The 142260-nt window shown below is 47.2% G+C and overlaps 4 protein-coding genes across 7 annotated transcripts in view; 3 read left to right on the top strand and 1 right to left on the bottom strand.

Moving 5' to 3' along the window:
- DENND1C (DENN domain containing 1C) overlaps positions 1 to 13882 on the top strand; it is a 51571-nt gene extending 37689 nt beyond the window's left edge. The window contains exons 19-23 of one of the 3 annotated variants that reach the window (XM_081175860.1): positions 1220 to 1276; positions 5068 to 5205; positions 8651 to 8706; positions 12282 to 12504; positions 12601 to 13882. In XM_081175860.1, coding sequence (XP_081031986.1) covers positions 1220 to 1276; positions 5068 to 5205; positions 8651 to 8706; positions 12282 to 12504; positions 12601 to 13203 — 1077 coding nt within the window. In that variant the 3' untranslated portion in view covers positions 13204 to 13882. Of the gene's footprint in view, positions 1 to 1219; positions 1277 to 5067; positions 5206 to 8650; positions 8707 to 12281; positions 12505 to 12597 lie in introns of all 3 variants that reach the window. The other 2 variants (XM_081175859.1, XM_081175861.1) reach the window with 2 other exon arrangements.
- Positions 13883 to 16595: 2713 nt separating this feature from the next.
- On the bottom strand, positions 16596 to 44795 carry CRB3 (crumbs cell polarity complex component 3). Of its 2 annotated transcripts, none has more exons than XM_081175887.1 (5): positions 44648 to 44795; positions 30532 to 30780; positions 24035 to 24096; positions 22298 to 22438; positions 16596 to 16950 (listed from the first exon to the last, which is right to left on the bottom strand). In XM_081175887.1, the coding sequence occupies exons 2-5, from the start codon at positions 30605 to 30607 to the stop codon at positions 16867 to 16869; spliced, it is 363 nt and encodes a 120-aa protein (XP_081032013.1). In that variant the 5' UTR covers positions 30608 to 30780; positions 44648 to 44795; the 3' UTR covers positions 16596 to 16866. The 2 variants fall into 2 exon arrangements, with proteins under 2 accessions (XP_081032013.1, XP_081032012.1); XM_081175886.1 differs by having other exon boundaries at positions 44639 to 44776.
- A 16245-nt stretch (positions 44796 to 61040) lies between these two features.
- Positions 61041 to 111893, top strand: LOC308576488 (mitochondrial adenyl nucleotide antiporter SLC25A23-like). Its single transcript, XM_081175875.1, has 10 exons — positions 61041 to 61459; positions 80424 to 80550; positions 90575 to 90662; positions 90793 to 90904; positions 99258 to 99416; positions 101564 to 101716; positions 102018 to 102125; positions 103074 to 103241; positions 103660 to 103810; positions 106221 to 111893. The coding sequence occupies exons 1-10, from the start codon at positions 61265 to 61267 to the stop codon at positions 106403 to 106405; spliced, it is 1446 nt and encodes a 481-aa protein (XP_081032001.1). The 5' UTR covers positions 61041 to 61264; the 3' UTR covers positions 106406 to 111893.
- Positions 111894 to 117339: 5446 nt separating this feature from the next.
- On the top strand, positions 117340 to 141413 carry KHSRP (KH-type splicing regulatory protein). Its single transcript, XM_081175862.1, has 20 exons — positions 117340 to 117616; positions 127399 to 127495; positions 127832 to 127870; positions 128153 to 128198; positions 128769 to 128818; positions 129890 to 129961; positions 130494 to 130551; positions 131686 to 131857; positions 132108 to 132206; positions 132912 to 133010; positions 133202 to 133304; positions 133866 to 133966; positions 134566 to 134707; positions 135060 to 135220; positions 135340 to 135455; positions 136572 to 136660; positions 137032 to 137229; positions 138152 to 138229; positions 138416 to 138573; positions 140675 to 141413. The coding sequence occupies exons 1-20, from the start codon at positions 117431 to 117433 to the stop codon at positions 140681 to 140683; spliced, it is 2073 nt and encodes a 690-aa protein (XP_081031988.1). The 5' UTR covers positions 117340 to 117430; the 3' UTR covers positions 140684 to 141413.
- Positions 141414 to 142260: the final 847 nt, after the last annotated feature.

Here is a 142260-nt window from a genome sequence, read left to right as displayed (position 1 = left end):
GCTAGACTTCTGTTGATGCAGCCTAGAACAGCATGAGCTTTCTTTTGCTACTGCATCACACTGTTGACTCATGTTAAAGCTTGTGGTCCACTAAGACCCCAAATTTCTCACATGCACTGCTAATAATCCAGGTTCCCTATCTTATATTTGTGCATCTGGTTCTTCCTCAGTGTAGAACCTTATGAAACCTATTGAATTTCATTCTGTTTGTTTGGTCCAAGTTCTGCAGTCTGTTAAGGTTATTTTAATCCTGATTGTGTCTTCTGCAGCATTAGCTACCCGATTTGGTGTCATCTGCAAATTTGATGAGCATCCCCTCAGTTCCCAGCAATCCTTAACAAACTACGTTGCCCAGAATTCTTTCAGGGGGGAAATGTGCTTTGAATGTGCTTTTAAGTACAGCCGTACCTTGGAAGTTGAACAGAATCCATTCTGGAACTCCTTTCAACTTCCAAAATGTTCGGAAACCAATGTGCGGCTTCTGATTGGCTGCAGGAAGCTCCTGCAGCCAATCGGAAGCCCCCGTCGGATATTTGGCTTCCAAAAATAGTTCGCATACTGGAACAGTCACTTCTGGGTTTGCGGCGTTTGGGAGCCAAAACGTTCGAGAACTAAGCTGTTCAAAAACCAAGGTACGACTGTAGTTGCAATGAGGGCTTTGCAAATTCCAACTACTTGGGTGCAGTGCTGAAGACTGCACAAAATGGCTAAGTTTATGCTCTCTTTTTTTACACCCTAGACCTCATGCTCACCCCTTGTGTGTGCAGCCTTGAGAAGCTACACATTTCAATCGACTGATCTATTTTTTCTTTGTCCTTGAAATTCTGGGAAGTATTGAACTAAGTTCTACTCAGAGTAGAACCTTGCGTTAGTTGTGTAGTATATTATTGTCAATGGGCAGGGACAGTAGGCGAAACAGGAAGGTGCAGCCACCCCCTAACGCTGCCCCTGTGCTGGAGTCCTGATTTTCAGGGTCATCCGAATCTCACTGGAATCAGCTGCCATCATTTCTCCTCACTTCTGCAGCGGCAGGGGTAGGCAGGGGGCCTATGGGGGCCCTGCCCCATGGGATTCTGGCACAAGATGGTGGCTGCCTCAGCCCTTCTCGTGGTCAGGCCAGCCCTGTCAGTGGGTCTCCTCTGAGTAAAACTAGCTTTGGCCCAAACCCTCTGTTTGGAGTGCTGTATATCTCTTCACATCCCCTCCGTGTTCTGTCTAGGCCAAAGGCCATGCCAAAATGCGGCTGAAGAATATGCGAAGCCGTCTGATGGAAAAGGTAAGCCACCCCAGACTTCTTCCTTAAAATGATTAAAGGTGATGTACTGCTGGATGAGTGTTCAGTGGCTCTTGTTTTTGCATTTGTTTAAATCCCAATTGAAAATTGCTTTTAGAGTTTAATTTTTTTTCTTAAATTTCTGTTTCACATGTTAGAATATTCACTTAAAAAACCTTAAAATATCAATAATAATAATATTATAATAATTTTTTAAAAAAATATTTATACCCCACCCTTCCTGGTTTAAAAACCAGGCTCAGGGCGGCTAACAGCAAATTTAAAACACTGATTAAAATGCAACTTGAAAACAGCATAAAACAGCATAGAATACAACATAAAATGCAGCATCAATATCAATAAAATTCAAAAATTCAGGGTCATTGACTTCCCTTCCTCTCTTTCCATGGTTCATTTTGCACAACATAAATCCCTTCGTATTTTATATAAACTGAACCATTCAGTATTCCATTATTACATCCATCAAAACTTATTTACACTGTGGAATTTATCTTAATGCTGCCCATGTTTTCAAATAAACACAGTTCCCCCCCCCCCCATATATACAATAAACATTTTCAAATCTTCTTTAAACCTATGTTCTTCTTGTTCTCTTGTTCTAGATGTTAGGTCCGCAAGCTGTGCATATTCCATCAATTTAAGTTGCCAGTCTTATTTAGTTGGGACTTCTCTTGTTTTCCATTTTTGGGCTAACGAAACACGAGCCGCAGTAGTGGCATACATAAATAACCTTTTCCAACACCTGGGTGAAAATTGTTTTTAAATATGATTGAATGTTTTACGAACAGAAGAAGAGCCTATTGGATCAGGCCGATGCTCTACCTAGTCTAGCATCGTGTTTTCACCTTGGCCAGCCAGGTGTTTCTTGGAAACCCGCAAGCGCAACAAGAGCAACACTCTCCCTTCTTGTGGTTTCCAGCAACTGATGTTCAGCAGCATTAATGCCTCCAACTGTAGAGGCATAACATACGGTAGTCATCATAGCTGGTAGCCATCCATAGTCCTCACCTCCAGGAATTTGTCCAATCCTCTTTTAAAGCCATTGGGGTGGATGACCATCACTTACTCCTGTGGGAGGGAGTTCCATAGATTAACTAAGCACAGTGGCGGAGGAACCCTCTCCAGCACCCAGGATGGGATGCCAAGGGGCAGGGCGAACTGCCCAATGGTGCACATGCAGCAGTCCATACAGTCGCCGTGTGAGAGGACGCCCGTACGGACGGTGTGCAAGAGAGGCAGCCATACTAACTGCGTGCGCACACTCAGCCACTCTACAGCTGGGGGGCATTGGGTCATCTTGTCACACACACCCCAAGTGATACCCAGGGCGGCCTGCCCCGCCTTTGTACACCCTTGACTATGCGCTGCATGAATAAGTACTAAACGGCGTCTCCACCCCCTCCCTTTTCCTAAAATAAACTGATTTTTTATATTGTTGCTGGTTTCTGTTGATGCTTTGAGAAGGCAAGACGTACTGGGAAGCCAGTGGTGTTACCTTGTGCTCTGCGAACATAGGCACTGCCCTGTCCATAAGTATTCCCCTACTCCTGCAAGTTCTTATGTACAGATGACTTTATTTCCCTAATGCCTTGTGCCAGCAACAGGTACTCTAATGCATGGATGGGGAATCAGCAGCCCCAAACAGCCACCATGGATAAATGCGGATGATGGAGGTTGCAGTTCAGTAAGATCGGGGGTGGGGGATAGGGTCCCTATTCCCTTTGTAAGTCATCTCAGAAAATTCAAAGCTTACCCTCATCTGCAAAGTCTAACGTCCTCTGCTTTCATGTACATCGGCTGGGCACTGTGAAGTTAAAGTCCCCCCCAAAAAACAAAAACTGCTGGCCCATCATTCTGCCTGGACACTGAGGTCCAGCGCCGAGGGCCTTCTGGAGTTCCTTCACTGCAAGAAGTGAGGTTACAGGGAACCAGGCAGAGGGCCTGCTCAGAGCACCTGCTCTGTGGAACGCCCGCCCATCAGATGTCAAGGCAATAACCAACTATCTTACTTTTAAAAGACATCTGAAGGCAGCCCTGTTTAAGGAGGTTTTTAATGTTTAATGCTGTATTGTGCTTTTAATTTTTGGTTGGGAGCTGCCCAGAGTGGCAGGGAAAACCCAGCCAGATGGGTGGGGTATAAATTATCATCATCATCATCATCATCATCATTTTCTTTTATGTGTCCTGAATCTTCCAACACTGTGTTGCCATGGGCAGGGGAGATACTTTTCTCTATCCGCTTTCTCTATGCCATGCATAATTTTATAATTCCTTTCCAATTCTGTGCTGCTAGTAGACATGCTGCTACTCAAAGAAAAGTAACCAAGATCCAATTGCCCTTCTTTAAAAACAGTTAACTATCTTAAACTCAGGGTACATTCCACATATTGACCTGCAATATACAGTGGTGCCCCGCAAGACGAATGCCTCGCAAGACGGAAAACTCGCTAGACGAAAGAGTTTTCCGTTTTGGAGGTGCTTCGCAAAATGAATTTCCTATGGGCTTGCTTCGCAAGACGACAATGTCTTGCGAGTTCCTGCGGGTTTTTTCCCTCCCCCCCTTTTTCTAAGCCGCTAAGCCGCTTATCAGCTGATCTGATAAGCTGATAAGCCTCTAAAAGCCGCTAATAGCGCTAATAGCGCTAATCCTCTAATCCGTCAATGGGCTTGCTTTGCAAGACGAAAAAACCTCTAGACGAAGAGAATCACGGAACGGTTTCTTTTCGTCTTGCAAGGCACCACTGTAGCTTATTTCTGTAAATACCCCCTGCCAGAAGGGGAGCCAGTGTGGTGTAGTGGTTAAGAGTGGTAGACTTGTATTCTGATGAACCAGGTTCGCGTCTCCGCTCCTCCACATGCAGCTGCTGGGTGACCTTGGGCCAGTCACACTTCTCTGAAGTCTCTCAGCCCCACTCACCTCACAGAGTGTTTGTTGTGGGGGAGGAAGGGAAAGGAGAATGTTAGCCACTTTGAGACTCCTTCGGGTAGTGATAAAGCGGGATATCAAATCCAAACTCTTCTTTATACACAAGGCTGTTCAAATGAAGTTTTTGAGCTATTTTTAAGGGAAATTGCCCAAAATGACACTGCCGACATGGGTTGCCATACATCCGGATTTTCCTGCACATTTTTAGCAATTTCTGCCGGACGCTGCTTCTGACTGCAGTATTCCAGATACATCCAGGAAATTCCAGACATGTGGCAACCCTAACTATTGCAGCCTCCCCAGTTAGCTTCTTCTTTGACAAGCTAGCTGGTGTGGGGTCTGGATCAGGGCTGGATTTAGGTTGGATGAAGCCATAAGCTACTGAAGGTAATGGGGCCCTTTATATGTCCAGATGTCCTTTGTCAACAACAAATTGTCGCTGTTTTTTGCGTTGAATATATGCTATATGGTAATTTATGTACCTAATAGCCATTTGCACATAACAAAATATGTATTTTATCAAAGTAATTATTACAACCAGTCCATGCAGAATGTAGGCACCCTATATATAGAAATGAGCAAACCAGTGATATTTTAGGGAACAGGCTAACAGGTGGGGCCCATGACTTACATCATAGGAGCCTACACAACACAAAACACTGTTGCTGTACGTAGGTTTTATTTTATTTGTTTATTATCTTATATTTTGGAAATGTACATCCAGTTTCTTTTTCCTTTAAATTTTTTGGGGGGGCCTAAGCCATAGCTTGTTTAGCTTATACGTAAATCCGGCACTGATCAGGATGGGAAGCAAAGCTTATGCTCAGAATAATCTTGTCCTCTCTAGGATTCCAGTACAGGCCCTCATCGACAGCGAGGGCATTCCTCAAACTGTGACCTTATCTCCGACCCCATCATGCCCACCAGGAATAGGCAGTCTGAAAGCTTGCAAAGCCGGTTGCCCATCACCCAGCACTTTGGGAAGGTAAGGGGGGAACTGAGTAATTGAAAATGGGTGGGGAGCCTGCACTGCCGCCACCACACTGAGATAGTGTTGGACTGTAGCTTCCATCATCCCTGGCATTTGACTGGAGCTGATGGGAACTGGGAATCTTGAAAGGTCATAGTTTCCCTATCCCTCACCTAAAACAACATGCGAGGAAAAGAAGAGGAACCGGGTCAGGGGGCAGCCGGAAGAGGATTCCCCCAAGAGTGTACAATGGTATCTTGGGTTACAGATGCTTCAGGTTACAGACGCTTCAGGTTACAGACACCGCTAACCCAGAAATAGTACTTCAGGTTAAGAACTTTGCTTCAGCATGAACAGAAATTGTGTGGCGGCAGTGGGAGGCCCCATTAGCTAAAGTGGTGCCTCAGGTTAAGAACAGTTTCAGGTTAAGAACGGACCTCCGGAATGAATTAAGTTCTTAACCCGAGGTACCACTGTATCTGCACTGGTGCAAATGGGCAGCCTTAACACTTGCTGCATGCACTCTGTGCAAATGTGGAGTCACAGATGTTCCTCTGCAGGAGATCAGTGCAAGAACTTGTCTGATAGTCGCAAGCCAGTTGCATCAACAACACAACAGGCAGACTCTGTGACCCGCAGAGGTTGTTGAATTCCAACTCCCACCAGCCCCAGTCACAATGGCCCAACAGTCGAGCAATATCTGGCGGGCCCAGGTTGCTTACCTCTAACACAGGTGTAATAAATCAAAATCTGCCCTTATTCCCTTATGGGGGACACAAGAGCCCTTATAGAGTCCTTTGTAGGTTCTTCATCGGTCGGAGACAAGAACAGAGGCCAACCAGAGAATATTGAGAAGCAAAGCAGCTTGTAAACCTGATCTTTATTGAACTGTTGCAACAGGGTGCTCCCAGACATACCTGTCAGGGAACTGCCATCTGAGCCAGAGGGAGAGGAAGGAGTCCAGAGGGATTCCGGAGAGTGTCCCGGGAGGGAGAGAAGCAGCCCATCTTATGGGGAAGGAAATCAGCGTAGCACCAGTGGAGAAGGGGGGCAGATGGGGGAATCGGTGAGGTGGCTCCAAGACTCTTCGCCGGAGACCAGCGGGGAGAGCACTGGCCCTCCGCTGCCCACACCCTCCTTGCGCAGGCGGCTTCCGCGCAGGGAGAGTAGGCAGCGACTAGGCGTCAAAGAACTTTTATGCTAGAAGAAGTTGAAGAAACGCCCACTGACGGATTTTGCCAGCGATTGAGACAGCCACGGGTGAACGGCTGTCCGGACAGTGAGAGTTCACCCAGGTAACCCAGCCAGTGGTGGTGCCGATTTATGCACGAGCAACCCCTAGAACCATTACAATACCCTTGTATTGGGATTTGTTAATGAAAAGAAAATGGGGAATCTTTTCCATTTTTCTTTGACTTTGCAGAGAAAACATTTGGCGAGTTATATATATAAGACCTTAATTTTTTATTTCACAGGGGTCAGCAAACTTTTTCAGCAGGGGGCCGGTCCACTGTCCCTCAGACCTTGTGGGGGGCCAGACTATATTTGAAAAAACAAAATGATGCAAAAGCACCACGAGCCCGGTGGCTGCCTACCTGTGTCTTGCCAGCGTCAGGGGCTGGCAACCGTGGCACAATGAGCGGTGCACGAAAGGGCTCTGGAGAAGGTCTGCTTTAAATGGCGGCCGCTCAAGCGCTGCTGCTGCTGGCACCAACAAAGCCCATCCCCCTCCCTCCTCTAGGCAGGGCGAGGAGAAGCCAGGAGGAGGGAGGGAGGAGGCACCGCCGCTGCCGCCGCCGTGTGGGGGAGAGGGAAAGAACGTACACACTGGCGATCCACGTGGCGATTCCTGGACCGTCTGCAGGCCGGATCCAGAAGGCAATTGGGCCTGATCTGGTCCACGGGCCTTAGTTTGCCGATCCATGCTCTAACATAAGGAAATGAGCAGATTAGTGCAGCTCCCATTGTTTATAGAAATGTTCTGCAAGTTTTGCCTCTGTCTGGATTGTATGTGAATGTGTTGGTTGGTTGGTTGCTTGCTTGCATGCATTTATATGCAAAAGGCATCTGTATGCAAAAGTTAAGGAATAAATAAATTGAGAGTAAATAAGTAAAGAAACAGGGGCAGAGGATTTTTTAAAAATGCTACCTTAAGGCTCCCTTGTACGGCTAGCCCCTAAATAAGTTATTCAGAAGGAAGCCCTTATAGGTTCAGTGGGTCTTACCGCCTAATATCCCCTTGCATTCAAAAGTCTACTTGTGGCTGTGCTTCTTTGTGTCAAATGTAGAGAGCAGCACTGTAATCATGAGAGTTGAGTTCACATTTGTAGCGAAAAATATGTTACAATATGCAAAGCAGAAAGACGGGACAGAAAATTTGGCTGAATTAATTGCACAACACATATGGGCATTGTGTACTATTTAATTGCCATGTCTTCTGCTAAAGAATACTGGAAACTGTAGTTTGTTGTCAGATATTCTCTGTTGGAGATCCTTAGCTCTCCTTGCAGATCAACAATTCCCTGGTGAGAGGGAATGACTGAAAGTGGGCTTGTTGGCAGTAAAGACACGTCCAGTGTTAAGGATTGCCAGGGATGATGCCTAATGTTTAGGGAAGTTTTTAATGTTTGATGTTTTATCACTTTTTATTATTATTAATATTCTGTTGGGAGCCACCCAGATGGGTGGGGTATAAATAACCAATTATTATTATTATTATTATTAGTAGTAGTAGTAGTAGTAGTAGTAGTATTAGTATTAGTATTAGTATTAGTATTAGTATTAGTATTAGTATTAGTATTAGTATTACTAATGGAGAAAGCAGCCTGGCTGTCCTGAGAGTCTCCAGCTGAATCCATGCCCCACCTTACACTAGAGTGGGGAATATGTAGTTTTGAATCATGGAGAAAGGGCCACTAATCATTAGGACATTTTGTTCTGGACAAGGGGATCAGAACCCTTACAGGTGTGTGTCCAGTGCCGGATTTAAGTGCTTTCAAACTGCTAGGTTGGCAGGAGCTGGGACCGAGCAACGGGAGCTCACCCCGTCGCGGGGATTCGAACCGCTGACCTTCTGATTGGCAAGTCCTAGGCTCTGTGGTTTAACCCACAGCGCCACCCGCATCCCTCAGGATAAGCTTAGGAGCCCCCTAAAAAATTAAAGGAAAAAAAATCTGGGTGTACATTCCCAAAATATAAGATAAAAAACAAATACCAGTAAAATAAAACCTACATACAGCAACAGTGTTTTGTGTTGTAAAGGCTCCTATGATGTAAGTAATGGGCCCCCAATCATTTTAATTTAGAGCTTAATAATTATTTCACTTCTTCTTAATTGTATTTCAGTTCAACAATTACTTTGATAAAATACATATTTTGTTATGTGCAAATGGCTTTTGATACCTATTAGGTCCATAAATTACCATATAGCATAAATGTTGTGCTCTCTTTCTCTTCACAGTCTCGCCCCAGGCGACCACATAGACAGAGCAGCAGTACAGAATTGGAATCACAAAGGTAAGGCCTGCTTACCGCCGAACTCTCTTTGCTGTTCTCAGCTCTGCTTGCCATATCCTGTGAGTGTTTCAGGGCTGGCCCAGCAGGTGGATCAGAATCTGCTGGAAAATAATCCTACACGAGCCGCTGCAATGAATTAGGTTCTGTGACTGGGGGGAAACCATGCTCAGTTAAACCTCGTGGGCTACAGTGCTGTGCACACTTAAATCTGAGAATAAGTCTCACTGAGCTCAGAGGAAGTTTCCTAGTTCTGAGTAAACCCATAGGGATGGGAAGATTACCGTATTTTTCGCTCTATTAGATGCACCAGACCACAAGACGCACCTAGTTTTTGGAGGAGGAAAACAAGAAAAAAAATATTCTGAATCTCAGAAGCCAGAACAGCAAGAGGGATTGCTGCACAGTGAAAGCAGCAATCCCTCTTGCTGTTCTGGCTTCTGGGATAGCTGCGCAGCCTGCATTCGCTCCATAAGACGCACACACATTTCCCCTTACTTTTTAGGAGGGAAAAAGTGAGTCTTATAAAGCAAAAAATACGGTATATCTATGGGAAACCATCACTGCTCTTGGGGGTGTCATTGTACTCCAGAGTTCCACAGATGTTTAAACAAATAATTTCCCAAATGATTAAAAAACAAACAGACCAGTGGCTTTACTCATCTGCTCTTCCAAAAACACTCAGGGATGAGGGATTTCTTGTGTCTTGTTAAATGATTTAAAAATAATCACAATCCAGAAACAGCTGCCATCATCTTTTTGTGGTAAAAGCAAAGAGTCTGCTGGCACCTTGAGGAAAAACTGTTTACTGTGTAGTTAATTTGTCTTCTAGGTTTATTATTTTCAAATCTGAAATAATAATTTAGACAGCCAAACAGCTGTCTCATCCCCTCTGAATCACGCTTCTGTGGAGGAATTTATGTATTTATTTATAAACCTTGCTTTTTTTAAAAAAAGAAGTAAACTGTGGCATAAGCTTTTATGGTCCAGAGCTCACTGCTGTTGCTCTTTTGCCAGTAGGATTAAATCACATACTAGTAGATTCAAGTTGTGCAGTTAAAGTAGATTTGAAACCCACTCCGCTGTGCCAAATTGAATTTTATGCTGGAAGGAAAGTGATGGGGAAATGCGCAGGTAAAATGAGGGGTGACAATTGCTTGGCATGTTGTCATAACACACAATGAACAGTTCAGAATGAATGCTCAATAGACAAGTTGCCTGGAACCTTTGCTAGATACATTAAATTATCTCCTATGCCTGGAAAGTGGAAGAAGGAAAAGCAACAACCCTGGAATGCTTCCAGGTGTTTGCTTTGGAATAACCACACTTTTCCCGCTGACTTTTTACAGGGCATCAGATGCCATTAGCCAGTCATAGTTCTATTGTGCTTTCCATGAGTAATGGAATGGGTAATATTCCAGCAAAATATTAAAATACAACAATTCATCAAATATTAGAACCTTCCCTAATCAGGGCTGCCTTCAGATGTCTTCTAAAAATCAGACAGTTGTTTATTTCTTTGACATCTGGTGGGAGGGCATTCCACAGGGCGGGCGCCACCACCAAGAAGGCCCTTTGCCTGGTTCCCTGTAACTTTGCTTCTCACAGTGAGGGAACCACCAGAAGGCCCTCGGCGCTGGCCCCCAGTGTCTGGGCTGAACGATGGGGGGGGTGGAAACGCTCTTTTAGGTATACTGGGCCGAGGCCGTTTAGGGCTTTAAAGGTCAGCACCAACACTTTGAATTGTGCCCGGAAATGTACTGGGAGCCAATGTAAGTCTTTCAGGACCGGTGTTATGTGGTCTCGGCGGCCACTCCCAGTCACCAGTCTAGCTGCCGCATTCTGGATTAGTTGCAGTTTCTGGGTCACCTTCAAAGGTAGCCCCACGTAGAGAAGTAGTCCAGGGGTCAGCAACCTTTTTCAGCCATGGGCCGGTCCACCATCGATCAGACCGGTGGGCTGGACTATATTTTGGAAAAAAATAATGAACAAATTCCTATGCCCCACAAATAACCCAGAGATGCATTTTAAATAAAAGCACACATTCTACTCATGTCAAAACACACCGATTCCCAGACTGTCCAAGGGCCGGATTGAGAAGGCGATTGGGCCGCATCCGGCCCCCGGGCCTTAGGTTGCCCACCCCTACAGTAGTCCAAGCAGGACATAACCAGAGCATGCACTGGTTCCTGCCATCTGAGAGCACAGAAAAGCATTGGAAGGAGAGTAGTAGCACCATCTCTGCAGATTTCCTTAGCACTATTCTCTCTTTTTTTTTAAGGAGAGGCATGTATTTAATGTGCATAGTGATATATCAAATGGGCAGAACATATCCGCCCTCTTCAAAGCGTGGAAAGGTGCCAAGAGCTGCCTATGTAAAAATGCCTCTTTAAAAAAAACCCACAGCAATGCAAGAGACAGCAGGAACTGCATCCCATTAATAGGCGGAGCCCTGATTAATACCAGAGCGGGTGTGATTAACTTGCAGATAGACAGCACTGGTGAAAAATTAGCATTACAACAAGGCAGAGTGCAAAGTGGGGCATTGCCTTTCAGTAGCAAGATGGCTCCTCCCACAGGATCATATCTGCTAATGAATTCCAATTGTGGCTTCTCTTGAATTCTTTAGCAAACAGGACAATGTCGTACTTGGAGGAGCAGCACAGCCCCTCCTGTAAAGACACATGAGTTCTGCCCTGTGGCCACCCGAGCCGAGTTTTGTTTTCGTAAAGTCCCTGTGAGTTTTGCTCCACAGACATTTTGCAGAGAGCATGGATGTGGTGAGAGGGTAACAGAGCAGGCCCAAACAAGCTTTTACAGGTCACCTACACCCAAAATAAATTTAGAAGCTGTTCTGTGGTGCAGCTTGACTGTCGTGCAGGTAATGTGATAATTAGCAGTGTTTAGCTCAAGCGCTGCCCGGGGCTAGTCTATAAACGATCACAACAACTACCAACCTACTGCCTTTCACATGGGAGAGGGGGAACTGAACATACCCAGGTTCAAAACAAGGATGAATTGCCTTTCCAGCTTTCTTCATAAACTACAGAAGTCAAAATCTTGCTGAGCGGGGCCAGAAACAATACAAGGAGGGACAAATAAGGCTGGTTCCCTTGGCCATTGTGTTGTGTGAACATGCTCATCTCCCATGTCACTTTACATGGACCTTTTGAACGTCGTTGTTTTCATGTACCACAAGGGTAGGCAACCTAAGGCCCAGGGGCCGGAAGCAGCCCAATTGCCTTCTAAATCGGGGCCACGGACTGTCCGAGAATCAGCGTGTTTTTACATGAGTAGAATGTGTCCTTTTATTTAAACTGCATCTCTGGGTTATTTGTGGGGCCTGCCTGGAGTTTTGACAAGAGTAGAATGTGTGCTTTTATTTAAAATGCATCTCTGGGTTATTTGTGGGGCATAGGAATTCGTTCATTTCCCCCCAAAAAAATATAGTCCGGCCCACCACATGGTCTGAGGGACAGTGGACCGGCCCACGGCTGAAAAAGGTTGCTGACCCCTGATGTACTGTATAACATTTTATTCCTGATCACATTTCACATGTGAAACATATATTCTTCCAGGGAAGTTTCCCACTCTTCCAGCTCAAGCTCACTGGATTGTTCTTTGGAGCCTGGAGAAACTGAAAATCTGCACCCGGACTTCCTGGATACAGGTGGGATTGATCTCTTAGGTGAAATCTTTGAGACTCTAAACTTGCTGGAGCCAAGCCAAGCCCAGCGGCCACTCTATGGGACGCGGAGCCTGGACTTCTGCAACCTAGAAGAGAGGAACTTCTATACCAAGGTAAGCCCTCCTAATTTGGCTCTCTGTGCACCTGTCAAAGAGGCCAAGCGTGGACAGCAGCAAATTCCAACTCAGTCTCTTTGTCTGTTGTAGCAGAGGCCCAGCAGGAACACACTCCATGAACCCCTGTCTGAGGAAAAGGATGATGATGACTCATTGTCCGAGGGCACCCTGCTCCCAGCCTCTCCGGATCAGGAGCATGTGCAGAGTGCTCTGCTAGTGTCCACCAGAGCAGCAGAAAACAGCTGTGAGAAGTGGGACCGTGACGTCCCTGAACCCGAAGAGATTCCTTGCCCTGAGAAGTCAGCAGTTCCATCACAAGGGGAGACAGCAGTTGTTACCTCTGGCAATGAGCTGCCGCAAGTGGCATGGACCCGGAATACAGACCACGAGAACTCCAGCGCAAATGAAAATGGAACTGAAAGCTGCACTGAAGTGGAGTCCGGCCAGGAGTCTAGGACTGACCAGATGTTCAAACTCACTCCAGCCATTGCCGCCGCCAAGGTAGAGCCACCAGCAACCAATTGCTCCGGCATCCGATCACCTGCGGCTTTGTCCCAAAGAAAAGTGAATGTGGACACTGACTTCAAGACCAAGCACAGCGTGACAGCCCTTGGGGTGGTCACTAGACCACCATACCCCTTGACTTCCCGGCCCTTGGCCAAAGTGTCAGAGCTGAAGAAGAGATTTGAGGCCTAGAATGTTCAAAGTGAGGAGTCTCGGAAGAGGAACACCTGTCTGCTTTTTTGACTTCCAGGGTGAAGTAGAAGCTTCTGTGGCTGAAGGCTGCACTACAGGCCTCTCTGGTGCCACAAGGCAGCTCTGGGCTTTGAAAGGCACTGGGGGAAACACCTCATCACTCCGGGAATCAATAGTGACTTCTAGAAGCAGACGTGGCTTCTCCTCCTAGTCCCAGTGCATAGGACTCGCTTGCTGCCTGACTTGTAAGCTGCCCCCTGCTCACTACTAGGAGACAGTAGTGCTTTTTTTCTGGGGATGCTAATACACCTGAACATTTTGTGAATCTACGTTTGGCCTCATTGAAGGGCAGAATTCCAATATGAGTAGGAAAATGAGAGTACCCCTAAACATTTTTAAAGAAAAAATCAATGTGTGTGTGTGTACAGTCATATTCCTGGGACTGGGGGAAAGACTGCTTTAGCACCATTCCTCTCCTAAACACATGAAACTGCTCTTCATGTAACTTTTCCCAATATGGAAACCATATCAGGGAAAGTATGTAACTGGAAAAGGACAAGCTATCATCATGGGCTGGTTCAACATATGTACTGCTTGCTACTCAGTGGCTGCAACATCAGTTAATTGGGGGGGGGTTGCGCACATGTGAATAAACATAAATAAAACCAAGCAATGTTAACTCCAGATGTGGTAATGGCCACTGGTTTTTAGGTAGCAGTATTTAATAAATTCGTGGAACAGCGCAAGTCTGTAGGTTGCTGTTATTTATGCTAGCCAGATAGACCCTCCAAGTTCAAAGTCTCTGAATACCAGCTGCCTGGGCAGGGGTAGCAATGCAAGTGTGGCTGTTTCCTCCATTCACTGCTGGTGGCCTTTCCAGAAACACCTGGCTGTGGCTAAAATCAAATAATTGTAGGTAAAAGTTAATGTAAAGGACCGCTGGACGGTTAAGTCCAGTGAGAGGCAAATATGGGGTTGCGGCACTCATCTCACTTTCAGGCCGAGGAAGCTGGTGTTAGTCCACAGACAGCTTTCTGAGTAATGTGACCAGCATGACTAAATTGCTTCTGGAGCAACAGGCCACCGTAACAGAAACCAGAGTGCATGGAAACACCGTTTACCTTCCCACCACAGTGGTACCTATTTATCTACTTGCGCTGGTGTGCTTTCAAACTGCTAGGTTGGCAGGCGCTGGGACAGAACAACGGGAACTCACCCTGTCACAGGGATTCGAACCGCCGACCTTCTGATCAGCAAGCCCAAGAGGCTCAGTGGTGTAGACCACAGTGCCAGTGGCGTAGCGTGGGGGGTGCCAGGGGTGCCGACCGCACCGGGCGCAACATCTGGGGGGGGCGCGAGTCCAGAGGGAAGGGACAAGTTCCTTCCTCCGCCGGGCTCCCCGCCGCCACCGCCAGCCTTGCGCCCTAGCGCGCGCGCCCCCCGCCGTCGCTGTGGCTGCGCTCCGCTCACTGCTCGCAGGAGGAGCAGCCGCTGCAGCAGCGCCGACGCCGCCACCGACGCCTGGCCGGGCACGGGCAGCCTCTGCACCCTGCCGCCGCCGCCATCCCCTCGGCCCAGCCACAGGCGGCGGCTGCTTCTGCCTCCATCCTCCTCCGGGCAAGCAGCGTTGTTTGCGCGGCAGCGCCAGCGGCGGCAACTCGCAGGTTAGGGGTTGGGGGGGCGCAAATTACTTGCCTTGCCCCGGGTTAGGGGGTGCAAATTACTTGCGTTGCCCCGGGTGCTGACAACTCACGCTACGCCGCTGCACAGTGCCACCCATGTCCCACAAATAGTTGTATCTTTGGTCTGACCCACCAAAGGCATCCTTACACCCCTGATGTTTTGGCACTGAATCAGTTCATTCCATCATCCTGTGCCTGGGCACTCTAGTGAAATCCATGTAGTTTATTCTGCAGAGATGAAGCCAGACAGTCATCTTAATACTAACTCGGAAACATGTGTGTCTCTTCCAAGTTATAGCAGGCGTATGCAGATGGTAAAACTTGTTTCTCAGAGAATGAATAATGGAGCAGGAAGGAGCGGCCAGGAACAGCCTCTATCAACATCAGTGCAATGTTTACACAGTGAAGAGCAGCCCTTTCTCAAGGGGTACAGATGATACCTATATTTCCAGCCATTCCAAACACTACAGAATCATAGAATCTTAGAGCTGGAGGGGATCCAAGGCTCATCTGCTCCAACCCCCTGCAATGCAGGAATCTTGGCTAAAGCATCCACAACAGAGAGCCATCCAGCCTCTGCTTAAAAACCTAAAAGGAAGGAAAACTTCCTTTCTAGAGGAAAGGTTGCCAGAGGGAGACTAGAGCAAGTAACTATCAGATGGAATATCTGTCCACAATCTCTCTCCCACCTCTTCCTGCTGATGATAATAATAATAATAATAATAATAATAATAATAATAATAATAATAATAATAATAATAATAATAATAATAATAATAATAATAGTTACAGATAGGTAGCCGTGTTGGTCTGCCATAGTCAAAATAAAAAAATTCCTTCCTGTAGCACCTTAAAGACCAACTAAGTTAGTTCTTGGTATAAGCTTTCGTGTGCATGCACACTTCTTCAGATACAGATGAGTGTATCTGAAGAAGTGTGCATGCATACGAAAGCTTATACCAAGAACTAACTTAGTTGGTCTTTAAGGTGCTACAGGAAGGATTTTTTTTATTTTAATAATAATAATAATTTAATATTTATACGCTGCTCATCTGGCTGGGTTTCCCCAGCCATTCTGGGCAGCATCAAACATTAAAAACTTCCCTTAACAGGGCTGCCTTCAGATGTCTTCTAAAAGTCAGATAGTTGCTTATTTCCTTGACATCTGATGGGAGGGTGTTCCAGAGGGCGGGCGCCACTACCGAGAAGGCCCTCTGCCTGGTTCCCTGTAACTTCGCTTCTCGCAGGGAGGGAACCGCCAGAAGGCCCTCAGAGCTGGACCTCAGTGTCTGGACTGAACGATGGGCCAGCAGTTTTTGTTTGGGGGTATTTTTACTTCACAGTACCCAGCCGACGCACATGAAAGCAGAGGACGTTAGACTTTGCAGATGAGGGTAATCTTTGAATTTTCTGAGATGACTTGCAAAGGGAATAGGGACCCTATCCCCCACCCCCGATCTTATTGAACTGCAACCTCCATCATCCGCATTTATCCATGGTGGCTGTTTGGGGCTGCTGATTCCCCATCCATGCATTAGAGTACCTGTTGCTGGCACAAGGCATTAGGGAAATAAAGTCATCTGTACATAAGAACTTGCAGGAGTAGGGGAATACTTATGGACAGGGCAGTGCCTATGTTCGCAGAGCACAAGGTAACACCACTGGCTTCCCAGTACGTCTTGTCTTCTCAAAGCATCAACAGAAACCAGCAACAATATAAAAAATCAGTTTATTTTAGGAAAAGGGAGGGGGAAGATTTTCAAGTGAAGAAAGAATAGTGGATTGACTTCGCAATGAGAAGGAAGAGGCAGGTACCCTTCCTTCTCTGTAACAGATGCTAACCGTTCCTCCTCTAGGGTGGAAGCTTTCCATGTTGAGGCATTGCACAATGCTACTGCCTTATGGGGAGATGGATCTGCAAGCAGTGGAGCCTGTTGGCTTGTGGAGGGGGACCTGATCCACCGGGAGATCCACCAGGGAATCATACAGCAATAGTGGTTTCACTTCTGGCATCAGAGTTGCATGTTTTAGCAACTGTCATATTTGATTTGGCTGAGTATCCCACCTGTTCAAGGATGTGAAAGAACAATTGGATCAGGGGTGCAAGGACATACAAGGAGACATCTCAGCATTCAGACTTAGAAGAGCACATTGCTAAGTTGCCTTCTCCCTCCTCCTAAAAAACAGGGACATAATATAACTCGTGCCCATTGCCTTGCCTTTGCAAACAGCTTGGTAAAATGCCTCTCATGGCAAAATGCTACTGAGGACACATCACACAGCCCAACGCAACCTCTGTTGCACATACCTAGATATGACATGCATTTGTACCTTATCAAGCAGAGAGTGGTACCTTGGTTGTCAAACTTAATCCGTTCCAGGAGTCCATTTGACTCCCGAAACCATTCGAAAACCAAGGCACGGCTTCCAATTGGCTGCAGGAGCCATTCAGCTTCCAAAGAACGTTCGCAAACCAGAAGACTCACTTCCAGGTTTTCAGCGTTTGGGAGCCAAAACATACAAGTACCAAGGCATTTGGGATCCAAGGTACGACTTTAGATCTAAAAACGTGTGATGAGATTATTATAGTGAAAAGCCAATTGAGATGCTGTCGTATATTGCATTGATTACTGTGGATTGAACCACTAAGTGGAGGACAAAAGCCAATAGACCCATTTACCCATTGGCTTTTGCTTCATTCGGTCTGCATTATAAACATTAACACCCACAATAACTATTCGAGTTTTCTGTGACAGTGGTTTCAAGTTTGGAAAGATATCGTGTAAATAATATTGTTTGAGAAGCTCAAGAAAACCCAGAACTAAAAGCAAGCAGTGTCCCATAAATGCTGTGTCTTTTTAATGATATTTTGTTGGAAACATAACATGAGTGAAGCACAATGAGAGCCAAACCCCTATTCCTCAAGGATACAGCCACAATTTACAAAGACCTGTGCCAGTGGCTGACACTTTCAAGTGGCAGGCTTTTGGACGGCCTTAGAGCTGCAGATAGCCAAACTGACCCACAGGACAACATTCCCCAGAGATGTTTTCCTACACACATCCCACTGAGGCAAAAGGGAGCTGTACAAAAGCCCCACAAGCGCATGTAGGGAAAATTCCTCATGGAAATTTAAAGTACATTCCCCGCTTCAAAAAAGAATCCTGAGAATTGTAGCTCTGTGAGGGGTAAGCTACAGTTCTCAGGATTTTAGGGTGCTTTCAATGTATGGCACAAGTCTTTGTAACCAGCCTTAATTGTCCATTGGTATTTTAGGCTAACTCTAGTTTATACCGAGACAATCTGTTGAGTGGCCCCTCCCTTTAAGAAACGAAAAACAAAACTAGAGGGCAGGTTCATGGACCAAGTGTTTGAAACAGTGGAGACTTCTGAAAGGCAAAAACAACAACAGGTTTGCTTGTCTGCCCTCATTCACACAGGGTCAATGAGGGCAGAAACACCTGCTATTCTGGCATTTCAAGGGGTTGGATTAAATGACCCCCAAGTTACCTTTCAACTCTACAGTTCTAGGATTCAATGGGAGATTTATTTATTTTTTATGTATTGTGCAGCTCTGCCAATCTGAGACGGTGTGTCTGGAGGCAAGTTGCAGTCTCCAGCCTACTTTTCCCAGGTAAAACTTGGTGCATTTCCAAATCCAAGAGGCATAGAGGTGGAAACAGAGCAAAGCACAATCCCCTTTCCTTGGGAGAACTAAGAGAGTCATGGATCAGAAAGGAAGTGCAAAAAAAAACCACCCCAGAGCTGCCCTTAAAAAAAGTTCCCTTAAAGTGACAGGACTCTGGTGGCACAGAACCGCTGAAACCAGTTGTGCAATGCAGTTCTGCCACCTAGTGCCTGTGGTGGAATACGAGAATTTGCCACCCTTTGAATTGTCACTCTTCCACTGAAGCAGGTCCTGTCAGGTTATTTGGTTGACCTGATTAACATCCCATACCCTTTTAAAATGTAGCTCTTTTGGGGGGTATTATTGGGTTATTGTTTTTATCTTGATTTTATATACTGTGATCTTTTTATGTTAACTACCCTGAGACCTCCAGGTATAGGACAGTACATAAATATGATGATGATGATGATGATGATGATGATGATGATGATGATGATGCCAGGGTAGCTCTTTGCCCTCTGGAGAAAATAATAATAATTACTCTTTTCTAAGAATATAATAGAAACACAATCTGAACTCTATCCAGTTGATGGCAAATGGGAAAAAAGTCAAAGGAGAGATGCACAAATGTGAAGGGTCAAAAATAAACCACAAGAAAGGGCACAATTTATAAAGACAGGGAAGGGGGAGATTTTTTTACCACCCCCAATAGGTTTAAGTCTCCCAAAAGGGTAGGTTTCTGTTTTTTTAAAGTTAGTCTGAGGAGGCTTCTGGAAAGGGCACATAAAATATTTAAGATACACCCCCGCCCCAGCTCAAGGCATAAGGCTGCTGCTCAAAATTACTGCCTGGAAGGAGCTGCCAGAACTGTACAATTCAAATACCTTCCACAACTGAGCTTTGGGCAGCTCCTAATTATGCTCTAGTACAGCTCCCGTGAGCTGGAATGGGACTTAGGCAGGAGAGCACCCTAATGGATTGTGCTTTATATTAATTAGCAACAGTGTTGTTGTGGTTGGAGTTCACTCCTCAGGCACCCAAGTGCCCTGGCTTCACCATCAACTTGAGACACACCAGATATCTTGCACTGTAGGGTGAGGCACAGCATCCAATTTGCCCCATGGAGATAGCCACCGTACAAAGAGATTTTAACAGTAACCGCGTGGCAGCCTGTCTGCACATCTTGCCAGGCAATTACTGGCCACATCTGGACCTATGAACCTTGGCTTCATAACATGCACACAGCCCAATCACTCGTATGTCAATCTTCCCTTCATAGGAGCAGATAAATAAGCCAGAAAGGGGGCAAGTCAATTTGTGTTACATCTGAATGCAGGCTCAGGGTTGGTTTCCCCCTAGCAAACCAACAAGAAACCTTGATTTAAGACAAGCTAGGGTTGCCATATTTCAAAAAGTGAAAATCCGGACAGAAAAGTTGTTGATCTTTCATTTGGGGGGGGGGCAAATTTGTTGAGCTTTCTTTTTGGGGGGTGGCAAAGTTGTTGAGCTAATTTTGAGGGGAAACTGCCAAAAACGACACTGCCGACATCAGTTGCCGTACATCCAGATTTTCCCGGACATTTCACCAATTTCTGCCCAGACACTGTTTCCGATGGCCAATTGCCAGCTATTTTCGGGAAATTCTGGAGATATGGCAACCCTACATCAAGCTAGCTGATTAGGGAGAAACGAACCAGGATCCCAAGTCTGGATGTAATGCTAAAACCCCATCCTAGTCTTACCACTTGCACAAAGTGGGAGCGGCCGGCTTTGTGCATCAACCTGCAGTTCATGCAGAGTGTAGCTTTTTAAGCCAAGGTTTATCAAATTTGTGCAGTCAGTACCTGAGCCTAGCCTAACTTGGAGCTGTGACAATAAAATGGGGAGAGGAAAACTCTACTTGCCACATTGAGCTCCTTGGAAGGAAAGCAGGATATAAGGGTAAAATGAACATGGAACTCTTCCACATCCACCCGCTCCTTAAGAGGGCCTTGGGGTTAATACAGGCAGAGGCAAACTCGGCCCTCCAGATGTTTTGGGATTACAACTCCCATCATCCCTAGCTAACAGGACCAGTGGTCAGGGATGATGGGAGTTGTAGTCCCAAAACATCTGGAGGGCTGAGTTTGCCTATGCCTGGGTTAATACAAATGCGAAGCAAAGGTTTCCAATGGGACCTTCTGACATTTCCCACCCACATAAACACACTTCATTTGGTTTTGAACCTCCTGCATTGTGTCTGTTGCAGTCCTGAGGCAGAGGTTAGATAGGATATCCAAAGTGGAACAAGGATTGGAAGACCTGCAGCGGCAGTTGCCTTTGATGGAAGCTGATGTGGAGCAAAAGCTAGGAGACTGAATGAGAACCAGGAAGGCCTCAGTTCAAATCATGCGTTCATGAGGACGACTTGGGCTGGGCTGGATGTTCCCTCCCAATCTGTAATAGGGGGATAAGAATGCTGACCTACCCCTTACAGCGTTGTTGGAAAGACTTGAAATAATGTGCATAAGGTGCTTTTGAACAGGCTAAAGCAGACTTGAAATGCCTAAAGCAAAGTTTTGGAATCGGGTTAAACAATACAGTGGTACCTCGGGTTAAGAACTTAATTCGTTCTGGAGGTCTGTTCTTAACCTGAAACTGTTCTTCACCTGAAGCACCACTTTAGCTAAAGGGACCTCCTGCTGCCACCGCAGCACGATTTCTGTTTTCATCTTAACCCGAGGTACTATTTCTGGGTTAGCGGAGTCTGTAACCTGAAGCGTATGTAACCTGAAGCATATGTAACCCGAGGTACCACTGTATCTTGTTGAGACCCTTTTGGGGGCCTGCCTCTGTTCATTTGCTGGGTTTCTGTTTGGTACGGTCCTCCTTTAGTTCATTTAAAACAGGGCTGGGGAAATCTGTGGCCCTGCTGCTGGACTCCAGCTCCCACCAGCCCCAGCCAGTATAGAAAAACTGTAGCCCAAGAGCCCATAGGAGGGCCACAGCTCTCCCCTTCCCTACTATGAAACATTTAAGAGTCACCTGCCGACTCAAACTGGCCAACCGTAAGGCGACAGGGTAATAACACTCTAGGTTGTGTCGACTTTTCTCTTGCCAGAGAAGGGAGATTCGTTTTTATTAAATAGTGGCATACTGAAAGGCACAGCGCAATACAGTTTCTTTAAAAACAAAAAAGGCAAGCCTGCCCCAGATCTCACGCGACAGGACCCTTAAAGCCAAGAACAGCCTCCCCAACCACCCTCTGCTCTTGTCCTGTTCACACAAAAGCAGCAACTCCTGTGTCAGCTTGAGTGGCAATTCCACGCACTCCCACTTAGAGTCAGAAGAGTTCGTTCTTTGGGGCAGCAAAGAGAAGGGAGATCTAGCACTGGGCGGTTGGCATTGCGTGGGCTGAGGGGGGCTGCCCTCTCTCTTCTGTGTGTCCAGAGAGGCAGGATCCAATCTTGCCTTGAACTGTCTGCCTCTAGCCATTCCCGGCAGTGTGCATGCATGAGATCCAGCCGCTCCTCAAAGCCCATTCTAAAACACATGTGTCTCCTGTGTGCAGCAGTTCACATCCAGCCCGCAGGGAAAGCTTTAAGAGACTTGCTGGGAAACCTCAAGCCTGGCAGCAGCAGATGCACCCTTTTAAATGTTAGTGTTTTTGGTTTTTTGGAGTCCAGTGCGTTGAGCGGCTCCAACCAAGCTGAGACCCAAAAGCAGAGCCATTTCCCCCATCTCAGATGAGTCGCTCTTCCGGGGGAAGCTTGAGGTTGGTGTTAGTTTCGACGCGGGCACCCACCTGCTCCTCGCTGCTGGGCCGGTAAGTGCCCTCTGTCTGCCGCTTCTCCCGGATTTTGAGTCCCATAAAAACCAGGAGGCCGATCAGCAGGAGGCCCCCAAAAACACAGGGCACAGCGATGGCTGCCGCCAGCTCCGACTTCTGCCACGGGGAAAGAAAAAGGGGGAGAACATCGTTACAGCGGAGGAAAGTGAGGCAGGGCCTAACACTGTGAGGTCCAGCGCCGAGAGCCTTCTGGCAGTTCCCTCACTGCGAGAAGCCAAGTTACAGGAAACCAGGCAGAGGGCCTTCTTGGTAGTGGCGCCCGCCCTGTGGAACACCCTCCCACCAGATGTCAAGGAGAACGACAACTACCAGACTTTTAGAAGACATCTGAAGGCAGCCCTCTTTAGGAAAGCTTTCAATGTTTTACAGACTACTGTGTTTTAATACTTTGTTGGAAGCCGCCCAGAGTGGCTGGGGAAACCCAGCCAGATGGGCGGGGTATAAATTATTATTATTATTATTATTATTATTATTATTATTATTATTATTATTATTATTATTATTATTACATGCCGCGGAGGGGGAAGCCTGGTCTCCCCTGCATGCTCCTTAGACTTGCACAGCTGCACTGCACAAATCAAAATGTGCAGTGTAGATTCATGGGCATCTCTGGAAAATATGGCTGCCCTGATCAACAGCTTGGCTTGCTGGTGTGGCTGCACCAATTGTTATGAGCAAACTGATGGGCAGCCCAGCACCAGGAGGGTCATGGGTCAGATGCAAACCTGAACTGTAAGCCAGGTTTTAAGCCCAGAGATGCTGCCCAAACCCAGTCCTTTGTTGTCAACATTGCTGCTAACGTAACATACCATCATCAACTGACCGCAGCAGAGGGAGGGGGCCAAATCCAGCCCTCTTCCATTTTTCCCCCTTGAATTTTTTACCATGTTGTCTCAATTGGCCGCAGTTATTTTTGGGCAGTGGTGATAACAGCTGCCTCGAGCATGTAAATATCTACAGTGGTGCCTCGCAAGACGAAATTAATTCGTTCCGCAAGTTTTTTCTTCTTGCGAGTTTTTCGTCTTGCGAAGCACGGTTTCCCATAGGAATGCATTGAAAATCAATCAATGCGTTCCTATGGAGACCGTCCGGGGACAGAGGGGAAGCGCCGCTCTGTCCCCTCTTTTGAAGCAAGGGGCTGCGGGGTGAAGATCGCTTCTCCCCACCGCCCCTTGCTTCAAAAGAGGTCCGGGGAGAGAGGGGAAGGCCTTCCCCTCTGTCCCCGGAGCTTGCGGGGCTGGCAACGGGGAGAAGCGATCTTCTCCGCGCCGCCTCTTGCTTCAAAAGAGGTCCGGGGACAGCGGGGAAGACGCGCTGCGCTTCCCACTGTCCCCGGAGCTTGCGGGGCAAGCTTCGTTTTGCGAAGCAAGCCCATAGGGAAATTCGTCTTGCGAGGCAACTTGAAAACGAAAAAACCTTTCGTTTTGCGAGTTTTTCGTCTCGCGAGGCGTTCGTCTTGCGGGGCACCACTGTATCTATTTGCCACTGCAGGCAAGAGCTTCAAAAGACCCAAGGTGCCCTTGCCTGAGGTAAGGAAAGGCAGATCGAGCTAAGCTATGATCCGTCTGCACCTGCCTTACCCAGACAATGATGCCCCCCCCTTTAGGCAGCATTAGATGCCCACTTCAAGATCACCCCCCCAAAAAATGCTGACACACACAGACCCTGCCCAAGAAAGACAGACATACATACCGAAAGGCCATATGAAGGAGAGGGAGGAAAGGATGTGGTTTCCACTGGAGTGCTGTTAGTGCCTTGTTTTGGAGAGAGACAAACAGTAGGCGTTAGAGAAGAATATGGGTAGGCAAACTAAGACCCAGGGGCTGGATTCGGCCCAATCGCCTTCTAAATCCAGCCTGCGGACAGTCCAGGAATCAGCGTGCTTTTACATGAGTAGAATGTGTCCTTTTATTTAAAATGAATCTCTGGGTTATTTGTAGGGCCTGTCTGATGTTTTTACATGAGTAGAATGTCTATTTTTATTTAAAATGCATCTCTGAGTTATTTGTGGGGCATAGGAATTTCCCCCCAAAAAATATAGTCCGGCCCCCAAGGTCTGAGGGACAGTGGACCGGCCCCCTGCTGAAAAAGGTTGCTGCTCCCTGGAGAAGGAGAAGGAACAAGCTTCCACCTGACTCAGGCCATCTTTTGCCAGGCAACAAATCATTTTACACTTCTCCCTGTTTCATTAGACCACAGCCAAGAAGCAACATGCAACATAGGGCACTCTCCCCATGGAGAGCCATATTGCAGAATGGCCCAATTCATGAGGTCTGCACACACAGACACACTTTTTTAAAATAAATAATTTTATTAAAAGATTTTCATGAATTACAAAAGAATGTGCAATGTCTCTTTTTTAGGGTTTCAGATTAGACTACAAAGAACAAAGAATGCACTGAAGATACACCTTTTAACCAAGAGCATGTGAATCTGACATGCAGAGAGGAGAGATAAGGGGTGGGTGGGTATTGTTGTTCCTTGCATTGATTTGTTACTTACGACATAAAATGTTTCATACTGACTCCTAACTGTAAAAGCATAAAGGTAAAGGGACCCCTAACCATTAGGTCCAGTCGTGGCCGACTCTGGGGTTGCGGCGCTTATCTCACTTTATTGACCGAGGGAGCCAGCGTGCAGCTTCTGGGTCATGTGGCCAGCATGACTAAGCTGCTTCTGGTGAACCAGAGCAGCACACGGAAACGCCGTTTACCTTCCCACCGGAGTGGTACCTATTTATCTACTTGCACTTTAAGGTGCTTTTGAACTGCTAGGTTGGCAGGAGCAGAGACCGAGAAACAGGAGCTCACCCCGTCATGGGGATTCGAACCGCCGACCTTCTGATCGGCAAGCCCTGGGCTCTGTGGTTTAACCCACAGCGCCACCCACGTCCCTTGTATGTATGTAAAAGTATACATAATAACAAATTTAAAACAGGATTGAAAAGTTTCGACACATTACAGTTTTGGCTTCTGCACAGCAGAGGTTAACAGTGCACCCAACTGAACACCATGTACCCATGAGGCACATTCACACATTTATTCCACTGCATGTGCACTGCAAACAAACACTGCAGAAAGCTGTTGCCAGAGCATGTATCAGTGATGTGCACACATGGAGAAACAAACAGCATCTCACACGCTACGGTCTCTAGGGAATGGGGGGTCAGCGGTGGGAGAAGCTGCTCGGGTGCCTGGCGGGCCGCACCGTGGGGCCTCTGGAGTCTGCCTGCCTCCTCCCACTCAGCTGCCCTACAGCTGGGGGGGGGGGAGGCAGCAGGCGGACCGTTTGGGCAGCATGGAGCCTGCGCGCACCCAAGCCACCGCGTCTCTCCCAGGAAAGATGCATGGCTCAGGCGCACTGCAGGCCCCGCGGTGAGTGCCGCCCGGCATTTTGTCCCCGCTCCCCTGTGGTGACATTCAGGGTGGACTGCACCCACCACACACCCCTTCCTCCACCCCTGGGGGGGGTGTCAGGGTTTGAGTTTTATTTCTTACCTGGTGGGTGTATTGCTTTTGCTGAGCCAGCCAGGAGTTATTTATTAAGTCTATCATGTGCCTGGAAGAGCAAACCTTGGACTGCTTGAGGGAAGCACCAGAGAGCCCAATTCCGGTGGTCATGGACAAGCAGAGATTTGACACACTGGATCAAGAGTGAACCAGTTGAAGAGAGCTCAGTTCAGACCTTTGGAGTCTGGGATGTGGCACAGGCAAATACAGCCTGTGTCATGTTCTGGCCCTTTTTCCATCTCAAGATTTGGTGGTGACTATGCCAGCTTGACCTGGGTCTCTGGGTGCTGCTTGAAAATCCCAGGTTGGTCCATAATAAGTTGTCCCTCACCCACAATTTAATCAAGGATGAAGAAGCCGATGGGGCATCTATAACTAAGGCCTAGGTGGGGCAGCAGTGTGGGGTCGGCCTCCCCCAGCAATGCCCCCTGAGTACCAAGTGTACCTCCAGGGTGCGCTGGGGGGCTGGCTGGGAGGGCAGGCAGTCACTTTTGCTGCCCAACTGATTCTCTACCTGAGCTATCAAATGTGGTTTCAGACCTGACATTGTGGCCCCCAAGACTGTTAGACTTGGAAGATGTCAACATTCACCACCAAGAAGGCCCTCTTACCTGGTTCCCTGTAACCTCACTTCTCACAGTGAGGGAACCGCGAGAAGACCCTCGGAGCTGGACCTTAGTGTCCGGGCTGAACAATGGGAGTGGAAACGCTCCTTCAGGTATACTGGGCTGAGACCGTTTAGGGCGTTAAAAGACAGCACCAACACTTTGAATTGTGCTCAGAAACATACTGGGAACCAGTGTAGATCCTTTAGGACCAGTGTTATATGGTACCAGCAGCCTCTCCCAGTCACCAGTCTGCCAGCTGCATTCTGGATTAGTTGTAGTTTCAGAGTCACCTTCAAAGGTAGTCCCACACAGAGCCCATTGCAGTAGTCCAAGAGGGAGATAACCAGAGCATGAACCACTTTGTTACGCCGCTGTGGTAAACGGGTAGGGTCTCAGCCGGCGTACCAGATGGAGCTAGTAGACAGCTGCCCTGGACACAGAATTGGCCTGCACCTCCATGGACAGCTGTGAGTCCAAACTGACTCCCAGGCTGAGAACCTGGTCCTTCAGGGGCACAGTTACCCCATTCAGGAACAGGGAGTCTCCCAAACCTGTCCGCCCCTGTCCCCTACCCAAAACAGTACTTCTGTTTAATGACAGCCCAACTTGTCCTCAGGCTCTGCACTGTCCATGGGGGTTCTTCATCAAGGACACGTGATGCGGAGACAGGTGCATTTCAGAAAGGACCTCCCTTGGGCACCTGAGGCCTTCATTACCAGACCTGCACCTCCTCCGGAAGCCTTCACTTACAGAGCTAAGCCCATGGCTTTCAATCTCTCCTGGGACAGGTGTGGTTCTTGTTGAGGCAGTTCTTTCTCTTAGGCATTCAGTTTCCATTTCAGGCTGGGCACTGCCCAGGAACCAGAGGATGCATGGTGGAGCAACCTGGTTGGTGCCTTCTCTGCTGTGTTTCAGGGAATCCACACCCTCCGTGCTGGGGAGGGCACGAGTGAGTCAGGCAGAGCTCACTCCTTGGGCCAAGGGAGCCAGAGGCACGCCCTGAAAGTGCTTTGCAATTGACAGGTGAAGCCTTCAAAAACACTTCAAGGAAGTCCAGAGTGGCTCTGACACATTCCTAGAAAAAGGAGCTCCGTTCTGCTTTCTGGGATGATCTGGCCTCTTTCCTTGAAACTATTTCAGGATCAAGAATGATCCAAAGACCTATCCACCCTTAAATTGAATCCTAGCAAAAAGGGTGCGTGACTTTGACCCCCAAAATGAATTTGTTCCCCCCCTTTTTTGCAAATTTTAAAATTAAATATTCTTCAGACATCTGTATTTGTACTGATAACCATTTTTTGATAATCCATGCTATTTTGATAGAGTCTCAACATTTAGTAGTTGCGATCCAGGAGTACAGTCATACCTCATGTTACGTTTACTTCATGTTACGTTTTCTCAGGTTGCATCCCGTGGCAACCCAGAAGTACCGGAAAGGGTTACTTCTGGGTTTCACCGCTCGCGCATGTGCAGAAGCGCTAAATCGCGCTGCGCACCTGCACAGATACGGCGCTTCAGGTTGCGGGCTTTTCATGTTGCGAACAGGCCTCTGGAACGGATCCCGTTCTCAAGCAGAGATACCACTGTACAGTGTACAATTTAATTTGTTCCGGAGGTCCGTTCTTAACCTTAAACTGTTCTTAACCTGAAGCACCACTTTAGCTAATGGGGCCTCCTGCTGCTGCCGCCGCTCTGCCACCACATGATTTCTGTTCTCATCCTGAAGCAAAGTTCTCAACCCGAGGTACTATTTCTGGGTTAGCGGAGTCTGTAACCTGAAGCGTCTGTAACCGGAGGTATCACTGTATTCTATTGCTGACATGCAACATTGTTTGGCAAGATACAGCATCTAACAGTGTTTTATACTGAATAGTACTGGAAGGCTGACACAGTGACAGAGCAAGCCAATCGGGCGCCTGGGGAGGTGTGCATACCCTGTGCCCAGGGGCCGGGCCAGTCGGGGCAGGACACTCCGCAGGGCCTCCAAGGAATCTGCCTGCCTCCTCCCACTCAGCCACCCTACAGCTGGGGGCAGGTAGCAGTGGACCATTTGGGCAGAGCGGAGCCTGCACGCACCCAAGCCACTGAGTCTCTCCCAGGAGAGACGCGTGGCTCGGGAGTGCTGCAGGCCCCGTGGTGAGTGCCGTCCGGCATTTTGTCACCCCCCTCAGTGGTGACACCCAGGGCGGCCTGCCCCCACCTTCCTCTGCCCCTCGGCTGACATTCAGTAATACCTAGGAACTTAAAGGTTCCTAGGTATGAATGGCTTCCTCCACCCCCTACCCCCAGCTGCCCCTAAAAAGGTTAACCTATGGCAGGCTGGCATTTAACAAACTGACTAGGAATTCCATGCAGGTGAGTGGGTGGGTGGGTTCACAGAGGAGTGACAGCTCTCTCCATTCCTCCTCCACCCACAGCTAACACAGAAGCCAAGCAGAATGGTAAAGGGGACCCTGCCCCCCCCCCCGCCCCCAACCAGCTTGTTTGGTTGGTTCAAAACATGTTTCTTTATTAGCTTGAGGAATTCAGCACCCGCTAACATTACCATTCCATCACGCCAAGCAATTTGGCTTGCCAGACAGAACAATCCCCTACCCACCCACCCCCATGCGTTGTTCTGGGTGTTCTCCCAATTTCCACAGAGTCCATTTTAAGGGGGGGGGGGTGCAGTGGGTGCAAGGGTAGGAGAGCGGGGGGAAGAACCATTGCACAAGCAGAAGTCCTTGCTGGTGGGACTCATTTCTTGAATCTCACCCTGTGCTTCCATTCAGGGGGGGGCTTCCCCTCTGACCAGCACGAAAACACAGGCTTCTAGCCGCTTAGCAGGCTCTTTTCTTTTTTAAGGCATGCCAGTAACATTTATGGCTTCTTTGCACGGTTGACTCATGGCAGGTTTCCAGGGGAGGGTTCTGTTACACTGAGATCCATGCTAATGCCAAAGGGGGAGATTTGTTGATACTGGGGTTGGGGAAGGCGATTTTAATAATAATAATTTTTTATTTATACCCCGCCCTTCCCAGTTCAGAAAACCGGGCTCAGGGCAGCTAACAACAAATTCAAAACACTTAATTGATGCAAACAATTGATTTTAGAGAAAGCTTTCTGCCTGTTGGTCACTGAATGCTCTCTAAGCACTTAGTGCAGCAGTGGGAAACCCATTTGCAAGCCTAGGGCCTCTCCCCAGCTGTAGAGAGGCCGTGGGTGTGCGCAGTCAGTATGGGCGCCTCTCGCACAGCGACTGTATGGGCTGCCGCGCGTGTGCAATCTGTACGGGATGCCGCACATGCGCTGTATGGACGGCATGCACGAGCGACAGCCCGTACGGATGCTGTGCGAGTGACAGCCCGTATGGAGTGCGCATGTGCAGCATGCTGTACAGAGTGCACATGCGCAGAAACCCATGCGGTCGCCACGTGAGCGATGGGCTGCCGCATGTGTGCACCTCATACGGGATGCCACGCATGCGCCCCCCGTACAGATGTCGCGCGTGAGCCACCAGGCAGTTCGCCCCGCCACTGATTGCAGCCAGACAAAAAACATTCAAGGAAGATTTGAAGCAAGGTAAATGAGGCTTAGGGACGCGGGTGGTGCTGTGGGTTAAACCACAAAGCCTAGGACTTGCTGATCACATGGTCGGCAGTTCGAATCCCCACAACGGGGTGAGTTCCCGTCGTTCGGTCCCAGCTCCTGCCAACCTAGCAGTTCGAAAGCATGCCAGTGCAAGTAGATAAATAGGTACCACTCCGGCAGGAAGGTAAACAGCTTTTCTGTGCGCTGCTCTGGTTCACCAGAAGTGGCTTAGTCATGCTGGCCACATGACCTGGAAGCTGTACGCCAGCTCCCTCGGCCAATAAAGCGAGATGAGCGCACAACCCCAGAGTTGGTCACGACTGGACCTATTGGTCAGGGGTCCCTTTACCTTTACCTAAATGAGGCTTGGGGAAGAAGTTGTGGTTGTGGAGGGAACATGGTCCTGGGAGAGTTCTAAGGGCCAGAGATATAGGCCAGTGCGCACACAGACACACCATACTGATCACTTTTCCTCTGTTTGCAACAGCGAAGGAGCACTCACCTTGACACAAAGTGGGCTGTAAGCAGGACTGGAGAGAGACTGCCAGAAGGAATCCAAGCTGTTTCAAGCGAGCCATCACCCTCCTCCCCAGCCAGGAGTGGGGCAAGGGGAAGGCAGAGGTTACCCCACTGCCTCCACCAAGGAAGGAAGGGTAGCCACAGGCCCAGGTGCTCCCTTTGCCCCGCAGCTGCCTCCAAAACACTTCAGCCGGTTGAAAGTCCTGCAATATCCGACGGTGGAGTTAAAGGCCTGAATTTTTAAAGAGAGGGAGAGAGAAAGGAAATCTGTGATACTCCAAAATCTACGGCTACTTCTGCTACCTGCATCTGCAGGGATGGAAAAACCTGAACACACCCAGACTTTGCTGGCCTCCAACTCCCAGCATCCCCGACAACATGGAAATTATTTATTTTATTTTATTTTATTTTATTTATTCCCCACATTAGAGGAAAACTTTCCAGAAAAGGCAAAGTTACAAAAACTACCAATATATATGAACTACTTATTTTAAAAGCAGTACAGTGGTACCTTGGTTCTCAAACTTAATCCATTCCTGAAGTCCGTTCCAAAACCAAAGCGTTCCAAAACCAAGGCGTGCTTTCCCATAGAAAGTAATGTAAAATGGATTAATGCTTTCCAGACTTTTAAAAACAACCCCTAAAACAGCTATTTAACATGAATTTTACTATCTAACAAGATCATTGATGAAAGCAATAAACAATGTACTGCAGTCACACAATCAATCATTCGGGAGCTGAACTGGGTTCCACACAGACACAAAAACAAAACAAAAAAGCCGCAAAAACAAAAATGCAAAATAAGTAGGAGAAACAGACAGACCTCAGCGTAACACTCAAAACAGAAGTGTGACACTCAAAACGGTGTGTCCGATATGTACGTGGCCGCACACACGTGCATCGTGCCGAACCCGGAAGCGACCCAAAAACATCATAAAAGGGGCGGAAGTGACATGGGGTGTTTGCAGGCTTTTTCAGTAGGTGTTCCGAGTATACGCAAGTTCACGCAAGCGCGCAATGACCTGGAACACAACCGCCGTGCAAACAGGGAGTTGCCTCTACTTAAAAATATACTTGCAAATGTGTATGTGTGCGTGTGTGCAGGTCCACTCATCAGGGAGCCAGAACTAACTGCTCCTTCCTGTCCAATGTACTCAGGGATGGCGTGTCAGTTTAAGACAGGCCCCAAGTGAGCTTGCAAGGTCTATCCTAGCAACACTCCCTAAGTGGATCTGCGAAAGAGCAAGTCCAAGCAGCTCACCAATTATCAGGGTCACAATGCCCTTTTTCCTGTTCTGCCTTTCTTTTCTTTTCTAGGGGTCAGCACCACACCCTGCAGCTATACCTATTAAAAATAGGGACTGTGTGTTTTTCTTACTCACTATGGTAATGAATAGTGCGTATTAAATTTGCTGCTGTTATATAATAACAATCTGTAGCATTTCTTGCATAAAATAATAATAAATATAATAATAATTTATTATTTATACCCCGCCCACCTGGCCGGGCCTCCCCATCCACTCTGGGCGGCTTCCAACAAAACACTAAAATACAATAACCTATTAAACATTAAAAGCTTCCCTAAACAGGGCTGCCTTCAGATGTCTTCTAAAAGTTTGGTAGTTATTTTTCTCTTTGGCATCTGGTGGGAGGGCGTTCCACAGGGCGGGTGCCACTACCGAGAAGGCCCTCTGCCTTCTTTTGTCGTGCTTTGTTATAGGGATGGAGAATCTATGCCCTTCCAGAGGCTGTTATACTCAAACTCCCATCAGCCTCAGCTAGCAAATAATAGCCAGTTGTTCTAGTCCAACAACATCTGGAGGGTACACGGCTTCCATTAATAATAAGATGGGGATGCGAGTGGGCTGGCTGATTGGAAGGTCGGCAGTTCGAGTCGGCAGGACCTAGCAGTTCAAAAGCACTCCAGTGCAAGTAGATACAGTGGTGCCTCGCAAGACAAAAAGAATCCGTTCTGTGATTCTCTTCGTCTAGCGGTTTTTTCGTCTTGCGAAGCAAGCCCATTGATGGATTAGCGGATTAGCGCTATTAGCGGCTTTTAGCGGCTTATCTGCTGATCGGATCAGCTGATAAGCGGCTTAGCAGCTTAGAAAAAGGGGGGGGGGGACCAGCAGGAACTCGCAAGACATTTTCGTCTTGCGAAGCAAGCCCATAGGAAATTTGTTTTGCGAAGCACCTCCAAAACAGAAAACTCTTTCATCTAGCGAGTTTTCCGTCTTGCGAGGCATTCGTCTTGCGGGGCACCACTGTAAATAGGTACCGCTGTGGCGGGAAGGGAAACCATGTTTCTGTGCATTCTGGTTTCCATCACGGTGTCCCCTTGCACCAGAAGTTTAGTCCTGCTGGCCACATGACCCGGAAAGCTGTCTGTGGACAAACGCCGGCTCCCTCGGCCTGGAAGCGAGATGAGTGCCGCCACCCCATCGTCACCTTTGACTGGACTTAAATGTCCAGGGGTCCTTTTACCTTACTACTAATAAGATACTTTTTATTTATTCATTCATTCATTCCTATACGAGAAACTCATGTAAAATCTAAACAAATGCTAACAAATAAGAATTTAGGTTATCATTTTAGTGTCGTTATGTCAAAGTTCTGGCCAAACCACCACAAGCTACAGGGGAGAGAGGGACAGAGCAAGCGGTGCCTGTCTTCTGAAGTATGTGAATTTACACATCAGGCCCACCTCATCCATGAAGGGAAGAAGACATGCATCGCCCTGAGTGCTTTTCCTACTAAATGCAGTCAAGTAAAAGTAGCATACAATAAATTATTTACCAATATTAGATTCCTTCTACAACTTCTTGCCTCTCCACAGTCACCAGTTACCATAAATCTGTGGGCCATTTGTTACGTTCTGTTGTGGTTGAGGTAAAAAGAAGAGGCTTAAAGACTCTCTCAAGGCAAATCTACAAAAATGTAGTATAAACAGCGGCAAATGGGAAACACTGGCCTATGAGCACCAATTGGAGAACAGCCTTTACCAAAGGTGTCATGGGCTTCAAAGATGCTCGAACTCAGGACGAAAGGGAGAAACGTGCTAAGAGGAAGGCATGTCTGGCAAACCCTCACAGTGATCAACTCCCGCCCGGAAACCTATGTTCCCACTGTGGAAGGATGTGTGGATCCAGAATTGGCCTCCACTTACGGACTCACTGTTAAGATAGTGTTCATGGAAGACAATCTTACTCGACTATGAGTGATCACCAAAGAAGAAGAAGAAGAAGAAAGATATTCTGTTGTCACCAAAGTCCACCCAAAGCAACCCTGTGCGAGACTTCATCATCCATGGCTCTTCAAACATTACAGGTGTAATGTACATGAGCAGGTGTTCAGAAATGTGTGCCTCATTTAGGTATACTCGTTGGAGACCCAGGACTGGCTGTAACTCATTTTTCAGAAGACATACAGTGTTGAGGAGCAGAGTGGGAGAAATCTCAGAGCTGTTGCTGGGAAATTTGGGAAACGGCAGGCAGTGGAGCCAAGCTGACAAAGGGTTGCAATCTTTTCACGTTTACAGTGGTGCCTCGCAAGACAAAATTAATTCGTTCCGCAAGTTTTTTCTTCTTGCGAGTTTTTCGTCTTGCAAAGCACGGTTTCCCATAGGAATGCATTGAAAATCAATTAATGCGTTCCTATGGAAACCGCTTGCCAGGCTGGCGGTGCAGAGAAGGGCTTTTCTCCCCACCGCAAGCCTTCAGGACAGGTACGGGAACAGAGGGGAAGGGGCGCAGCGCTTCTCCTCTGTTCCGGGGCTTGCGGTGGGAGGAGGGTTTTTCCTCCCCACCGCCAACATTCAGAACAGCATTCTGAATGTTGGTGGTGGGAAGGAAAACCCTCCTCCCACCGCAAGTCTTCAGGACAGCCTTCCAAAGGCTGGCGCGGGGAGAAGGGCTTTTCTCCCCACCACCAGCCTTCGGAGGAGCCTTCCAAAGGCTGGCGCGGGGAGAAGGGCTTTCCGCCCCACCGCCAGCCTTCAGAGGAGGTCCGAGGACAGTGGGGAAGACACGCTGCGCTTCCCCGCTGTCCCGGAGATTTCCCTATGGGCTTTCGTCTTGCGAAGGAAGCCCATAGGGAAATTCGTTTTGCGAAGCGCCTCCAAAACGGAAAACCCTTTCGTCTAGCGGGTTTTCCGTCTTGCGAGGCATTCGTCTTGCGGGGCACCACTGTACTTCGAAATGAGTCCCACTGAAACCTATGACTTAACTTCCACTAGCACAGCATGGTGGTTCAGTAGCTGAGCTATGAAGCAGAAAACCCCAGTTTGGATCACTTCAGGCAGGAACTCTTTGGCTGGGCTTTAGGCAAGCCACTGATTGATCTGTCCCTGCACTGAGGGTACATAACACAGGCCTACATAACAAAGAGTTGCAAAACTGACCCAGATTAAGCTTGGAACACTCCGAGGCAATGCGATATAAATGCACATAAAGGCAACAGATTAGCATTTAAATGATGCCGCCTAGAGGGGTAACAATGGATTTTCCTGGATTTGGAATAGTTGAGTCTTGCCTCTGGCAAGACACATTCTCAGCCTAAACCTCACCTCAAGGACGTTGTGGGGAAACATAAAGTGACACAGGCCCTATCATCAACATCATCATTATAGGGTTATACTGTAATTTAATGCTCAAACCTTCAGGGTTGGGTGGGAAAGAGGTCTAAAAATAGCCAGCTTGCATTCATTAGCTGGGGCTAGGCAAGAGTCACCGAGTGACAGAGTTATTTCACATGATGACATCAGTCCCTGTAAGCAACATCACACTTCCAGACATGGAGGAAACCAGAGGGAGGGAAGAAAATATGGCAGAGGAACAGAGCTTGGCGTTGCAACATCACACAGGAACTGGGAAGGAAGGAAGGAAGGAAGGAAGGCAAGCTAAGAGCATATTTATTTATTTAAATCACACCTGGGCAGGATCTCTCTTCCTGGCTCAACTTCCCCCACTTTTGGCAAGCAGCCCAAAGCGAAGTGGGGAGTCTTGCTGAACAACCTTTAAGCAGGACTCACTGCCTCTTCCCACTCCCCACCCCGCCGCACTGTTCCACCCACCTGCCTTTTTTGAAGTATTGTACCCAAGCTCTTTCAAGGTACCATATAGCCCCCTCTTTGACTAGAGTTTCACGCTGTACTATTTTCTGGTTATATTATAATATTATTGCGCCATTATTGTTGCTGTTATTTCTGTAGGACACCCTGGGAGTGCCAGCAACATTGAAGGGGTAGCGATACAATTTCAGAAATAAGAAAACATACAAACATACCTGTGGCATGCTATAAAGTGATCAGTGATTTGAACATTGATCTCAGTCACCTGCTCTGCCAGTATTCTGGCTGGACTGCAAGAAGATCAAACCTATCCATTCTGAAGGAAATCAGCCCTGAGTGCTCACTGGAAGGACAGATCATGAAGTTGAGGCTCCAATACTTTGGCCACCTCATGAGAAGTGAGGACTCCCTGGAAAAGACCCTGATGTTGGGAAAGATGGAGGCACAAGGAGAAGGGGACGACAGAGGATGAGATGGTTGGACAGTGTTCTTGAAGCTACCAGCATGAGTTTGACCAAACTGTGGGAGGCAGTGGAAGACAGGAGTGCCTGGCGTGCTCTGGTCCATGGGGTCACGAAGAGTCAGACACGACTAAACAACTAGATAACAACAAAAGTATATATATTGTTATAAGTTTGGGGAGGGGATCCCCTAACCCTAGAAATTAATAAATGGCAGGATTTTGATTATTTGGGATATGAAGGGAGAAATACAAGCTGCAGAGGAATTCCTGAGCTAGCCTGTGCAAATTACCTTGCCAAGCTAAAGCTATTAAGAAACAACACAGGGCCATTGAAGGTCATTGGCAATGCAAGAGAACTGTCCTCCCCCCCTCACCGCTGTGAAAAGAGACTGGGAATTTTGAAGGTTACTAGGTAAATGGGTATACCCCACCCATCTGGCTGGGTTTCCCCAGCCACTCTGGGTGGCTTACAGCACATAAAAAATTGTAAAACATTAGACATTAAAAATTTCCCGATACAGGGTTGCCTTCAGGGCACAGACCCTGGTTGAGGGCCAAGACTCCTGGAGCACAGCTTTGGAAGGATTGAGGGGGCAGTAACAACATTCATTGCTTATTCTTTTAAAGCAGGGATGAGGAATCTGTGGCCCTCCAGATGTTGCCACAACATCAGCCCTGACCACTGGCTCTGCTGGCTGGGACAGATGTGAGTCAGGAGTCTAGCAACACCCCGATTGAAACATTTGTTTGCCATTTCAGAAATGATCCATTTTAGAGGAGCAGAAAGATTGTTCTGAGCAGGGTGGAGGGGGAAGGTCAATTTTTGACATTACAATGCTCATCGGTCGGCACTCTTTCACTGCCAGCCTCTGCTGCAAAACAGCACAACTACATTTCCACCCACAGCTGCTCTCAACTGCTCAAACAACGTGTATCTGTACTCACCCTTAGTATGCCCACATTGTATGAAGTCCTCACCTCTCCCCATCCCTCTCCACGACTTAATCCAGACGCAAAATATTTGCCACTTTCTCAGGCTGAAGAAGCACTTTGATTCAGATGGAAGACATCTGTAAGCCTCTACACCCAGGAAAGGGAAGCCCACAGCAACTCCTTTCTGCTTGGTGAACTACAACCCCCATCATGTAGGCTGAGGCCAACTGAAACCGTAGTCCAAAATATCTGAAGGGCATCACGTTAGGGTGGAGGCTGTCTTATGCCATAGCGACCTCCCCAATGTTAGCAGGCCCCCACATGTTAACAGTCCTCAGGCCTTATGTACATTCTAGACATTGTTGTTTGCTGAGAAGCATGACTTTCTGCCACAGTCAACTACATCTAAGTCTGCAACCGTCTATAACTGGGGGGAAATCCACATATTTATTCTTGCTTCCACTTCCTGTGTGTCAAGTCTTAGTCTTTGTACATGGGTAGTCTTAGTCTTAGTACATGGGTAGGCAAACTAAGGCCCGTGGTCGGATCTGGCCCAATCACCTTCTAAATCCGGCCCACGGACGGTCCAGGAATCAGCGTGTTTTTACCTGAGTAGAATGTGTCTTTTTATTTAAAATGCACCTGTGGGTTATTTCTGGGGCCTGCCTGGTGTTTTTACATGAGTAGAATGTGTGCTTTTATTTAAAATGCATCTCTGGGTTATTTGTGGGGCATAGGAATTCATTCATTATTATTTTCCAAAATATAGTCTGGCCCACCACCTGGTCTGAGGGACAGTGGACCGGCCCCCTGCTGAAAAAGTCTGCTGACCCCTGTTCTAGTACTTCATTGGTGCCTTCCATTTTCAGGAGATTTCGGTAATCTTTCACACACAAGCACCCCACCAGCTTCGCAGCAGAACATTTCAAACTGAACATTCCCCAGATTACTGGTTCAGTAGGAGTACACGTCAAGTGCCGCTCCATTTCCAGCGCTGGAAACAAAACTGCACCATTGCATAATAGTCATGTCGGCAGGAATTTTAATTTACTGAGTCAGATCCATCAATCATCCACCTAAGCCCAGCTTTCTGCCTGCAACAATACCATGAGATGTGCCTAGCAAGTTCACCAGCAAGACACATCTGGCAGCCACAACCGTCAACAACACAAAAGGTTGCCTCTTGTAGTTACTGTGTCTGGTACCCACCAGTGAATCAATCTAATCCCTTTCTAAAAGCTTGACCACGTCCTGTGGCGATGAATTCTTTTGCTTAATTACACATTGGAGGGGATCCAAAGGACTGTTTTCGGTATGCTCGTGGGCTTCGATGTGCTCCCCCCGCCATGGGATTTTTGCCTCCCGCCACCACCACTTGGAACTGCGGACAGGCACACTTGCACAAACCATCACCACCACATTACAAGCGGCTCTAGCAAAGATCGAGAGGGCACCAGGTTGGGGAAGGCCGATTACCTTAATGACCTTATGGCACCTAACAAATTTGGAGATAACTGGGGAGTCAACTATTTCGCCTCTTGCTCTGCTCAAGAGCTTCCCAGGGGCATCTAACTGGCCACAATACTAGACTAGCTGGGCTTTTTATCAATTAATTAATTTTCTACCAATACAGTGGTACCTCGGTTTATGAACTCAATCCTTTCCGGAAGTCCGTTCTTAAACCGAAACCATTCTTAAACTGAGGCACGCTTTCCCCAATGAGGCCTCCCACCGCTGGTACCCTTCCCCGTTTAGATTCCGTTCTTAGGGCAGAAATGACTGGCAGAATCCGAGATCAGGGAGAAGAGGCGGTGGAAGAAGACTGGAAGAAATTTAAAGACTACTTGCAGAAATACTGTAAAATTAATGAATGTTAAAGGGATGTTGGATTGAAAATAAGCGGTTTTGGTAAAGATTAACAAGAATATGTGAATTCGGATTGATAATGGTTTAAAATAAATAGTTATAATAGGTTAAGATATTGAGTAAAGATAAATGATAGAGGGTAAGGATTTGCTGAATTAACTATGTGAACTGGAATACAAAAAAGGGGGGTGTGAGGAGGTCAGGAAATAAGTAAATGAAATATAAGACATGAAAATATTGATTTCTTTTTAATTTTTTCTTACTTTTTATGTGTTTTGTCTTTGTTTTTTTGTATCTATTTTTCTTTTATTATTGTTATTCTTTTTTTGTCTCTTATTTTTAATTTTGTAACCTTTTATTGTCTGTAAAATTTCAATAAATATCATTTTAAAAAAAATAGATTCCGTTCTTAGACCGATAAATCATAAAACACGACATCTGACACAAAAAAGCATCACTGGAGGTGTGTAAAATACGGTTCTTAATATATTATTTTACAGGGTACAATAATGAGGTGATTACAGTAACCCAGTCCAATGAATTATTCAATAAATAAACTTGGAAAATACACAATAATAGGAGTGAGCTAGAATATTGCCTGCATATCTACACCCTAGTGCGATATATGCTGGTTCATTTGTATATTTAATAAAATCATACCATACAGTGAAAAAAAGTGTCTTGTTTTTTCTCTCCTCTTGCCGCCTTCAATTTTTGCAACAACCTTTCCATTATAGCTGTTTGCCAGACTATATTACACCAGTGATCAACATTCATTAATTGCAAGTTAATTTTCCAAGTTCTGGCTATTACCATTCTAGCTGCTGTTAATATATATGTTATTAATTCTCTACTTTTTAATTGGTCCATATCTGAAGTATATAAATTAAGTAAGACTAAAGCTAGAGTCATTGGGATTGTCTGAATTGTAATCTGAGGTAACGCTTTAGAAACTTTCTCCCAACATTGTTCTATTTGTGGACATTACCTCCACATATGTTGGTATGCACCTATAATTTAGCATCCTCTCCAACATGATGAGGAGCTATTGGGCTTTATATAAGATAGGCACCTTGGTGCTATCATATGTAAGAGCAAACATTTGCATTGTATTCTGCTCCTTGCCTGGGGCTCCTATGCAAAACATCCTTGCAGTTTCAAATTCCTTGGCAAAGAGAAGTCTAGGTCAGAAAGGCAGCTTCAAGACAAAGACTCATTCCCATGACCTTTGCAGGTTTCTGTGAGTCATCTTTCAAAATGGGAGGTGATACCAATTCTATGGAAGCATGACAAGCTCCTTTTATGTTGAGTGAAGTAACTGTGTGACGTTGAATCACAGTGTGAGGCTGGATCCTTGTCAGGAACAAATTATTACCATTATTATATATTACAAATTTATTCATGCCCTGCTTTCTTCCCTGATGGGACTCAAGATGCCAGCATCAGAATCAATAGTGCAAAGCAAGAAAGCAAACATACCCAGAAAGAGTGAGCAAGCACCAGAACCACATACACCACATCATGCACAAATCACCCACAAGGCTTACGGCTAGCTAGCCCAAGACATTTTGCTGCCTGAGATGAAGGACAAGATAGTGACACATCCCATACTCCCTGTTCCACTTACAGAAGCTGACTGAACTGGCAACTGGATCTTACCCCAACACCAGGACCAGAACAGAGTCCTCTACTGTGCCTGAGGCCAGCAAGCTAGCTTAGGGGGCACAGTGCAGACCATATGGCACACAGGGCTCTCTTCTCCAACTGCCACTCTGTACCCCCATCTCTGCCCAATATACCTGAAGGAGCATCTCCACCCACATTGTTCTTCCCGGACACTGAAGTCCAGCTCTGAGGGCCTTCTGGCGGTTCCCTCACTGCAAGAAGCGAGGTTACAGGGAACCAGGTAGAGGGCCTTTTCGGTAGTGACGCCCGCCCTGTGGAACGCCCTCCCATCAGATGTCAAGGAAATAAATAACTATCTGACTTTTAGAACACATCCGAAGGCAGCCCTGTTTAGGGAAGTTTTTAATGTTTGAAGTTTTATTGTGTTTTTAATATCCTGTTGGAAGCTGCCCAGAATGGCTGGGGATGCCCAGCCAGATGGGCAGGGCAAAAGTAATTTATTTATTTATTTATTTATTTATTTTATTTATTTATTTTTAGGCCCGGCCAGCCCTGCACAAAATTAGACCAATGCCAACAAGAGATACATAGCTTCAATAACTACTACCAAATATTTTTTTCCTCATCCCCGAGAAAGTATCTCCTAATGAGTAGCAGACAGATTTTTCTTTCTCTGCCCAAATATAACCTGGGGCAATTTAGGTCAAGAGGTGCCAGTGTGCCAAAGCCGTAAGAGTATTTGGCAAGGTCCCTAGTCTACCAAGAGAATGCAGAGACATACACAAAGGGGTGCCCAACCATTATGGCTTGGATAGCAGTGAGTGATGCGGATTTTGCAAAAGTGGCTTCAGATTCCCTTCTCTGCAGCGTAGCAGAGGCTGCCATCACTGCGAGTTGATCTGGGGAACCATTGAAGACCATAGACAGATCTGCCCCTCTGAGGGGAAAACGCTCCCACTTTGATCGGGATGGGGGAACTGTGGCAGTGTTTAGTTAGACTCCAACTCCCATCAGACCTATCAGGAATGATGGGAGTTGTAGTACAGCAAACACTTGGAGGACTATAGGTTCCCCAGCTCTGATTTAGATGGATGGGCACTATGGAAGACCACCATTCTTGGGAACACCCTGGTAGACTATGTCCCATGTCAGCAAGTGGAAGGTAGTTGCCATTCAGATTTTATGCCTTAGATGACGTGGGCTTTCCCTGTAGCCCGGGTGGGTGAGCCACCATCACCACTGAACTTTTTCCTGCCTGAAATAAACACAGCATGGAATAATCCTAAAGTAAATAAAGTTTAATTGCCTGCAAATAGTTACTGAGTGTCTCTCTTTTAATAGCTTAGAGGCATACCAGCACCTGTTCATCCTCAGTTTAGGAGCTGGTAACTAGAAGGTACAAAATCCTTTTGAACTCAGTACAGAGGGACACATCTAACTCTACTAATAGATACAAACGCTTGAGAACTATTTGTATAATATTTCAGCATATGCCAATCCAAGGCATTTTAAAAAAACAAACTTTATGAACTCAGGAGCATGTAATTTCTAGCGGAGTTTTTAATACCAGCAGGTCAAGCAAGAATTCAGCAGGTAAAGCTTTTCGAAACACGCAAACAAAGTTCAGCTGCTCATTTCTGCCTGTCATCCAACAGTCAAAGGGCCAGGGAGTCACAGAGACCAGGAGAAAAGAACGACTGCCAACCCTTCTTCTCAGGCTTGTTACATGAGTCACCAGACCCTCAAGAAACACAATTATTTGCCCACAAAAACAGAGCAATATTGCTAGCGAATGCCTGGTCCGAAAAATTGGAAACCTGGGCATTTATTTACTCTGAAAACCTGGATGTACCAGCCAGAAGTCTGACAGAACTGTATTAGCCCCAAATGAAGCTTCAGTGCCATCTCCAAGGGCCTCCATCAAAGGAAATGAAGGCCCCAGGAAGGCCGACCCATAAGCAAAACACATCTCAGGAAGTCAGCATGGCTCTAACCAGGGAATCAAAGGCAAATGTCAACCAAGAAAGGGTTAAAAATTAATTTGGCGCCATGCATATTTGTCAAATTTGAAAACGAAAGGGAGGTGTGAGGAGGAACAGCAACCACCCCAGATGTCTGTTCTGGTCTCCATGCGGTGATTCCAAGCGTGTTCCAAACTGCTGCCATTAACTGCCATTAAATAAACACACAAGACATAACCGGCTGTACGTTTGAAAAAATAATATATACTATTCATTGTATTGAATTGTAGATTGCAAGAGAAGTACAGTGGTACCTCTAGATACAAATGGGATCCGTTCCGGATCCCAGTTCGCATCCTGAAGCGAACGCAATCCTCGCCTGTGCGGGTGCGATTCGCTGCTTCCATGCATGCACGTGATGTCATTTTGACCGTCTGCGCATGCGTGAGCAGTGAAACCTGGAAGTAACGTGTTCTGTTACTTCCGGGTCGCTGTAGAGCACAACCCGAAAGCGCTCAACCTGAAGCATATTTAACCTGAGGTATGACTGTAGCTCATAAAGTTCAACGAAAAAAGTAGAAGACCCAGTGGATCAGTTCATTCTCTAATCAGTTTATGCATAAGGTCCATATATGTGAAAGTGTCTATTCCACCTGTCTGTTCATAGAGTCCAACAATCCACACGAAAGGTTGTTGCAGTTCCACAGAATCCTTTCACAGAGTCTAAAACAAGGATTTCCGGAATATTAGCCTTGTTTCGCCATCCTAGGCTTCACCAGTAGTACAAACTCATATATGATGTCACAGGACAGTGGATCTTATAGCATAGTAGTAGCTGTTGTTTTGCGCATATTAACTGTCATTAAGCGAAGCAAGATGGGGTGACGCTGCTTTGTTTTTGTTCTCCCAGTTGGCCATTTGGCAACCCTACTGGGTGGCCTCAAACCACCACCAGCTCTCTTACCATGGGCAGGAACCCAGGGCTTCGCCGGCTGAAATTCCTCCTCCTACCCCATTGTGGTGCTTTTTATGGGCACAGGAGCCCTGGCCTCCTTTGCATAACCAGGTGAGCCGAATGTAAAGTGCTAGCGAGTTTCCTGCAGGCTATTTCATGCCGCCAGTTGCAAAAATGAAAATAAAAATGCTGGGCTAAGCAGACCTTGGTCTGGCCCAGTAAGGCGCAGCTCCTCGTGTCCTTAAACTAGGAGAGTGCGCACACAAACATACCCTAGAATTGCTTAGCAGAGTAATTATGTTTTTTAAAAGTACTAGCAGATACACAGCCCAGCACGGTAAACAGAACACACACTGACGGGCCATAGCAATTTGTGGTGTGTTTTTAAAAACACAACAACACCGAGGAACACACCCGCAGCAGCAAGAAGCCAGCCGGCTGGGGACTATTGCAAACCCAAAGGATAATTTCTGGGTTATTCCCAGCCTGCAAGGCCCAGATTGGGGGAGGGGGGGTCAAGAAGGTGCCCCCCCCCCCGCTCCCCGGGTTCCCAACGGCTTGGCTTGCGATCAGTTCAGGCGTGCTGCTTAATGGTTAACTCGGCCGCTTGGGGAGCCGAAGTCACAGCGAGCAGTGGCAGCAACTCTCCTCTTCCCCCTCGCTCGGCCCCGCAGCCGGCTCTCCAACCAGATGCCACGCAAAGCTGCCTCGGTTTCCTCTCGAGCAGGAGAGGTGGATGCGGGGGAGGAGGAGGGAAGAGGAAGAAAAGGGAAATCACTTTCCCCCCGCCCCAGATCCGGGGCAGAACAGAAGCGCCCCTTTCCCAGGAGGCTTCGGACTGCAGGCACCTTCCTGCTCAGGAAAGAACGGGAAAGTGGGGGTTGGGGGGGCTATGGGGGGGCTACAGACGCTCCCCATTTGTAGGGAAGTCCGGGCCGGACGGTGGCAGCCGCAAAGGCCCCGGGGGGCAGGAAAGGTCCAGACCCCAAAGTGGGGAGGGGGCCTCCATTTCCCACTCTACTTATCCCACCCTACCTGTGCCACGAAAATCACCCTAAGAGCAGCAAGATCGGAGAAGGAGAAACTAATTCACACACACACGCCCGTCCGGCAGGTGTCCCGGGCAGAACTTGGCTCCCTCGCCGTGGGTTGCCAGGCCGCGCAGTGGGGCTCTTCTGGGGCAGGTACCCCCAAACATCCCCCCCCCTCCTCCCCGACGCCTCTCACCTGCTCAGCCGCCGTCGGGCCCTTCCCGATCCCGGAGCTGCTTCGGCCGGAGCGCTTGTTCCCCCGCGAAGGCGACCCTGCGACAGCGCCGCCTCCCGCTCCTGGCCACGTGACCCGCCCAGGTACTTCCCTCCGTGCACCTGAGTCAGGTGAGGCGCCGCCTCCCCACTCACCTGGCGGCGGCCGAAGCCAGGACGGCACGGCCTGGACGGCGGCAGCCAGCCAGCCAGCCAACCGGAGTTCCCACGAGCTGCCCTGCGAGTGTCCGATCGTCGTGGGCGGCGCCTTGGCTGGGACGCGGTTACCTGGCTTGAATCATCGGCGCCCCTGGAGCTGGACGGAGTAGGAAGAGACGGAGGTGGGTCTCTGCCCCGAGGAGCTCAGGACCCAAAATTCCTCCCTCGGCAAAGCTACAAAGGGGAGGCAAATGGACTCCCGCGGCAGGAATATTGATAGGTATGTTGCGGTGGGGGTGGGGAAGAGATGTTCCGAGACTGAGTTCCAAAATCCTTTATATGTACATAAATTTATTTATTTAGCTTTTCAGATTAAAAATTTACAGTCACATATCCAGGATTGAGTTCCAAAATCCCCATCAATTGCCTTGCTGTTTTTAAGTATGCTTGGCAGCTTTTTTTTCTGGCAAGGGTCTAGCATCTTGACCACACCTATGTTAAATTCAAAATTCTCCAGGAGAAGCTTACAGGTGCAGGACAGAAAAAAGCATCACCCGTTGAATTCCGCTTGGCAAGAAGCTGATGAAGAAATAAAACAGGGTGGTCCAGTGTGTGGCCTTCAAGGCCGTTTTGGGTGGCCCTTGGCAACTTTTGATGCCACACACACACACACCCAGCCCTGGCACTGGGTAAGCGAGGCGCTGGGCTTTGGCAATGAGCTGCAAGGGCTCTGGCAGGGTCCTAGGGTGCCGCTGCCTCCTTCCAAAACCTAGTTATCATTTTCTCACCTTTAGGAAAGAGGTGGGAGGGCTGAGGGGAGCATCAAATTGTGGCCTCGCTCACCTCACCCCCTCATGCGACAAGACAGTGTGTAGCCCACAGGCTCTGTGTGGTTAAAGGTAAAGGACCCCTGGATAGTTAAGTCCAGTCAAAGGTGACTATGGGGTTGTGGTGCGCATCTCGCTTTCAGGCCGAGGGAGCCGGCGTTTGTCTGCAGAAAGCTTTCTGGGTCATGTGGCCAGCATGGCCAAACCGCTTCTGGTGCAGGACACCGTGAGAAAAAACCAGAGCGCACAGAAATGCCGTTTACCTTCCCGCCACAGTGGTACCTATTTATCTACTTGCGCTGGTGTCTTTCAAACTGCTAGGTTGGCAGGAGCTGGGACAGAGCAACGGGAGCTCACCCGTTGCAGGGATTCGAACCACCAACCTTCCGTTCGGCAAGCCCAAGAGGCTCAGTGGTTTAGACCACAGCGCCACCCGCATCCCTTTCTGTGTGGTAATACCCTTGTGGCTCACTTAATATGAAAAGTTGGACCACCCTGAAATAAAAAGTCTGTTTTGGGGTGGGGGTCCAGTTTACTCCTAAAGGTAAAGGGACCCCTGACCATTAAGTCCAGTCGTGACAGACTCTGGGGTTGCGGTGCTCATCTTGCTTTATTGGCTGAGGGAGCCAGCGTACAACTTCCAGGTCATGTGGCCAGCATGACTAAGCCGCTTCTGGCGAACCAGAGCAGTACATGGAAACGCTGTTTACCTTCCCGCTGGAGTGGTACCTATTTATCTACTTGCACTTTGATGTGCTTTCGAACTGCTAGGTTGGCAGGAGCAGGGACCGAGCAACGGGAGCTCACCCCGTCGCGGGAATTCAAACTGCCGACCTTCTGATCGGCAAGTCCTAGGCTCTGTGGTTTAACCCACAGCGCCACCCGTGTCTCTTTACTCCTACAGAACATTTAATAGCAGCTTGATGCACGGAAATAAGCAGGTGAAGGTCTTTATGGCATGGGATTAAGCAGCAGCACCTGCTAAAATCTACAGATTGAGGTGCTGTGAGAGCCCTAAGTGTGTTGGTCAATAAAGAAGATGGTTGTTCTGGTCTTGAGGCAAGGTGAGGTGATCAGCTCAGGTGGAAGATCTTATATGCCGTATTTCCAAATTGTCTTAGGCTCAATCATTTGCAAAAACATAGAGGAAACTTAGTAGCTAAAACTTCACCGACACTTAACATCATGTCAGATAAAACTTCCGCTGCTAAATTTGTGTGCAGGCGTCAGGTCAGGGTTGTCAAGTGATCAGAAAATGACTGTCCTGACCTGCTGCTGTGCCTTCACCGCATCTCAATGTGCTGAAGTCAGCAAGGGAAGTAGCAGTATCGCCTAACTGTATGAAGCTGCAATGAAAAGCACAGCTACAGAGATGGGTTGAATAGTTGGCGTCTCTGGTGTCAGGCTGCTTTTAAAGGCAGGGAAGAGGAGGAGAGCCAGTAAAAGGGGGAAAGGGCATTGAGCTGAAAGGCTTTCAAACAAGGATGGGACTATGATCAGGAGGCAAAGGGTTGCCAACTTTTGAACCTGCTCCTGTAGCTGGGCCTTTAAAAGCCAGTTGACGTGGTGAGCAGATATTAATGTAAATCTCTATGCAAAAAACGAATGTGTTTGCATTAGGGGGTGTTCTGAAGTAGAGGACCTTATGCATTATATCTTGCGCTGTCCCTTACATTAATGAAGCAAGAGAAAGATTTTTGAGCACCTATAATGACAAGGTCCCCTGGCCAGAAGCCCTCTGACATGATTTTATATCTCCTCGCAGACACAGATAAGTATGTGACCTGGCGTGTAGCACTCTTTGCAACTGCCACTAGGAAAATTAGAGCAAATTATATAGCCAAGGTAGCCACCAACTGTAAAGGAGATGAATTTATTTGACCCTATGTACATCAAGCTATATTCTGTCTTTATCACCAAACTCCGAATATAATTGCACACTGTATTAATTAACATTATTTTTTAATATATTAGTGGCCATAAGATAATTTTAGCTTATAAATTTTATTATTTAATGTCTTAATTTGTATATTAAGGTACTTTTATAGTTCTGTTTAGAGTAGGTAATTTATTGATAATATAAATGTTTTAAGTCTTTTGTATCAATCCAGTATATTTTCTTTAAATTGTTGAATGATTCTGTGTACATTGCGGCAGCCTTTGGCTAAGTGCAATAAAACTGACTGACTGTAAATCTCTATGCTGTGAGAAGTTTCACCGACTTATTTCTGCATGTTAAGCAGCTGTAAAAGGCATGAGAGTAGGCCACAATGCTTTGCAGTGGTGGTTGCTGCACACACTTTCTTGAGAGTAAGTCTCACAGAACTAATGCGATGCTTTCTTCTGAATAAACATGCATAGAATCCAACTACGGGCTGGGAATCACAAGAGTCTTCATAATGTGACCAGGGGGCCACTAGATCCCATTCCATTTCTTGTGCTGGGAATAGAATCCAAGATTCTTGGCTGCATTTACAAGTCCATTCTGCTCTTTGCCAATAACTCTGAAGTCCTATTTCCATGTTTTAACTCCCCACTTGACACCTGTTAATATTATTTTCTAGTGAAACGTCTCCCCCTAGTGGGAGAAAAATGTACTCTACGTCACTTGGAAGGTTTGCTGCCAAAAGGGGCATAAAAAACAAAGGGGAACCTGTCACACCATAAAGCTATCTATCATCTGTTTATCTATCTATCTATCTATATCTATCTATCTATCTATCTATCTATCTATCATCTATAACTATCATGTGGCTCTGTATAGGCCAAGAGTGGTATTCAACTCAGTTTTACTCAAAGTGAACCTATTGACATTAATGAATATTACTACATTAGGTCCAGTAATTTCAACAGGTCTACTCTGAATAAAACTTAATTGAGTACCAACCCATTTATTACAGATTAAGCACTTTTTCATATCCCTGCAGTGGTTGCCTAGGTGAGTGTGTAAACAATGGGAGACCAAAAAAAGTTAAGAAATGTGCGAGACGATGGTAGGTGTGTCATGAATGTAGCCAGGATTTATTTTAGGGGGGCAGGCTTTATGTTTTTATGGGGGGGGGGAGAACCAAGTTATTTATTTGCTTGCCTCCCTTGGCTCCGCCCATGAGGTGTGCCACAGTCCTATGAGGAGCACAAATGTTCTGAATGATCCACTCACACTCCAATCAGGGTGAGTGTGATGCTTTGGGTGACAAAGTTTCCGAACAAAGAAAAAGATTTTTCTTTCAGGAGGTAGCCATTTCCAGGAACTGTTGAGACCAAATTCCCCAGTGTCAAACAGTGACTATAAGCTTACCAGAGTCTTCCTTGGGTTCCGATTTTTGTTTTTAAAGGGGTTCAAGTTTGATGACTCAGAACAGGGCTGGGAAACCTGGGGTCTGAGACTGAAATGCTCCCTCGTCTGGTTTCAGCCTGTTGCAATATTTCACGTCTGATGGATGTCCAGTTTTTCTCTGGCGTGGAGGCTGACCTGTTTGGACTATAGAACTGACAGAAAGGCACTGTTTGCAGATGATATCCTGTAACAAACAAGGTGTGCCGGTGAACGAACCTGTGGTGAATGAACTGGCAGTGTTGCCTGAGTAAATAAGGAGGAACCCAGAGTTTTTGTACTGGGACTAAATAACAGCTCTGACAAGCCACCTTGTCCCCTCTCGTTTCACTATTTGACTTGAACATGCAGCTGAGTAAGAATTCCAATAAGCTTATTGTGCCCATACAAAGCAGGGCCTGACCCAATTTTAGATTGGGACTGTCCTAGCACAGAAGATGTTTCCCTTTGCCCCAAATTGGGAACAGTTCAGCTACCTGCAGTTTCCATTATATTTTTAATGTTATATGCACACACACTAATCAGGGAAGGCTATTGTGCTACCCAGGGACATACCAAAAAGTTTTCTGCGCTAGAAAGTCATTCTGCTCCCTCTTCTGTTTATTAGCAGAGGGTACAATTCACCGGGAAGTTCTCGCTGAAACCAACAGGAGCTGTACGGGAACATGGTAGCAGCAAAGCTGTTAAGAGCGAGGCAGCCTGGGGCTACTAGAATCAGCGGCTGGGTACCCAGATGCAGCCACAATGTCTCTTTTGGGCAGCAGGGATGTTAATCAGAGGGGTAGATATCAGGCTGTAATTATCAAAGGGTGGCTACAATCTGCCGCTGGAGTTTGCACTAAAGGCCGGGTTTGGCACACGAAATATGGCACACGAATAGGAGAGCTGTATGAAACCTTTGCAGATGTCTTTTGGGTTGTTAGGGACGCGGGTGGCGCTGTGGGTTAAACCACAGAGCCTAGGACTTGCTTATCAGAAGGTTGGCGGTTCGAATCCCCATAACGGGGTGAGCTCCCGTTGCTCGGTTCCTGCTTCTGCTCACCTAGCAGTTCAAAAGCACGTCAAAGTGCAAGTAGATAAATAGGTACCGCTCCAGTGGGAAGGTAAACGGTGTTTCCATGCGCTGCTTTGGTTCGCCAGAAGCAGCTTAGTCATGCTGGCCACATGACCCTGAAGCTGTACGCCGGCTCCCTCGGCCAATAAAGCGAGATGAGCGCGCAACCCCAGAGTCGGTCACGACTGGACCCAGTGGTCAGGGGTCCCTTTACCTTTAGGTTGTTAATATTGTTAGAAAAGCCTGGTGCCCGTCCGTCTCTCCACCGAACAGTGACCAGAGCGCATGGGGTTATAGGCACACACACAGGGTCTGTGTCCCTTTGCAGAATAGAAGAGACGGCGGAGACTGTCGTGCTTTAAGAAATAGGATTTATTCGCCTATTTACACCTTCAGTCTGCATGGAAGGAATCCAGGTCTTCCAGCATGGTTCACAGCAGTGCTGGGAACCTTTCATCTCTTCCTCCAAGATCATGTCAGCTCTGTTTCCTCCTCCTTCTCCCCAGGAGCACCTTGTTCTACCCACAGAGCAGTTATCCTGGCAACCTTCCAAATCTCCAGTCTCTGGTCATACCTGGGGCAAGAAGTTCCTGCTGTCTTGTTGACAACTCTCAATGGCTCTCTATTGTTCCCTTAATGGCCCTGATTTGGCCAGGCTACCCAAGAATTCCTTTGCCATTTATATTTCTCCCTTCCCGCCCCAAATAATCCCATTCCTAGAATTTATTAATTTCTATGTTTATCCCCGTGACGGGGTGAGCTCCCGTTGCTCGGTCCCTGCTCCTGCCAACCTAGCAGTTCGAAAGCACGTCAAAGTGCAAGTAGATAAATAGGTACCGATCCGGCGGGAAGCTAAACGGCGTTTCCGTGCGCTGCTCTGGTTTGCCAGAAGTGGCTTAGTCATGCTGGCCACATGACCCAGAAACTGTACGCCAGCTCCCTCAGCCAATAAAGCGAGATGAGTGCCACAACCCCAGAGGCGGTCACGACTGGTCCTAATGGTCAGGGGTCCCTTTACCTTTACCTTATGTTTATCCTAAGTCTACAACGCTACCTTTTCTGTGTTCAGTCCATATTTGCACACACTGCTCAAACAAATGCTGCCTTTTCTTTGATAGGTGGGTGCATACCTCCTCGTCTCAGTCACTAACAGTATATTTCAGTATGCATCTAAATTATATAATGTGTTAAACAGCTATTGCTTTTGCTATTGCATTGGCAGTTGCATCGCACCATTTACCCTGCAGTCCTATAGACATATCTATGAGTTCAGTGGGAGTTGCTCCCACCTAGAGAATTGCAGTCTCATATCGCATATATCTTTTGTTATATACTGAGTTGAATAGGATCCAAAATGCAGCAGTCTGATTGGTCCTAGAACAATAGGATCCAAAATGCAGCAGTCTGATTGGACCTAGAACAATAGGATTCAGAATGCAGCAGTATGATTGGTCTGCAGGAGCCACCTAATCCAGCTCCAGATGGAAGTGAATCCACAACCCGATTGGCCTACAGGAGAATTCCGGAATTAGCCAATCACGTGCAGCCTATTGTGTAAATAATGTATATAAAGCAGATACGTTGAGGGGACTTTCATTCCTCCTCACCACTATGAGCTGAATAAAGAGCATGAAATCCACTCTCGACTCTGAGCTTATTTCATCTTTTCAGCTTGAAAAACATGGACTCAATGTGTGTGCAGGTGTTTCACAAATATACAGTATTATTACAGAATTCTCTCCAGCTTCCCCAAGTTTACAGTTTTCTGATGTTGGTTTCTAATTCAATGAAATACTGTAACAACCATATCAAGACTGCTTGATATCTGACTGCTCTTGTTGTTTTTCCATTCAGATGGTATAAGAATCATGTCTATTTACCTATCGTTATTTATAATTTATTTATAGTTGTTTATAGTTACAATATCTACTTGAGTTGCCTATATTTATAGTTCATTCTTTTTACAGACACACACGTCCTGTTTCTACTTTGAGGGGAAACAAAATACTTTGCATAGTTTCTCATGCCAGCAGGAATTTAAGCAGATTTATAATAATTAATTTCAACGCTAGACCTCAACCTACATTGAAGCTCATACTTGTTTTACATGCCATCATTACTTGGAGATAAATCAACCCCCTTCCGAGACAAAGGAAGCCCAGGGCACACAAAAGTAAACCGGATGCAAGTTTTAATACAAATTTTACTTTATTGGGCTCCATGAACCCTGCAGATGGTGACAGCAGTCATGAAATTAAAAGACGCCTGCTCCTTGGGAGAAAGGCTATGACAAACCTAGACAGCATCTTAGAAAGCAGAGACATCACCTTGCCAACAAAGGTCTGTATAGTTAAAGCCATGGTTTTCCCAGTAGTGATGTATGGAAGTGAAAGCTGGACCATACTTTGGCCACTTCATGAGAAGAGAAGACTCCCTGGAAAAGACCTTGATGTTGGGAAAGATTGAGGGCACAAGGAGAAGGGGATGACAGAGGGCGAGATGGTTGGACAGTGTTCTTGAAGCTACCAGCATGAGTTTGACCAAACTGCGGGAGGCAGTGGAAGACAGGAAGGCCTGGCGTGCTCTGGTCCATGGGGTCACGAAGCGTCGGGCACGACTAAACAAAAAATGCAATGCATCAGGAGAAAGAGATCAAAGTGAGCAACAAGCTGGATGGCAACAGGTCCCTGCAGAGAACTATTGTACTGTTTCACACCATCCCAATCTCCAAGCGGCAAGAGACTTTAGGGGTTCCAAGCGCATTAACTGAGGGTTCAGTTTCCTTGGAATGAAGGTCAGCAGAGACTGAAGTGTTTTTAGGATACATGGTTTTATTTTTATACATATATTTAACTTGAGTTCAGGAGATAGGGACTCACAGCATCAACACCCCCAATAGATCTTGTTTCTCTCTTAGGTTTCCACGGCAGCATCCAAGTCACAACTTTGGATCCAGCACAGAGCAGACACAGCTCTGTCTCCACTTTCTAGCATCCTTCCAACTCTCACATACAACTCCCATACCTAGCACCCCTTGACCTATTGTTCTTCATCTTTATTTTTGGTTATATGGTGTAAGCGTGGTGTACATATGGTGTAAGTAATATGGTGTAAGTGTAGTGTATATAAGTTGGTGTAAGCGTGGGGCTGCATATTCCTGGCTTGCAGGGGGTTAGACTAGATCAGGGGTCAGCAAACTTTTCCAGCAGGGGGCCAGTCCACTGTCCCTCAGACCTTGTGGGGGGCTGGATTATATGTTGCCGTATTTTGGGGGAAATACCTTATTGGGACCAACCCCAACATTGCCCAAATGTGATTTTTTTGGGGAGGGGTTTTTTCCCTCATACACCCACGCTGCTTCCTTTGCTTTTTATGCGTTGACAGTTATTATTTCTCCCGTAAGACGGGGTGGGGGGCTGAGGTAAGCGCACCATTCCTGTCAGCCCTGGAGAGCATGTGCGCATGCGTGGGTGAAGGGAAAAGCCGTTGGCCACGCTATGTCATGCCAGCACCGCCAGTGGCGTAGCGTGGGGGGTGCAGGGGGGTCCGGCCGCACCGGGCGCAACATCTGGGGGTTAGGGTTAGGGGGCGCAAATCCACGGGTTAGGGGGCGCAAATTACCTGCCTTGCCCCGGGTGCTGACAACCCACGCTATGCCACTGAGCACCGCTCAAGCAAAAACGTTCTTTTCCCCACGTGAGGGAAGATGAGGCGGTGACGGCTATTTACCTTTCCATGGCTAGCACCATGTAGCTAACGAGTCCCCCCCCCCCAGCAGAGCGTAGAACTGCTCCATAGTGCAGCCACCCAAGCTCCTGAGGCACCTCTGAGCCCCTGCCACCACAACTGCCCTTCCTGAGGTCAGTCGCCAGCAGCTCCATGGTGGAAACTCGACCTGTGGCTCCTTTTCCCTCTTCCCCACCCGCACCCTGGAAGAAAAGATTGTTGTGCACGCGTGACAGACGGAGAAAGGGCTTGTCTCAAGCAACCACCCACCTCACTTTTGACCCCCAAGCCTGAGTCACAAAAAACATTGTTCGTGCAGTATGTTATGAGCTAATTACCTAACTAGTTTTTTTATAAAAAAATCAAAGTACTGTACACTTACCGTACTTAGCTGTGAAGTTTCACTTTATGTAGTCCTTTCAAGCGTTCAAAGCCCGTCACCTGATCATTCAGTCATAATCTTCCTTACTCAATCCTAAAGCAAGCTGGCATTATTATCTACCATATTGCAGAGGACTGCGGCCGAGAGGGGGCGGGGGAGGCTTACGTAAAGCCATCCAGCGCGTACATGGCAGAGGGGACATTCAAACCAGGGGTTTCCTGGTTTTCAGCTCAGCCTGCTAGTCCCTTCACTCTGCCAGTTCACTTGCCACCAGGATAGCAATGGCAAGAATCAGGGGAAAGAGTACAAGCTCCATCCAAAGATTACTCAAGCGATGTGTAGCCCGCCCGCCCCCCCATCTCACCCTGCTGCCAAGCTCTACCACTATTCCCTCCATGCTAGTGATCTGCCCTCCTCAAACAGTATGGCAGTGGTTTTCAACCAGAGTGCTTTGGCACCCTGGGGTGCTTTGACACTGGGAAACAACATTTTGGTTGCATTGACACCTGCAGTTGTTCTAACCTAATTTTGATGTGCTGATTTCATATCTGAAGTTGGCTATGTTCTGTAAGCTCTAGGGTTTTTTTGCAATTCATGTTTTTCACTTTTCACCATAATCTTTGTTTTTCACAACGCAAGAATTCAATATTTTATTAAACACATAGTCAAAGTAGTGCAATATGAGTATAAATGTAAGTGACTTATATAGCATTGAACATGACATGTTCAGTTGGAGGTATGCAAAAACATGTATTCCCTTGGGATACACAATATACTGGGGAACATATTTTTTCTCTCCATTTTCTGTTGCATGAGATTTTTCAGCTGCTGTTACATGTTCTTTCAATGCTGATTTCAAATCTGAAATCGATTTTCGTGTACGTGCTATAGTTATCTTTCAATTTCTGACTTTTGCCGATATGTCATATTTATACTGGGGATACGTGGACACTGACACATTTTTGCCTACTTGAAGAAGCCATGGTCTGATCTGAAAAATCCAAATATTTAGGTTACAAAACTAAAAATGAAGAAAAATTAAGTTTGCAAAACAATAATTACCATGTGGTTAGGGTAGATCAACGTGTCAGTCACTGACGGGCTGCCCGTCTCCCTCCTCGGCGAAAAGCCTGCAAGCGCCGCACACACGCTTCACGCGGCTCGTGAAAGGGAGCGCTGAGCACAGCCTGGGATGCATACAGCCTCTGCTCATCACTCCCTTTAAAGAATTGTTTCCCCCTTGCTTCCCCCCTCTAAAAACTAGGTGCGTCTTATGGAGCAAAAAATGCAGTGGATATTTCACAGAAAACATCAGCTCAACAATGAACCACTCGGCAAATCCCATGTTTGAAATTGCTAGGAAAGGGATTAAAAATAAAACTGCAACATGCACAGTTCTGGGATGACCCCATTTTTCTTACTTATTTCACTTCTACCACACAACTGAGTTCAGAGTTCCTGCTCTTTTTTAACCAAAGTCCTACCTTCTCTTGTGCCTTTAACACAAAGCCAGCCCAATACCTTTTTGCTGCCTGAAGGGAAGAGCAAAATGTACTCTTTGCTGCCCCATTCCACGTACAAAAGCCAACTGGACTGGCAGCTCTGTTTTACTGCTTGGGAGCAGAATAATAATGTCAACGATGCATGGCAAGCAAGCCGCATGACACACAGAGCTCTTGTCTTCCAACCCCTTGTCCCTGCTCTGCACCCCTGTCTTTGGGTTTCTCCGGCGATTGTCTCTCTTGCCTAATGGCAGGGCCTGCCCTGCTTTAACAGAAGCACCTTACTACAAAAATAAAGCAGGGGACTTCTTTCTCCTGCCTTGGAGATAAAGGTGTGAGGTAGGGAATGAGCTGCCAGGTTTCTGCATGTGTTTCCAAAGACACAGAAGCTTGATCATTTGAAGAAGAAGAAGCTGAAGCTCAATCTAGATAAGGCTTAGGCACCGTTAGTGGGTGGTTCCCAAGACCAGATGGGTGGGAGGTCGCCTGCTCTTGACAGGGTTACACCTCCTCTGGAGGAGCAGGTTTTTAGCTTGGGGGTACTCCTAGATCAGGCATAGGCAACCTTTGGCCCTCCAGATGTTTTGGACTACAATTCCCATCATCCCTGACCACTGGTCCTGTTAGCTAGGGATCATGGGACTTGTAGGCCAAAACATCTGGAGGGCCAAAGGTTGCCTATGCCTGTCCTAGATCCTTTGCTGCCACTCGAGGCTCAGGTGGCCTCAGTGGCCCAGAGTACCTTCCATCAGCTTCAGCTGGTGCCCAGCTATGCCCCTTTCTGGACAGGGATAGCCTAACTACTGTTGTCTATACTCCGCTAAACCAAAAATAGTGCTTCAGGTTAAGAACTTTGTTTCAGGATGAGAACAGAAATCGTGCTCCGGCGGCATGGCAGCAGCAGGAGGTCCCATTAGATAAAGTGGTGCTTCAGGTAAAGAACAGTTTCAGGTTAAGAACGGACCTCCGGAACGAATTAAGCACTTAACCCAAGGTACCCTGTACTCTGGTAACCTCAAAGTTAGATTACTGAAGTGCTTTATATGTAGGGCTGCCTCTGAAGACAGTTCGGAAACTTCAGCTACTGCAGAATTCAGCGGCCAGGTTACTGATCGAAGCAAGACGGTTTCAGCATAGCACACCGACCCTGCTCCAACTGCACTGGCTACCAATTAATTTCCAGGCCCAATTCAAAGTGCTGGTTTTGACCTATAAAGCCTTAAAAGGCTCAGGACCGCGATACAGTGGCACCTCAGGTTACAGATGTTTCAGGTTACAGACTCTGCTAAGATCTCAAAGTAGCTGTTTTACTACAAAGGAATTTCAGAAATAGACTGGAAAGAGAAGCTGCTGAATTGCAACTCATTACCAAACTTAAAACAATGGAGAGACCTGGTCTGAACAGAGACATTGGATTCTTATCTCATTATACATGACTAAGCCATTTCTCACCTTCTCACCCCTTGCCTTTTCCTGTAAGACCTATTACAGTCGTTAAGAGTCGTCAACAGGCTCATCCCAGCTATCTGCCAATCTCCCATTCCCACCACCCTTCTGAGTAATACCCCTCCCCACCTTCTCACTATATAGAAGGATCTGGCAACTTCTGTTTCAGTGTACCTGAAGAAGTGTGCATGCACACGAAAGCTTATACCAAGAACTAACTTAGTTGGTCTTTAAGGTGCCACAGGAAGGAATTTTTTTATTTTGACTATGGCAGACCAACACGGCTACCTATCTGTATCTGCTAACCCAGAAATAGTACCTCTGGTTAAGAACTTTGCTTCAGGATGAGAACAGAAATCGAGCGGCGGCACTGCGGCGGCCCCATTAGCTAAAGTGGTACCTCAGGTTAAGAACAGTTTCAGGTTAAGAATGGACCTCCAGAACGAATTAAGTTCTTAACCCGAGGTACCACTGGACCTCAAGAACCGTCTCTTTCCATATGAACCTACCCAGACCCTGAGATCATCTTCTGAGGCCCTTCTTCGTATGACGCCTCCTCAAGAGGTCCAGAGGGTGGCAACACGAGAACGGGGCCTTCTCTGCAGTGGCTCCCCTTCTGTGGAATGCTCTCCCCAGGGAAGTTCGCCTGGCGCCTTCATTATACACATTTAGGCACCAGTCGAAAACATTCCTTTTTAACCAGGCCTTTGGTTGATCTGATTGACATCCTATGCCCTTTTAAAATGTGGCTCTTTTGGGGGGGGGGTTATTGATTTGTTGTTTTTAATTTGATTATATATATTGTGGTTTTTATGTTGATCTTTTCTGCAAACCTCCCTGAGACCTCTGGGTATAGGGTGGCATATAAATTCAGTCAATAATAACTGGCAGCTCTTGGTGGGAAACAGAAGAGGTCTAAGCTGGCTTTTCTTTCCACTTCCTCCAAGGCTTGCATTACTCCAATCAAGAGCTGGCAAGAAGCAGGCAGGCTCCTTGGGCAATGTCCTGGTTCACATTCCTTTTCCGCATGCACAGCAAGGTGGTAGGGAAGATGGAAACATCCATCATTCCGTTCTCTCCACCCAACCTCCCCTCCTCTCCAGCCAGACAAATTGCCCCACCAGAGCGGTGGAAGGAACAAACAAAGGCATTCAAGGCTGAAGGATTTGGAGGCAGGGCATGTACGAAAGCAGGAATTAAACCTGGCCATGCTTACGACACTTCCAACGACAGCAACAGGCAGGGGGTAGAAAAGGAGGAAAAAACGAAAACCTGCGTACTGCTAATTCACGGGAAGAGATTATCTTTAGCGTCAGTCGGTGGGCAGAGCTTGCAGGAACTAGCCTTTCATGGGCTGCGGGGTTGGATCCAGTCTCCAGATACCACTCCACCCACCCTCCTTCCTTCTGCTCTGCCAAGAACGCTCAAGTCTTTTTAGTAGGAAGAAGGAGATGAGACTAGGTGCCTTTCTCACTAGCAGTTGTGACAGTGCCACCAAAGAGGACAGCTTAAAGGGGTTCAGGGGAAAGTGGCCCTTTAGCTTGGTGGCAGGTCCAACACAGCAGACCTTCCGAAGTTCCCCTTGCTAGCTGGCTCCAGCCCATTTAAACATCCATGGGCAACTTTGATCCGAGGCAGCAACCTTATCCTGTTTCAACCTGGGTGGGTGGGTGGGTTATTGGGTTGTTGTTTTCATTTTGATTACAGTGCACGCTCGGGTTGCGAACGTAATCTGTGCAGGATGCAATTTGGCACTTCTGCGCATGCGCAAAGCGCAATTTAGCACTTCTGCGCATGCGCGACCTCTGAAACCCAGAAGTAACCCGTTCCAGTATTTCCAGGTTTCAGAGTGTCCGTAACCTGAAAAAAATGCAACCTGAAGCGTCTGTAACCCGAGCTTTAACTCTATATATTTTGTGGTTTTATATCTTGATTTTGTTCTATGAACTGCCCTGAGACCTCCGGGTATAGGGCGGTATATAAATTCAATAATAATAATAATAATAATATATTTTTTAAAACCCATTGGTCCACCTTTCCCACTATTGACATTTCAACTGGCTTTGATCCTCTCAGGTCTCAAGTAGGGCTGGGGTTGGGGGATGGGATTGTAATGGGAACCTACCTAATGTCCAGTTCCCCAAACCATGGATAGCAGGTGGAACACATCCTTCTCTGAAATCTTGCTAAGCCACTGCTGGACAGTAGAGTGGACTAGATGGGCCAGTGTTCAGACTCTGTGTAGAGGTCAGTTTCACATGCTCTAGTGGAGAGCTGAAATTTAAGTAGTGGCTCCCCTGAAACCACATTGTGAGATCACGGCAGAAATGGCACGTGAATTGCCAGGGTATTGAGGGCTGCCAACCCTTTAAAAAGTGATTCGGCAAAGCTGTGCAGGATAAGGCAATTGAGAGCTACGAGTCATTGCAGGGGGTTGGCCTAACCCAGGGGTCTGCAACCTTTAAGACAAAAGGAGCCACTTGGACCCGTTTCCGAAGAAAAAGCAACAACTGGGAGCCGCAAAACCATTGCGACATTTAAAGCATGCGCGCCGCTGCCCTCCGATCTGACAGCAGGCGGGAAGGTGACGTTGGGACGGTGCGTGACTAATGCACGCACCGCCCCCATGCGACGTCACAGCCAGTACAGCGCCTGCCACAGTGGGGAGTGTCGGGGATCACAATGCGCCTCCTCCCCTCGCTAGTATCCGCCCCGGAGCCGCGGCAAAGGTGTAAAAGAGCCACATGCGGCTCCGGAGCCGCGGGTTGCAGACCCCTGGCCTAACCCTTCCAACTCAACAAGTCGGTGAGTCGTCATAATTGTGCTTTACCTGCAGTTTGCTAGAAGCCGCAAGCGAGAGCCCTCACATCCCATTCACAGGCTTGCAACGGACATCTAGCTGGCCACAGTGAGAACACAATGCTGGACAACGTGGGGCCTTGGGCCTGATCCAGGAGGGCTCGTCTTAGGTTTCTCTGAGCTCCTGATCTGCAGCCCTGTCTGCAGTTCCGCGCACACTTACCCAGGACCCTGGAGGGGAGGAAGCCCTGTGGGAGCTGCCTTCTAAGTCACTGCCTGCATACTTGTTGCAGGGAATGTAGTAAGGTTAAGGCTTACTGGGAAATGATACATAAGGAAGTGAAAAGGATGTTTAAAATAAAGTTTGTAAAAACAAAAACCAGAAGCTTTTCTTTTGGTAATTATAGGGACAGAACTACCTCAAATGTATAGAAACTTATTCATGTATGCTACTACAGCAGCAAAAATATTACTAGCCCAAAAATGGAAAGAAGCAGAAGTCCCAGCAAAAGAAGAATGGATACAAAAACTTATGGAATATGCAGAAATGGTGAAACTTACTGGAAGTATAAGAAATCAAGATAACAAACTTTTTATAAAAGAATGGAAATAGTTGGTTGAATATTTACAGATAAATTGTAAGCAGACAGGAACCTTGGCAGGATTATTGTAATAATAACCTGCAGTTTCATAAGAGTATATATTTAAAGAAGATGAATAAATGAGCAAATTAAGTTCATTTGGATATGCAGAAGATATTAAAAACAAATTTGAGGAACTGCAGAAAGAAGTCAAGTTTGGAAATGTCAAAATGATTGTGAAATCCGCGAAATGTACAAACCTGAAAAATATAAATTTTTAAAATGCTAATAAAAAGACTTGTTGCAGCAGGGAAAGTCTCCTTGCAGGGAACGAGGCCGGGCGGCTTCTTCGGGCAGGCGCAGCCAAGACCCGGCGACAGAATGGCCGCTGCGGGAGAAGGCAGCGCCGCAGCGCGGCTCGGATCCTGCGCATTTGCCGAGCGCTGGCTTGCGGAGCGCCTAAGCCGTCCTGACGCGGTCGGCCCCCTCCTTCCTTCCTTCCCCGCCCCCGGAGGCGCATTAACCCTTCCGCGCCCGTGCAGCGCGCCTTCCTCCTGTTTTCTCCCGCTAAGCGGGGAGGGGCGAGAGGAGGAAACGGCCGAGGGAGGCGACGCCAAGCAGCCGTCGGTTAAATGCCCTTGCGCGGGCGGGCGGCGGCGGAGGCGTCTCCGTTTGCAAAGCGAGGCTGCTGGAGGCCGGGCAGCGGCGCGATGGTGGCCCCCGGCCCGTCGGGCTCCTCCGCAGCCAGCAAGACCCGCCTGTTGCCGCCGGGGCTCCGGTGAGACCCAGGATGCTGGGGCCCCGGGAGAGAGCGGCGCCCCGCCAGGCGCCCCCCTCCGAAAGCGCCCGGGACCCCGAGCGACACCAGCGCTGGGCCAGCCTCTTCGAGCAACTAGACACCAACAAGGACGGGCGCGTGGACGTCCACGAGCTCCGCCAGGGCCTGGCCCGGATGGGCATGAACGCCGGCTCCCACGCCGAGCAGGTGGGTGGCCAGCGCGGGGAAGGCGCCCGGGGCAGCCCGGGGAAACGGAGGAGGGGGGCGAAGGGCGGGAGACCCTCGGGGCGCAGGGCGGGAGACCCTCGGGGCGCAGGGCGGAAGACCCTCGGGGCGCAGGGCACCTCTCTGTGGATCGCAGGCGTCTGGGTGGCACGCGGTGCCCGCCCCCCCCCTGCAAAGTGGGTGGCCCCCGGACGGGGCTCCCGCTGGACCCTGGAAGCGCACGGATCGAGGAGGGGGATGTTCGCCGGCGCCGCTGAAGCCGGATGCAAGCGGCGACTCCCCGAAGTCGAAGGAGCCCCTTTCTCTTCTGCATCTTCCCTTTCTCCGGGGGGCGGGGGTCTCCTCTTCTCCGCTCTCCCGAGGCCAGAAGGGAGCCGTCTGCTGGCGGGGACGGGGGATTGCTTTGGGCGCTCTGCACGCCCGGCGGCTGGGGAAGGGGCCTCTTGCATCTTGCACAACCGGCGAACGGGACGGATTCCGCCCCCTCTACGCGCACGACTCCGGCATTGCACTGAAGCTTTCCTTATGAGTCAGCCCTGCTCCTACTCCGGCACTATAAAAGCCCTCTGCCCCCGCCTCCCCCCCCCACGCCCGGTTGTCAGAACGGTGACAAAATAATTTCTCCCGCTTTGCAGTGGCAAAAAGAGGTGACAGCGTAGAAGTGGGCGCATGCCTTCCAGCCAGGTCTAGGAAGGAGGGCAGGGCGCCTGTGTTTTTTCCAGGGATCTGTTAGGAGGTGGGGAATTTCACCTGCCGCAGCTTCTCACCCTGACAGGTGCCACACACCTGTCCCCAAATTGTACAAAGCATTAAAGGTACAAAAAGCCTTCTCTTTGCACCCTGAGAAGTGCAAAGGGACGTGCGCGCACACACATATCCAGGCAGGATTTAATTTGGGTCATGGAAACTACACTGAATGCCAGGGATCAACAAGCGGAATACTGTATGCTAATAAAAATTCCTTTGAACATGTGCAGAATGTATACGCAGGGTAACGGCAGTGTGCCCTGCACTCAGGAGGATTAGGAGCTGGGCTTTCCAGGACAGCTGATACAGCTTTTGGACATGCTTCTAAGTAATTGCCTGTTTTGTGCAGTGGGAGTAGCTGTGTTAAGTCTGTTGCAGCAAAAGCAGCAGTAAGTCTGTGGCACTTTCGAAGATGAACAGTATTGCTATGGTAGGGGTGGGCTTTGGTAATCTTTGGTAGTATGGCGCCCTGAGCAAGGCCAAAACTTGGGGTCCCCAAATGGGTCTTCTCAATTTTGCACCCCCTCAGCTTGGCATCCTGTGCGGGAGAACTGCCCGCACCACCCTAAATCCGGCTCTGGTTGTGGCACAAGCTTTTGTGGATTTTTATTTTTTATACACTTATGTACAAAGTGCTGTCAGGGATGCGGGTGGTGCTGTGGGTTAAACCACGGAGCCTAGGACTTGCCGATCAGAAGGTCGCAGCTCGAATCCCCGCGACAGGGTGAGCTCCCGTTGCTCGGTCCCTGCTCCTGCCAACCTAGCAGTTCGAAAGCACGTCAAAGTGCAAGTAGATAAATAGGTACCGCTCTGGCGGGAAGGTAAACGGCGTTTCCGTGCGCTGCTCTGGTTCGCCAGAAGTGGCTTAGTCATGCTGGCCACATGACCTGGAAGCTGTACGCTGGCTCCCTCGGCCAATAAAGTGAGATGAGCACCGCAACCCCAGAGTCGGTCACGACTGGACCTAATGGCCAGGGGTCCCTTTACCTTTACAAAGTGTTGTCAGGTTTGTGAATATGTATATGGTTGTAGGGAGAAAAATAATAAACGGTGGAGTCAAATGGCAATGCAATGGTACTGCAGAGGGGGCTAACCTTTGACGTCGCTGGACTCCCAGTGGCTCCAGCCAAGCAGAGGTGAAACTAGGCTTTATTTCACCCTGGTCAAAACCCAGTTTGGCACGCCTGCACACACACAAGCTGGGAGCCTCAATGGCACCCCTCTGTAGGCTTCACTGGGAGCAAAATACCTGGCTAGCCCCGCTCCCCATAGCTGCAGCTCTGCAGCCAAGCATGACCAAAGGTCAGGGATGATGGGAATTCGACAACTGGAGGATCTCAGGCTAGCCACCTGTGGGCTAGTGTATAGCAAACAGTGCCATGAATCCATATGCCTACCCAAACCCACTGCCTGATGAGCTGTTATTTCCATTGACCAACAAGCAAGGTTGAATCCAGGTTAATGGTTAATGGTAGTCCTGGGGCAATATATAATTATAATTCTTGGAGCATTGGGAGAAAACAATGACTATCTCAATCATTTGCCCTACTGCCCTTAAGATATGCATATTAACGTATTTATTCCTGTGAAATGAAAGTATTTTTATTGTTTGCTGCCTGTCTTCTGTACTTTTCCAGATGTTATTTTGCAGCAGCTAGCTAATGCATCGTTGGCAATCTCTGTACCTTCACCCAGAGAACACAGGACGACTTGTGTGGTTATTCTTTAAGTGTCTGCCTGTGGATCTATTGCTTTATTTAGCTCTGCTGCTTGGAATAGTCTGGTGAAAAGGAGCAGAGGTTTAAAGTAGGGATGCCAAGCCTGTGGTCCCCCTGAACTTGCTGGACTCCAAGTCCCATAATCCCTGACTACTGACTCTGCTGGCAGAGGCTGATGGGAGTTGAGAGTCCAGCAATATCTGGAGGGCCACAGGTTCCCCATCCCTGGTGTAAAGCGCCGTAATGAAGGTATCCTTGCCTTGGGAAGAGATATCTGGGGTACTTTGCAGGAGAACGGTGCTGAGCCTGTTGCTGCTCAGTATTTTCATTGCTGACCAGTAAGCACATCCACTGACTTCACTTGCTGAGTTGTCAGATAATGAAAAGAATGTTTGAGGGTATTCACCTCACCTGGAGAGCCAGTGTGGTGTAGTGGTTAAGAGTGATAGACTCGTAATCTGGGGAACCGGGTTTGCTTTCCCGCTCCTCCACATGCAGCTGCTGGGTGACCTTGGGCTAGTCACACTTCTCTGAAGTCTCACAGCTCCACTCACCCCACAGAGTGTTTGTTGTGGGGGAAGAAGGGAAAGGAGAATGTTAGCCACTTTGAGACTCCTTCGGGTAGTGATAAAGCGGGATATCAAATCCAAACTCCTCTTCTTCTTCTGAAGAGCTCTGTTAAAAAAAAGGACTGAGTTCACATGGAGTTCAATGGACACATGTGGCTTGGAAGTTAACCTACCGTGGCTTGTTCACTCAATGAATTCTCAATGTGTGCATGAGCTGGCTCTGATGTGAAGGCACAGAAAATGGTGTGTGTGTGTTTCATAGAGAAATGCTATGGGGAAACTTGATAGAATTAACAAATACTTGGATGATAAAAAATGATCCCATTGACCAAGGATGGGGAACATCTATTGCTTTTTTCATTTCATTTTCATTGGAAGGAAGACACTGGTGAAAAGGAACAGCAGTGGTGGACTTTGGGCTCTCAAATTCCAGTGGTGTGAGGAACCTGAAACCCTCCAGATGTTGTTGGACTGCCACCGCCCTCTGCCAGCAAAGTCAGTGGTCAGGGATTATGGGAGTTGGAGTCCAGCAAATTCAAGGATTACAATTCCCATTCTCCTTGACCATTGACTATGATGGCTGAGGCTGATGGGAGCTAGAGGCAAGCAACAACTGGAGGGGCAGAGATTCTCTATTCTTGATGTAAGGGATAAGCATTTGTTGTTGTTTTAACAATTATCTTCTCAAACGAGAGCTAGGTAGCTGGCAACACAGTGGAATTCCACAACCAACTGGCTTGAAGCCAAACTTCTGTTTGGTAGCTGATATTCTTTATTTTGAATTCGGTATTTTAAAACAAAAGCTGGAGCATGTTGCCAAGGAAACTAGCAGCCTAAAAAGAAATTCAAGGAGATGGTATAACCCAGTGCATTGATCTCACCAGCATCTAGGTCTCAGCAAATCATCCCATTTGAAGTAAAAATACACAACTCATAAAATGTTGAGGTGACATCTCAAGGTCAAAATCTAACATTAGAAATGTAGGCAAATTTTCCAAAATTTATTTTCATCCTTTGAACAGGCAGCTTGGTGAATTCTGGGCTTAAGGAGGAAGAGGCAGCTGGAAGTACAGATATCGCTTTTTAATTCTGCCACCTTAACTGACAGTGCAAAGTGGATGTATTCAGAAATATGTGCATTTAGGAATATAGCCTGACAGTCAGTGCAATACTATACCCACCTACCCAGAAGTAAGTCCCATTGAGTTCAATGGAGATTACTCCCCGGTAAGTGAATAGAAGATTGTAACCCAAGAGATTCTTCCAGTTTTCTGCATCTCAGTTTCTCAATCCTTAATGAGAAGGAAGGAAGGAAGGAAGGAAGGAAGGAAGGAAGGAAGGAAGGAGAGAGAGAGACCCAATGGGATAGGAGAGCTGTACTCAAGCTTTATTAAAGTTATGCCATTTTCAGCACTAGCCAATAACCCATTTCTCTGACAATGTTGTGAAATGTGAGCTATTACAAAGAGGAAGGAATGTTAATAGTGTTTATCCTCAGCATGCATTCAAATGGCTGCAGAAATGGAGTGCAAGACAGGTCAAAAACTCCATGCAGCTGCACTCCATAATATGTGCCCCAGGATCCTTTGTACAATGATGTTTGTCTTGGGGAGGTGTCATGGTGTGTGCAGTCTGGAATTTACTTTTCAGTTTGCATCCCTCTTCCTTAATGCTCCTGGATGCATTGTCGAAGCCGTTGGAATCAAATGCTGGGGTATTGTGCAAACTAGGTGTGCTCATTAGCAGATTTCCTTCGCATATTTTCCACCAGCTGCCTCAGGATCTTGTCATGCCCTGCGATGCCGTGATCATACAGCTGGAAGGGCCCTTGTAAGCCATGTGGTTCAACCACTGCTTAATGGGGGGGGGGGACCAATCTGTTTCTTTCACTCTGGCTGGAAAAGAGGTTCAGTTGTCCCTTCTGAAAGTGCTTCACAGAAATGCACACAAAGACTAGGCATGCTCATATATGGAGGAATGTACTGAGGTTGCTGGCCTACTTACTGTTTTAGAACTGTTGCACAGCCCCGTCTAAGAATAACTTTTGCCAGTGTAATGTTGGTGGAGCTTGTCAGTTCTGCTCCCACTTCTGCTTACTAAGGAACATATCCTTCCATAGATTAGGTGTGAGGAACCTTTGGCCTTCCAGATGTCACTGAACTACAATTCCCATCAGCCCCAGAAAGCATGACCAATGGCCAGGGATGGTGAGAGATCAGCAACATCTGGAGATGCCAAAGACTCTCCACATCTGCCTTAGACTCTGAATTACCGTATTTTTTGCTCTATAAGACACACTTTTTCCCTCCTAAAAAGTAAGGGGAAATGTGTGTGCGTCTTATGGAGCGAATGCAGGCTGTGCTGCTATCCCAGAAGCCAGAACAGCAAGAGGGATCGCTGCGCAGCACTCTCTCTTGCTCTTCTAGCTTCTGGCTTAACCCCTCAGTCCCTTCCCCCACCTCCCTGAAAAGCCCCCAAGAGTCGCGCTCCCTTTAAAGAGCCGTGTGGAGTGTGTGTGTGTGTGGGGCTCTTGGGGGCTTTTCCCCGAGGAGGGAGAAGGGCAGCCCATCAGTGACAGTGACACACACTCCATGCGGCTCGTGAAAGGGAGCGCTGAGCACAGCCTGAGATGCATACAGGCTCTGCTCAGTGCTCCCTTTAAATAATTTTTTTTCTTGCATTCCCCCTCTAAAAACTAGGTGCATCTTATGGTCAGGTGCGTCTTATGGAGCTAAAAATACAGTACAGTGGTGCCTCGCAAGACGAAAATAATCCGTTCTGTGATTCTCTTCGTCTAGCGTTTTTTTCGTCTTGCGAAGCAAGCCCATTGACGGATTAGCACTATTAGCGGCTTTTAGCGGCCCGCCCCCACCATACCCCCCTTCCTCCGCCCCTGTGCACAGGAGGTCTGCAGACAGGAAACTGCACAGTCACGGATGGGTTCACACCCATTGGTGCTTTAAAGCCTACTTGAGTATTTGGACTCAGCATCATTTGATGGCGAAACCTTCAGCATAGGCAGTTGGGAAGAAATGTTATCCATGCAAACGGTATGAAAGTTGCCTCTCCTCTTCAAACATCTAGCTCCCAATTCCTCATAAAGTTTGAACCAGAAATAATAATAATAATAATAATAATAATAATAATAATAATAATAATTTTTTATTTGTACCCCGCCCATCTGGCTGGGTTTCTCCAGCCACTCTGGGCGGCTTCCAACAAAGATGAAAAATACACTAAAATGTCACATATTAAAAACTTCCCTGAACAGGGCTGCCTTCAGATGTCTTCTGAATGTCAGGTAGTTGTTTATCGCTTTGACATCTGATGGGAGGGCGTTCCACAGGGCGGGCGCCACTACCGAGAAGGCCCTCTGCCTGGTTCCCTGTAACTTGGCCTCTCACAGTGAGGGAACCACCAGAAGGCCCTCGGAGCTGGACCTCAGTGTCCGGGTAGAACGATGGGGGTGGAGACGCTCCTTCAGATATACTGGACCGAGGCCGTTTAGGGCTTTAAAGGTCAGCACCAACACTTTGAATTGTGCTCGGAAACGTACTGGGAGCCAATGTAGGTCTTTCAAGACCGGTGTTATATGGTCTCGGCGGCCGCCCCCAGTCACCAGTCTAGCTGCCGCATTCTGGATTAGTTGTAGTTTCCGGGTCACCTTCAAAGGTAGCCCCACGTAGAGCGCATTGCAATAGTCCAAGTGGGAGATAACCAGAGCATGCACCACTCTGGCGAAACAGTCCGTAGACAGATAGGGTCTCAGCCTACGTACCAGATGGAGCTGGTAAACAGCTGCCCTGGACACATATTTGACCAGTGCCTCCATGGACAGCTGTGAGTCCAAAATGACTCCCAGGCTGCGCACCTGGTCCTTCAGGGGCACAGTTACCCCATTCAGGACCAGGGAATCCTCCACACCTGCCCGCCTCCTGTCCCCCAAAAACAGTACTTCTGTCTTGTCAGGATTCAACCTCAAAGCAGGGTTTGAACTGAGCCAAACGTAGGAACACTGAGCTTTGAGAACCTGTGTCAGGGTTCCCCCTGAAATATGGAAAGCAGTCATGAAATAATGGAGACTGAAACCCTGTATGTGTCTTTACTTGAAAGTGAGGCACACTATGCTCAGTAGGATTTATTTATGAGAAGGCAATTGTGGATGGGCCTCGCCATTAGGCAGGATGAGGTTAAAGGGCAGAAAATCTATTTTTGTTTGTTATTGTTGTATTTTTACTACCAGTGAAGATGTGTTTGTGGGATTAGCTGCCTTTAATGCCAGAAATAACTTTGCTAGTCTTGAGCACTGTGCACCCTGATGGGGGGCACGGCAGGTATCGTATTTGCTCTTCTGCGTCAGGCAACAAAATACTGTATTTTTCCGTCTATAAGACACCTCCATGTATAAGACGCCCCCTATTTTGGGGGACTCAGATTTAAGAAAATGGGGGGGTGGCCCCAAGTATAAGACACCCCCTAATTTTTGACATTATTTTTTAGAGGAAAAACCTAGTCTTATACACGGAAAAATACGGTCTCTTCAGCCATCCCTGGTAAATATGCATAAACTTTGCTGCATGTCATTCCCCACCACCACCACAGTAAAGATTCTGGGTCCACAGATGTGAGGAATCATGTGACACAACTTCATTCTTAGGAATTGTGCAACAGCCTCTGAGCCTCTTTCTTAATACAAAAGGGTATCTCTAAATTATCAGCTCTACCTATAGATTCCTCCCACACCTCTGGGACTGGAAGAAAGGCCAGTTAGAGAGCATGGCTTGCTGGGTCTGAACCGCAGATTTCTGAGCCCTTTATCAGCTCTTTCTATGTGAAGAAGACCTTCCACACCAGGCATAGGCAAACTTGGCCCTCCAGATGTTTTGGGACTACAATTCCCATCATCCCTAGCTAACAGGACCAGTGGTCAGGGATGATGGGAATTGTAGTCTCAAAACATCTGGAGGGCTGAGTTTGCCTGTGCCTGTTCCACACAAACCAAAGCTGATTTCTCAGCAGGTGGGGGAAATGTGTGATCTCCGAAAGGTTTGTGGCAAAGGATCTTCTTATACCTGCTAGGAAAAAAACCCACCCTTTGGAGTGTGTATCTGTGTGTGATGAAGGTGTGTCCCTACACATACGTAACCAGAAATGTGAAAGTGCCCAAGGCAGGAAGCCAAATGGGCCGGACTTGGGGATTGAAACAGCCAAATAAACACAGGCAGTTATAAATAGAGGGTTTGCTCATGGCTCCCTCCCAGTTATTTTTAACCTGTCTGTGGTGGCCTTTTTGCTGTCACAGAGGTCCCTGGTGACAGATGAGGAAATGACCTGGGAGCTCTGGAATACCAGCTCCTTCTTAAAGGGAAAAGGGAAGCTCTCCTTCCTTGGAGGTTGGGTGGCCATCTGCCATGGATGCTTTAGCTCAGATTCCTGGTTTGCAGCGGGCTGGACTAGATGAGCGTTGAGGTCCCTTCCAAGTCTACAATTCTGTGATTCTAAGTGGTGGCTCATGTCCTGGTATGACCACTAAATGGCAAAGTGGACTCAAAGGCGACTCTAGCCTTCCCATTCTACATGTCCACACACCACATTTCACCTGCCTGCACGTTATCCCACCCCCACCCCTGCACCGTGTATACATAAGGAACTGATCCAGTTTCAGCATCATAAACAGGGTATGGTACTTTCATGGGAACTGAGGAGAGAAGGAGAGATCCAATTGCAGTCTCCAGATTCGTTTTTGTCCATAGCTGAAGGATAGAGAAACCACAACACACACACACCCAGCAGCTTTGCTGCTCTTCCTAAGATGAAAGCAGTGAGCACCTTGTTTAGGGGGACATCAAAGAGGAAGCTGCAAAGAAAAGTCTGGTCTCAATCCAGATTGTGTTGGCTGTAGTGGCACAAAGATCAAGTTTGTTCAGCTGATAGATCCTTTGGCTGCTGCTTGACTCTGAACTTTTATTATCCCAAGCCAGCCTCCTTTCCCACACTCCCATTATTTGTCTCCCAAGACCAGCAAAGATAGTAGTAGTAGCAGTAATTATTATTATTATTATTATTATTATTATTATTATTATTATTATTATTGGCTTCCAACAGAATATTAAAATACAATAACCTGTTAAACATTAAAAGCTTCCCTAAACAGGGCTGCCTTCAGATGTCTTCTAAAAGTCTGGTAGATGTTTTTCTCTTTGACATCTGGTGGGAGGGCATTCCACAGGGTGGGTGCCACTACCGAGAAGGCCCTCTGGCTGGTTCTGAAAAAACCAACCCCACCAAATGCTGTCAATCTATTGGAACCGTTCTTATCCCTTAGTTGTGGGAATTATCTGTAGTCCATGCTGGCTGGCACAGCTTGCATGAGGTAGAGTGCTGCAGTCCTTGCTCTCCAATGCCATTTCTTTGCAGGGAGAGTAAATAGGATACAGTCTTCTGTGTCCTATGTTCTTGTAGGAGATCCACTAGCTGCCTGTGTGAACCTCCATAAAAAGCTTCAATCAGCAAAACGCTCATTCTCCTATACATTTCCAAAGTTGCCCAGGATTTTTATGATGACTTCTATGAAAACATTTTTCTTTGGCACCCAATGTTCTCCTCCTTGTTGGTCCCCTCCTGGAGGCCGGTGGTGGCAGCAACGCACAGCCTCCCCGGCTCCGGCTCCCACTCGCTCTCCGCCCTGATGCGGAAGGGAGGAAGAGCCAGCCCAGGTGAAGCATCCACCAGCTGAAGTTTCTGAACCATCAACAGAGGCAGCCCCAATTAGAACGTGTTGCAGCAATCCAACCTCTATGCAAGCTGGAATCTGCTGCAGATGTCACGTGGACAATTGCATTCTGAAATTAATTCTCAGAGCTCCAAATGCAGGCAGTGGAACACGGAGCAGAGCTAACCCAGAAAACAATCCACTGCATTGTTCTGCTTCAGGTAAAACTGAATCCAGCAGTTCCAAGTCCACTCACAGATAGTTCAAAAACTAAGGCCCAACAGGAGTCCAGGGTCAAAACACCAGGACAACACAAGAGGCCAGGCTGTAAAGGAACTCTGCTCAGGGAGCTGCTGTAAGGAACTAAGGTCTTTTACCCTTAAGGCAGTGATGGCCAAACTTGGCCCTCCAGCTGTTTTGGGACTACAGTTCCCATCATCCCTGACCACTGGTCCTGTTAGCTAGGAATGATGGGAGTTGTAGTCCCAAAACAGCTGGAGGGCCAAGTTTGGCCATCACTGACTTAAGCTTTCAAAGACCCACCCTGGAGCACAGCTGCAAGCCATCCAGACTGACTGAGGAGTTGGTCTACTCATGAACAACTCTTATTCCAGAGTCCTTGTTCCTCTGGTGGGTGCTCTGGCATCTGTATCTTTTATTTCTTTGACTTGGAGGCTTCTCAGCCACAACCTCTCATTCTGCGCAGGAACTCTTTTGTGTCGTGATCTCTGAAGGTCCCAGGTCCCTCTGCTCTGTCTCATTGTCCATTGGCATGGCCTGCTGCTCCTTAGCATTTTCCTTGGGGGCCCTCCAGCTCCTCTTGCAATAGGGGTGGTGGTCCTCCATCAGGGCCATGACATACACAGAAGATGGGTCAGTCAGGGATTAAGCTCATTAGGGGTTGGGTGAAGGGAGCGATCCCTCACTTGCTTCTTGAAAGCACCCTCTGTCGCTTACTTCCCCGAGACCTGGATTCCAAAAGCAACTGAATCTAGAAAAGTATGTTCTTCCCTCATTCCCTGCCCCTCATACTTCCTCCCAGCAGAACTCCTTTTGGGCTAATACCACACTTGCTACAGTTTTTTTTTTCCTGTAGCAGCACATTCTCAGCTGTGAGTGTGTGTGCTTGGGGGATTGGGGTCGGTGCACCCGGGGATTTTTTTACGCCTTTGGCACCAAGACACAGAATGCAGTAACCATTTCCTGTAAACTGGCTCTGCTTAAAATGACAAGCAAAGTACAAGCAGTCACACAGTTGCAAAATAGAGGGAAGAATACATAGAAACTAAGCCTTACTGGTTTCAATAGGGTTGTTTTCAATGTAGCACTAAATAAGTACAGTCATACCTCGGGTTTCGAACGCTGCTGCTTGCATGTTTTCGGATTGAGGACCACACCGAACCCGGAAGTACCGGAACGGGTTACTTCCGGGTTTCGGCACTTGCGCATTCGCAGAAGCACCAAATGACGTCACAAGTGTGCGCAGAAGCACCAAATCGCAGCATGCGCTTGCACAGATGTGGCGCTTCAGGCTGCGAATGCTGCAGGTTGCGAACGTGCCTCCTGCACGGACCACGTTCACAACCAGAGGTATGGCTGTACAGTGGAACCTTGGTTCCCAAACAGCTTAGATGCTGAACAAATCGGCTCCCGGATGCCGCAAACCTGGAAGTAATTGTTCCAGTTTACAAACATTTTTCAGAAGCCAAATGTCTGGCGTAGCTTCCGATTCACTGTAGGAACTTCCTGCAGCCAATTGGAAGCCGTGCCTTGGTCCCTGAACCGTTTTGGGAGTCAAACGATTGAAGTTCGGGAAACAAGGTTCCACTGTAGTTCCATCAGCTCAAGGATTTACGCTGGAGCAACAGAGCTTCCCCTCTTCTCCTCCATACCACCCCTAAATCTGTTCAAGGGGTTCCCCCAACCCTCTGAAGCAGCTTTGGGGAGGTGGAAAGTTGCATTGCACAGATGAGACAGGTTAGTACAATACTGCCTTTTTGAGCAAACTTTTGGCAACTTTTTGGTGCAAAGTTCTCAACCCGCAGGACCAAAGCATGCTTGACCTGAAGTCGTCTTCTGGGTTTCTCTCTGCAAGATCATCTATGGGGCTCATTCACTTGGTCTCATTCTCCTCCAAGGGGCTCATCTGGCCCCGGTCCTCACCTCCCTCAGTGATGCCACACTTTGCATCCAGTGTGATGAAGGAAGGACGCCCATGAGAGCTTTTCCCACCTTCACTGCCCAACTGCAACACAACAGCCCTGCAGTGCTGCCAGTGGATATTACTCTCCAGGAGTTGTGGCCACCACCCTCCCACTTACTCCTGCAGCCGCAGAGGGGAAGGGACCTAGGATGCTCTGAACAAGTTGTTGTGGCTGGCATCCATCTGTCTCAAGAGACAATGGAGTGTGCCTTCAGGGATGAAGCCAAATTGCTGTGTTAACAGCACCAAAGTGATCACCTCGGAGTGCAAGCCTAGGCAGCGTGTACAGAGGTCCTGGGCTGCCCAGAAGACAGGTTGCCCCTCTTGGCCTCACTGATGTGGTCCAGAGGAAAGCAGAGCAATATGTTTGGCACCAGCTAGGGTGCAGTTGCCGGAAGGAGGCGTACAAGGCGCCACCCTAGCCTTTTCTTCTTTTGAAGATATCCTGCAAGGCAGTGGAGCTTTAAGATCAGTTTTCTGTCTCCTAGATGCTCCTGTGGCACAAGCAGAAACCGTCTTCTTGACCATTGGACCCACTATTGCTCTTGTCTGCTCAATCTGATGGAGCCAAAGATGGATAAACTACCCCAGAAGGAGCATGACGTGCCCCCACCGAAGGGACTACCCCTCCCCTAACACCCCATACACCCCTAAACAATCACTCTTAAAAAGGTTCTGAGCCAGAGCCCCAGCACTCTGCAGTTCAACCTGCACCTTTGTGGTTTCCTCAGAGTGTAACAGAAGACTCCACCCTCTCTAAGTCTCTATCAGACCTCAGAAGAGTGTGCCAGTCACTTACAACTCTAATCCTAACCTCCCAGGAGCCTGAATGGCAGGTGTCTAGGCATCCAGGGATTTTAGAAGACATCTGAAGGCAGCCCTGTTTAGGGAAGTTTTTAATGTTTGATACTTTATTATGATTATTATGATTAATATTCTGTTGGGAGCTGCCCAGAGTGTCTGGAGAAAGCCAGCCAGATGGGCAGGGTATAAATAAATTATTATTATTATTATTATTATTATTATTATTATTATCATCATCATCTTCATCCTCATTATCTAAAACCCTGAGGTTACATACTTCACCAGTCAAATTTAGGAACTTTATTAGGATTAAAATGTAGAGGGAAATGAAGGAACTTTATTAGGACTAAAGGTCGAGGGAAAGCAGGCAGAAGATCCAAACTGAATACAGTGGTACTTTGGTTTACAACCATAATCCGTTCCAGAGGTCCGTTTGTAAACTAAAACAGGTTGTAACCCAAGACACGCTTTCGCCAATGGGACCTCCCAAAAATTTTTGTTTGTAATCCCCCCCAAAAAGGGGGGGTTGTAATCCAAAAAAAGTTTGCAAACCAGGACACGCACTTCCGGGTTTGACGTGTTTGTAATCCAAAACATATGCAAAGCAAGACATATGCAAACCAAGGTACCACTGTACAAAATAAGCACTGTGGCTCTAAAACTGAACTAATGCTAGTCTATTCACTGCACTCAGTTTTGCTCACAAAGAATCAGCAGGGCAGCCTTGGGAACCTGGTGCTGCAGAGGGAACTAGATCCCCTGGTGTTAGGAGGGAAAGGAAGCAGCAAAGGCAGTCCAGCTTCTTCAAGGCCCTTTCCCCACCCGTGGGAGGGGGCTCTTGGTCAGTGGCGTAGCGTGGGGGGTGCAAGGGGGCCGGCCGCACTGGGCGCAACATCGGGGGGGCGCTCGCTGCCTCCGGAGTCGCCGAAGAGCCTCGGGCGCAGGATGTAGCAGAGCCCCATGTCTCGCGGAACCGACGAGCTGTGCGCGCGTCCGGGCTGAAGGCATCCGGCAGGCAGCGGCTCTCAGCGCTCGCCACGGTCCCCGCGCGTCAGGACCGCGGAGGACACGCCAGGCAGCCCCTCCTCACAGCCCCGCCTCCGCCGCTGCTGCTGCTGCTGCTGGGCCATGTTGCATTTTCCTCGCCTCTCTGCCCCCCTCCTCCTCCAGGCAAGCGGTGTCGTTTGGGCAGCAGCGCCAGCGGCAGCTCGCCTCAGATCGGCAGGTTAGGGGTTAGGGGGGGCACAAATTACTTGCCTTGCCCCTGGTTAGGGGGGGCGCAAATTACTTGCCTTGCCCCGGGTGCTGACAACTCACGCTACGCCGCTGCTCTTGGTTCTTTCTCCTCCTATTCCCCAGGTAGGCCCTTTAAGTACTCATTTTGCATATGTAGACAGGAGGCAAATGACAACTTGACTTAGGGAAATGGTGGGCAACTCAGGCCCCTTCTTCACACCCAGGACTTGGCACTGCAAGGAAAGTTGAATACCTTCACGGCTGGGGATTGAGCAATGCGCTCTATGTGGGGCTACCTTTGAAGGTGACCCAGAAACTACAAATAATCCAGAATGCGTGACTGGGAGCGGCCGCCGAGACCATATAACACCGGTCTTGAAAGACCTACACTGGCTCCCAGTACATTTCCAAGCACAAGTCAAAGTGTTGGTGCTGACCTTAATTTAAAGCCCTAAACTGCCTGAAGGAGCGTCTCCACCTCCATCGTTCTGCCCAGACACTGAGGTCCAGCGCCAAGGGCCTTCTGGCAGTTCCCTCACTGCAAGAAGCCAAGTTACAGGGAACCAGGCAGAGGGCCTTCTCGGTAGTGGCACCCGCCCTGTGGAATGCCATCCCACCAGATGTCAAAGAGAACAATAACTGCCAAACTTTTAGAAGACATCTGAAGGCAGCCCTGTTTAGGGAAGCTTTTAATGTTAATAGGTTATTGTATGTTAGTGTTTTGTTGGAAGCCGCCCAGGGTGGCTGGGGAAACCCAGCCAGATGGGTGGGGTATAAATAATAAATAAATTATTATTATTATTATTATTATTATTATTATTATTATGGGAGAAGCAGCATCAACCCACTGTTCATCCTGCCTCTGCATAACCTTCATCAGGCAGTAGCATCCATGGTGACTCGCTATCTACCCTGCAGGAGAATGAAATGAATGGAGAGGATGTTATTCTTTGACAGCCACCAGTGTTAGCTGCTATGCTGAAGCTGGATTCATCACAGGGGCACCAGTTGTGCGGTTGTCCTGATGCTAAGACCTTTATATTTCATCTTGTTTCGTCCAAGGCTATGAAATCCGAGGCTATGAAATCCCAGGCCTTGGGTGAATGGATGTGGAATTGTGTGCTACCCGATCAGTTTTATGGAAAGGAGAGCATGTGGTTAAAAACAACAACCTGGAATGGAAGGATGGGTGGAACTAGGATACCCAGCCTGAAAAGCTCTGCTCTTGAGCCCTTAAATGCGTCTACAAATTTGTTCAAAGCACGTGGTGCTGGGCTATTTTCATACTGCTGTGTTTACATTCCTTCGCCCTGCCTGGCTCCCAGTTCTGCCCCGGCTGGTCATATGAACGTACTGAAACACCCACTCTGCTACGAATGGCAGAAAGCATTTGGAGTTAAGAATCCTGGCTTCTATTCTCAATTCACAAAATGAAGCACAGTAAGGGACATGACTGTGGAATTTGCTGCCAAGGAGTGTGGTGGAGTCTCCTTCTTTGGAGGTCTTTAAGCACAGGCTTGACAACCATATGTCAGGAGTGCTCTGATGGTGTTTCCTGCTTGGCAGGGGGTTGGACTCGACGGCCCTTGTGGTCTCTTCCGATTCTATGATTCTATGATTCTATGACGTGGGCTTGTAGAAATACCTGTCCTTGAGCTCTGGGGGGCAGATGTATCCCTGCCCCCTCCTGCAAACTTCATTCCTTGGCTCCCCCTATGGAAAACTGGTCACCTGAGCAAAATGAGTGTTTCTTATGCAAGTCCAGTTTTATGAAGTTTACTAATCGCAGGCCAGGTTTCTTCATGTATCAAATTATGTCTGTGCCAGATCTCTACAGATTATTAGGCCATATTTTTGTAACAAGAAAGCTTAATGCCTATACGGTGCCAGATTCAGGATTTGGGGGTGGGCAGGAAGAGACTTTAATCTGAAAGAGAAGGAGCGTATAGAGAAATCTCACATTGTTCTAAGCTGCCCTGGGAGTTTTTCTGTGGGATGAGAATGGCAGTGCCCTTGGGGGTGATGGACCCACTGCTGGACTAGGTTCCCTGGCAAATGTTTAGTTTGCTGCCACCTGGAGCTTTGGTTATTTGCATGATCACTCAGCTGGTGTTGAAGGGGAGGAAGGATGCCTGGAAGGACAAGGCATGGGATGTAAACGAGGAAAAGAGGTTGCTTTGTGAAGTACAGTGGTACCTCGGGTTACAGACGCTTCAGGTTACATATGCTTCAGGTTACAGACTCTGCTTACCCAGAAATAGAACTTTGCTTCAGGATGAGAACAGAAATCGTGTGGTGGCAGCAGCGGGAGGCCCCATTAGCTAGAGTGGTACCTCGGGTTAAGAACAGTTTCTGGTTAAGAACAGACCTCCAGAACGAATTAAGTTCTTAACCCGAGGTACCACTGTAGCAGCAGAGAACAATAAGAGAAAGTCTGCAGAAGGAGTTGAAAGTTTGGGCATTCAGAATGTTAAGAACTGCCACAGGAAAAATAGGATCAAAGAAGGAGCTGGCAAGGCAGGCAAACATCACCAGCTTCAAACATCAATGAAAAGGCACAGTTCTTAATAATGTGACATTTGCTGTGAAGATACAATTTCATGAGATGGTATCTGGAGATAGAAACTGGTCCCTGGTGGTGCTCTTTATCTAGATTCTCATTAACTGTTCTTAACTGTTCTGGTTTAGACTCCAGCAAGCCAGTGCTGAAGCTTTCCTGGAAGTCCTGAACGTAAATATGGTTTCTCTCCTGTGTTTATTGCATAAGATGCATTGCGCAAGAGATGCCTGTCTAGTTCAAAGAGCATTTTATTGAACGTTACCCTGTCTCTGTTGTATCAGAGAAGATAAAATGATGTATTATGTTGGTCCACAACCTTCAAAACCTTTTGCAGCATTTTCAATTCATACCTTTGCTCAGGACCAGAGAACCTGCAGCCCTCCATATATTCTTGGACTCTTAACTCCCATTAGCCCTCCGCCACCCATGCATTCTTTTGAAGCTTAGAACAGCCTTGTAAAAGAGGCACATGGCGTGATCCCACCCACCCCTGTGCCATTGAATCCACTGATGTGTTGTCTGAATAGGGCTTCAGTAAGAATTCAGTGGGACGCAGGTGGTGCTGTGGGTTAAACCACAGAGCCTAGGACTTGCCAATCAGAAGGTTGGTGGTTCGAATCCCCGCGACTGAGTGAGCTCCCGTTGCTTGGTCCCTGCTCCTGCCAACCTAGCAGTTCAAAAGCATGTCAAAGTGCAAGTAGATAAATAGGTACTGCTCTGGCAGGAAGGTAAACAGCATTTTCATGCGCTGCTCTGGTTCTCCAGAAGTGGCTTAGTCATGCTGGCCACATGACCCAGAAACTGTACGCCGGCTCCCTCGACCAATAAAGCGAGATGAGCGCCACAACCCCAGAGTCGGCCACGACTGGACCTAATGGTCAGGGGTCCCTTTACCTTTTCTTTACAAGAATTTGGAACATCTTCCAGCATTTTGTGCTGCTTAAATCAAAACAAGGGAAATTTATCATGTTATCATGCCCTCTTCAGAACGAGAATAAAAGAAGGACAGAGCCTGCTAAAGGGCCAAGCAGAGGACAGCATGGCTGTGTGAGAGGGGGGGGAAGAGAAAACATGCAACAAGTTTGTTTGGCCTTGTCCAGTTAAATGATTTTCGGGCTCATGTTTCTTCTAATCTAACCCTCTTGGCTCATAGACAAACATATATCAAGTGAGAGCGATCGGTGAAAATATGTGAGACAGAGTGTAAGGGGGAACAAATTAATCGCAGGGGTCAGCAAACTTTTTCAGCAGGGGCCGGTCCACTGTCCCTCAGACCTTGTGGGGGGCTGGACTATATTGGGGGGGGGGGAGAACGAATTCCTATGCCCCACAAATTACCCAGAGATGCATTTTAAATAAAAGCACACATTCTACTCATGCAAAAACACGCTGATTCCTGGACTGTCTGTGGGCTGGATTTACTGGTAGAAGGCGATTAATTTGCCTACCCATGGACTAATGGGTGATGTTGCCACCAAATATACCCTCCCCTGCTTTCCATAGAGACTTTCCAGCAAGGTCTCTGATCCCAAAGGACTTCCTTCTCCCCCTCTTCCTGCCCACCATATTTAGGAATGCCAAACCACTTCCAGCCCACTGGTGATGAGGTGCTCTTCCACACAGAAGCAATTCCTTCCACTTAGAAAACTGGCATGCCAGGAAGAAGCCTTCTCAGAGGCATTTTCTGTTTATATTTTACAGACTCTCACTTGCACTCTTTTGAACCGACCTCATGAAAGCCAGTGTGGCAAAGTGCCAAAGGGGGAAAGCCACAAGTCTGGAAGTACGGTTCAGATCTCACCTCTGCTATTTGTGGCAATAAGCAGGTCATTTCCCTTTTCAGCCTCGCCCTGCCCCACCCCCGATCTGCAATATGGGGGATGATAAACCTACCTTCCTGGTTTGTTGCAGGGATTATAATAATATACGATATGGGAAGCACTTGGACACGAGTGCTCTGTCAAAGTTACATGCCATTGTACCAAACTGCACAGAATATATTTGTGGTATTTTCATGGCCACCTAATCAACGTAGACGCACTAATTCCTAATGGTGTGTGCTCTGGCATCTGCACCCTTTATCTCAAGCACTTGTGCAAATTATTGCAATGAAAATAAATACATGCACTCCTTAAATACAATCCTCCCTACCTACGTCTCTTGTCAGCTATGTATTGTCTCGGCTCCAACATCCGCAGGTAAAGTTAATCATCTATGGTGCAAGAAGTGGGCTGAGTTCTGTAATCCGACGAACAACCACCTAGTAGAATACCTTCCTCATGCAGTGGCTTTGCAGATGTTCTAAAACAGTGCTTCTCCCTTTCTTTGGATTGCATTGTTAAGACTGCAACTCAGTGCTCGCCTTCTAAAACCCACTTTTACTTCCCCTGCCTGCAGGATATCCTACGAGAGGGTGATACAGACCATGACGGGGAGCTTAATTTCGAGGAATTTGCCCGCTACCTCCAGGAGCGCGAACGCAAACTGCTGCTGATGTTTCACAGCCTGGACCGCAACCATGATGGTATGAAAGCACCTCCAGCTGCTTCTAGCCCAACCTTTGCTGCAGCCTGGAATGAAAACTTATTTGCTCACTTGTTCTTTTATTTATTTATGGCATGCGCACTCCATTCTTGAGGCCACAAGGTTTTACCCTGAGGCTTACGAAAACCAGTTTTGTAAAGATGTTGCTACAAATACCCTTTAGACTCCTTGTGACTTGGCTGCTTTCCCTGAAACACACTTTCACTTACTTTGTTACATTTGCATCCTGTGTGTTAGAAGAAAAATACTGCTTATGGGGTATCTAAGAGCCCGTATTCCTGCCAACCTAGCAGTTTGAAAGCACGTCAAAGTGCAAGTAGATAAATAGGTACCACTATGGCGGGAAAGTAAACGGCATTTCCGTGCGCTGCTCTGTTTCGCCAGAAGCGGCTTAGTCATGCTGGCCACATGACCCGGAATCTGTCTGCAGACAAACACCGTCTTCCTCGGCCAATAAAGCGAGATGAGCGCCGCAACCCCAGAGTCGGCCACGACTGGATCTAATGGTCCAGGGTCCCTTTAAGAGCCTGTATAGGGTCCTCAAGTAGGTTCTCTATCGGTAGGAGAAAATGGCCAACCAGAGAAAATTGAGAAGCAAAGCAGCTAGTAAGCCTGATCTTTATTAAATTTTTGCAACAGGGTCCCCCACTCCCCCCACGCAGGAAGGGAGGAGAGGAACCCAGAACATTGGTGTGCAAGTTCTTTTATAGACTTTTGAAATTGCCTACCCTGTAGCTCAAGACCACCCCCCAAAACATCATACATATGTCACAGAAAGAGGTGGTCCCCAGCAGAAATTTGAGTGTGTTGCTTCTCTCCTGTCTGCCAGGATACCTGATAAGGCCTTATTTGATTTCCTTTTCTGGGTAGCCTGGCCATTCCTTTGAGATGGTAAATACTTAGTTCCTGAATCTCTTATGCATATTGCTAGTGTGCTCAGCTTAACAGATACTTGCCAGACTGTATTTACAGGGAGGTGTAAGCCCCTACAGTTCAAAGAAAGCTTTTCCCATTTCCTTCCTCCTTGCAGAGAAATATTTGAGGCCAATTTGGGAGAGTCAAAATGGCTTCAGGATTGTTCTCCTGCACTATTTCAGACACATGGTTTATATACTTATGTATGTGTTTGCCTTGTACATTTCTTAACATTTATTTTATTTAAGACCTTCGAATTCCTATAACGTGTTTCCTTCGAGAAGCATAAGCTAGCATGCATAGAGCTCCCCTTCCCCAATTTCTCCTCACAACAACTCTGTGAGGTAGGCCATCCTCAGCGATGGTAACTGGCCCAAGTTGACCCTTGTTTGCTTCATGGCTGAGTACAGAATTGAACGCTCCTTCAGACTGTTGTTTTTAGCAGGTATCATCCACAGCATGCCATTGATGCAGTGGATTAGTGGTAGATTGACCCTGAACCATTCACCTACCATTTCACTTTGTGGGATGTTCTGCAATGTCCCTCCAGTGTTACTGCATTATCGTTGCCTGGAGGGACGCTCTTGAGCCATGGGACAAAAGAAGTGGAACAAAACACATTTTTTGGTATAAAAAGCTACAGGCTTTCAGCAGGAATAATTTGTAATTTCAATAGTTTTTATTATTTATACTCTGCCCATTTGGCTGAGTTGGCCCGGCCACTCTGGGTGACTAGGATGTTATGACAGGAAACAAAGCGGTGTGGTCTCCGTGAAACCTTTGCAGGTACAAAGAGTATTGAAAGTGGAATTGCATGTAACTGCCCTGTTACCATCCTGAGCACAAAACATTATGAGTGCACAAAGGAAAGGTTGGTCTGACCCTCTAGTCTAACCCCTACACCACAGTGGTTGTCCTAACTAAATCTACAATCATGCAAACCCTGCCCTTTCCCACACCTTCCTGTTTCTCCCACAACAGACTGGGTAGACCCCTCCCTGGCTACCTCCCCCCCTCTCTTTTTTTAATAATAAATGAGGTTCTGATTTATTTTAATGAAAAATAAAGAAATAAAACACCAGGAACTCATCAGTTAAGTGTAACCACATTTTAAATTGTGGCCAAATAGTCCCTGGCTGACGATAGTTGAAAGTAAAATATTTTAGAATTGAATCCTGCCATCTATAAGGTTATACCAGTCACGGGAAGGTTCATGACTATTCTTCCCCTCCCCCTGGGCCCCCCACCCCAATCCTGGAACAAGAAGACCTAACTGCAAAGCTCCCTATTTCCTTTCAGCCTATCATCAGCTTAACTCAGTTTGCACAAGCTTCCCCACCCCAACTCCAGATAGTGTGCCTTAAAATGTGGGCCATGCTGTGCATTCCTTGCAGGGACCAGTTAAGAAACGCAGATCGAATAATGACCTATAACTTCCTCCATTTGGGACTCACTTGTGCTAGCTGCATGTCAGAAAAGATGGAGGCGCAGGGATAAAGAGCATAGGAATTTATGTTCCGTGAGGCTGAAGAGAGCCGGGAAGTGCCTGTTCTGTTCCGCAGCCTTGAATAAAGGACGCCTGTTTGACTGCTCCAAGACAAAACCCAGGCATGGCTGGCCTCCCTCCTTGGCAGTCTCTGCCCCAAGGAGTGGGTGGCCTTGCCTCCTGAAGCTCTTTCCAATTCCTACCAGATGACTGTAAATGATAGATGCATGAGACGCACCCAAATGCCAGACTCTGCACCAGTGGCGTAGCGTGGGTTGTCAGCACCCGGGGCAAGGCAAGTAATTTACGCCCCCTAACCCGTGCGCCAGGTAGGGGCAGAGAGCTGTGAGTGCGAGCGCGCCCCCCCCCCGATGTTGTGCCCGGTGCGGCCGGCCCCCCCTGCACCCCCCACGCTACGCGACTGCCCGCACGAGTTCCTTTTCCTCCCATTCTGGCCGAGTCAGAAGGAACTCCCAGGCCTGTGTCTTATACTCTGAGGCATGGCGCATGACCCTTGTGGAAGCCAGGAGAGGGGTACCTTCTTCACGTTCCCTTCTGGGCACCAAATCCCTGTGGTGGGCAGGACCAGAGGCAAAAATAGGCAAAGCCAGAAATGTCAATTTACCTTTGTACCAGGTGGCTGGTTTTCACACGCTCCTCAAGTGGGGCCCTGGACATTTTGCCACTAGAGGCAAACCAGAAAATGGGGGGGGGGACTGTGTGCCAGTCATGTACCCACTCTTATGCCCCTGCCCCCCACCATGTGGCAGTGGGCAGAGGAGGAGGGGGCCGACAAGCGCAGAAGGTGGATCTGCCACTTCTCCCAGTTTTCTGGAGCCTGCTGCCCTGAAGCAACTGCCTCACCTTGCCTCATGGCTGGGCCGGCCCTGTCCTCAAGCAAGAGGCATTGTCAGAGTTCAAGGACACATTTCAACCTGGCAAAAGCACTCAAGGAGGGTGCAAAGCAGGGGTGCTGAGGCACGTGACCTGGGAAGACGGGGTGTGTGAGGGAGGAAAAGTCCCGAGGGGGTGGCTAGAGAGGCTCTCATCTGGCCCCTTCAGGCCCAAGGTTGCCATCATTAGTGGAGGTTCCAAAGGGACTGATCCAGCTTGGGGACTGGTTGGTTTAGCAAGTCATCTTAGAGCTGGCTCATATCTGGCCCTGGAATCAAAGTCCTCTGTATTGTGGGGGCATGACAGCAAGCCCTGAATTGTCCACATTCTTCCTGCCCCCACCCTCCACAAATAGGGCAGAGGGATACAAAGGCCTCAGTCATATACCTGGAGACTTTGTGTGCCTCAACAGCATTTCCTGTGGAAGATAGAGCAGGTGGAAGGTGGATCACATGAGTGAAGCTAATATTTGTACAGTGAGTTTTTCGTGTGTTCACCTTGCACTGTGAGGGTGGTTTATGATCTTAAGCTTTGAGTTGCTCCCAGACTTGGCCAAGCAAGGAACCTACACATGGAGTGTGTGTGTGTGTGTGTGTGTGTGTGTGTGTGTGTGTGTACCAAGTCTTTGAGTATCTGACCCTCTGGCTAAGTCTGATTCTGCTTCATATTACAGCCGCCATGTGAAGGCCACATTGAATGGCTGCATGCAGTACACAGAGTGGACTTCCACTTGGATTGATTCCCACTTCTCCATGGGATAAGACCCCCTCCATATACAGGATGACCACCACACGGGGACAGAAAATGCCCTTGACAATGTGTCAAGTGATGCCTGAGGAGATGAGAGAAGGGCTCTTTGTTGCAACAGGAATGAGGGTCCCACTCTTCACAATCCACAACTGACTGGCAATGACCTTTTTTATGAAGTGGAAATTGCCATGGGGCCATGGGGAATATATGTGTTCCTACTACTTTGGGGTCTTCCTTCTTAGCCTTTCCTCCCCCCCCCCTTTCCTCTGATTATGATTTCATGTACAGTGGTATCTCGGGTTAAGTACGTAATTTGTTCTGGAGGTCCGTTCTTAACCTGAAACTGTTCTTAACCTGTGGTACCACTTTAGCTAAAGGGGCCTCCTGCTGCCGCCGTGCCACCAGAGCATGATTTCTGTTCTCATCCTGAAGCAAAGTTCTTAACCCAAGGTACTATTTCTGGGTTAGTGGAGTCTGTAACCTGAAGCGTATGTAACCTGAAGCGTATGTAACCCAAGGTACCACTGTAAAGTGTTACAGCTTGGGTTCACAGCTATACAGTAGTAAACCAGTCTTGCCTTTTGAAAGGCAGACATTATGCAGGCGAAGCTTTCACAGGCGCTGAGGGGCAAAGCTTTGCTGTTAAAAGGCAGGGGAGGAGAGGCAACGTGAAAAACCACCACTGGCGATCCTGCTGCTTCTGAATCAGAGCCCCTTTAGAGCACAGGGTAGACTTGAAAAGTGGGCTGTTAAACGTACCAGATGGCAGGTCAATGTTTGGGACAAAGCCGAAAGCTTGGAGAGAGCACAGACTGCAAAGTCAGTGAGTGCTGCAAGCCCTAGTGGCGTCCGACCAAAATCTGGAATGCTCCAGACTGCTTTTGCCAAGCCTCTCCTTCCTGCATCTAGTACAATCAGTTCAAAAACTATTCCGTTTCTTCCAAAACATGTCTGAAGGGGGCTTGTTTCAACAAGATGACCACCTGCATCTCCTGTTCAGCGAGTCTTCCTGCCTAGCCAGAACTCCAGGGAGAGGGCCAGAGGCCATAAATGGGCAGTTCTGTCTACTTGGAGATAGGAAAAGCCCCAAGGCCCATGTAGTCCAGCATCCTGTTGCCACAGTAGCCAACTAGATGCCTAAGGGATGCCTAAGGCATCAGATGCCTAAGGCAGCAGCCATTGCCCCACTTGTGGTTCTTGACAACTGGTATACAATACAGCCACGGAGGTTACAAGCCACTGATAGCCTTGTTCTCCATTAATCTGTCTGTTCCTTTAAAAAAACCAAAAACACAGGTTTAAAGACTCATAGGAGGGGGCGTGGAGAGAGAGGCACAGCTCAAAAGACTTATTGAAACAAGCCTTTGTCCCATTATTAAATAAATCATAAGCCCATCTGATCCCACCTGTCCTGCTGTGACCTTGCAACTCTTGGCTGACTCTGCAACATGCAGTAGGCATCTGTAATATTGCCCTAAAGGGAAAGTAAGAGAAGAAAGGCATTAGAATGAAGAAGAAAAAAAAGGAGGAGGAGAACAAGAGCACAGAGAACAACTGACTGTTCCTTTAAATACAGTGGTATCTCGGGTTACAGATGCTTCTGGTTACAGACACTTCAGGTTCCAGACTCCGCTAACCCAGAAATAGTACCTCGGGTTAAGAACTTTGCTTCAGGATGAGGCCCCATTAGCTAAAGTGGTATCTCAGGTTAAGAACAGTTTCAGGTTAAGAATGGACCTCCAGAATGAATTAAGTTCTTAACCTGAGGTACCACTGTATACAAAAAGGTTGTCCACTACTTGTGGGGTCACTCATCAGACTCTCAGACCCTCCAAGTGTCCTTGTTTTCCAGGGATATCCCTGACTTGAGTGAAGCTGTCCTGGTTTCTGATTTGATACCAGAATGTCCTACTTTTCCTTAGGATGTCCTTATTTTCACTGGAGAAATGTCGGAGGGTATGGAGTTATTCAACTCCCAAGCCATCAGAAGGCAATCCTGTACAGTAAAAGGAAGTTTTTGTTAATGTTTAATATTTAATTGTGGTTTTATATATGTTGGAAGCTGGCCAGAGTGGCTGGGGCAACCCAGTAAGATGTGTGGGGTATAAATAGTAAAAATATCATTATGGAATGGGACATCCCTATTTTCATCGAAGAAATGTTGGAGCGTATGGACTCTGTGCACACACGATACCAGAGACAGCTTGTTGATTTAAAGAAAGTTGGAAGTGGTTGGGAAAAGTTTTGCTTCCCTCTTTCAAACTGCTTTCAATTGAAGAAACTATGGTCAGCCTCCAGCCTAAACTAACAACCATAATGTGGATAATGATCTTGTTTCGTTTCCGGGAGATGTTTTGGTTTTGGCCCAAATCCAAATGGAGGCTATTAAAGATCCATTAACCAGCAGTTATTCAACCCCACCCTGTCGTAGTTTCAGGATTTCTCGTTGCCCCGTGCCCTTTGTGGTTATCCAGTGTACCTTTTACACTGTGTGTGTATACATTTGTGTGGAGGCAACTGTAGGCTGATAATTGCTAGAGAAGGCACATCTCTCTTAAGCTAGCTTCCAAAAATATGTGTGCTTGTTGGACTTAACAATATGTAGACATAGAAGAATCCATTGGATTTAGATGGCTGCCATGGCAGCCATTTTTCCTGCCTTTGAGCCTAGACAACTGCAATAAGGTTATTCAGGGCTCTCCTAGATGAGTATTCAGAAACTTCAACCACTGTAAAACACCCTGGATGTTCTCCAAAGCCTGAACCTGAGCATCTTCCAGAAGACTGGCGTGCACTTTTATTAGGACTCAAAAGTTTAAATATTTAGTCAGTTAACCTAACTGGGCTAAAACTTAGGTGACTAAAAAGATTCCTCTGATTAATTAGGAAGCAGCCTTTATGTTGTTTTTGTTAGATTTATTATATGTCCTTCATATGAAGGTCCTATTGTTTAAAGCCAACCACAAATGCAAAGCCACTAATGCAAAACCAATAACACATTAATTAGCAATTTTCAGGTAGATAGGGGGAAATACTTGATTCCTTGGGATAGCTCTCTTGATAGAGGATGAAACTCTTAATCTCAGGGTTGTTGTGGGTTGGGCAAAAAATTATTGCATTTCAGAAGGTTTGACTAGATGACTCTCGGGGCCCCTTCCAACTCTACAATTCTATGAACTCTACTATTCTATGATCCTCTATTTTCCAGAGTTTAGGAAATCACCTAGTGAAATACTGAGCTTTTTGGACAGAACTGATACAGTTCTGCACTCTAATGAAGGGCCAAAAGAACTCTTACAAACTCAGTCCGACAAATCCCTGTTGTGCTTGTTTTAGACAACGTCCACCTGCATTTAGTAAAACAGCGGTGTCTTACAAACAGTATGTTTTCTGTAGCTTAAGGTCAGGCTTTTAATATGCTATATTGCAGAAGATCTAAATCCTGGCCCACATTCTGCCAGAGAGGCACTGCTTGCCAAGATGTACACAGGACATGCGTTTATTTTGTCCTCTGCTCACCTCTGGCCAAACAGGCTTTGCAGGTTTTTGAAACTATACAGAACCTATTCAACAAGGGCAAAAGTAGAATCAGTGAGCAGCGTTTCCTCTTTCTAGGAGCAAGCACATTTCAGAGGCTGAAAGCATGGAAGGAAGGGACACTTAGCAATGCAGCGCCTCTTTAATACTCAGAATGCAAATAATACATTTTGTGCTACCAAAGTTCTGATACACTATTCTTTCCAATCTCTTGGGCAAATGTGATCATTCTTGATGAAATTGTTAAATGACCTCTCTCTTGTACAAGAACAGCCAGCTTTTCCATTTCAGTCACACACTGTGCTTTCTTCAAGCATTTGGAAACCTTGGGGAGCGCTTCATTTTGTTGTATCTTACTAAAGCAACATACCTCTCTTTTATTCGGAGCTTAATCTCTCAGTTTCTTTTTAATCTGGACCCCAGGGGCCAAGTGAAGTCTTTTTCTTATCCGCCCCCCTTTAAATAGGCCTCCTTTGGGATATGCTGTGCATTCCTGCCTCAAGCTTTTTCTCCGTCGTAGTGACTGCAGCAAACCAATAGGGAATTTTGGCAAACCAAACATAGCCTTTGGGGAAAATGGGAAGCAGAGAGACTGAAATCGACAGACTCTGACTTACAGTACTTGTTGGCAGCATCAGTTAGCTTGAACTTAATCAGGATTTCCTGATGAGGAAGTTTCCTACCCTGTGCTTTCCTAGCAAAATGAATGCTCCTGCTTCTTCTATATCTCCAGGTAGAATAAAGTTAATTGTGAAGCTGTATACATACAGGGACAGCTGTATAATAAACACATCAGCTGCGGGCATTAATAGTGTTCTGTATCTGCAGAAAGTTCCTGGTTTTGCTTGCATCCGAAGCAGGGATGGGGAGCCGGCAGTCCTCCAGCTGGTGTTAGACTCGTACTCCCATCAGCCGCAGCCACTACAGGCAATAGTCAGGGATGATGGGAGTTGCAGTCCAACTTTATAGGGAGGGCTACCTGAAAGACCTACATTGGCTCCCGGTACGTTTCCAAGCACAATTCAAAGTGTTGGTGCTGACCTTTAAAGCCCTAAACGGCCTCAACCCAGTATACCCAAAGGAGTGTCTCCACCCCCATCATTCAGCCCGGACACTGAGGTCCAGCACCGAGGGCCTTCTGGCGGTTCACTCACTGCGAGAAGTGAGGTTACAGGGAGCCAGGCAGAAGACCTTCTTGGTAGTGGCACCCACCCTGTGGAACACCTTCCCATCAGATGTCAAAGAGATCAATAACTCCAGTGGTACCTCTGGATGCGAACAGGATCCTTTCCGGAGCCCCGTTCGCATCCAGAACAAATGCAACCTGTGTATGCGGGCCGCAATTCGCCACTTCTGCGCATGCATGTGACGTCATTTTGACCATCTGCGCATGTGCAAGCGGCAAAACCCGGAAGTAACACCCTCCATTACTTCCAGGTCGCCACAGCGCGCAACCCGAAAATACTTATCCCGAAGCTGCTTCAACCCGAGGTATGACTGTATCTGACTTTTAGAAGACATCTGAAAGCAGCCCTATTTAGGGAAGTTTTTAAAGTTTGATGTTTTATCTTGTTTTTAATACTCTCTTGGGAGCCGCCCGGAGTGACTGGGGATACCCAGCCAGATGGGTGGGGTAATAATAATAATAATAATGTATCATCATCATCGGTAAACGGCGTTTCCGTGCACTGCTCTGGTTCTCCAGAAGCGGCTTAGTCATGCTGGCCACATGACCCGGAAGCTGTACGCCGGCTCCCTCAGCCAATAAAGCGAGATGAGCACCGCAACCCCAGAGTCGGTCACGACTGGACCTAATGGTCAGGAGTCCCTTTACCTTTACCTTTATCATCATCATCAGGAGCAGCAGCAGCAGCTTTCTTCATTGCCTGGTACCCTCTTCTGACTATGCTTACTGCTTCATGTCCCCACGTTAGCAATAGTCCTCTCCAGTGTGTGCGCACACAACATCATCTCTGAGATGTAAATATTGGGGAGTTCTTCCTTCCTGTAGGAGGCTTCCTTCTTTCTCCTCTGGCGATGGCACCCCCCTCTGTAGCCCTCTCTGTCTCTCTTCCAGGTGGGACGCCGGCAGGGGGCTCAGTGTGGGAATCCCGAAGGCTGGTATGGCTGCCTGTATGGTGTCTCCCTCCCCAACGTGACAGCATGCACCCCTGGTCCAGCAACGAAATTGCTACCCCTTCACCCACCCACTTCCACCCTTTCAAGAAATCCCTCAAAACCCACTGGGTCCTTTTACGCGTCTGCAGCCCAGGAAGCTGTGGGCACATCTCACTTCCTCCCGTTGGGGGACCCTGTAGAACCCTCTTGGCTCCCCAGCTTCTCCTAACCCATCAGTAGCTTAAGATGCACCCTGGCTCCTCCAGACAGATGGATCCTCTTCTCTTCTCTTCTTGTGCTGCAGGCCACATTGACGTATCTGAGATCCAGCAAACCTTCCACAGCCTTGGCGTTTACATCTCCCTGCAGCAAGCGGAGAAAATTTTGCACAGGTGAGGCTGTCACTACCCTTGCTTTGAACTCCCACCTCCCTGACCCCCCCCCCCAGTCCCAGTGTGCCCTAGCCCACACTGGCTTTCCCCCCCTTCAGTCTCACTCTACTCTGTTTTGTGTGTGTTGCAGCATAGACAAGGATGGCACCATGACCATTGACTGGCATGAGTGGCGAGACCACTTCCTCCTCAACCCGTTGGAGAACATGGAGGAGATCGTATACTACTGGAAGCACTCAACGGTAAACCAGTTTCCTCGTCCTCTCCAGACCTGAGGTTGTTCTGTTCTCCACTCTGATTCCTTGATTCTCAACATGGAAAAAATAGGGTTATATGAATGGAGATTGCAAGAATGGAGATAGATAGATAGATGATAGATTAGATAGATGATAGATATAGAGATAGATAGATAGGTAGATGATAGATAGATAGATAGATAGATAGATAGATGATAGATGATAGATGATAGATGATAGATAGATAGATAGATAGATGATAGATAGATAGATAGATAGATAGATAGATAGATAGATATGTTGTTGTTTGTTTGTTTGTTTGTTTGTTTGTTTGTTTAATCGTCTTAGTTGTGTTCGACTCTCTGTGACCCCATGAACCAGAGCATGCCTTGGAAACTCTCACTTTCTTCTCAAAGCTTCTCAAAGCTCCGAGGGCCTTCTGGCGGTTCCCTCACTGCGAGAAGCCAAGCTACAGGGAACCAGGCAGGGGGCCTTCTCGGTAGTGGCACCCACCCTGTGGAACGCCCTCCCATCAGATGTCAAGGAAATAAACAACTATCTGACTTTTAGAAGACATCTGAAGGCAACCCTATTTAGGGAAGTTTTTAATGTCTGATGTTTTATTGTGTTTTTAATATTCTGTTAGGAGTCGCCCATTGTGCCTGGGGAAACCCCGCCAGATGGGCGGGGTATAAATAATAAATTAGTAGTAGTAGTAGTAGTAGCAGCAGTAGTAGCAGTATGCTTAGGGTTGCCCGGAACAGTGCCTTTCAGTCATCAAATGCCTGGAGTCAGCAGGAATGTTTTAAAATATTTCCTGAAAGCCAGTAATGAGGGAGATAGATGCACCTCCCTAGGGAAAACATTCCATAAATGGAAAGCACTGTTTTAGGTACCTGGACCCCAAGCCATTTAGGGCTTTATGTGAATTTGGACTGGTAGTTCACTGGCAGCCAGTGCAGCAGTTTCAGGATCTGTTGCGCAGGGTCCCACCAGGCATTCTGCACCACCTGCAGCCTCCAGACCAGGGGTCAGCAAACTTTTTCAGGAGTGGGCCGGTCCACTGTCCCTCAGGCCTTGTGGGGAGCCAGACCCACCACCTCCTGAAAGTACTGTTGTAAACAAAAATTGCCCTTTTCCCTTATGGGGTATCCAAGAGCCCATATAGAGTCCTTACATCGGTTCCCTATTGGTGGAGAGAATAACAGAGGCCAACCAGAGAATATTGAGAAGCAAAGCAGCTAGTAAGCCTGATCTTTATTGATCTGTTGCAACAAGGTGCACCCCTCACCCGCGGGAGAGGAGGAAGAACCCAGAAAAATGGCGTGCAAGGCCTTATAAAGACTTTTTAAATTGCCACCCTGTAGATCAAGACCACCCCCAGAAACATCATACATACACCACAGAAGGGGTGTAACCTAAGACCACCCCTCAGATACATCATACCTACATCACAGAAAAGGCAGTCTTAAAACAGATATTGAATGTTGCTTTTCTCCTGTCATTGTTTTTCTCCTGTCTGGCAGGTTACTTGATTGGATTGCCTGGGGAGCCTGGCCATTCTTTGGTAGTGATAAATACTTAGTTTCTGGGCCAGGTCACAGGCTCACACCCTATTCATATCTTAAATGTGCCCTTAAGACAGGATTTGTGAGGAAAGAGACAATGGAGAGGTTTCCCACTTTGACCTTGTAGAGAAAACATTTAGCGTATTTTTCACCCTATAGGACGCACTTTTTCCCCTCCAAAAATGAAGGGGAAATGTGTGTGCGTCCTATGGGGTGAATGCAGGCTTTCGCTGAAGCCTGGAGAGCGAGAGGGGTCCGTGCGCACCGACCCCTCTCGCTCTCCAGGCTTCAGGAACACATCCGCAAGCCGTGGGAGAGCTGCGCGACTTCGCAAGCCTTGCGGAGAGCTGCCTGCACCCCGAAGCCTGGGGGTGCGCTGAGCTCAGCACCCCCCAGGCTTCGGGCAGCTCTCAGCAAGCCATGGGAGGGCTGCGCGAAGTCGCGCAGCTCTCCCACGGCTTGCACAGAGCTGCCTGTTCTGGGGGCTGCGGTCGGGGGAAACTTGGGCTTCCCCCACACCAGCCCCACGCCTGGGGGGGGGGGGAATAAAAAATGTTTTCCTTATTTCCCCCTCAAAAAAACTAGGTGCGCCCTATAAGCCGAAAAATACGGTACTCAGTTTCGGAATCAAAATGGTTCCAGGTTGGTCTTCCTGTGCTGATCTATGTACGTGCTTGGTTGGTACACTTATGAACATTTAGCATATATCCAAGACCTCAAAATTCCTATCACAGTACCCCCCCTCCCAAAAGGCCCCCTCCCTGCCTTTACCACTCATGCTGCCACTGCCGCCGCTGCCTTGTCTTTGGCAGCATCAGCGTCCTCTGTCTTGGCAGGGCACAGAGCCCATGCCGCTGGCCTGGGTGGTGGAGGCAGCCTCCATACCGCTGCCACTTCCTTCCCGCTCGGCCGCTTCCTCCCGTTTGGCCACCTTAGCGGGAAGGAAGGGGCGGCACCCAGATGCTGCTGGCCTGGGCAGCCTCCGCACCGCTGCTGCTTTCTCCTGCTCGGCTGCCTTCTGCAGCCAATCAGAAGCCATGCTGCGTCGCTGAAGTCAGTCTCCATGCGGCAAGGCCTCTGTGCCGCGCCTGTTTAGCACGGGGACTGACCAAGCGGGCGGCAGGCTTCGCAAGGTTAGCGAGCCGGAATAATGAGCCTGGTGGGCCGTATCCAGCCTGCAGGCCTTAGTTTGACAACCTCTGCTGCAGACCATCTTTGAGGTAGTCCTACACACAGCACATTGTTGTTTAGTCGTTTAGTCGTGCCCGACTCTTCGTGACCCCATGGACCAGAGCATGCCAGGCACTCCTGCCTTCCACTGCCTCCCACAATTCACACAGCACATTACCATAATCCATATGGGAGGTCATCAGAGCATGGACAAGGGAGGCCGGACTATCCTGATCTAGGAATAGCCATAGCTGGCAAAACATTCTAAGCTAGCTAGGCATAAGCACTCCTAGCTGCAGAAGCTACTCTGCTGACCTATCAGAATCCTGAAGTATTGGAGTACTCCCAGAGTATCAATCTGTTACTTTAGGGGAAGGGACATCCCCGCCGGAAGCAAATACCAGGCTTGTACTGTCTGTCTTGTACTTCGTGCTTTTCCACGCTCAGAACCAGTGAATAAAAACCTCATTAAAATGCCACAAACCTGTAGGAAACCATCCCCACAAGAAAGTTGCCATTGGGAAAAGGCTGCTCCTGGAATCGCCTGCCCCTCAAGGAAGCAGGGAGCGTGAAGCATAGCCAGGAGCCAAGGATTTCCAGGGAACAGGACGGAAGCTTCCTGTGATGTTTCCCTATCTCCCTTTCCACTCTTCCTGAACTCTACAGGAGGCGGGAGGAAATAGGAAGGGAAATAGTTCCCTTCCTAGATCCCTGGACTGGGTGCTGGCCAAGGCCCTCTTTCTTCACTGTCCTGTTCCAGCCACGCTAATCTCATCAGCAGATCGGAAAAGGGAAGATTAAAGTTTATATTTAAACACAATGTGTGTCTCTCCCCTCCCTGTTTGCCAGACTTTGCCCATAGTGTCAGCTGGAAGGCCAGGGGAGAAGGGGCTTGGTCACTTTCAAGGCCCTCTAGGCACAATCCTACCTTACACTCTTCGCTCTCCAACATGCCCTGTTGAGCTCAGATCTGACTATTTCACCAGCATCCCTTTCTCCCCTGCTGCACTTCGAGAGAGAGATAAGAGATGGCGGTCGATGGAACTCCAGGTGTTGAGTGCCCGACACTGAGAGAGGACTGGGGAGCCTGTGGGTGGAATGGGCCAGAGGCCAAGAGCCCAGGCAGTCCTAATCCGTAGGTGCCAATGGGATTGGCTCTCGCACCCAAGCCCCTCCCCCTGATTATCCCTCCAATCCCATTAGGAGATTGCAGGAGGGTTTATCGTGTGCCCTCCTTGTGGTGCCCTGCACTTTCCTGCGCATTCCCGGCATGGAAGACCTGTCTCCCGTCAGGAAGGGTCCCGATGGCCAGAGCACCTCGGGGATCCATGGGAATTCAAGGCTGCTGTCCCTGGCTGAGCTGTGGGAAAGTGACTACAGGCGCCCCAAAGGCTTCGAGTCCATCCTGGGGGAGCATGAGATGGTAGGGCTAAGTCTCCGTGGCTGGGGCTTTCTTTTCTCCCCCTCCTAACCCACAAGCTGCCTTGAGGTCCCAAGGCATCTCTCCAGAATCCCTGGCTGGCATTCCACTATGTTTTACTCAGAGTAGACCCATTGGCATTAATGAATGTGACTAAATTGGATCCATTGATTTCAACAGGTCTACTCTATTGGATCCAGGCTCCCTGTTTCTTCCCCACCCCCTTTTACCTCTCTAAGCCAGTATGCTCAATTCCCATTGCGTCGCTCAGGACCAAACCAGGTGTTGCCATGTTTCCTTGCTTCCTGTGGCAGCTGTGGGCAGGCGCTTGTGGTGGCGATAGGCAGCATGGTGACCTCTGGGTGATGTTGGCCTCCCACTCCTGCCAGCCCCAGTTAACACGGTCAGCGGTCAAGGATGATGGGAGATGGTGTGATAGGAATTTTATGGTCTTAGACATATGATAAATGTTCATAAGTGTACCAACCAAATACATACATAGATCAGCACAGGAAGACCGACCTGGAACCATTTTGATTCCCAAACTGACCAAATGTTTTCTCTGCAAGGTCAAAGGAAAATGGAAAAGCCTCCCCATTGTCTTTTCCTTCACAAATCCTGTCTTAAGGGTATGTCTGTGTTTGAATAGGGTGTGAGCCTGTGACATGGCCCAGGAACTAAGTATTTATCATTACAAAAGACTAGCCAGGCTACCTAGGAAATCCAATCAAGTAACCTGCCAGACAGGAGATAAACAAAGACAGGAGAAAAACAACATTCAAATGTTCTAATAAAAAAATTCCTTCCTGTAGCACCTTAAAGACCAACTAAGTTAGTTCTTGGTATAAGCTTTCGTGTGCATGCACACTTCTTCAGATACACATGTGTATCTGAAGAAGTGTGCATGCACACGAAAGCTTATACCAAGAACTAACTTAGTTGGTCTTTAAGGTGCTACAGGAAGGAATTTTTTTATTTTGACTATGGCAGACCAACACGGCTACCCATCTGTAATTCAAATGTTCTGTTTTAGACCACCTTTTTGTGATGTAGGTGTGATGTAGCTGAGGGGTGGTCTTAGGTTACACCCCTTCTGTGATGTATGTATGATGTTTCTGGGGGTGGTCTTAATCTACAGGGTGGCAATTTCAAAAGTCTTTATAAGGCCTTGCACACCATTTTTCTAGGTCGCTCCTTTCTCCTACGGGTGAGGGGAGCACCCTGTTGCAACAGATCAATAAAGATCAAGCTTACTAGCTGCTCTGCTTCTCAATATTCTCTGGTTGGCCTTTGTTATTCTCTCCTACCAATAGGGAACCGATGTAAGGACTCTATATGGGCTCTTGGATACCCCATAAGCGAAAAGGGCAATTTTTGTTTACAACAGACCTGGGCTACCCCTGCTGCACAGAACCCATCGCTCAGTGCAGAATGAGGCTTGTGGTGCACTGCTTTTGTAGGAAACAATAACACTCGAGGGTGTGTCTCGACCCGTTCAGTTCAACAGGTCTTCCCCACTGTCACTGAAAAGAGCACAGGGGGAGCTGTTGCCCATCAGAACCTATTCCGTTCTTCTGTCCCCAACAAGGACAGTGCTATCAGGTTTCTCTGTGTAAAACTTTCCTGCAATTAGTTTGGATGGATTTGTGTGTTAAATCTGTGTCCTATCCTACCCCACACCCCACTCCCAGAGAGCTCACAGCAGCATGTATGCCTCTTTCCCCCACATCTGCTTTATCCCCACAACTCTGTGAGTTAGGATAGAGTGAGATGTTCCAGCTACCCTACAGTCATGCAGTGAGCTTTGTGGTTGTGTGAAGATTTGACCCTAAGTCTCCCTGGTTCCTAGACAAACACTCTAGACAACGCTAGCTAAAATATTTCCTTGTGTCCTATAACCCAGCCACGGCCTTGCTTGCCTTATTTCACTCTCAGCGAAATATTATTTCTTCAATAATAATAATAAAAATTGCACAAATTTGCCATCTCACTATAGAAGTGTCACTCTTTCCCAGGGCCAGATTTAGGTTTGATGAGGCCCTAAGCTGCTGAAGGTAATGGGGGCCTTGATGTGTCCAGCTGTCCTTTGCCAACAACAAATTGTCGCTGTATTTTTGTGTTGAATATATGCTGTATGGTAATTGATGGACCTAATAGGTATCAAAAGCCATTTGCACATAACAAATAGGAGCCTACACAACACAAAATACGGGTTTTATTTTATTTCTTTTTTATCTTATATTTTGGAAATGTACATTCAGGGTTTTTTCCCTTTAAATTTTTTTGGGGGGGCCCAAGAGACTGGGGCCCTAAGCTGTAGCTTGTTTAGCTTATACGCAAATCCAGCAGTGCTCTTTGCTTTCGAGAACGTTGTGCATGTGTGTGTTGTGTTGCTTCTGCTGATATTGCACAGACTCGTTTACCCCACATCTCTCCTAAAATAATCACTTCATATTCATTCATATATATATATATGGGAGAGAATATTATATCTATTTAAACCTATCATCCTGAGAAGAGGGAGAATGTACAGTATATAAAGGAAGCTGTACCTGTCGGTGTGTGTTAATGCAAGCATAGCGAAGGTGTGGGTTCTCTCTAGCCAAAACAGCCCAGAGAATATTTACCAAAGTGAGGAGATCCCAAGGACATTGGTGCTCTGACGACATTAATATCGGCCGTGCCTTTTGCCGCTACAATAAGCTCTCTGCAAACTGATCTTTTTTTGCATGTGTCTGATCTTCTGCTTAGTCTTATTAAATCATGTGAGTCCTTGAGCGCAGGAATGTTTTCAGTATTAAACTCCTGCTGCCCTTGAACAGGATCTGCTGCAGGTTATTAGCTGGCTGGTGTAGCCAAGGCTTCTGTGATCTACTGTGATTTACACTCCCTGCTATGGGATGGGCTATGGCAGATCCACTGGCAGAATTCTTGGAAGGGAGGCAGGGAAACATTCCACCGCAGCTGCATGGAATAGGAGAGCATTATAAGTCAACCCTAACGAGCAAAAGCCTAAATATAAGGTTGAATATGTTTGCAATTCAATCCCATCCATGTTTGCTCAGAACAAGCCCTCCATTGACTTGTAGGACTGCAGCTTCAAAGTGATTTGATTTAATTAAATGATTTTAAGAAAACAAAGTCTTGGGAGTGTCTCAGTCATTCCCAGTGTCTTTGTGTTCACTGGCTAGAATGCTGGAAGCTTGGAGCACGTTTCGTTCTTACTGCACGACTGATATGCGATAGCATTTGCTAGCTGTCAGGGAACTGCCATCAGAGCCAGAGGGAGAGGGAGGGCTCCAGAGGGATTCCGGAGAGTGTCCCAGGAGGGAGAGAAGCAGCACATCTTCTGGGGAAGGAAATCAGCGTAGCACCAGTGGAGAAGGGGGGCAGATGGGGGAATCGGCGAGGTGGCTCCAAGACTCCTCGCCGGGGACCAGCAGGGAGAGCACGGATCCTCCGATGCCCACACCCTCCCTGCGCAGAAGGCTTCCGCACAGGGAAAATAGGCGCAGACTAGGCGTCAAAGAGCTTCTTTGCTGGAAGAAGTTCAAGAAACGCCCACTGACGGATTCTGCCAGCGATTGAGACAGCCACGGGCGAGTGGCTGTCCAGACAGAAAGGGTTCACTCAGGCAACCCAGCCAGGTGTGGCGCCGATTTACGCACGAGCAACCCCTAGAACCATTACAGCAGCTGACATCATGTAGTATTTGAAAGTTGAGAGGTTATGAGATGACATATATTACATTTGCCTGAGTCAAAATAAGCAAGAAAGTCCAATGAATACATGAGAAGTACTCGGATTTCAATGCTCAATAGAAAACACCCATTAAACAAAATTCCAGTTTGAAATTTTGAATCTAAAATGTGGTGGAAATTGACGTTTTGGAGCATTTAGAATATTTGTAAATCCAGACCTGGGACTCAGCTGGACAGCTGCAAATAAATGTTTTAAGTGTGTTGCAAAGGGCATTACACAAATGAGACACTAGATGGTGATGGTGAGCTATGGCAAATTCAACATGTTTTTCAAAGCGTTTTTTGTTTTTTAAAAAAACATTTTCACAACTTTTTTTTATATGTGTCTAGATTCCACCCTGGAAGTGTCTCCTTAATAACAGATGCTTCTCAGTCAAATATGGGCAGAGCTGCTTGTCTTTTCTTTAGCTTTTTCCTCTTCTGACCGCATTCATCTGCAGGTCCTTGACATTGGCGAGTGCCTCACCGTCCCAGATGAGTTTTCCGAGAAGGAGAAGAAGACAGGGATGTGGTGGAAGCAGCTCATTGCTGGAGCCATGGCTGGTGCTGTCTCCAGGACTGGAACTGCCCCATTGGACCGACTGAAAGTCTTCATGCAGGCAAGGAGCTGCTAAGAATTACGGAGGGAGAGGAAACAGTATTTCATTCTGCATTGGGACCTGGAATGGTGGCATCAGTTCATGTGGTGTGGGGCAATGACAAACTCAAAAGGGCCTCTGTTTTGTCCCAGAATGCCATGCTGAGGATGTTATGACCAGTTTTGTTTGTTTACATAGCATGTTACACATGAAGACTATAAAAGGAGAAAAAGGGCTACCCCATACAACAGAGATACCCGAAGGGCAGGAGCCAACAGGTTCAGGGGTCTTTCATTTACCGTATTTTTCGCTCCATAAGAGACACTTTTTCCCTCTGAAAAACTAAGGGGAAATGTCGGCGCGTCTTATGGAGCGAATGTGTGGTCCCTGGAGCTGAATTGCTGGAGTGCGGCACGCTCCTGAGCCGCTCTTTGGGGCTGGCGGGGGAAACCCGGGCTTCCCCCGCCAGCCCCAACAAGCTATGGAAGCAGCAGGCAGGCTGCTCCCTGAGCTGCTCTTTCGGGCTGGGGGGGGAACCCGGGCTTCCCCCTCCAGCCCTGGGAGCAGCAGGCAGGCTGCGCGCAGATGCCCTGCGCTCCTGAGCAGCTCTGGGGTAGCCCGCGAAGCCTCCGCAGGGCAGCGGGATGAAGGCTCCCCACTGCCCTGCGGAGGCTTCACGGGCTACCCCAGAAGCCAGAACAGCTAGAGGGAGCACTGCACAGTGCTCCCTCTAGCTTCTGCCTTAGCAGCACGAAGCCTCCGCAGGGCAGCGGGGAGCCTTCATCCCACTGCCCTGCGGAGGCTTCGCACGGCTATCCCTGGCTTTTGCAGGAGGTGCGTCCTATGGTCCGGTGCGTCTAATAGAGCGAAAAATACGGTACCTCCCTGATTCCTGAAATATAGCAGGGGAAACGGCTGTGTAGAATTAGCCTTCTCATTGGGTTTACTGGTCTTGGAATTCCACCAAGTCCAAAGACAGCACTCTGATGAGTGCAAGCGATGCTATTATCTGCAGGCTCAACTACAGCAGAGCTGGCCATTTGCTGAAAGTCGGCGTGTGAGTTCAAAACTTCTTGCGCCTCTTAGCTTCTGCCCTTGGCATTAAACTCCAAGCGGAGACCACAGCTCCCTATGGCATGGCCCAAAACACATTTTGAAATACCGTGACCACTGTTTGAAGTACGTTTTGAAAGACTGGCCTTGGGAATTGTTGAAAAAGACCAATCTCTTCGCCCGCAGCATTTAAAGATAGCAAATGGGAGGAGAGACTGGATGTTGGGGGAAGTGGAGAGGTGCATGCAAGACCTACAGAGCTTATATCTTCGCAGAAGGTGGCTTACTTTCTGACTAGTGTTAAACCTTATCTACTCCCCTAAGCAAACCTTAACATTTAGGGAAACAGATTTCATTTACCCGTATTTTTTGCTCTATAAGACGCACTAGACCACAAGACGCACCTAGTTTTTGGAGGAGGAAAACAGGAAAAAAAATATTCTGAATCTCAGAAGCCAGAACAGCAAGCAGGATCGCTGCACAGTGAAAGCAGCAATCCCTCTTGCTGCTCTGGCTTCTGGGATAGCTGCGCAGCCTGCATTCGCTCCATAAGACGCACACACATTTCCCCTTACTTTTTAGGAGGGAAAAAGTGAGTCTTAAAGAGCAAAAAATACGGTATTTAGTTATTGCACTCATATTCCCAAGCTTTTTTCCAAGCTCTCCCAGGTCTTAGTCTAACACTCTAACCACTGCACACCATAGAGGACACTGTATACAATCAAAGAGTTGCATCAGCCACAATGAAGAAGAACATGGCTGTGTCAGAGTCTTTTCCTAGTGTTCCTAATTTTTCCATAGGATAAACGCCAACCTCTGCATCCTTCCTCCTTTCTCCCAGAAAATAGCAGCAACACCTTTTGGGAGTCTTTAAATCTTGCGCATTTAGCAATCTTGCCTCCTGTGCCTTCCCAGTGGGCTCCATTGTGAAATTTGAGGGGCCTTTTTGGAATGCTGCAAAGGATACTGGGATGCAGCTCCCGCAACACACACTCGCTTTTCATTGATGCCCCAACCCCTGAAAAATGCCCATTGTTGCTTATGCTTTCAAGAAGAAGGGGCGGTTCTCTTTTCCTTGCCCAGACCCTGATGTTGTGGTTCCATCTTGCTTGTAGGTTCACGCCTCCAAGAACAACAGTATGAACGTTTTGGGTGGACTGCGAGGCATGATACGCGAAGGAGGCATCCGCTCCCTGTGGCGAGGCAACGGGATCAATGTGCTCAAGATCGCACCTGAGTCTGCCATCAAGTTCATGGCCTACGAACAGGTACAGCCTGGGGGCGGGGATGCAGCTTTGCATGTTGTCCCTGTGCACGTGCACACAGCATTTTAATTCCCTTTTTTAAAGTCCTTCATTACTGGACAGAACAATGACTTCATGCTGCACAGTATTTCCCATACCTAAGTGCCTGGAACTCCACCTTGGGCATGTCTTTATTGCAAGAACTCGCCCTAAAAGGATCACGCTTCTTTTACTCAGCTGCATTGCCTTCATTCAGCCCAAAGTGCCTAAGGGGAGAGTTCACCAAATCTATCTGTGGCTCGCAATCCATTGCTTATCGTTGCAGATCAAGCGGGCAATTCGTGGGCAGCAGGAAACACTGAGGGTGCAGGAGAGATTTATTGCTGGCTCCCTGGCTGGTGCCACAGCACAGACCATAATCTACCCCATGGAGGTAAGTTTTCTTTGGTAGTAGAGCTTGAGGGGCCAATTCTTATTCTGTTGCTGACTTCATCCATGATATCCGCCCAAATGAATGTGAGAACCTAGCACTAAAGTGGAACCTCGATTTTTGAACGTAATCGATTCTGGAAGACAGTTCAACTTCTGAAATGTTCGAAAACCGAGGCGCAAAGGGCTGTCAGAAAATTCAATTGAGAAAATTTTCACACAGCGGAAGCCGCTCAACTTCCGAGGTGCATTCAAAAACGGAAGCGTTTACTTCCAGGTTTTCGGCGTTTGGGTTCTGAAACTTTCGTCAATGGAGTTGTTCGAGAACCGATGTTCCATTGTACTGCTAACTAATACAGGCCTAGGAGAAGTATTCCCCTCTGCCCCAACCAAGCAGGCCTCTGCAATGCAATTTCTCCATTGTCCCTGCTAATTTGTGGACAGATACTATGAAGACATTTCACCAGAAGGAAATTTTGTATTTAAGGGACAGAAAGGTCCTGATCATTTCTTTTCAGTATGGTGGGATTTTATTTAACAAAGTTTCATTTCAGATGTACAGTGGTTCCTCTGGTTGCGAACGGGATCCGTTGTGGAGGCCCGTTCGCAACCTGAAAAGAATGCAACCCACATCTGCATACGTGCGGGTCATGATTTGCCGCTTCTGCGCATGCATGTGATGTCATTTTGCGCGTCTGCACATGTGCGAGCGGCGAAACCCAGAAGTAACCCTTTCCAGTACTTCCGGGTCGCCGCAGGGCGCAACCTGAAAAGGCGCAACCTGAAGCAAACGTAACATGAGGTATGACTGTACCGGTCTCTTTCCCTGTGCCATCTAGAGAAACATGGCTGTCATGATTGCAGACTGGGTGCTGTTGCTTAATATGAGGGGGTGACGGATAAAAGAGGGATATTCATGCCTTAGTTCATCTGACTCCCCCTCCCTCTCCAGGTTCTAAAAACCCGGCTCACCCTCCGCAAGACGGGTCAGTACTCAGGGGTGGCGGACTGTGCCAGGCAGGTCCTGCGGAAGGAAGGGATCCGTGCCTTTTACAAGGGCTACCTGCCAAACATGCTGGGCATCATTCCCTACGCTGGCATTGACCTGGCAGTTTACGAGGTGAGTGACTGGGCATGGGGTTGGCACAAACAGCAAGGGAACCTCAACCTCAAATAATAATAATAATAATAATAATAATAATAATAATAATAATAATAATAATAATAATAATAAAATTGTATCATGCCCTCCCCAGCCGAAGCCAGGCTCAGAGCAACTAACAACCATAAAAGTAACACAGCATTCTGCTAGTCCTCTGTGAGGAAGGATACTGACCTGGAAGCCTTTTCTCCTTGAGGCCCTTTTGAAAGACACTGCCACCACTCTTGCAGGAACCCTTTCTCTCCCATGCTGAGTGGCTAAATCTCGCCAGATTCCAAGGCTCAGCATGAAAGCTGCTACCTCCCCATCTGTGTTAGGCCCTGGGATGCACCTGTGCCAGTTACCGACTTCCCCTCTCCCCTTCCTTTTGTGGCAGACGCTGAAGAACACCTGGTTGCAGAAGTACAGCAAGGACACAGCTGACCCAGGCGTTCTGGTGCTCTTGGGCTGTGGCACTGTCTCCAGCACCTGCGGCCAGATCGCCAGCTACCCGCTAGCTCTGGTGCGGACCCGGATGCAAGCCCAAGGTGAGATTGCAGCATCGTCCAGACAGTCTGGCCTCCAAGGAGAGCACTGAAGGTGGCTGTGACTGAGGTGTAATGAGCAGGAGGCTGGACTAACTGCAAAGCCCCATTAACAATAGGGGGACATAAGGAGTGTGGGGAAGAAACTCTGAGAGGAGGGGGGAAGAGAGCCTGGAAGGGCTAAGAAACAATGGCCTGTTAACATAACAATATCTCCTCATCCTTGCTGAGTTTCAAGGCTGACCATGAGTTTTCAGTTTAGACCTCTACACACACACACACACACACACACACACACACACACACACCGTCAGGCTTCACCTGACTCTGCTCTGTGATCTCATCAGACAGCGCTAGGCTCTTTGGGCAGCTTCCAATTATAAATTATAAAACCACAGTAAAACATCAAACGTTAAAGACTTCCCAGTACAGGGCTGCCTGCAGATGTCTTCTAAAAGTTGTATAGTTATTTATCTCCTTGACATCTCATGAGACAGCATTCTGCAGATGGGAAGGCCCTCTGCTTGGTTCCCTGTAACCTCACTTCTCGGAACAAAGGAACCACCAGAAGGCCCTCGGAGCTGGACATCAGTGTCCGGGCTGAACGATGTGGGTGGAGACACTCCTTCAGGTATACAGAGCCGAGGCCATTTAGGGCTTTTAAAGTCAACACCAACAGTTTGAATTGTGGTCGAAAACTTACTGGGAGCCAGTGTAGGCCTTTCGGGACCGGTGTTATATGGTCCCAGAGGCTGCTCCCAGTCACCAGTCTAGCAGTCACGTTCTGGATTAATTGTAGTTTCTGAGTCGCCTTCAAAGGTAGACCCACGCAGAGCGCATTGAAGTAGGCCAAGCGGGAGATCGCCAGAACATGTAACACTCTGGTGAGACAGTGCACAAGCAGGTAGGGATGTGGTTGAGGCAAGTATCAGAGGTGGGCATCAGGTTGCTCACAAGTCAATCACCTGAAGTCATCATTGCCTCCCATGAATTCAAGCTGGTTTGCAGATGAGAAACGTTCCCTTGCACAGAACCCCTTCACTCTTGAGCTCCCAAGCTGGGCTTGCTGTCTGCGCTGGTCAGCTGATTGTTCCTGACAGCAAGCCCTGCCTTCAGCAGTGATCAGCTCTACCTTGTTCCTTGTTGGAGACTCCGTAGCACAGCTGATCCCAGGAAGGCTTGCTGTTAGCACTGACAGCAAGCCCTGCATGGCAGGGAAAGACCAGGAACACATGTTGCTCCTTTGCAGCTACACCTTTTCCTGTCCCACACCTAATGTCCTATGATATCAGGTGTGGGGCAGGTGGCTTAGAGAACACAGCCTGATTCAGCCCGGGGGGCAGAGGTTCTCCAGGCCTGCGACACAGCGCCATCGTTCACATGCCTTGCACTCGCCCTCAGGGCAGTTTGGGATTTGGCCCAAAGGAAGAGGGCAGTGAGAGACTGTCAGTGAGGAGGAGTGGGGGGCTCGATCCGGGGGGGGGACACCTACTGAGGACATCTTGCCAAGGGCGCTCTGAAACCTGGAGCCGGCAATGAAGTTGACAACTCTGCTCTGGATTGTTGGATAGGCCTCACCAAGATACACAGAGAGCAGTCAAATACAACATTCCTAGAGTGGACATGAAAGGGGATGTTTGCTCCAGCTAGTAGAAAACTTCATGTTTCCTCCTGGGCTGGGACAGGCTTCCTCTGCATGTGACTAGAGGTGGGCATGACCTTACCTGTGCAGGTAACAAAAGCACTAGGCACACAGCCCCCTCTCTCTCTTTGACTCCATTCATTGGAGAAGCAACAGCTTTTTAGCTAGAGATGTTCTGTTGGCTTTCAGCCGACAGAAGACAAAGGGATTATCTCCATATGGGATAGATTCCACGTGTATATACTTTGTAACCTAAATCTGCCTTCAGGGATCCATCTGTGAACTGAATGTGTGAGTAAACTTCTTTTATACTTTTTACACAAGATTGTGTTGTGTCTGTTCTTTTTAAGGGGGAGAAAAGGGAATTACCAGGAATCCTATATTGAGAAGCTTATACGAGCTTGCAACCACCTAACTGCTGTGCACATTTAAAAGGGGAATGTACTCTGCTAAGTAAAGGGACTTGCTAAAGCAAGTTAGGAAGGATATTATGAAACAATATATCCTCTCCTGCTTCCCTGATCATTCCCACACAGAGGTTGGGTGGGCCCGAGCAGGGGTGGGTTCCATCCAATCACTGTTGATGCAGGAACCTCCTCGGTCGGGTCTCGCTGAACGTTCTCATTCCATTCCTATGCTGAAACAGCTATAACGTTAATTAAAAGCTGGGGCCATTTGCAGAAACAGAAGCGACCCTCTCCTGGAACTTTGTTGGAGAAGCTTTCAGACATGTGGCCCTGACCTCTCTGCTCCTTTCCCCTCTCTCTGCAGCAACCATTGAAGGTGCCCCACAGCTGAGCATGCTGGGCCTCTTCAGGCACATCCTCTCTCGAGAAGGGGTGCTGGGCCTCTACCGCGGCATTGCCCCCAACTTCATGAAGGTCATTCCTGCCGTCAGCATCAGCTACGTTGTGTATGAGAACATGAAGCAGGCTCTGGGGGTCACGTCCAGATGAAGCGGATGAAGTCTGCTTCCCCAAAGTGGCCAAGACCTGCCTCTCAAGAAGGACCGCTCCTCCCGACAGTGTGTCCTGAAGGCAGCAGTAGGTGGGGACGTACCTCCTCTGCTCTAGTGCCCTGTGGGGCAGGGAGTGGGCAGCTGGGCGGAGGAAGGCCAGAGAGTGCTGGAGTGAGCGGGCCCTTGTTCTCCTCATCCCCAGAAAAGCAGAGTTCTTCCTCAGCAAGGAGGACCAAGGAGGCCTGTCCCACTTGCTTACAAAGGTGTCCCCCGTCCCACCGCCAGACACCAGAGGATGGGAAGTGCCATGGCCCTTCTGAGGTAGATTTTCATAGGTCTCCCAAGTGCTGGAGTCTCTGGGGACAGCCACCTCAAACGGGCTTGCTTCTGAGTCAAGGCTACTCGCCAGGAGCCTGCCATTCTCGCTGCATGTGTGTCATCTTCTTCCCTGCCCGCCCCCAGCATGTTTCCTGTTCTGAGTATTTCTGCCAGCCATACTGCGATCCAGCAGGAAACCAACCCCACCGACGTTCATCGCCCGTGACTTCTGGCCAGATCTGGAATGAGCAGCTATCCTGTAAGCAAAATGGGGAAGGTACTCTTCGCCCCACTTCACCCACGGTGTCTCAGCACTGGAGATGATGCATTCAGGGACAATCTGCCATACACTGGAGGAGTTAGAAAATTCAGCGATTGCAACCAGGAGTTTTCCAAGCCCTTTTGTTGACACCCTGGCATCTGGGGTTTGAGGATACCCGAGGACACGTTCTTACTCCACCCGATATCCAGCTGCAAAAACTGAACCACGTTGATCCCTCTTCCATTCCTCTCTCTTCCACATCCTGTGGGGGCGCTGGAGTGCCAAGGAGTTGCATTTCAGCCCAGCACTGCGTTATCTTTACATATGTGGAAGGTGTCTGTATATTTTGCACGTTGACTTGTTTTTAACTTATAAGACTGGTCTGCACTCTCTTCTCGACCTAGACATCGGGAGATGGAACTGAAATGTCTTCCCATCCCCAAACCTTCCCTTTCCCCTCTGAGGTGGTGGACAATGGAGAAAGACATTTCAAGGGCTATTTGCTGTGGTCGTCAACACACATTACCTGAGGTCTCTGGATTTCTTGTGTGAACACATTTCTGCTTGCTGGGAGATGTTTGCGCTGGTCACAGCAGCACTGCGGCTTAAGAAGTGACACACACAAACACACACACACACACACACCAACAACAGCCCTTGAATCCATGCTCCCTGGTTTCCATGGCCTTCTTCTGTCTTGCTTACCTCTACGTATTGGCAAGTTGCAATACAAAGGAGGTAGGAACTTATTTTTCCTCTCCCCCCCCCCCCCGCGGGATATTGCTTTGAAAGATGTAGAAAAGTCAGGATGGCAGGTAGAAAGATTGCCCAGAAATACCTTCCTCCCCACCCACCACCCAGCAATCATAGTAATAAAAATAAAAACCTGTTTTCAAAAGATTACCCGGAGCACTATCTTCTAATGTGTACAGTTCTGGGGCATTAGGGTTCCAAGCCTCGGCTGAAGGGATCTATACAGTGTAACCAGAGTCGCACTAAAAACATTTAACAGCAGGAAAAAAAATCTGTGGCAAGAAAAGCTTTCATCTTTGTTTTCCATAGTCATTTCTGCTTCTGCTAATCACGGGCAAGATGATATGAAGGGCACTAAATTCCTCCCACCACCAGTACCAGCAGCTATATTCAGGAACCTCGCTGGCTGCTGAGATTTCCCGCAAGCATTGCTCCCATGCTTTGCAACCAAAGGGCAGGACCAGGGAAGGCCGCCAAATGTTAGAGACGGCACTTTTGTAACCACAAGAAGGCAACAATAACCCAAGTTCCCTCAGAGTTTAATACAGTCGTACCTTGGATCTCAAACGCTTTGGCTCCCAAATGATCAAAACCCGGAAGTGAGTGTTCCAGTTTTTGAATGTTCTTTTGGAAGCCAAACCTCCGGCGGGGCTTCTGATTGGTTGCAGGAGCTATCTGCAGCCAATCAGAAGCAGCGCTTTGGTTTCTGAACGTTTTGGAAGTCAAACAGACTTCTGGAACAGATTCGACTTCCAAAGTATGACTGTACTTGGGACACAGATGTGGATAGGGTGGTGGTGGTTGTTTTAATGGGATACTTTTATGCTCAAAACGGTGCACCTGTACTTTTCATGATCAGCTTCCAAGACAATAGGAAGTCAGCAGTGGCATCTACAGTAGGTTGAAGCTGTGGGACCTCAGACCCCAGACAAGCAGTAGCAATGTTTACGGCAGCAGCGAGGCTCTGCCCCATGACACACACACAACCTTTGGGAAGGTATCTTCCTTGTAACTGCAGGTCATATTGTTCCCTCCTCCCTTTAGGCTCAAGGGTGAGATTGTGATCTCTGGACTACAGTGAAGCCTCTGTGATTCCTTCAAATGTGTCAGGTGTAGTGTTGAGCTGTGTCAGGGGTGGACCTTGGTAATATGGCGCCCTGTGTGAGGCCAAAATTTGCCCTCCTCCCCGAGGCTTGTGCTGCCTTCCCAAAGCTGGGAAAGCACTAACCTGTTAGAACCCTCACACCTCCTTGCCAAAGCAAACACTTACTAGACTTTGGGAAGGAAGCAAGAAGGTGCCCCCTTTGCCCCTGCCCCCTGGCCAGAGGAACCAGTTGTGCTGTCCTAAATCTGCCCCTGGCTTTGTCTGGGAATTCATATGTCAGGAAATCAGTCTCTTGGGTTGATATACATGGCCGTATTTTAATACTTTTTAAAAAATGCAAACACAGTGGTACCTTGGTTCTCAAACGTAATCTGTTCCAGCAGCCTGTTTACGGTTCGAAAACCAAGGTGCGGCTTCCGGTTGGCTGCATGAGCTTCCTGCACTCAAGCAGAAGCCACGTTGGACGTTTGTCTTCTGAAAAACATTCGCAAACCGGAACACTTACTTCCAGGTTTGCGGTGTTCAGGAGCCAAACCGTTCCGAGTACCAAGGTACTGTATAACAAAAAGAGAAAAATAAAAATTGAGAATTTCCGGCTGATGTTAACAATAAAAATATTTCATCACTTCTAATTTAAACATATAAATTAATATAAGCAGTCTGTGTGTCCAAATAGGTTTCTAAACAAGACTGATGATCATAAGCCATGTGTTCAAATGTAGAAAGAGCGCTGCATTTTATTCATGTTTATTGCACAAGAATCCACAAGACTCTTGGGAACTGTAATTTGTTGTGGGCGCTGGGAACTGTAGTTCTGCAAGGGGCAAACTACCATTCCCAGGATTTTTGGGGGGGGAGCCATGTGCTATATGGTGTGGATGTGTGGTGTCTTGGGAGGGAAGGGGGTCAATGCTGCACAGGACATCCATGTTTCAAGGGGCAACAGAGTGCAGTGCATGACGTTGGCTTGGGCCCCTCTTGTGTTGCACAGGTTTGGAATCTCAGCCTCAAGGGCTCGTCCAGATAGCAGTTGTGTCAGTGTGGAAGCCTCACCAGAAAGAGATGCCAAAGAAAGAGGAGAGAATTTGTGCGGTTGTCAGTACACTGTGCAGCTTGCACGACTCTCCGGTGGCTCACTGCACTAGCAGTAATTAGTGTGAGGAACCTGAATTTCCCTGTGGCTAAGGGAAATATTCTGTCTCCGATTTAAGGAGGATATTGAGAAGCTGGAACGTGCAGAGGAAGGTGACCCAGATGATCGAGGGTCTGGAAACCAAGCCTTATGAAAACAGTTGAGGGAGTTGGGTATGTTTTGCCTGGAGAGGGGATATGATAGCCATCTTCAAATAGCTAAAGGGTTGTCACATGGAAGAGCCAGCAAGCTTGTTTTCCCCTGCCCCAGATGGCTTCAAGTTACAAGAAAGGTGATTCCAACTAAACGTGAGGACAGATGGGAGGAGACAGCGCTATGTTTCTAGAAAAAGAGGTGCCAGAACTCACCATGAATACCTCCCTTGTTCTCTTAGAATGACACCCACTTGAGAGGTGCTAGAACTGAGTTCCAGCTAAAAGAAAGCCCTGGTAAGAGGTTTTCAACAGTGGAATGAACAACCTAGGAAGGTGGCAGACTTTATTTCATTGGAGATATGGGTGGCTATCTTTCAGGGATTCTTTAGTTGTGATTACTTCATTGAAGGTGGGTTCGATGAGATGACCTTTGCCTTTCTTCCAGCTCTATGATTCTGTGTTGCCTGATGGGCATGGTGAACCTATTCCAAGTTAGATGGGGGTTATGATCCCTTTAAAGAGCTTTGAGGAAGACATTAGTTCCACAATTGTAGCTTCTCCGATTGCAGCGAAGGAAAAAGTAGTTGCTGAATACCAGCTCTCTCTTTCAGAGCATTTAACAGGAGACCTTACCTATAAGAAATGAAGAGCAATTATAAATGTATATACCTGCCAGTATTCCTAGCTGGTTGTGTTCCTGGGCTGATGGTACAAAAATCCAGAAGAGATAGAAAGGTGAGGAACCCACTGTACAGAACTGAGGCAATGGTAGAAAGATGTTTAATATTGTTTTCAGTGGAAACTTATGATTTGAGGTTAATGGCACTTTGATTTTAGTAGCAAAAGGGAGAGAGCAGGAGTTAAGAAACAGGCAAGACTTGGGAGCTCACAGGGATGAAGTGAAACTAAAAGCATTCCTTGAGCCTGACTGGCATCTCATGCTTGGGGCAACTCGCCCCTCTCCTGCTTGCAACACTGGGGAGGACAGGTAGGATTGCTCAGTTGCAGCCTTGAGGTCCCCACCCTCCCGTCAACAAATTGGGAGAAAAGGCAGAGGCCATTTCTGCTGCCCATTCCCATGTTATGCTTCTTCCTCTGCTAGCTATAGCAAGAGAGATCCCCATATGTGCTGCCCAGAAGGTGGGTGAATAAAAACACTGGGGGGAAAATGAGTGGGATAAGCTGTCGCTGCCTCATCTCCTTTGTCAGCTGCACATTTAAAGGTGTTTTAGGGAAAATATTTGAGATGTAGACTAGCAACCATAGTGAGGGGGTTAATTTAGTATGTGACCTAAAGCATGGTGTAGATGTAAGTAAAAGTTTGGAGAATTTGACTGTGGGGCAAAGGACCTGTTAGCCTTCAGATCCCCTCCTGCCATTGAGTTTGCAAAACAGCTGTATATCCTGTTATCCAGTTGTGGCCCTGGGCTTCCTGCTGCATGACTCTTTGAGCATTGAAAAGGTGTAAATATCAAATGATCCCTGACTAAAATTTTCTACAGAGAAAACAGCTACCTCTTGTTACTTTCTCCCAGGAAAACCAGTGTGGGGGCTGGATTCTAACACAGAATCCATTTTTTAGGGACAGAGCAAAGTGGAAAGTCCTACCCACAGCTTTTGCATTCATCTTGCACTTTCTTTATAAATGTTGCCTGAATCAGACTCCAGCAAGGCTACTTCCATACATCTGTTGCTGCTGCGTTTTGTGTTGGTATTTCAAAGGGAAAAAAGAACACACACTAATAAATTTTCTAAACTTTCCTTTATGTTTCTTGGCCTGCTTATTATGAAAATGGTTTCAGTTGCAGAGTACAAACATTTTAGGGCAGGAATCAACCATATCTATGTTGCCTTTGTACTAGGAGCTGCATTTAAATTCATTATTCTTAACTTCCTGACCCAAGAGAGACAGGAATTCTGTGCAAGGTTCACCAGCCCTCCTGGCTTGCCAGTACAGTGTGGTTTTATGGCTTGATTGGAGTGAACATTTTGCATCTGTTCCAACTGTATAGTATTGTTACTCACACGCAAACCAAACTGTGAGAAGTTGCAGGGATCATGTTATAGCAGAGCTGGAGAACCTGTAACATTGATGTGGTTGAACTCCAGTTCCTGCAAGCCTTTGCCAGCATAGTCAATAGTCAGGGTTGATGCGAGTTGCATTTCAGGACATCTGGAGGACCACGGGCTCACTATCCCTGCACTACAGCGTGGCTCCTTTGGAGGGAAGAGTACTGGATACTTAGGGCTCGTCCACACCTCCAGTTCTCCATGCCTGGAAGCATGGGCCCAAGCAGTTTTCTGCTCATCCTTCATTTTCTAGGCATGGATCCAAGTGGTTTTGCCTTTTCCCTGCTGCATTACCCCAGAAAAGCAGCTCTTTGGCACTGAACTGGAGCAAATAGCAATCCATGGAAAAACCAATTGCAGTTTGTTTTGATTCAGTGCTGAAGATCGTGTTTCCCCGGGGAAAAGTGGTGGGGCAAGCAGAGGTGTGAATAAGTCCTCTGGGTGTCTTTGTAATATTCAATTTATGCAATTTGCAAGTAGTGCCTGGTGAAAGCAGGCAGTGGTGTAGCAGGGTCACAAAGCTGCTGACTGTGCACCAAGTTCCCAAAGGGAGCCACAGCCTCCCAATAATGCTTCTATTGCAGCTTACCCACAGCTCTCTCTGCCTCCAAAACTGAAAATACAGAATTTGGCTACAGCTGCCGCTCCCTTTTAGGGCTTATCCACATTTAACCTCTTCCCCATACTATCCAGACACTGGTCCGCATTTAAAAGTTCCATATATGTTATTCAGTTTGGTTTGAGGGGGTTTTTTGCACCAGAGCATTCCCCGCAAAGACCCACCCTTTAGTGCTCAACCTGAGCAAACATCAATTTAGTTTTTTCACTGATTGCCATTTGCTCTGACTGAGCTTTAAAGGGCAGGCTTTTGCAGGGAAAGCTCTAGAGAGAAAAGGTGGGGAGCACTTGGAGCTTTAAAGCATGGACCGTGCCTGGCAAGAGCGGAGGAAAGCTAAGTATAGATAAGCCCTTACTTCTGAGGTGTGTTACCATCACAAAGAGGAGAGATTATTCAGTCACCAAGACACATGAACATTCTACTCACTGAGGACATATCAACTGATGATTTCTAAACATTAAGCATCTCTGTAAAATTCTGGACTTGCAAACTGCATATTGTTCAATTTGAACAAATGACACTGGGATGGCCGCCTGTCATGGATGCTTTAGATGAGATTCTTGCATTGCAGGAGGTCGGACTAGATGACACTTGGGGTACCTTCCAACGCTACAATTCTATGGTTCTAAGACTTCATAATTTGCATGAGCAACTGGCTAGAAATTGGCCTGCATTTCAGGGCTGCCTCAACTACACAAGCAACCAGGCACTATCAGGGAACCACACCCATGTTTGCTCTTCAGGACTTAAGGGTTGATACAAAACTGGGAAGAGGTGCAACACTTTAGGGCCATACAGTGGTACCTCGGGTTAAGAACTTAATTTGTTCTGGACGTCCATTCTTAACCTGAAACTGTTCTTAACCTGAGACACCACTTTAGCTAATAGCGCGTCCCGCTGCTGCCGCCACACGATTTCTGTTCTCATACTGAAGTAAAGTTCTTAACCCGAGGTACTTTTTCTGGGTTAGCAGAGTCTGTAACCTGAAGCGTCTGTAACCCGAGGTACCACTGTACTTCCCAAAGTGTGATACATGAACCCCCAGGGAGTACACAAAAGCGTTTCAGAGGGTATATGGCAGAATTATTAATGTTACTTTATCATAGTTTTTAAGTTTTATTAAAACTACCCCCTAATGATCTTCTGGGGTTTCACAGCGCATTATTTAGCATAACTTTCTTTCTGAAGAACTAGGACATTTCCTCCCTACCTTTGGAACAAATAACCCATCTATGCAGTTACAAGATGGACATCTGAACAACATCCACAGGCCCAGTGAACACTACTGAGCAGAACGGAACCTTTTGCACACAGCCAGGACATCCTTACAATAAACACCTTTAACCGTTCTTTAAAGAGCTTGTCACACACTAGGCAGTAGGAAACGTTTGGTTTAATACACTGAAAGATACAGGCAGTGCTTTTTTCCCCCAGGGGGCACTCAAGGGTACGCAGTACTGGAACCTCTCTTTGTTGTTGTTGTTTAAAAAGTGTGGCACTTACTGTAACAACTTTACAGTGAGTACTGTACCGGCACCTATTTTTCTAGTAAAAAAGCACTGGATACAGAGAACCGTATATGTGTGCAGAAGCCGTGCCCTCTGCTGACTCGCATTCAGACAGTTCGCAAGCTCAAAACAAGTGCTTCTCCACCAAGTACAACCAAGAGTTTAGAAAGAGCAAGGAACTTTCTCTTTGCTGTGGTCTAAACCACTGAGCCTCCTGGGCATGCCAATTGGAAGGTCAACGGTTTGAATCCCCACAATGGGGTGAGCTCCCGTTGTTCTATCCCAGCTCCTGCCAACCTAGCAGTAGGAAAGCACACCAGTGGAAGTAGATAAATAGGTACCGCTGTGTCGAGTAGATAAATGGCCTTTCCACGCGCTCTGGTTTCCGTCACGGTGTTCCATTGCACCAGAAGCGGTTTAGACATGCTGGCCATATGACCCGGAAAGCTGTCTGCGGACAAACGCCGGCTCCCTCGGCCTGAAAGCGAGATGAGTGCCGCAACCCCGTAGCCACCTTTGACTGGACTTAACCATCCAGGGGTCCTTTACCTTTTACATTACATTATAACGTACTTATAATCCGCCTTTTCCCTTGGCCAGGACTCAAGGCAGCTTACAGATAAAAATAAGAACACCTAAAAACCGGGGTGGGGAATACAATAATTAAAAAACAATTAACCATTAAGATCACATGCAACCTGTTTAATTCATGCATGTAGTTACACCTGTCAGTACGCCTTTGAGCCGGTGCCAGCGACTGGGGTCAGTAACTGGTTCTGCCCCGACTGGGCGAGACGACTGGAGCACTTCCAGAGACCTTCCAATCCTGGAAAGCAGGTCTAAGTGCACTGGACTCACAACTGTGCATCGTGAGCACCATACTCATGCAGAGTATAAACAACACAGAAGCTTGCTGGAACGCATAACTTCTTTAATTTCTTTTTTTTAAAATAATAATTATTCAAAGTTTAAGGTTTCAAAAAGAAAAAAAGAACAATACCTAATATAAAAAAGAATACAACAGTAACAGAAAAAGAGAAAAAAAGGATATAAAAATACATTCAATTTTAAAAAAAAGATATATAGAAAAAAAGAACAGATTAAACCTTTACATAGCTTTCTTCCTTTACTTATTTCCTTGACCTCCTCACACCTCCCAATTTTGTATTCTAATTCAAATCGTTTTTTCAGCAAATCCTTCCAATCTTTTCATTTAAATAATTTAATTTAAAATAATATAATTTAACGCCAACTCTTTCATCACATTCATCAACTCATTTTTACTTAATCCTTTATCTCATATCTACCAAAACTGCCTAATTTTCTTTTTCCAACACCTTTCTAACAGTCCTTAATTTTACAATATTTTTGAAGATATACTTAATATTTTTTCCAATCCTCTTCCACCGACTCTTCTCCTTGGTCCCGAACTTCTTTTATTTCTAAAGGCTACTGCAAACTAAGACTACAGTGGTACCTCGGGTTAAGTACTTAATTTGTTCTGGAGGTCCGTTCTTAACCTGAAACTGTTCTTAACCTGAAGCACCACTTTAGCTTTAGTATGTAACCCGAGGTACTACTGTACAATCATACCTCGGGTTACAGACGCTTCAGGTTACAGACTCCGCCAACCCAGAAATAATACCTCGGGTTAAGAACTTTGCTTCAGGATGAGATGCTTCAGAAATCGTGCAGCAGCAGCGCAGCGGTAACGGGAGGCCCCAGTAGCTAAAGTGGTGCTTCAGGTTAAGAACGGACCTCCGAAACGAATTAAGTACTTAACCTGAGGTACCACTGTACTGGCTTGCATGAGTGTCACAGCTGTCACTCAGCCATCTAATCACTACATAGATAACACACAGACTCCCCACAGAGTCAGGCAGGAGCGGAAGAAGCGAAGAGCAGTTTCTGCCCCCTCCTTTCTCAAAACATCGTATCAGGAGATTCTCGCAATGGGTGTGTGTGAAAATATCCCAAGTAAGACTAGCGCGGCACCAGGCCTTTCATTAAAACCCCGCGGGAACAAGGCCTCCTCCTTCACCTGCAGGTCGAAGGGAAGCAAGGAGGGGATCCACCTTTCACGCCACTACGCAGGTCGTTCCAACGGTGTCCAGGAACAGCTCCTGGACTTCAGCGTCCTCGGCCAGCGCACAACGTCTTCCGCGGAAGCCTGAAATCCGCCCGGCGCCTCCAGCGTGAGGGACGTTGGACAGTGTTCCGCCCCTTCCGGCAATCGCTCCTGTCATTGTTATGGCAACCCCGAGGGAAGAGACCGGCTAGCTGCGTCCCGCCTCATTGGTCCAGCCTCGCGCCGATCATGCTGCACTTCCGCTTTACTGCAGCTCTCCGACCAATCGCCTTCAAGGGGGCGGGAAAGAAGCGGAAGTGGGTTCCCCCCCTGCCTCCCCGTGCAAGGGCCTACGTGAGAAATCTGGATTTTTGTCCCTGCTGATTTTTGGCGGGCCGGCGGTGACGCGCACGTCGAACGCGATAATTCCCCCCTGTTATTATTATTGTTATTATTAAAGGGCCCCTTAAGAAATGACGTACCCCACGTTAGCCCCGCCCTTCCAAACGGTGAGGGGATTCAACCCCCAGCCTCTGAGGCAGAACCCGGTTGTCGCTTTGGCTGAAACCAGCGCATTCTGCCACATGACGTACTCTCCGTTTCTCCAATGGAGGGGCTTGCGGTTTAGCGACCTTGCCTCCCTGATTGGTCCAAGGACGGCTTCTCACCCCGCCCCTGCCATTCTCTAATAGGTCGCAAACCGCATATCACGCTCCTCCCCTCGCTCGCCACTGGAGGAGCACCCTGGCACTCAAGCTGCAGTGCCCGCCTCCTCTTAGGTTGTAATTGGCCGGGCGTTGAGGCCGCCTGTTTCCTTTTGTACCCACTGGCCGTTTGCTATGCCATTCACCCGGAGCCCCTAAGCGATTGGTCCTCCGAGGAGAGGTCGGAGGGCAACGGGTTGTAGTCCCGCCTCGCGTTCCCAGCGTGCAGCGCGGACGTGTGTCTGTGAGTGTGTGGTGAGGGAGACGGGCAGAGTGCTCGGCCTGCTACCCGTGTTGAGCCTTCGGTGCCCCGCTCCGTCTCCGCCGCCATGTCGGACTATAACGCCGGCGGGCCGCCGCCGCCCTCAGCTGGGCCGCCGGGCGCCGGTGGGGGAGCCGGGCCGCCCAACCAAGGGGGCGCCGGCGGGGCCGGCCAGGCCGGTGGAGCGGCGGGTCCCGGACCTGGCGGGATCCGCAAGGACGCCTTCGCCGACGCGGTCCAGCGCGCCCGGCAGGTGAGGGAGCTGAAGCGGACGGGGGAGGGCGGCCCGGCGGCGAGGGAGCGGGCAGCAGCGGAGCATCTCTCGCCTCCCTCCCTATCCTCACGGCAGGCCCCGGGGATGGCGATGCTGGAGAGCGACTCTCCACATGCAGCGGGGCTTGAGGAAGGACAGTCCTGAGGCAACGGAGCTCTCTCGGCTGTACCACTTTAGGTTAAAAGCGCGCGCGAGGAGTGGGGGGGGGGGTCAGTCCCTGCACGCAGAAAGGTAGCTGCACAGTTCTCTCTGGCACGTGCAGGACGCGTGGAGATGGTTCCCTCTTCTCTAAGGCGCGCTCAGGTGGAATGGCAGCGGGATGGATTTTACCCACAAGCGTTGCATTGTTACTGTAGCACGCATGGACCTTGACTGAGATTTCAGACGAGCTGTTTGAGGCGTGTTTTGAGATGATGGGCTTCTTGAGCTAAGGAGAGGTTGGGTGGCCATCTGGCATGTATGATCTAGTTGAGATTCCTGGGCCCTTTTAAAATGTATTTTTTTGGGGGGGTTGATTTATTGGGTTGTTTATTTTGATTGAGTACTTTGTGGTTTTATACTCTGATTTTATCCTGTGAACCGTCCTGAGACCTGTGGGTGTAGGGCGGCATATAAATTCAATAAATAATAAAATAGAAATAACTACACTTCTGATTCTATGATGCAGTCATATTTAATTCACGTTAAAAACTTTTCTGCTCCCAGAAAACTATGGAAAGGGCTGTACCATATTTCCTTCTGTAATGTTCATATTTTCTGCATACAGGTAGTTTGTGGGTGCTTGAAAGCAGTATGAAAATGAAATGAAAACTTGATGTTCTGTGGAAGACAGAGTAGTAAGGTTGAATAAGGGTAGAGCTTGTTGATATGTATTTACAAATAGTTAAGGCTTAATTTAAAGCCAGCCTCCACTCTCAATACAATGTCACTGTCTACCATTAAGAAGCAGGAACTAGTCCCTGTTTGGGTTTAGATTTTGGATGACGGTTTCCAGTTTAGAGGGGAGTGTGTCTGAGATAGTTTCTGTGCATCTTGTCTTATGAATAAAGTTTGGTAAGTAGGGTAAAAGGTTGTTCAGAATGGATAGTTTAGCTATTTGTCCATACTTTTTATCACTTTACTATCTTCCAAGTTGATTGGGTGTTGGGAATATCTCATTATCATTAAAGTCCTGCCGGGGAAGGTTACCCTACTTATCTGGGGAGCATCATGGCTGTATAGGATGTGAACTCAGTCCCCTTTTCTAATATCTGGTTTCCCTGTGAGATTTTGTTTTGTTTTGTTCATCATTCATGCAGTCTGGAGATATGAAGCTGCTAAGCAAAGCTGAGGTTGCTGCACACAGTATTTGATTTATTCTGCTGAAATGACTTATAAGCAGGGTCTAGGAAAGAGATTTCCTTTTAGAAGCATCCTGTAGGGAAGGGCTATGTAAATAGGAAATTTGGGTTTCTTTTGTTTCGATCCTGAAACTTTCTTTACTATGAGAAAACACCATTCAGTTTTAAAATGAAAAATCAGCTACCTGTAATGTAATGGCACCACTTCTTTTAAGCATTCCATCGTAGAGTGTCTTATCATCATTAGCTAGTGAGCTGTTCTACATTTCAGCAGTGTTTTCTTAGAAATCAAAGTGTTCAAGAAGACACTGGATTTCCTCTAGTTGAAAACTGATTAGGCCCTGGTATGAATTTCATGCCGTGAACTATTTATTTCTCACCGTTGGAACACATTACAGAGTGGAAAAGGCCTGAAATAGTTTTGTTCATCAAATTTGTTGCATTTATCCGTGACAGGGGGGCGCGGGAAGTTTGTCTAAAAGTAGGGTTTCTGTACTGCCCTTCATCTGAGGATCACAGGGCAGTTTACAGTATAAAAACACAAAAATATGTAACATAATAACAAAACAATAAACCACTCCCCCGCCCAAGTTTAAAAGGCCATAGATTATTTAATCTGTCCAAGGCCTGGGTGAAGAGGAATGCCTAACTATATGTAATCCCTGGGAGCATTCCACCCATGGGGAGCCACTGCAGAAAAGGGCTGCTCTTCTGTTGCTGTCCTCTGGACCTCTAATGGAGGAAGCATGTGAAGAAGGGACTCAGGTGATGATTGCAGGGTCCAGGTCTATACATATGCAGAGAGGCAGTCCTTGAGATATTGTGGTCCTGAGCCATTTGGGACAATACATCAAAACCAACATTTTGAACTGGGTCTGGAAACTAATTGGTAGCCAGCGCAGTCGAGCCAGGATTGGTGTGATATGCTCAAACTGCCTTGCCTTGGTGAGCAACCTTGCTGCTGAATTCTGCACTACCTGAAGTTTCTGAACCTCTTCAGAGGCAGACCCTTGTACAATGTGTTGCAGTAATCTAACCTAGAGGTTACTAAAAAGGTAAAGGACCCCTGGCAGTTAAGTGCAGTCGTGAATATGACTCTTGGGTTGCGGTGCTTGTCTCGCTTTACTGGCCGAGGGAGCCAGCGTTTGTCCGCAGACAGTTTTTCCAGGTCATGTGGACAGCATGACTAAGACGCTTCTGGTGAAACCAGAGCAGCGCACGGAAACACTATTTACTTTCCTGCCGAAGAAGTACCTATTTATCTACTTGCGGCACTTTGATGTGCTTTCAAACTGCAAGGTTGGCAGGAGCTGGGACCAAGCAACGGGAGCTTACCCCATCACAGGGATTTGAACTGCCAACCTTCTGATCAGCAAGCCCTAGGCTCAGTGGTTTAGACCACAGCATCACCTGTGTCCCTTAGAGCTTACTAGGGCTTGGCAATATATTGATATAGTGTCTGAAACCAGTTTGAAATCTATATCATGATATCACTTTCGTAATTTTTGACCTTGCGAATCGTGTGCGTGCTGTGCTGTTCTGTGCAAAAATCACAATGTGGGAAAAACCATGAAGCCAGCCAATGCCTCTACATAGCTCCGTCCTTATTTCATATAGAGCGAAACATCAGTACATAGTGATGTTTAGCTGGTTGAAAACCAGAGGTTACCAGAACATAGTGTCCGGATCGGGGCAACAGCTGGGCACAGTTGAGACCATAGCTGTCCAGCACATCCACTCCACATCTGCAGTTGTAAATTAGAAGTAGAGCTGTGTGTCATAGATTTGACTATTGAGCATATTTTTAAAGCAATTTTTAAGCATTCTGCTATTTATGATCTATTTTTCTTGGGAAATTCTCTGTTCTCCTAAACGAAACATGAATTTAAAGGGTTTGACATTTCTATGTAGCTAGAACTTGTGTGTCAAGGAGAAAAGGTCTTATTTTTAGGAAGTCGTGCAGGGATAACATATACTAGTATAAATCTCTTATGGCTATGAGCCATGTATTTGCCTGCTTTTGTTGAAGTGAGAGACATTGACCATCACAGATGCCTTTCTGCTGCCTCCAGCATTCCCTTATTCCGAATAGGATTCCTCGCAAGAAAAGGGAAAAGTTGACAGATATGGCCTCCACTGATTGAATAAAAGACTTGCTCACCAGGTCCTGACATAGCACTGATAGTTCCATTCTATACTGTGATGTTTTGGTGTTTATTTTAGATATTCCCTGATACAAATTCAGGGGAAATTAATTTTTGTATTACAGTACTTTTGCAACTGGCTTGATGAAATTCAAATTCTCAGAGCCTTGAGGTTTGTTTGTGTTTTTGTTTTGTTTTTTTAAAAGAACATTCACTATATTGATTGATGAGGTCCAGTAAGTATACTTTTACATAACCAGGAAACCCTTACCTGGTTTGCACTTCAATCTAAGCCCAGCAAACCCATCGCTTAGCACAATCATTTTACTCCTACTTTGTTGTTTTTGTGGCTGCAAAACAAAATAAACCTGGATTTCTTGTTTAGAATCAATGTTTCCCTTCCACTCCCCCCCCCCCCCGCTGCTGGGACATTGCGTGGCGAGTTCCCGCCCCCCACCAGGATAAATAAAGACACGAGACACCATGGTTTAAGGTTAAATGGGCGAATTAGGCCACAACTTTATTGAATTCAGGAATGAGAGGCATTGGCTTAGGCATTGGTCCTAACGACTATCCGGCTCCAGCCCATTTGTTGGAGACACGGGGAAGGGTTAACACTATATCGGGGGAGTCTCCTGCCGAGGCACGTCGACTAGGAGCTCCCCCGGGTCACCGCTCGGGGTCGTGCATTTGGCCCACACCACCATAGGCTTCTGACAGGGCCACGCCCCCCGGAGTCCTTTAATGGACCACCCTTCGCTCACTGGGGGGAGGTGATGGCGTTCCTCCCCCCCCCACATCCTCTTAACCCCTTCTTACCAATGCCTACCACCAATGCCGAAGAGTTGTGACGAGTTGCTACGAGGTAGGCGAAAAACCAAATGGCTGTAAATTGCCAATTGGGAAAAATTCCTACCATGCCCCATGCGGCGACAGACCGAAGTCCGTAGCAAAGTCAGAGACCTACCTAGAGCCTACCTAAAGGGAGGGAGGGCAGGAAAATGTGGGGGCTAGCTGGCGAAAAGAGGGTGAGCCCCCTCTGCGCCGGCCCTAAATAGGGCAGACACGGCCCCGATTCCCCTGCTTTCGCGGGGGCTGAAACCAGCCCCCGCTCACGTGGGGGGTGGGCGTGAAGCCCGCAACCCCACCTCCTGGGCAGGCCGGAAGTGGCTTTGTCAGATTTGATGGGTGGATTTGTTTGTTCCTGCTAATCAACAGAATCACTGCAACCCTTTCCTTACAATATCAGTTTTGAAGTTTTAAGTAGGCTGCTGACTTCCTTGTTTCAGATTCTTTGCCCTCTGGATACCCTTTGTTCAGTCAACTCATTTCTACAGCTAGTCCATCTTAGCAATTTGACACAGTTTTTGTCTTCTGAGCCCTGTGTTAGTAGTATTAGGCTTGCTGTAGTTCAGATTAGATAAAATTGATAGTTTGGGTTTTTTAATTTTAAATTCTCTGTTTCTTTTAAATAACTATGTTAATATGAAGTCTGTGTATAAGCATTCTAGTCCTACAGTTACCTGTAATTCCTCCTTCCCATAGATTCAGCTGGTTAAGACAATTCTGCTAAACCTTGAATAGCCATCCAAACCCGGCACTCCTGTGATCCTTGCTTATTTTTCTGGTTTGTTAACCAGCACTAGAATTCCCTGGTTCTTGCCTAATACAAAACAAGATCTTCACTCTGAAACTGGAGTGCAATAGAGGGCAAGGTAAAATTGTTTTAAGTGATTGTCCAAATCAGGTCATTCACCAAGTTCTAAAATTTGTGACACTTACCTTTGTAATGTCAATAAAATTGACCATTTTTGATACAGCAAAATCTCTCCTTCACTTGTTATTTCTTATATTTTATTCATATACTTTTTCTTGGTTTTTCTTCATCTTTATGAAAATGACAACTTCTATACTTGTTCATTTTCACAATTGACACCTGCAGTCAAAACTTACAGGTTCTTTCTGCAATTCAAGCACTTTTTACAAAATTAAAATAGTTTTTATATTTCAAATCAGTAGTGTTCCCTTCCACTTTAGCCCAATTATATTGAGCTAAAAACAGTTTCCTGGTCCTCTTTGCATTTTTAAGCCCCAGGTTTCTGTTGAAATTATTTCTGTGTCCATCTGTCTCCTAATTTAATATTATAGCTTTATTGCATGCATTCTAGATAGCAAACCTTTATTTTTACTAAATAGTCATTCCTCAAAGACTTGTTGTTCTAGCCATTCTTCTACCAGCATGTTGTTGCACTGAAAACTTTAATACTGTCAAGTTATTTATAAAAAGGAACCCTTCCATTCCATATCTTCAGATGCTGAAGGCATAAGAAATAAAGTGTTTTGTAGTCATTTTTCTTTATAATTGATTACCTTATGTTTTCTTTAATAAATATTATCTACCTATACTTTCCTTTAAAGCAAAATTAAACCCAATACTTTCTCGAACCACTGTTTATAAAGTCAGCTAATAAGCCTATATTAGCCACTGATTAGTCCTATGTCTCTTGATAAACTAAAAATAAAGCTCCAAGTAACATCTAGCATGTCCTTCCACACTTTCTGTCCACTTGTTCAGTGAGGCTTGTGCCCAAGTAAACGTGTGTAAAATTGCAACTTCAGCTTCTTTTAATGACATCTCCCTCAAATGTCTGACTCTTCGTGACCCCATGGACCAGAGCACGCCAGGCACTTCTGTCTTCCACTGCCTCCCGCAGTTTGGTCAAACTCATGCTGGTAGCTTCGAGAACACTATCCAACCATCTCATCCTCTGTCGTCCCCTTCTCCTTGTGCCCTCCATCTTTCCCAACATCAGGGTCTTTTCCAGGGAGTCTTCTCTTCTCATGAGGTGGCCAAAGTATTGGAGCCTCAGCTTCAGGATCTGTCCTTCCAGTGAGCACTCAGGGCTGATTTCCTTAAGAATGGCTAGGTTTGATCTTCTTGCAGTCCATGGGACTCTCAAGAGTCTCCTCCAGCACCATAATTCAAAAGCATCAATTCTTCGGCGATCAGCCTTCTTTAATGCCACCCATAGTCATGGTTTCATTTCTATGTTGTTTTTCCACATACAAAACGTAAACAACTGTTTCAATAATACTTCACTTCAGTACCATGTTGAACATTAAATAATAAGCTGGAAGCTCGAAACATCTGCTGAAAGTGTATAGAGATAAATTAGCCAAGCCCTAAAAAATAGCAGAAGTAATACTAAAATTGAGATACGCAAAAATACATTTGCAGTACCCCCAGCCAAAATGGAAGCAGCTCAAGTTATCCTCAGAGCTTCTTCATTTCATCTTCCAAGTTGTGACCTCTTAATCTCTGGACTTCCATTTTAAATGAAAACACACTTGCAGATCTTCTTGAGATCTGTGGTTTGTATCCAGCAAACTCATCTTGTTAAGTGCAAGGATTTCAACCTGCACATTTAGATGACTTCTCCCCATCCCCAAGTGTTCTGAGGATTCTTCTAACCTTCTGGAGCAGATATGGAGGGGTGGAAGAGAGGGGGATGAAATCTTTGTGCTAAAGGGAAGACTTTACCAGTTGCTAGCATGCTAGCAACCACAGGAAGGGAAAGTGCTTTGGTGCTCAGGGGCTGCTTACAGGTTTCCTATGGACATTTGGTTGACTACTGTGAGAACAGGATGCTGGACTAGATGGGTCATGGGCCTGATCCAGCGGGCTCTTATAAAAACATGCAACACATGACTTCATTCGATATGATCCTCAATCTGCTTTCTTATCAAATATTCATCCAATTTCCAGATCCTCTACTTCCTTTTTTATTTCCATTGAGTAACTAATGAGAAGTGATGAGCAATCTGAAAAAGTCTTCATTCCTGTTTTACAACTTTCTGATACTACATAACAATGCTTTACAATGTTTGAATACAAAAAAAAAAATCAGTCCTCAAGTGTGGTTTAAAATCAATGGTGTAGACTTATATTTGAGCTGAACTCAACTTTTCTAAGGTCTGTTTAGAGAGATTTGGCAAAATATTGGAGGACTTATTGATTTTGGGACTTCTCTAACTTGGAAATCCGTAGTGCATTAAAGTCACTCACTGGAATGATTTATATTCTGATAAAAAGCTAACAACCATGGTACCAATCTTGTTTGGTTGTTGGGTATATAAATATGCACCTGCCCCTTCTCTGAAACCTCTCTCTTTGGTGCCATGATTGTATTAGTCATGTCCTCCTGATTGGTCCTATTCTGTTTAAACTTCTCTTGACCTTCAAATGCTTTCCATCCACTTGCTCTTATTTAGTAAGTTCTCCCTCTCCATGGCCCTTGTTACCCCCTTTCTACTCTCGTATTCATCCTTCATAAACCCAATCTATGTTGCCACTCTCTGCCATGAGAACTCTTTACCGTCAGGCATCCACCTGTCTTCCCTCAATACTTTCCCCTCAATTCTTGTCTGTTACCTACATTATAGCCCTGGGTGCAGAGTCTGTTCCTCTTTATTTGATATAAGTATACCAACTACCGTATTTTTTGCTCTATAAGCCTCACTTTTTCCCTCCTAAAAAGTAAGGGGAAATGTGTGTGCGTCTTATGGAGCGAATGCAGGCTGCGCAGCTATCCCAGAAGCCAGAACAGCAAGAGGGATTGCTGCTTTCACTGCGCAGCCACTCCTCTTGCTGTTCTGGCTTCTGAGATTCAGAATATTTTTTTTTCTTGTTTTCCTCCTCCAAAAACTAGGTGCGTCTTGTGGTCTGGTGCATCTTATAGAGCGAAAAATACGGTAATTCTATGTGTAGCAACTAGAGAGGACTAGTATTGGCATCCCCATCACTGGATTTCCATTTCTATAGGCCTTACTGTAGCAACTTTCAGGAGAGGCTGGTTCAGAGAGCTGCAGGCATTCATATTTGGCCATAGTGAAGAATAGGTGTGGCCAACCTTTGGGCTTCTGTATGTTTAAGGGTTGTGCAAAGGCATGAATTTTAGGAGATGTAGAGGTGTCACAGTACTGCAAGTATGGAAAACCTGCCCTGCCATAATTCTCTCTTCCTTATTGTTAAAAGTATTGGGAGTTCTAAAGAGGAATGGAAGCCATTCCTGGCAGGGAATCAGTGCAACTTTAGGCTTTACAGTGAGCTGGTGTGAAACTCAATTTCTAGAAGGAAATGGGACTCATTGGGGACAAGCTATTGGTTCCTTCATTTGAGTATTGCTGATATCTTTTGTGGTGCAGAAGTAGAGTGGTATCTGATGGCTAAAAATGTTGATGCTTTTCTTTGGAAGTTACATATTCGGCAAGCTGAAAATCTGAAAGCTGCTTTGTTTCATTGATCTAAAACATAGCAAGATAACTTTGTGATGGGGCAAAATACTAAGTAGAGTTGCCATAACGAAGTTGCCTTTTTAGTTGTACGTAAAAATTATTTTTGAAAGAAAATATAAATGTGGAAATACTTAGAATTTAAATGTTGTTAACCACAGTTTTTGCAAAGAGTTAGGATAGACAGCTACATCATTACAAGATACAGTTGTACCTCAGAACTCAAACGTAATCCGTTCTGGAAGACCATTCGTCTTCTGAAATATTCGAGTTACGAGGCATGGCTTCCGATTGGCCAACAGATAGGTTTTTGCACAGTGGAAGCACTATTCTGAGGAACGTTAAAAAACCGGAGCACTTCCAGGTTTTCGGCATTTGGGAGCCAAAACGTTCGAGAACAGAACCGTTCAAGTTCTGAGGTACCACTGTGGTACAAGACTAGCCTGTGCTTTAAGAGGGCTTTTAAAACTCCTGTGTGCCAAGGAAGGCATGAGAAGAAAATACCAAGGTGATCATGTTGTCATTTTATCATAAGCAAAAGTGCTACTGTTCTGATGAGAAAGTCAAATTTACACAAAAGCCAGCTGAAAGTCAACTTCTAGCCAGGCACCTAGCAGAATGGTGTGTCAGAGCCAGATCTTAAAGAGAATAACTTGTATAGTCAATGTCACCACTGAGAAAGCTGCACTCCTTGTGAGTGCCTGCTGAATGGCACCCAGGGTAAGACTTCATGTGTTGAACGGCATCTCAAAGAATGCTGTCTTTGAGATACCCCATTCATAGAATAGTGACTAGTGGCTTGCCATTTTTATATATATAGACCACTTTGGGCTTAGGAAAAGCACAGTCATGTGCCATGTGTTGCAATGTATACTTAATGACTTGATGTTCCTGGGTTTTTGAAATGATTGTGTATTAAACAACTTGCTCTTGGTTCTTTTGATAAGATTTAGGGAAGACTAACTAGTGTCTATTCTACTTTCAGATAGCAGCTAAAATTGGGGGGGACACAGCCACAACAGTGAACAACACTACACCTGACTTTGGATTTGGTGGTCAGAAGAGACAACTGGAGGATGGAGGTATGTGAGACTGACCCTAGTGGGACACAGTAAATTAAACTGGCAATACTTCATGTAGAACTCTGGATTCTTAGGAGTGTGAAGTATGTATACATACATACACACACACACACACACACACACACACACACACACCTACCTTGCTAAAGGTCATGCAGTTGTGTTAGTATGCCTGAATATGAATGTGTTGTTGATATAGTTATCAGAGCTCGCGAAGTTTCCATAATATTCCTTCCATGTAGCTGCAATCTTGACTGTTAGTTTTGAAAGCTTGAAGAGAGGAGAGATGGTCTTTTAATTTTTGAAAGAGGTGACTATTTATTTTTATTTTGACAGACCAGCCAGAGAGCAAGAAAATGGCTCCCCAGCCAGAACGTAAGTATACTTTATTATTAAAGACTTGTAGAATAATGTGTGCTAACTACGCGGAAATTCTATTCATATTTATTTTCATATTGATACTGAAAAGTGGGAGGACATGTAAGCTAACTCTTTTGGTGGGGAGAGTTCTATGGGATTAGGAAGGTCAGCTTTGCATTTTAAAAACAGGACCTTTTAAAAAACAGCCGCAGCAGCAGACTGGGAAACCCAGTGACTGATTTATAGTTTACCTTCAAGAATGTGGATTCATAACCATACCCTTACTTTGCTTTCCAGCCATGCCACCACCCCCTCAGCTTGGACCGATCCATCCTCCCCCCAGGTAAATTAGCTGTGTGCCTCTTTTTTTCCTCCCCACATAGGCTTGAGCTGGAAAGGTTAAATCAATGCTAAAAGTATTCAGCTTCTGAGTTCAGGTTGACTGCAAGGGGGCAGCATTTCAGTACCCCCAAAGAGAAAAGGCTGCTTTTGTTCGGTGAGGTTGGCATCCAGGTTTGTGAGTGATGTCCCACTTAAAAGACCAGTCACTCCCAAGCACTTGTGTGCCTTGGTAGGTAGTGAAAGGTTGTGCTGGTTGGCCATTTTTTAGATACTCACATTCTTGTGTAGCTTCTGGTTTTGTAGCTATAGTTTGTGAAGCCTGTGTCTGAGCCTTGTGGGCAGATGCTGGGCTACTTAGTTTGCAGCAGGTTCTGCCAGGTTGCATGGGTGCATTTTGCACGGGTGATTTCCTCAGAGCAGTGCCTAATTGCTCAGCCACCTTCCTGTCTGCCCTCCCAGGAGGAGGAGGAAAGCTCTCCGTTTTTGCTTCTTGATGGATGCTGGTAAACACCAGCTCCATTTCTGTAACCCTCCCACTCCTTACTTTAAGCTGCCAAACTTTCCCTTGCAGGTCTACAGTGACTGAAGAGTACAGAGTACCTGATGGCATGGTGGGACTCAGTGAGTATTAGACAGAGAGGGCAGAAATCTGCTGTTGCCGTAGTTGAAAGACTGTCACTTTACCTTTACTAACCAGTGCCTTCTTGATTTTTCAATGCCTGTTGGCTAAGCTTTCCACAGGGAAGGCTCAGGCAGGCTGGTTTGTTTTGTGACCCTTCTGTGTGTCTTTCCTGAGAGATGTCAAGTGTTTGAGTTGACCCTGTGTGCTTCAAGCTGTGTATGGTACGTAGCTCCAAAGATGTGGGGTGGGTGTTCTGCTCAATAAAGTGCTCTGGCAAGCCTTCAGTTTAATTAAATTGGTAGGAGCTGGTTGCTGAGGACAACTTGAGGCTGGTGTCATATGAGCACTTTCCATGCGTAGCAAGACTTTTGTGAGTTGAGCAGCAACACAGATTTGCCCTGGACACTTCTGAGGCTCAGGATGGGAGTGCTGCAGTGAAAAAGAGTTCCTTTTTTGGATTGCTTTTGGCATTTGCTTTGGATTCATCAACTTTCTGTGAGTGATCCTGACTAAGGTAGAAGGCCCTGCATTGGCCTTTACCAGAAGGAATGGTGGCTGCAAAACACTGCCTGAAGCAGAGTTTTATCTTAAGTAGGGAAGGATTGGTTCCCAGAAGGCATTTTTGTTTACAAGCCCTGGTTTTAAATTGGCTTGGCATTCAAGCTCTGAAGGCTAGCAGAGAAATTGGTTGAAACTTGAGCGCTAAGGTTCTCATTGACCTCTAGTTCTTGTAGGCTATCATACCTCTTGTGGCATCCTGAGACCCTGGAGTTCTTTCTTTCATGTTTGTGTGAACTTTGTTTAGGAGGAGCAGTTCTGTCATCCTTCACTTATATGTCATATAAACAGTGAAACTTGATTGGATTATGTCTCCACTTAGCTACTGTCCCCAATACACATATGCACACAACACTTCATGGGGTTGTATTTACTGTTAGAAGATCCTTTTCATCTCTTGTGGAGAGGAGAGAGGGAAACCTGTGTTGTCTTCAAGCCTCCCTCTTAGGATAATGACAACTGCTTTTATCTCAGGCTTGAGTTTCTTAATGCCCCTCTCCTTACTTTTGCAGTCATAGGAAGAGGTGGGGAACAGATCAACAAAATACAGCAGGACTCTGGGTGCAAAGTACAGATCTCTCCAGGTAGGTGTGAGAATTGCATGGGGTGTAACTTCCAGCATATGTAGCTGCAGATGTTGGCTGTTCTTTCTGAAGCATATAATCGCGGCAGCAAGTAGCTCAATGGATATAATTGTGGCAAAGAATGTAGTTCAGGAGACAAAGTGTCTTCTGAATATGCTAATACACTCTGCTAGAAAATAGGAGGGAGGAATCTTGTTGAGGTGGCATGAATACAGTATTCTCACAAGGCAAAACGTATTTTCTAGCTTGTGGTAAGTTAACTTTGTTTGAGTGGGGAACCATTTCAGTTGCTAAGTTTACAGGTGTTTTCACTGTTTTCAGTCTTTGTACTAATTCCTGTTGACTGATCAGCATTTTCATTATAGAGAAGTTGCCCTTAATAATGTTGTGCATGTGTGTGAAAGACCTACTCTTTCAACGCCAGTTCCTTCATACCCTGTGGATGATACATGAGTTGGAGGAGGGATCAAACTCTGAGGAAATGTGTTGATGTGGAGAGATGTCTCCTGATGACCTTTATTTCCTCCTACAGACAGTGGAGGAATGCCAGAGCGAAGTGTGTCTCTGACAGGATCACCAGAATCTGTTCAGTGAGTAGCCTCTTGTCCTTTGTCAATATGTTACAGTAGTACCTCAGGTTACAGACTCCGCTAACCCAGAAATATTAACTCGGGTTAAGAACTTTGCTTCAGGATGAGAACAGAAATCGTGCTCCAGCGGCAGCAGGAAGCCCCATTAGTTAAAGTGGTGCTTCAGGTTAAGAACAGTTTCAGGTTAAGAACAGACCTCCGGAACGAATTACGGTAAATACTTAACCCAAGGTGCCACTGTATTTCAAAAACATAAGGGGGGGGGGGAGACAGGGTGTGCCAAAAGAATCCAGCCGCCAGGTGGCATAGTCAAGGACTGTGGCAGAGGAGCAGGGCATGACAATCAGGAAAACAATTGGGCCTTCTTAGTAGCAATACCCAAATTGTGGCACTTCCCCCTGAAAGAAGTTGAATTGGCCCCTTCTCTCAAGGTAAGGAGGGCAGCAAAGACTTTTTTATTTCACTGTGCCTTTAATCTGTTTTTGACCTCCATCTGTGATGGTGTATTTTTAAACCAATCCAGTTTTATGCCTCTCTCTTGCTGCTGATTTAACAGATGTATTTGCTTTTATCTCATTGTTTTTATTGTATTTTTACACTAGAAGCTGCCTTGTTGTCTCAAAATATGGTAGAAAATTTCAAGAATTTTAAAAAAACTTGGCAGTACTTTGTATCTCAGCACACAAAAGCCATTTCATTGTGGTGGGCTTTTTATGTTCCCTGTGGGGAAGCATCTGAGCATGTCTGGTTTGACTGACATTGGTGGGTGGAGCTAAAAACTTACTGAGAATTGCAGTTGTGGCACCACTGTACCTGGCAGACAAGCAGGATTTTTCCTGTTGGTGTTATGAATGACGTAACATTGTATAGACACAAAATGCAATGTCATTAAATCGGTCATTACTATCCAGAGCAAATATAAAGTGCTTGTATTCGCAACTTGAGCTGGTTAGGTTACCTGTTGTGTGATGTTGTGGAATCAGCACAACAGCAACACTGAACTACAGGTGATTTGAGAACGAAGAAGACTGCTGTGAGTTCCATCTCATGTTATAGTACCTTCATAATGAAAGAATAGAGCCTGTAAGCCCTGTCACTCACCATCATGTTGTTTGTCATCCCACCTCTTTGCAGGAAGGCAAAAATGATGCTTGATGATATCGTGTCTCGAGGACGTGGTGGGCCACCTGGTCAGTTCCACGATAATGCCAATGGGCAGAATGGTACAGTGCAGGAAATCATGATCCCAGCTGGGAAAGCAGGCCTGGTGATTGGCAAGGGAGGGGAGACCATTAAGCAGTTGCAGGTGAGGGCTATGCTGTGCTCCCAGCCAAATTCCTTGCATCACAGCGGGTGCTTGCCCTCTTTTTACTTGCCTCCTTTCTTGCTTACAGCACTTGGTTTCTCTGGCCTCTTGGGGCAAGGATGGTTTCTTGGACTGGAGCCTCCTGAAATTCAAATTGATCTTAGTTTAAGTCTTGTCCAAGGAAGCAGGGCTTGCAAGAATTCTGCACAGTTGTGTAACCCGCTTGACCTCTCGCTTTCTGCCAATGTAGGAACGAGCTGGAGTGAAAATGATTTTAATTCAAGACGGTTCACAAAACACAAATGTAGACAAGCCCCTTCGGATAATTGGTGATCCTTACAAAGTACAGGTAAGCATTTTGAATAAAAGCCAAAGAGGTGAAATTTCTTGTTTCACAATAAGTTAATTAACTTGTTTTTCTATTTAGCGACAACGATCAACAATCTCTTTTGTTTTAGTAACAAAAAAATCCCAATGAAATGTTGTGTTAAAGTTATCATTTGTCCGTTTGAGTGGTCAGTTGACCATGGTGGTGGTGGTGTTTTTTTAAGTACTTAGAGACCCAACCATACTCTCATCATTGTGAAAATGGCTGCATACTCACAGTTCAGACTCTTGCGCCGGTGGTTTCCTGCCATGACTATTGCAGCTTTCCTTTTAGACTTGCCTTGTTATACTTTGGTCCCCTCACTCATCCCCAAAACTCTGCTGCAAAAGTCATTCACCTCTCTCCTTCATACCACATGATGTGCCTTCTTGAATCCCTGCTGTAGTTTCCCATCAGCGTATGATGCTACCTTTATACTGAGTTGCTAGTACAGCATTAAACTGGGTTACTTGAACTGAGACTTTTAACTAGCTACCCCAAAGTTTGCTCTTGCTGCACTGCACTGCAGTGATAGTGACTAAACTGCCCAGCCTCAAATCCAGGTATTCACAAGTACAAAAAAGGACTTCTTCCTTGGCAGTTCTTGTGCCACATCTACCTTGGGAGAAACACTCTTGAGAGAGGTTCCCAAATAATTCCAACATTAATGTTCATGCTTCTTTGCAGCAAGCCTGTGAAATGGTAATGGACATCTTACGAGAACGGGACCAGGGAGGCTTTGGTGACCGAAATGAATACGGTTCCAGGATTGGTGGAGGAATAGATGTAAGGACATTGGCTTGGATTTGTTGGGACAGGGGGGCATAATTTATAGTATGACATTTTGTGCTCATCTCTCCTCCCCCCCCCCTTGTCTCTGTATTGATACTCACACTTGTCCAGACCTAACATTTCTTAGAAATTGGAACTGCTCTTACCTGACCTTGGTTCTGCTTGCCATTTTCTTGCTTGCTCAGGTTCCTGTGCCCAGGCATTCTGTTGGTGTGGTTATTGGGCGTAGTGGTGAGATGATTAAGAAAATACAAAATGACGCTGGAGTTCGGATACAGTTCAAGCAAGGTCAGAAGACTAAATCTCTTCCCTGTCATGATCTGTCTTCATACAGCATGCTGAAACATCAGGCCTATTGAATGTTCTCTGGCTTTTCTCCCTATACTATTTATCACCTATTTATCTGATCTTTTACCTGCTCTCCACAAGTTTTTATCCCTGTTGTAATTACGTTCTACAAAACGCTTTTGAAAATCACAAAGTGAAATCTTTTCCCAGAGAGATCCCAGATTTAAGGGTTTACACAATCAAAGATCCATACGGGCTTGGTGTATTCAAATCTTGGCATGGCTTGTAGTACCCATTTCCTGAAGGGCAGTGTTGCCTGTTTTGTGTGTCTGGGTTCTCTAGGCTTCTTTGTGTGAACTGTGTGTGTTCTCCTTCCACAGAACTGGAGTGGCATATTGCTGCAGAGGGGAGAAGGTATTAAGGAAGCTAAATGGACGCTTGTCTCTCTCTTTTGAGAGCTTATGCTGTTGCTGCACCAAGTAGTTCATGAGCTAGTGGACTGGTTCTGAAACTAATTGAATGTGGAACCTAATGAAGTTCCCTGTTTGGTTTGCATTTTAGATGATGGGACAGGTCCTGAGAAGATTGCCCATATCATGGGTCCCCCTGACAGATGTGAGCATGCCGCCAGGATTATCAATGAGCTTCTCCAGAGTCTCCGGGTATGAAATGCTGTTACCTTGACCCTCAAAGCCTTGGTCCAGCATGTCAAGTAGTTTCAAAATCTTTTCAGTCATGTTTTGCTAATAAGGTGCTAAGAGCTCCTCAATATCATCCCACTGAGAACTTGACTCTGGTTGTCTTACCAGCCCAAGGTAGAAATCGCTCCGAAAAAGTAGATGTTGCTATTTCTCTTCAGCAGACTTTCACGCTCTACCTTCAGGGGAGCCCTTTCCATGTTGACTTAATTGTCAAGGATCCCCAGCATGTTGCACACATTATTCTCGGGCATGTTGGTGGTGGCGGGTGTAGTGGTAGCCAGGCCACACTGAAGCCGAGTGCATCCCAAAATGCATTCAAAGCATCTCTGTAGCTTCACTTTGCAGTGAAAAACTGTTGATGGTGGGCAAAGTGTCCTTCAAGGAAGTGTGCCATGAATGGCCTTCTCATTCAGGAACCCCTGATGAACTTTGGCAGCAGCCAAGGGCTCCCTATATAGTTTGGAGGCAACTGCTGTGTGGCATGTGCAGAGTCAGCATTACCCACTAACCACAGAATGTTTCCTTTTCCCATGAAGATGAATTGTGTTCCTGTCTTGCAGAGTGGCCCACCAGGTCCCCCAGGCTCAGGAATGCCTCCTGGAGGCAGAGGCAGAGGCAGGGGGCAGGGTAATTGGGGGCCCCCTGGAGGAGAGATGACATTCTCTATCCCCACTCACAAGTGTGGACTGGTTATTGGCAGAGGTAAGTGAGGTGGAAGAATAAGAATAATATTTATACCCCGCTCATCTGGCTGGGTTTTCCCAGCCCCTCTGGGCAGCATCAAACATTAAAAATTTAGCTAAACAGGGCTGCCTTCAGATGTCTTCTAAAAGTCAGATAGTTGTTTATTCCCTTGACATCTGATGGGAGGGCATTCCACAGGGCGGGCGCCACTACCGAGAAGGCCCTCTGCCTGGTTCCCTGTAACCTCCCTTCTCGCAGGGAGGGAACCGCCAGAAGGCCCTCGGAGCTGGACCTCAGTGTCTGGGCTGAACGATGGGGGTGGAGACGCTCTGTCAAGTCCTGAGGTGTTACCTCCACATTCCCTTTTCAGGTGGAGAAAATGTAAAGGCTATCAATCAGCAGACGGGAGCCTTTGTAGAAATATCTCGGCAGCTACCGCCCAACGGAGACCCCAACTTCAAACTGTTCATCATCCGGGGATCACCTCAACAAATTGACCATGCCAAGCAGCTCATTGAAGAGAAGATTGAGGTATTTGCCTGCCCTTCGCTGTGTGGCAGGCCTCCCAGATGGGAGCGAGCCGGGAATGTTAGTGGCTGTGTTCTGGATGTGGCAGTTTCCACTTCAGGGATTATTCATCTCTTCCTTAGGGTCCCCTCTGTCCACTTGGACCAGGACCTGGGCCTGGTGGACCTCCTGGACCAGCTCCAATGGGCCCCTTCAACCCAGGGCCTTTTAACCAAGGGCCACCTAGTGCCCCCCCTCAGTAAGTACTAAGACTGCTCGAGTGTGCCTCCCTTTCGGGCCATTTTGTCTTCGACACCCCTTTCAATCTTCCCAGAGATTAAAATCTACACTCGCTGTCTTGGAGAGACGCTTGTGTTCTGCTCAGTGTGATGTGCCCAAAAGTTGTTGGGGAAATGCTGAGCCGAGACTGAATGTCTCTGAAGTCCCCACCCCAATTTGGGGATTTTTTCGAGGTTTATGCAAATGGTGAAAAAATGTTACCTTCAAGACACACTGCAGTACACTGTCACTTTCTTGACCAAACACTTAACAAGAGAGGGGGCATGGATCCACATAGTTTATGCAGAAATAAGTTTTTCACATAGGGGTTTGGCTTTGGGCGTGTTCCTTGCTGCTGCTACCCTCATTGGCATCTTTCACCTTGAACTGGAAAACCATGTGACAGTGTAGCACAGCACTTAGCAGGGCATCTGGTACCAAGAAAGTGGTACTAGGGCAATGTGGCAGGGAAACAAAACCACTTGCAGAGTTAGAGGGCTCTGCTGTCGTTGCTTGGTGCTGTTACAGGAGTAAAACTTGTGCTTCCAAAAGCTAATATATCAGATGAGACTTGCTTCTTCTTTGGGAAGTTAGAATAGACCCTCTCTCGGCCATTGGCAGGTGCTCACTGTGATGCTTTGCCCCTTGATAAGATTTGGTCTTAATGCAGTGCAGCTCCCTTGTATACCTGTTTCATAAAGGAGATTGGGCTGGATCTGGGATGTCTTGCTACAGGGATTGGGAACCTGTCACCCTGCGCTTTGCGTCATCACTGGCCATGCTGGCTGGCGCTGATAAGCATTGGAGTACAGCAACACCTTCCCTCTCCCTGCCTTATTATCTGTAAAAAAATGAAGGTGCTCCAGTTTCCCTGTGCAGTTGCTTTTGGAGGGAATTCAGTGTTGCACTGTGTTGAACGTACAACAGGGCTTCTGCTGACAAGACTCACTAGGTGAATCCCACCCTTTGTATTCTCCAGTGACTTCCTGGAGCAATTTGATTTGCTGCTTGGCAGGTTCCAGATTTCTGAATCCTGAGCCTAGAGGGTTGCTTAGTGTAAATATTGCCAGTGACCTTTTCCCTCCTCTTATTTCAGTCCTGGAGGGCCACCACCTCCACAGTACCCACCTCAAGGCTGGGGGAATGCCTATCCACAGTGGCAGCCTCCTGCTCCTCATGACCCAAGTAAGTATTTGTATACCAGCCCTCAAGAGTCAATTGTCAGAATATACAATGCAGTGGTACCTCGGTTTTCAGGCATCTCGGAAGCCGAACATTTCAGGTTTTCAAACGCCGAAAACCCGGAAGTAAATGCTTCCATTTTCGAACACACCTTGGAAGTCAAACAGCTTCCACTGCATGCCCCCCCCCCAATTGACTTTACAGTCTGCCCTTAGCACCTCGGTTGTCAAAAGTTTCAGAAGTCAAACGGTCTTCTGGGACGGATTACATTCAACAACCGAGGTACCACTGTACTGTTGCACATTCAAGGTTCGCAGGGGGATGAGGGAGAGTGGCTGGAAGCATTCAAGTTTTTTGTGGTGTCTCCTGCCCAGGTAAAGCGGTGGCAGCAGCAGACCCCAACGCTGCCTGGGCAGCTTATTACTCGCACTACTACCAGCAGCCCCCGGGCCCAGTTCCAGGAGCACCGCCTGCCCCCACGGCGCCACCAGTGCAAGGAGAGCCCCCCCAACCGCCCCCCACCGGACAGTCCGACTACACTAAAGCATGGGAGGAGTATTACAAAAAACTAGGTAATTGACTATCCAGATCCTTAACCTCTTTTGATAGGAGTAATTTTATGGTATTATTACAAGGGCTGCAGAAAGCAACTTGATTGAGAAACTACGCTGAATAACTTCCTTCCAGTCTCCCCTGACGAATAAATAACGTACTGACTCAAAATGCTTCAGCATTTGTTTTCTGTTTCTGTTAAACTATTTCTGCATCTTGATTTGTGAACGTCATGGGGGTTGGTGCCTCTTAGGGATGGCCCATTCAAATCCAGGCATGAATGACTGACTTAATTGGAAGGCCCTCTTAGGTTGATTCCTCAAGCCAGTACAAGTTTTGTCAACTGCTACTTAATTTCGAGATTTTTGACCATGAACAAACAAAATTTAGGCAAATTATGGTTAGGTTAAGTCAGCATGGCAACACTATCAACAGCAGTACCATTTGAGGATCATTTTTCAAAGCAAGTTTGCTTTGTTCTTTGTAATGGTTCCCTATGAGGAATTTTTCATCTTGGTATTTAGTTTGAATCTCTTAAATCTACTGCAGGGAAGAAAGAGCTGAAGCCTTTGAGATGCTGAGAGTCACAAGGCAGTTTAGCTGCGGGTTCTTCCACTCTTCTGACTTAGGAGTCTTGTCAATGGACTTTCTTCTGTTTTGGGGGTGGGATTGTTATGGGTCAGGGGTCTATGAATGTGCTCCCTAAGGTAATCATACCTCCCACTTCTGGAGAGAATGACAAGCTCTACACTGTACTTCAGAAGTGCTCCATGCTCCTCTAAAGTTCAGCACGTTGTGAGCCAAGACATTGCTTCTCCCTCATTGGTCCTAGTGACTGCTCTTAGTAATCCTTAGAGTCTGAATCCTATAAGTGAGGTGGATCTTGAGTAGTTGAAAGCTTTGCATGACCAGGGTCCTGTTGTCGTTTGACACTGCCTACAGGCCAGCAGCCCCAGCAGCCTGGAGCTCCACCACAGCAGGACTACACAAAAGCCTGGGAAGAGTATTATAAGAAGCAAGGTGAGTTAAGGGTCTGAGATTCCTTGGAGGATATGTCCTATAGCACTTCTGTCAGGCTGTGTTTGGAGTTACCTCCCTGAAGTGTCATTTATCTGGGAGTAAGTCTCACTGAGCCGAGTGGGGCTTGCTTCTAAGCCGGCATGCCTAGGATTGCACAGTTAGTCCCTCTTTTCTTTTTGGAAGCAGCTCAAGTAGCTACTGGGGCAGGGCCAACGGCACCACCAGGACCTCAACCAGACTACAGTGCAGCCTGGGCAGAATACTACAGACAACAAGCTGCGTACTATGGACAGACGCCTGGCGCTGGTGGCCCAGTGCCACCACCCACACAGCAGGGACAGCAGGTGAGTTGCAGAACCACAGCCAGGGTGGCCTTTCTGCTTCAGAACAGGTATCTTGCTCCAGACTGAGCTCCACACACTTTCTACAAACTCCTGTGAGACATTTTGAGATGTAATCCTTTTTTAAGTTTGGGGTGGCTAGTTTATGCCAGTTCTTCCCTCCTGTCCAAACCAGCAGCCCGCCACGCCTTTTTAAGGTCTAATCCTAGAGGCTTTTCAGAGAAGAAGTTGAAATGCCTCAAATATTTTTCTTAAATCTGGAGTGAGAGATCCAGGTTTGTTTGCTTTTTTCATCCCAATAGCAGAAGCAGTGTCAGCTTGGGAAGTATTATTGCCAGTTCAAAGAGGGGCTAGAATATTCCAGATGAACAAGCCTCCAAAATCCTTGCCTTCAAATATGTGAAGTGAAACGTGCTAGCACCACCCACATCTAAGAGTTTTCTGCTCCATAATTAACAGCAGCAGTATCTGTCCACCTTCAATAATGGAAATTTCCTTCCTGGCTTCATTTTTGATTCCAAACATTGATTTCTTCAACCCCAGTATCAAAAGACTAAGCCATATTTCTTCAGTCAAAAGTCCTACAAAACTTCCTTCAGTCCAACACTTTCAGACTGGGTTCACTCCAAGTCAGACACCAAAAAAAGGATGGTTCTCATGTAGCTGCCTCCAAGTTAAGACTAGCATGCAAGCTATATGCTTGCGAGCAAGATCAGGGTGCATCTGAGGTTAACCCCGATCCATTTGAGAGCCCAGGCTCTATTGTCAACTAATAAGGCACCCTTACATGCTGCTCTAGTTTTTAATGCCAAAGTTCCAACAAACAAACAAGGTACAATAAGTTGGTGAACAGAAATAATGTACAAATAAACCCTCTTTTCCTAATGGGGAGGATCTCTGTTTGGGAGCGGATGACCAGGAGCCTCCTGGTGAGTATTGTGTTAAGTTTTTAGTACAAGGTGTTGTAAAATACTGTCTGAGCTTTAAGGGACTAGGATTGGGGACACAGAAATGATGCACGTTTTGGGGAGAATTTAAGAAAATCTAATGAACACATGTGGAACATGAGCCATATCTACAAGTTGAGCGTTGAGCAATCTCCAGCCCATGATGCGCTTTAGTCTTTCTTTGAAACCCCTGATTCCATCTGGTATGAGTGAGAAAAGCATACGCTGAACACATGCAGCCTGAATTACATGTTAAGCAAAGTTAGCTGTGTTGACTTCATAAAGGTAATTCTGTTCCTGCTAGTCATTGGTAGAGAGACAAAGAGCATTTGCCACCATAAAATCTAGAAACCTGTAGTTATAACCAAAGGAGAACTTGTGAGGACACTTCATTTTGTGTCTGACATGTCTCCAGGAGTCTAGTTCCCAAACAGGTATCCTCCCAACTAGCAAAAGAGAACTGGTTTGTTGAATATTTCCGTTCACCAACCCCCTTGATCTCAAACTCTCTGTGCAGCGTGATTATGGAATCCAGAGCACAGAGTCCCTGATAAGCTTCGTCTAGCTGTTCCTTTAGTGACTGGCACTTCTCCAAAAGCAGGGAGACAGTTTTCTCAGTGGCTGGACAAATGAGTTTATACAAATGAAGTCTGATTGTGGTGTTTGTACAGGACTTAGTAGATCAAGTATTTGAGCTTTTACAGAGCACACCAAGTAATAGAGCATGCAGCCATCTGTATGACTGGGCAGGTTCATGGGTGGAGATGAACACAGAGCACATCCAGGGCAGTGAAGTTTAATTTAGGTTCCAGGTTGTCAGAGTTACAACATCTGCTACTATTAGGACCAGAAGATTGTAAAACAGGGAACAGGGCTCTAAGATAGGAAAAAGTTGCGCACTACTAATAGTCCAAAAATAGGTAAGGGTATACACATTAAGCAGATACTGTCGCCTTTTCTGTGTGCTATGTTTTTGTTTCTGCTGTTGTATAACAAATACTAAATAAAATTCTAGTTTTTAAAAGCCTGCAACTGCATTCCAGATAGCCAAATTCTGTACCTGAGTCCATGGAATACACATTCTTGCGGTTGCCCCTCTTGCTTCCTGCTTCAAGCTTCAGTAACAGGTTCCCATCATGTTTTTCTCCTTTCAACAGGCTCAGTGAGTTGAATGTGAACCTCCCCATCTCTGAGAACCTTTTGTTTTGGAAAGAGGTGGCTGCTGCAGGAAGTGACAGGGTGGGAAGGGAGCTGGCCTGTTGCTCTGATTACTGGGTTTCTCCTGGGAATCTCAGCTACGCCGCCTTCAAGTCTCTCTTAAAATAAATCCAGATCTCCAAACCCCTTATGTTGAGCCAGCAGCTGTAGAAGATAGCCGACTAAAACCGCCGCCGCCAGACCCTATCCTGCCTGACACACACCTCAGTTTTCAGGGTAACACTTCCTCTTTTCTTTCTGTTTCGTTTTAAAAAATAAACTTTACAAGGAAAAGTCACTCTGCTTTTTAGTTAGAGTTGGAACATTCCTCGGACAAAGGTGTTGGTGTTTCAGACAAACCCTGCCCTGGCCCTCCATTTCTCCACTGCTGGGACTGATCTGTCGTGTTTTTTGTCTGTTCAAGAGGAGATTGAAACAAGAAATTGTATGCTCAATTTTTACTTTTTACCGCTCGTTTTTAACTTCACAAATAAATGATAACAAAACATCCCCCCGTGTCTGCTGGGTGGTGTCTGTTTTTCTCTCTCTGTCCATAGGGTTTTTTGAAGCTGATGTTTGTTCACAATATAGCTGTTGTAAAAGCCTGATAATGGTCATGAATTAAGAGCTTCCTGTGTTTTTATAGTTTGAGCAGGCATTTGTGCATTTTTGTTGAATAAAATGCTTTTTTGTTTTAAAGTCTCTGATGCAACCGTGTGTGTTTCAAAAGGTAGGGCCCCAGAGAGCTGTTCTCGCTTCACCACAAGAGCCCTGGGAATGTGAAGCAGGTTCTGACCTTTGGATGATGCTGAGCTTGGGAGCAGGGGAAAGCTGCCTCTCCGGGGAGCTTTTTAGTAGACTAAGCTTTGGTTTGGTTTTGGGGACTCCTGCAAGTTCAGTTCATTTGGTGTATCATCTCTTGACAGTTTGAAAATAACAGTAGTCTTCTACTTGGATTTACAAATGGGGTGGGGGGGCGTGCTGCAGTGTTACACAATCTAAATTTCTGGAAGACTGCACCCGCTGCTGGAACCCTTAGCTGCTTCAGCCACCTATAATAGATCATGTCTCATCGTTTTGTGACTTGATGACACTCAGCTGCGTTACTTAAGATTTTCTGCTGGATCTGAATGTCTTGACTGACACTAACATGAAACGTCATCTCCTTGAGCTGTTTTGTGACCTGCCAGAAACATGGCTGGGGCATAAAAGGTGCCGATGCATTCTGGGAGAGTTCCGGCTCCAGAGGCTGGTGCAGTAGATTTGGAGACCCAACTATTATGCTCGGGTCTCCCAGGGTTGAACCAATGCAAAACACTTGTTTGTATTTGGATGCAGTGGTTCCCTTACTCTTCTGTGTCAGGTTATACAAAGGGGAAATGGGGAGGGTTGTGGTAAGTGGCGCTGATGGCTTCTGTTCTGCTGAGCTGCTTGCTATTCCTACTCTCCCATACATCCTCAGTTGTAGGCTGTGTAAGAGATCCTTTGTTGCTGGAGTAAGCACTCAGTGCTAAAAAGCACTACATAGCCTTTTGGATAGCCATGT

This window comes from Podarcis bocagei, assembly GCF_964188305.1.
Source record: "Podarcis bocagei genome assembly, chromosome: 17".
In the NCBI taxonomy this organism is placed as follows: domain Eukaryota; kingdom Metazoa; phylum Chordata; class Lepidosauria; order Squamata; family Lacertidae; genus Podarcis; species Podarcis bocagei.
The sequence above is the reverse complement of the archived record's forward strand: the minus strand, read 5'-3'. Positions and strand labels throughout refer to the sequence as shown.

Coding starts and splice junctions, on each gene's coding strand:
- CRB3 (XM_081175887.1), bottom strand. CDS start 30,607: ATGGCTCGCTTGAAACAGCTTGGATTCCTTCTGGCAGTCTCTCTCCAG. Junction 22,439..24,034: donor CTCCTTCATATGGCCTTTCG/GTATGTATGTCT, acceptor TCCCCGTGGCAG/AAGTCGGAGCTGGCGGCAGC. Junction 16,951..22,297: donor GGCCCAGCAGCGAGGAGCAG/GTGGGTGCCCGC, acceptor ATCCTTGAACAG/GTGGGATACTCAGCCAAATC.
- LOC308576488 (XM_081175875.1), top strand. CDS start 61,265: ATGCTGGGGCCCCGGGAGAGAGCGGCGCCCCGCCAGGCGCCCCCCTCC. Junction 90,905..99,257: donor ACTACTGGAAGCACTCAACG/GTAAACCAGTTT, acceptor ATTCATCTGCAG/GTCCTTGACATTGGCGAGTG. Junction 103,242..103,659: donor TTGACCTGGCAGTTTACGAG/GTGAGTGACTGG, acceptor CTTTTGTGGCAG/ACGCTGAAGAACACCTGGTT.
- KHSRP (XM_081175862.1), top strand. CDS start 117,431: ATGTCGGACTATAACGCCGGCGGGCCGCCGCCGCCCTCAGCTGGGCCG. Junction 133,011..133,201: donor GGATTGGTGGAGGAATAGAT/GTAAGGACATTG, acceptor TTGCTTGCTCAG/GTTCCTGTGCCCAGGCATTC. Junction 133,967..134,565: donor AGCTTCTCCAGAGTCTCCGG/GTATGAAATGCT, acceptor CCTGTCTTGCAG/AGTGGCCCACCAGGTCCCCC.